The 142,220-nt window shown below is 37.6% G+C and overlaps 8 protein-coding genes and 1 long non-coding RNA gene across 12 annotated transcripts; 5 read left to right on the top strand and 4 right to left on the bottom strand.

Moving 5' to 3' along the window:
- Positions 1-28,388: 28,388 nt before the first annotated feature.
- Positions 28,389-32,608, bottom strand: LOC119646316. Its single transcript, XR_005248722.1, has 3 exons — positions 31,954-32,608; positions 31,599-31,692; positions 28,389-28,667 (listed from the first exon to the last, which is right to left on the bottom strand). It is a non-coding gene; the product is annotated as an uncharacterized LOC119646316 (long non-coding RNA).
- Positions 32,609-35,069: 2,461 nt separating this feature from the next.
- Positions 35,070-39,085, bottom strand: LOC119647276 (odorant receptor 63a-like). 3 transcript variants are annotated; one of them, XM_038048168.1, is made up of 5 exons: positions 36,388-39,085; positions 35,711-36,328; positions 35,569-35,658; positions 35,316-35,486; positions 35,070-35,264 (listed from the first exon to the last, which is right to left on the bottom strand). In XM_038048168.1, exons 1-5 carry the CDS (start codon positions 36,610-36,612, stop codon positions 35,211-35,213), a joined length of 1,158 nt encoding a protein of 385 aa, XP_037904096.1. In that variant the 5' UTR covers positions 36,613-39,085; the 3' UTR covers positions 35,070-35,210. The 3 variants fall into 3 exon arrangements, with proteins under 3 accessions (XP_037904096.1, XP_037904097.1, XP_037904098.1); XM_038048169.1 differs by having other exon boundaries at positions 35,331-35,486; XM_038048170.1 differs by lacking the exon at positions 35,711-36,328 and having other exon boundaries at positions 35,569-35,666.
- Positions 39,086-39,357: 272 nt separating this feature from the next.
- On the bottom strand, positions 39,358-70,011 carry LOC119647274 (protein kinase C and casein kinase substrate in neurons protein 1). Of its 2 annotated transcripts, XM_038048165.1 has the most exons (10): positions 69,463-70,011; positions 45,616-45,848; positions 45,445-45,554; positions 43,159-43,496; positions 42,809-43,035; positions 42,437-42,557; positions 40,919-41,029; positions 40,477-40,640; positions 40,255-40,415; positions 39,358-40,196 (listed from the first exon to the last, which is right to left on the bottom strand). In XM_038048165.1, exons 2-10 carry the CDS (start codon positions 45,717-45,719, stop codon positions 40,084-40,086), a joined length of 1,449 nt encoding a protein of 482 aa, XP_037904093.1. In that variant the 5' UTR covers positions 45,720-45,848; positions 69,463-70,011; the 3' UTR covers positions 39,358-40,083. The 2 variants fall into 2 exon arrangements, with proteins under 2 accessions (XP_037904093.1, XP_037904094.1); XM_038048166.1 differs by lacking the exon at positions 40,919-41,029.
- Positions 48,207-54,632, top strand: LOC119647275 (myosin-3-like). The gene is made up of 5 exons (XM_038048167.1): positions 48,207-48,529; positions 48,592-48,811; positions 52,821-53,176; positions 53,244-53,410; positions 54,284-54,632. Exons 1-5 carry the CDS (start codon positions 48,409-48,411, stop codon positions 54,614-54,616), a joined length of 1,197 nt encoding a protein of 398 aa, XP_037904095.1. The 5' UTR covers positions 48,207-48,408; the 3' UTR covers positions 54,617-54,632.
- On the top strand, positions 58,512-60,407 carry LOC119647277. The gene is made up of 5 exons (XM_038048171.1): positions 58,512-58,765; positions 58,823-59,440; positions 59,497-59,586; positions 59,675-59,830; positions 59,896-60,407. Exons 1-5 carry the CDS (start codon positions 58,541-58,543, stop codon positions 59,947-59,949), a joined length of 1,143 nt encoding a protein of 380 aa, XP_037904099.1. The 5' UTR covers positions 58,512-58,540; the 3' UTR covers positions 59,950-60,407.
- On the top strand, positions 65,205-66,709 carry LOC119647278. Its single transcript, XM_038048172.1, has 5 exons — positions 65,205-65,340; positions 65,396-66,013; positions 66,192-66,281; positions 66,337-66,492; positions 66,559-66,709. The coding sequence occupies exons 1-5, from the start codon at positions 65,245-65,247 to the stop codon at positions 66,610-66,612; spliced, it is 1,014 nt and encodes a 337-aa protein (XP_037904100.1). The 5' UTR covers positions 65,205-65,244; the 3' UTR covers positions 66,613-66,709.
- A 3,954-nt stretch (positions 70,012-73,965) lies between the features above and the next one.
- LOC119661622 (apolipoprotein D-like) lies at positions 73,966-76,544 on the top strand. Its single transcript, XM_038071042.1, has 4 exons — positions 73,966-74,196; positions 75,279-75,561; positions 75,744-75,931; positions 76,148-76,544. The coding sequence occupies exons 2-4, from the start codon at positions 75,305-75,307 to the stop codon at positions 76,345-76,347; spliced, it is 645 nt and encodes a 214-aa protein (XP_037926970.1). The 5' UTR covers positions 73,966-74,196; positions 75,279-75,304; the 3' UTR covers positions 76,348-76,544.
- A 774-nt stretch (positions 76,545-77,318) lies between these two features.
- Positions 77,319-81,808, bottom strand: LOC119661623. Its single transcript, XM_038071043.1, has 3 exons — positions 81,511-81,808; positions 78,699-78,779; positions 77,319-78,637 (listed from the first exon to the last, which is right to left on the bottom strand). The coding sequence occupies exons 1-3, from the start codon at positions 81,548-81,550 to the stop codon at positions 78,162-78,164; spliced, it is 597 nt and encodes a 198-aa protein (XP_037926971.1). The 5' UTR covers positions 81,551-81,808; the 3' UTR covers positions 77,319-78,161.
- Positions 81,809-115,983: 34,175 nt separating this feature from the next.
- On the top strand, positions 115,984-117,811 carry LOC119646197 (protein snail homolog Sna-like). Its single transcript, XM_038046580.1, has one exon. The coding sequence runs from the start codon at positions 116,148-116,150 to the stop codon at positions 117,189-117,191; it is 1,044 nt and encodes a 347-aa protein (XP_037902508.1). The 5' UTR covers positions 115,984-116,147; the 3' UTR covers positions 117,192-117,811.
- Positions 117,812-142,220: the final 24,409 nt, after the last annotated feature.

Here is a 142,220-nt window from a genome sequence, read left to right as displayed (position 1 = left end):
CTCATCTCACATGTTTCTTAGGCGTTGACTCCGCCTTCTGGTCTTCAAGCATTCCGCATGACACTTCGCTATTTCAGCGTTCCACCGGTAGTTAGGGTTACGCTTCCGAGAGGTTGCACGTCTTGGCATGGAAGCGTCACATGCTTGGTATATCTGTTGGGACAACTGCGATGCTTTTTCTATGGTTGCTCCAGTAAACTCGGTGTTCCATTGCAATACCTCGAGAAATGTATCCTCATCAAGTGCTTTTGATGACCAACCTGTTTCTGGTTCCTTCAGGTGAGGATTTATAGTTCTGGGTCCCTTTTCAATAGTAATATATATCGCCTGGTGGTCGCTATGCGTGTATTCTTCGCTAACATACTAGGGTAGATGCTTGACCAACGAATCACTTACAAAAGTAAGATCTACAACGGAGCCTAGCTCTCCACGTCTAAAGGTGTTTACGCTTTCGATGTTTGCCAGGGTAACGTTTAGGCAGGAGAAAACCTCGAGTAGGATTTTTCCCCTTTGATTTATTTTCTGGCTTTCCCACTCCATTGCCCAAGCGTTGAAGTCGCCAGTAATAATGTTGGGGTTGCGATGTCTATCAAGCATGTTGTAATACTCTGGTATTGTCATACTTGTGGCGGCATAACAGCTGTATATATAGAGGTCATCGATCTTAATCCTTACAAAATCGTATTCGCGGTGCTTCATTCCCTGCTGTAAGGCTCGATTGCAAGCCCACACCGCAGCCTTTCCGCCTATGTCTGTTTCCCAGACGCCGTGATGGAGGCTTTTGTATTGCTCGCAGACAATAGCAACATCGATTTCCTCTTCATGTACTTTCTGTGCTAATAGGTCCTGGGCGGCTTGGCAGTGATTTAGATTCAGCTGAATGACTCTCATTTATATAGTGTACTTAAAGCTATCCTGTAGGCTGGACACCTGGTGCTACCCGTTAGGTGGTTAGAAACATGATTTTTGGTTTCCCTGCATAGAAGGCAATGAGAGTTTTTACTGCAGTCCTTCGCCAAATGATTTTCCTCTCCACATCTTCAACACAGTTTGGATCTATCAATGGTGCTAGTGCAATCCTTCGCCATATGTCCGGATCTGAGGCATTTAAAACACTTTTTTAGTGGGATTTATTCACGTAGCCTGCACACGACCCAACCGATGCGGATTTTACCCGCGGACAGTGCTTTTGTAGCTGAGGTCATAGACATAGTCAGGGTCGCTGTCTGCGTTCAAATGTACGCTCTCTTTAGGCTCTTAATGTCCGTCTCCTGCCCGTCCTCCAGTTTCAGTTGGTGTTTGAGCGTTGCACAAATTTCCTCTTTAGTAGTGACCTCATCAAGATCTTTACATTCTATCGCTACCATTGGCCAACTTACGCGGACGGTAGCTTGCAATCGAATAGCAATCCTACTTTTTGCGTTCACCTAATTCGTGTTACATTGTCGCTAAGTTGCTTCAGCGTAAAATCAGCCTTAACTCTTCGTATAATATCAGCATAGGACATACCCTCTTTTGTTGTTATTACAAGTGCTTCTTGATGATTACGTTTTGTAATCATTTTCCTGCTTCACCCCTCTCCTTCCTTGATTTAACTAAAGTCCAACTTGGGCTGTTGGCTCCAGCATTGTCCGATATTTTGGCGGGGATCCGGTCTGTCTGTCTGTCACACGCACTTTTCTCAGAAACGGCCATGCCGATTGATACGAAATTGGATGAGAAGGTGGGAACTGTGAACACCCAGACATGCAGTGAGTGACATCCTTTTACGTTGAGATTTAGGGGGAGGGGGGTCCCCACACATGTAAAAGGGAGGTGTAAACATTTTTTTCACCGAATATAGTCATGTGGGATATCAAATGAAAGGTCTTGATTAGTACCTTTTCGATGTCGATGTTAGTTTTGAGATTTGTTAGAATGGCGGGGAGTGAACGGGGTGGAAATTGATGATTTTTAACGGACCCATTCTCAGAAACTACTCAACCGAAAAATCTGAAAAAAATCACGAAGCTGCCTCTGTATGGTTCCCAGGCCTCAAAATATTCTTCATATCGATATCTGTTCAAATTAAGTTAATAATAGTATACCTTATTTACCTTATTTTTCAAAGGGTAGTATAGGTCCCAGGGCGAAACGTGGATTGGTACCCACGATGGAGCATAAAACCTGGGAAATGCCTGCTGAACCAACACCAACAGCTCTACTAACAAATCCTATCTCCACCTCCACGTGGTGACCGCTGGGCGCCCTTTCTTAACGAAAAGGTGCAGACGGAAAAGGATGAAGGCGAGTCTCCCGCGCCTAAAAACGGGACAAATTGTACTAACTGGTCCTCCAGGTTGGGGGTTGGGTAGGGCTAACAATCCTACACGGAAAACAACTTGTTACGAAGCCACAACAGGAGCCTCGGACAGGACGGACTTTAAAACGACGGACCCGGTAACGACAACGGATCAACGATTTGCGCATTTTCTCATGGAACGTGCGCTCCCTGTACAGAGATGAAGCTGATGAGCAGCTAGCTGATACCCTGTCCCAATATAGGGTTGATATAATAGCGTTACAAGAGATGCGATGGACAGGGACCGGTTTCTTGGAGAAGTAAACCATGTGTTCGGAGTAGGTTTCTTAGTCAGCCAAAAAATGAAACCTGCTGTTATCGGCTTTGAAAACATAAGCGATCGGCTATGCACTCTGCGCTTGCGAGGCAAGTTTGGAAATATAAGCCTCATAAACGTTCACGCCCCTACAGCGGAGACTGCAGAGTCGGAGAAGGATACCTTCTACGAGGCAGTAGAACGAACCCTCGAAGCCTGTCCCAGATATAATATTAAAATCATACTTGGGGATTTTAACAGCCAAGTAGGGAAGGTGCTCATATTCAGGCGATACGTTGGCTCCCATAACTTACACGAAAAAAACAAATGATAACGGACTGCGGATTATTCAATTAGCAGGGTCACACGAAATGGTTGTTGGGTGGTTGGTGGGCCTCTCCAGACGGGACCACTTTCAACCAAATTGACCACGTGTTGATCGAACTCCGCCACCTCTCAGCCTTGATGAATGTCAGAACATATAGGGGGGTCAATATAGACTCGGATCACTATCTCGTTGGCATGGTGCTCCTAGCTCGAATAACAATACCATCTAGAATCCCCTCTGACAATCAGGTGAGAGTTAACACAGAAGCCAACTCCAACACAGCCCTCCGCGACACTTATCAGAGAGAAATGGATGTCGCAATAACCGCAGCCAACAGAGGACCTGGAGATGACGCATCAACAAATGATCTTCACAATCACCTGAAGAACGTTATCATGGATACGGCCACAAACATACTTGACCCCAGCCGCAAAAGGAGTCGGAACGGCTAGTTTGACGATGAATGTAAGCTAGCAACGGAACGGAAGAATGCCGCATACCGAGTAATGTTGCATTCTCAAAGAACGCGGGCACGCGCAGAGACTTATCACGAACTCCGTTGAGCGGAGAAGCGACTTCACAGACGGAAAAAGGAAGCCTGGGAGAACCAACAAGTCTGTGAACTAGAAAATTCCTGGGAGCAACCGCCTTGTAGCCTAGCTCGAATAACAATACCATCTAGAATCCCCTCTGACAATCAGGTGAGAGTTAACACAGAAGCCAACTCCAACACAGCCCTCCGCGACACTTATCAGAGAGAAATGGATGTCGCAATAACCGCAGCCAACAGAGGACCTGGAGATGACGCATCAACAAATGATCTTCACAATCACCTGAAGAACGTTATCATGGATACGGCCACAAACATACTTGACCCCAGCCGCAAAAGGAGTCGGAACGGCTAGTTTGACGATGAATGTAAGCTAGCAACGGAACGGAAGAATGCCGCATACCGAGTAATGTTGCATTCTCAAAGAACGCGGGCACGCGCAGAGACTTATCACGAACTCCGTTGAGCGGAGAAGCGACTTCACAGACGGAAAAAGGAAGCCTGGGAGAACCAACAAGTCTGTGAACTAGAAAATTCCTGGGAGCAACCGCCTTGTACACCTCGATGCTCATCCTGTCGAGACAAAGAGGGAAATCTGATTTCCGACAGAATGGGCATATTAGAGCAATGGGTTGAGTGCTTTGATGAGCTACTGAACAACCAGAAAATCGGCGAGTTGGAGGTCTCGCCAACTGAAGACGACGGACAAATACTGCCACCACCAAGTTTAGGAGAAACAGTCCGTGCAATTCGTCGGCTAAAAAATCATAAGTCGCCAGGAGCCGATGGAATTAAAGCCGAATTGGTTAAATGTGGAGGCAACCAGTTACACCAAGTGTTACACCATCAACTTGTGTTCAAGGTATGGGACAGCGAATCAATGCCTGACGATTGGCAACGAGGCATTATCTGTCTCATACATAGAAAGGGAGATATCACGCAGTGCAGCAATTATAGAGGTATCACGTTGCTGAGTACCATCTATAAGATATTCTCCACTATCTTGCTAAGCCGGATAGCCCCATATACCCAGAAAATCATTGGCCCATACCAAAGAGGCTTCAATTCAAGCAAATCAGCAACAGATCAGATTTTCTCTGTGCGGCAAGCGATGAAAAAACTGTTGGAATATGGACAACAGTTGCATCATCTGTTCATTGACTTTAAAGCCGCCTATGATAGCATAGCCAGGGTAAAACTGTACACCGCCATGAGAGAATTCGGTATCCCGACGAAATTAATAAGACTGACTAGGCTGACCCTGACCAATGTGCGAAGCCAGATAAAAGCAGCAGGATCGCTCTCAAGACCATTCGACATCAACAACGGTCTACGACAGAGGGATGCTCTATCATGCGTCCTCTTTAACCTGGCCCTCGAGAAAGTGATCCGTGATGCTGAGGTAAATGCAAGAGGTACCGGAGACGTACAAACTGCCTTCATCCACATTGAGCAGGCGGTAACTGGCGCGAGATCTTGGGCTGCACATCAATGAAGGCAAGACAAAATATATGGTGGGAACGTCAGCACCGAAGACGAATCAACTAACAACATCAAACCGCACTGGTCAAACACGAAGAAGAATAAGGATAGGAGAATACAACTTTGAGACCGTTGACAATTTCTCCTATCTAGGGTCGAAAATCACAACCGATAACAACTACGATGATGAAATCCGCGCACGGTTGTTGTCAGCCAACATAGCCTATTTCAGCTTACAAAAACTGTTCCGCTCGAAACGTCTCACCATAGGGTCAAAGCTCTTACTGTACAAGACTATGATCTTGCCATTCCTCGGAAACTTGGGTTCTTAGCAAGAAAAATTGCGAACTCTTGGCCGCGTTCGAGAAAAGAATCCTCCGAGGAATTTTTGGCCCCCTACATGAGGATGGACGATTCCGTAGCCTACACAATGACGAAATCTATGAGCGATACTATGACCGTGCGGTTCTGGATAAAATCCGGCTCAACAGGTGGCGGTGGCGGGTCACTTAATCCGTATGGATGAGGATGATCCCACCCGGAAAGTCTATAAGGGCAATATATATGGTAGAAAAAGAAAACGAGGCAGACCCTGCCTAAGATGGAGCGATGGCGTAGGTCAGGACGCCAGACAGCTTTTAGGGATATCGAATTGGTGGACCTCGGCGCAAAACCGGGATGTTTGGAGTTCCTTATTAAGGCAGGCCTAGATCGGATACCGGTTGTTGCGCCGTTGATGATGATGATGATATTACCATATTTTTAGGAAAATTCAGTAAAACCCCTCTTAAGTTTATCCCAGAGTTATAAAAGTTGGTAGTGGTATAAAATATGATATGAAGCATATTATCTCCAGGTTTGATTAAAATCATATTATTAGCAACAAAGTTACAGCAGTTCAAAGTTGTCTTTATCTAACATGCTAAATGCTTATACATATATAACGGGCTACGCACAAATAAGAAAGTTCTACACTCAAATATACTCACAGAAGAAGCAAACAAAACCTTTCATACTTGAAGCGCCCAGTTTCCGGTTTCCCGACTTGTTTTAAGGTTTCATTTAATAAACTAATAAATTGTAACTTATTTGACCGCAGGGCGGTAAAAGTCTGTTCTTGAAATAATATATTCTTGTATATGACAGTTTTTTTTAATTCTTCTTACTCACTTTATTGAACCCCAACAGTATTTGTTACTATTCTGCCAAAACGCGGCGCAAGCACTACGATTTCACTATCATTACCCTGAGCGGATTGCTTACGTTGCTACAGAATGTGACTGGCTTCCACTGACTGATTGAGAAAAATATTATATTTCTCCAATTAGAAATGTAACTTGATGTGAATATTAGATTTATGACTTCAGTAATCCAAACAAGTTTTGAATAAAAGAAATATTTTTCGCACATTGCAGACCATAAAAATCGGCAGAGAGAAGAACACATTTTGAAAAATCAACAACAAACCACTGGGTAGGATTCATTCAATATTCGAAAAGAGAAAACGTTAAGTCGGTACGTTATTTAAATAATTTATTTTCTTTATAATTAGCGACAGACAATATACATAACATTTCCTTCGTAGTTTATCATTTTTACAACAGATTTTATACTATCTCATTTCAACTAATTTTTATATATTTTCCTCTTGCGCAATAAATAGGTATATTTCGTCTAGAATAATTGTTAATTTATATTTTATTCTTTAATATTTATATATTTCAATATTTTTATATTTTATATATTATTAACTATTTATTTAGACCATTTATAGGTTTTTTTTTCATTCATATAACTATTTTTGTAAATTTATTTGTTAAATATATATCTTTTGTTTGTTAAAAAATATTAGATAGTAGAATATAGAATGTATAATCTTAGGTGGTTGCGTTCCAAGTTTCTGTTTTATCTTTTATTTTGTCAGTGTTGAAAACCTGTTGTGCTCGAAAATTGAGTAAATTCATCAAGAGTGTACCGCAGTGTATATGTAGTTGTAGAATAATATAAATTGTAACAAGTTCGAAAAGTGTTAATTTAGAAGTATCTATTGAATATTCATTATTTCATGGATGGCCTTTGAAGGATGTATATTCAGTTCGCTCCCTATATCTTCCTTAAAAATATTCCGTCTCTACTGGAACTGTTTGTAGTATATAAACTTGAAAAGATTCGTTTCTTAGTAAATAGTTTGTGATGAAAATATATAAATATAAATTACAATGAATAGTAAAGAGCAGTACGTGTAAATCTTTTTGAAAAATGTACATATCTAATAAAGATTTATAGTTTTATGCAAAAGTTCACGAAATACAAGGATATATGTACTAAGCTACTGAGATAAAATAAATTCATGAGAAAGTTGTAAAGTGAATGAATAACGTGCGATTGTGCACTCCATTGTATCTTTCTCTTTTCGTTCTCTCCGACTAACTCCCGCTTATTCCAAGAAGAATTAAATAAGGCAATGCATTTTTCGTCTTTTTATTGAAAGGGACATGTTGTCATTCCAGAGTCAGGTTCCAGATTTATAGAATTTGATACTTACAAGTCAGAGTAAGTCGGTTAGTGTCACTAAGTTTGTAAATATTTTGATAGTTTTATTAGTTTTTTTGCGCAATTTTGATTTTTTGCATTTATCTCTTGCTTAATTTAGTGTGTATGCTTCGGTGTGGGTATGTAAATAGGTAATAGATACAGCTACAACATCCATTATGATAGGGTTTATATGTTCATAGCGCGTTTAATTTAGCCTTTTAAAATAGTTTTTTTTTTAATTAATGCATTCTCATATTAGTTTTCACTATTTATATAAAGTTTTTCGCTATTTTTCAAAATAAATTCTTGTAGGTTATTATCCTTTATATATCATAATATATTTATAAGTAGACTTTGTCCTTTCTTATTTATATAATAACTATTATTTACTTAAGTAAGTTTTTACTCATAAGAATTTTCCTTTTGCATCAATCAATGCAGTTTTTTTACAGAATATATTTTGAAGTTGCAGTTTTAGTAGACGGTACGATGCATTTGTGAATAAGATTCTCTATAAAGTGATTCTATCTGAATTTGATTTTTGTTTGAATTTTAGGTAGAGACATTCTCCCGAGTTTTGGACATTCTGTTAACTGTAAGTGCATTCACTTCTTCTCATATTTTTTTCATGTCTTTTTTGTAAATTTTCTAGCTGTCGACAGTGTTTTAGATAAATAATGATAATCGAAGTTGAATGCTTTTGAAACCTTTTTTCTCATCTAAAATCATCTAAAAAAATAATTGAAAACCCAATTTCATTCAATAGGGAAAAGTGTCAAATCGCTTCAATGGTCGGTTTGTAAATTTCGGTTTTCCCAACTGAAGTATTATCAATGTCGCAATCAAGATTATTCTAGGGATGGACTGCGAGGACCCACACAGAAGTAGGCTAATCTGCCGCTGTAACAATGAAAGACACCAAAACAATCGGTGCGACAAACAAGCTTACAGATCACCTGTTATGCCTCTACAAAAGATATATGAGTGACCAAAAACGCAGCAAATAAGAGATCTCTATCTCCAAAAATGCACAGAAGTAGAACTATCGCAATAATCGGTGAACAATATGGCACAAATGTTAACGCAAAGTGATCTAGAGCGAAACTAGTGTCGTGGTGATTTGGCGATCCGGCAAAAGCTAACTGACTCAAGCACAAAATGGAGCTAGGAATAGCATTGCGTACATCAGAACCAAGGATTTAATGTTGATAAGCTGGTATGTGCTAGCATTGAAGAATAGGATACGCAAACCCCAAATTCAAGAGAAAAGCGTATTTTAGATACCGCGCCAACCACGAGCTAAACGTAGATATGAAGGCACCGCTACAACTTTTCTTAGACCAGGATTCGTTGAAGTCGCCTTGGATATTATGTTAGCATCACGAGATTTATATACTCCCCTCAGACACCACCTTTTCATGCTGGCCCATCCTGTAGTAGCTCCCTGCTGCAATAAAAATGACCAAAACATGAATATGAAAGCTGAAAATTTCGACTACCCAAATGCTACGGAGTCAGAGTTTTCGAAGCCACCCACGACTATGAACAATCTAGCCCCTAACCATCTCCCATTATGGGAGAAATTGGAAACTAGACTAAGAGCGGGCATCTCATACAAGAACCGTGGATTGTTGGTGGGGTAGTCAGGGGCCCAAACTTCCAACATGTTGACCTATTGTATGCCAATGGAAGCGATTGACCCCGTACCTTCATGGTAGTCTTCAAAAACTTCCAGGCTAATTTGGTTAACGACCTATGTGATGACGACACCACATCGGGTAAGCTTTACCATAAAAAGTCAACAGAGGGATAAAGAGATACTATGGTGCTCTGCATATTTTCCCTACGACGCAGAAGACGTTCCCAGTGAAACATTCATCAAAGCTATCCAATATGCCGGAAGTAGAGACATGGGGGTAATAGCAGGATGTAATGTCAACGCTCAGCACATATGCTGGGGAAGTTCGAACATCAATGCAAGAAGATCGAGACTACTGGAGTATCTAGTAGGAACCGATTTTAACGTGGTCAGGCGAGAGGTCATCAACATCACGATGGCATCTCTTGACATCGCGGCTCTGAACGGAGAGTGGAGAGTATCAAACGATATCACACTCTCGGATCACAGACGCATTGATTTCGTAATAGGCAAGGATCCTTCACCACCACCATTTCGGAATCCGAGGAAGACAGATTGGGTGATGTATAAAATAGAATTGAGCGCCCGAGTCACGATCCCTGGGAAGTGCATCAAATCCATTGCTGGAATTGAGAAGACAATCCAGATGATCACAGCTAGCATGAGAGAAGCTTTTGAAGAAAGCTGTCCACTCAAGATGCCAAAGAAGGATAAAACACCACACCAACACGAATCGAACTGCTGCTAATCAGTTGGATATTTCACATACAGAGAAAACAGAGTGGAGAAAAATCCACATATCGGTCGGCCAGAAGTCTATTGAAGCAGGATGTCTCAGCGGTTGCCCACAGGGAGGGGTTCTCTCTCCACTGTTATGGCTCTTAGTGATGGATACCCTGCTGTGGTTCCTGGAGGACCAAAAAGTCTTCGCGCAAGCATTTGCGGACGACCTAGTCGTAATAATTACCGGCAAGTTTGCGGACACAATATGTGACCGCTTGAATGCAACTCTGCATGAAATCTACAGTTGGTGCCTCCGCAATAGCCTCACGGCGAACGCTAGGAAGACTGGACTAGTTATGTTCACTAGGAACGTCAGGTGGGGTAGCTATACGCTACCTACCTTAGCAGGGGCGGAAATCCAGCTGGCACAAACAGTCAAGCACTTAGGAATACATTTCGACTCCAAGTTAGCGAGGAACCATCATATCCAGGAACAATATCAGAAATCCTGCAGATTGCTCTGGTGCTGTAGGAATGCGATAGGTAAGACCTGGGTACTTTCACCGAAACCGATATACTGGATGTATGCATCCATAATAAAACCCATTTTGATGCATGCGTGCATCATCTGGTGGCACAGACTGAACTTTGCTAACAGCAGGAAGCTGCTAACGTACATTCAGAGACTTGGTTGCCTAAGTGTTACTGGAGCAATGAGTACTACGCGGACTGCGGCACTTGAAACTATTCTAAATTTAACCCCCATTAACTTGGAAGTGAAACGGAAAGCAGCCAATGACGCATATAGACTCGATACCATTGGGGCGAAGAAAGGCGGCCAATCACACGGTCATGCGTCTATAATAATTTTTAGTAAAAATGGACTAAAGCTAGATAAAAAATTTGCGAACTCATAAAGATTGATCAGTCGCTGATTGGGGTCGCGTTTTATGGAGCAACGAAAACAAGCTTAATCTGGGTGTTACTGATGGAATTAGATATCTTCGCCATCCATGTGGAGCTTGCAACGATCCCAAGTACCAATGATCTGGGGGTGATATCAGTTTGGTCCGAAATTTTCGGCCCTAACATTTAGTATAGGGTGTTTTTCTTGCGATGGTGTCGGTCCATTGATACAAGTTGAAGTAGTTATGAGATCGGCCATGTATTATGACGTTTTGGGAAAGAACATGTTATAATATGCTCATGGCAAGATATGAAGATACTGGGTCTTCTCGCAGAATAGCGTTCCTGCGCTCACGTCCAAGTCTCTTCAAAATTGGCCAAATGACAACCAAATTGCAAAAATAACCTGGTTTTCTCACAGTCCTGATAGGAAACTTATTAAGCATTTTTGAGAAGAGTTAGATTGACGTATTTGAGATCAAAACTTTTCTAAAAGAGCTGAATTAATGGCTGCTGTCCAACAAATAGTTCACAACTCTAGTTGATGTAATAATGAACTTAGTTGAATCTATTCCGCGAAGATGTGAATAAGAATAAGAATAAGAAAGACTAGAGCCTATTCAACAAAATTTTACCAAAAATCTCAAATCAAAATTACTCCTTTTCTCACATTGTTATTATTTTAAACTACTTCTAAGACAAAGGTTTCCAAACTTTTGACGAGTTGAAAAAATGGCCGCTTTAGTTTTTAACTGAAAGTTTTTTAATTAATTAACTAATTAAATTAATTAATTAACTTAAAATTGACAGCATTCATATTTAGATGAAAGTTTCCAAAGTTTTGACCACTACTGTAGAATACAATTAATGCCAAAAAAGTCGATTCTTCAGATCCCACTCATGGGATGACCCCCTTAAGATTAGATAATTCAGATTTAAAGTTACTAGGTAAACCTCCTTGGAAACTAACTAATTGTTCGTCGATTTCAATCAATAACAGTTCGCCTTCAAATTTTCTCTACAGTTGAAGACAAAACAAACTGAAATCCATTGGCAGTGGAGAAGCGAAACTATGAAAATCGGTGGATATGTTTGTGTGCGAGATTTATCTGCATTATTGAATTTAGTTACTGAGATTTAGTAGCAAAATCTAAAAATCAGCTAAGAAACACTCAACCATTTAGTGGAGCAGTTTCTAGGACTGTTCATGTCTGCGAAATTGGACATTCAAATAGTCCCGTAAGTGCTAAGTTACTGTAATAGCTGCATGGTAAGTAAAAGACTAGCAAAGTTGAAGTGAAGGTATCAGGCAAAGTGAAAATAAGTACATCCTTTAAGGGGAGAAATACCTTTAGAAATTTAAAAAAAATCGATTTTTTTTCAATATTTCAAAAGTATGATATCTTACGAGTATATTGACCAAAAAATAACTGGAAATATTAAATATTCTCCAAATTATCGAATATAGTTTAGAGCGCTGCGACAACATTTGCTGTCCCCTGTTTAAGCAAGAAGATTTAAAAGCATTCATAATGTCAAATTCTCATAAGATGAAAGATTCAAAAGTATTTGAAGTATTAAGAATTAAAATGGTCTTGTACTGTATCCGCCCGGAATCGCTGATTAATCGGTAAGTCAGTAGAACCAATAGTTTTAACATTTTTTATCTTTAAACGCGATTATCTCGAAACTTCTTTTTCAAAAACTGGTCCTATTGTAGCTTAAACAGTTATCGACCAATTTGATGAAATTTGTAGAGGTTGCTCTCAGTAATATTACCAGAAAAAATACCTAAAATTTGGAGGATATTCTGTAAATAAATAAGTTTTTTGGGGTCAAATATGACGAAAAAATAGTCGAAAATTTGACCTTCCTAGTCAAATGGCTACCATATTTTCAATTTTGCACTTTTTCATCATTTTATATATATATCCTTCGTCTAATATGTCAGTAAACGAATAACACTCATTTCTTCTTTTTCGGATCAAAAGAAAAAAAATTACACCTGCAGCACTTTTTGATGTCGCGAGAAACACAGGTCGGAATTCTACTCTTAACGCCGCCATTTTGTCGGATATCCAAAGAAAAACAAATTTTTCTTATTAGTTTGAAGTTAGAATAAACTTATGTGTTCATTTTAAAATGATCAGACTATTTTATCCCAGAACTGAGCGATTTAAATACCTCGGGTCAACACTATCAGCCAGCGTTATGAAATTGCTTCACGCATTAATGCAACCTGGATGAAGTGGTGTTCCACAACTGGTGTTTTTTGTGATCGACATATCAACGAACGTCTCAAATCGAAAACCGCAATGCTGTCCGTCCTGTCGCTCTCTATGGTTCTGAGTGTTGGCCAACTATAAAAGACAATGAACGGCGTCTCGCGGTAATGGAAACGAAGATGTTACGTTGGACTAGTGGCGTGACACGTTATGATCTAATCCGAAATGAGGATATCCGCGATCGTTATGGGGTTGCACCGGTCGTGGAAAAGTTGCGAGAGAGGCGTCTTCGATGATATGGTCACGCAATTCGTGCTAACGAGAATTCACTTGCCAAGATTGGTTTGAACATCGAAGTCGATGGTAAACGACCAAAAGGCAGACCTAAACAACGGTGGTTTGATACGCTGGATGGGGATTTAAAAGCCTCGAGATTGCACCCAGATCAGGCATTCGATAGAGCCAAATAGCGAAACCGATCACGACGAGCCAATCCCGCTTGTGAACGGGACAAAGGCTGAAGAAAAAGAAGATTTTATCCCCTCTAAAAAAAATCCCGGCAAATGCGTATTTTTCACCCTTCGAAAGGTATTTGCTCCCTCAAAGTAGTAAATTGAATAGTAATTTCATCTGAAAATGAAGCGGGGGATCTTTCTTGAGAAAAAATAAAGCTTGCAACGTCCTGTGAACCGGCGAATTTTCAGTCGTGCCATCAGAGTTCCATTTTTGTTGACTCTTCATTTTCGTTGCTGTTTGAAGAAAAGGAAAAGTCGTCTCCCTTGCTGGCAGCGTAGTTACAGTTCCCATGCGGTCGACGTGTGCCAAAATGTTGTAATATTTTCGTAAAAGTATGACAAAATGGAAAATGGAGTGATTCTGTTTGCATTACAGCACAGGCCTCACTGCTCTCTTCAATATTAATTGCTAACTAAAATTAAGCAAGTTCACTATCTTCTGCCTAATCTGGTTTAGGATAAAATTAATCTCAAGCGAGCTTTAGTACAAATCAATTCTTTTCCATTAGAATTCAAACTTCTCGCTGACGTTGACGTTATAGATCCACTTTGCTATGCTGAATGAATGAAAGTAGTAGCTCCCTTTTTCCTAGAGAAAACTTAACGAACTGCACTATTTCATAAATTGTAGAAAGCGACACTTCTAGCAGAATTAATCTTTCATTTGTAAAGTCACCCGATACTCTTGGAGGTAGAATTGGATAATTTTTCTAATAGTTAAAGATGAGAATAGATGATCCTTAATTCAGATGTTGGATAAGGGGCGAAGCCTCCTATAGATAGGATAAAGGTGCCCTTCCCCCTCCCTTCCTAGCTAGCACATTTGTAGCTCGATATTTTGGTGGTAGGAAGTACTTTAAGTCAAAAGTAGAAGGTATCGCCTCAAAATTGCAAAGGCAGAAGAACATTTATGGAAAGGCAAAAGCAGAAAAGCAAAATATTTAAAGTGTGTTTACATCATTCTGTATAATGAACACCTTACTATCCCATTTAAACCAAACATTTGGGAGAAAATATAGAAAACTTAATGTAAACATCTAAAATAAGGGAGCAAGATCTTTTCAATTCTTCATTGATTGGGTGTAATTAATTTCATCTTAACAAAATTTTATATCAGTTTCTGGCAGATAGAAATAAACTACGAAATTAGCTCTTCCTTCTGAAATATTAATTATAAGGATACATACATACTTCGAAATTATTGAAGGGCCATTGCCAGCAAATACCACTCAAAAATCAAAATCGTATAATAAAAAGCCAATAATTTCCATATGTCCCCAAACCCATTGCGACATTATTCCACTTTTACCCCATGAATGAAATTGATTCCCATGCGATGACAACAAAACACACTATTAATTCTGAAAATTGCTACTCAAGACCCTCCACTCAAATCGTTTTATTGCAAAAGAAGAAAATAAAGCGGCGAAAAATTTGTCAACAAAAACATGACGTTCAAGTGGCTCAGGGTATAAATTTCAATCGAACAAAAACCTCAACTACTTGAAGCAGAAATAGTCAAGGGTGCAGCACCCTACCTACTTAGGACATTTAAGGATCCTCGTACAGGAAAGGCTGAATGCTATTTTACAACAGGGAAAGGAAGGTTCAACTATTCATTTAATCTCCAATACATCAATCAATTTACAAAACGTTTCAGGTACATTTGAACCATGCAGGACTCCGTTGAATGGAATGGAATATTTCGGGCTGAAAAGCACATTTTAAACAGCATAATTTCTGGTAATGGACACTTAATCAGTTGCAAATCTCTGCCTGCCTAACTAACTACCGCTACACGCATTACTCAAAATAACCTACATTTTCCCTAAGTCCGCAGGATCCCTGTGGTCGATTTTGCTCCGTCACTTTGGTCTATCTGGTCAATACACGAATAACTAATTCCCTTCGGGTTGCTCTGGCTTGATTCCTTATGTCTTACGTTTCTATGTAGTCCTTGGTGGAATTTGCAACTTATCTGAGATAGTGCCACATGGCTGTGGGTTTCCGTGCGTTGTGGATCATATCCTGCCAGTGCTGCTTTCCGGGGCCATGCTCTTGTAGGCCGAGACCGCAACTGCCGATTGCATTGGCTTCACCTCCGGTCGATACAACGTAAATCTGGAAAGTGATTCAAAATTACATTTTTTTTTTGGAAATGCGACTAGTTTACGAGGGCAATCTTTTATCAAATTACGAGTAAATTACCTCAATTCCTGTTGAGTTTACAGCAGATGTAGGTACACTGAAGTTGAATGCCTCATTCCATATGGGATTTGTTGGGTCGTTTGATTTTCCATTGCTGGTTTTCTTCTTCTTGACACGTTTTCCATTTTGGATTAGATAGAGCTGAAAATATACACATTTTGTAGGTTTAAGCTGAATTATCACAATAACTGATAAAGGTAAAATACCGTGATTTACGTTAGTAACCTAATCTTGGTCAAAAGTTATGGAGGATGAAAAATGAGAAAAATGAGAAAAGTTTGCCAAAGTCAACTGCTGGTTCTATAATAATTCGGAAATTTCCAATTCCCTATCAGAAATTACTTCCTAGGATATAAGAGATGACTTTCATACCGTGTCAGTGTCAATTCGTCATCATATTCCCGTTTGCGCTCTAGATAGTTTGCCGCAACTCACGAAACACTGTTCAAATTTCCTAGAATTGTTGAGAGTATTTTTCTGGGGTGTTTCAATTGGAGTATAAGTGTTTAAGAAACTAGTTTTTCAAAAAAATATTAGGGGCTCGATACCCAAAAATTATAACCGCAAAACGTCTATCTAATATGGGGCCAGCTAGCTCTCGTCACCACGATGCTACAGTGAGATCAATTTTAATCTTACCCAGTTTCTCACGGGGAATGGAGGATATCGCCAGTAGGAGGTTTAAACTGAATACTTCATCCAACTATCAAAATTGCTCTGAAATCCCAGAGAACCCCGTCCAAGATTTATGGAAGAAAGGAGGAATTAAGAGGAGACTCTAGGAAACCTGCTGGTACCAGAAAATCTTGTGCCAAGAATTGAACATTTGATACACAAATTAGTTTGAAAGTTAGGAAGAGGTAAAATGACAGTACTTGCATGTAAATATAAACAATGATCAGGAAAAGAATGAAAGACGAGCACAACATAGAGATTATGAGTATGATGGAAAGATAGAGTTTTTTGTGACAGGAAATAGGTCTAGAACAAGTAGGACTTAGATGAATTAACGTCATACCTGGCGTAAACACAAGCAGGAGGACTCCGCGACTTCAGAAGGATGATGCAGCGCCTGAAAAAGGAGAGACACAGCGACAAGGCATAAAGTATTGAATAGATACACACCTGAGCAGCAATGGAAAAAACCACAACGTGCTGGACATCGGAAAATTCCATAGCAGATGATCTGAAATACACAAAAGGATTAAATTTAGTTATTAGCATATTTACTTACGGCAATGTTTATGATGACAGCAGGGATCTCCATTTCACAAATTAGACAGATGATGATTAGACTAGAATTTGAGTAATAGATTAGATAATATAAAACAGAAGAGATCATAGTAGATGTGCTTTCCAATGCACCTTCATATAGTAAGGGAAGAATAGATCATGATAAGAAGTTTAAAAATGAAGGAAGATATTAATAGTAACACAATAGAGATAGATTTGAATTCAATTAGCAAGAAAAGTTACAAGAGAATCTAGTTAGAACCATAAGATAAATTCATACAGTAGGAAAGAATCCTCAATCATTAAAAATGGAACAATGATTGAGAGAATAATATCAAAGTCTGTGGATAAGTCTTTAGGAAAATTAAAAATGAATTAGGAAACATAGCTAGAGATAGTAAGTAGCAGACAAGACTTAGGTATGTCAGTTATAGTCCGTCTGTTAATCACTCTTGGAGGGAATAAGTGGGAATATAATGTACATCCACAGACCAAATATACATCCCAAACAATGTAGGATGTCTTCAGGCTGCAAAGATATACTGGCCTGTAGCTTGAACTGTGGGACCTGCTGGTGAGCTGAACCACACTCGGGTGGCAACTCAGATTCCCCATGACTGTCTCATTGAGAGATAGGTGTTCGTCACCCAGCTAAAGGGGTGCCTTTTAGGTATCTCTGGCTAAACCGATGAACACAGGAATGCCAAATTTGGAGAGACCAAGCCCCTCACTGGCTTTGGAGTACAAGGTACATAGGGGAAATCTCAGCCCATAAAGGTGCATTCTCCTTTCATACTACTCTCTCCTATCTCTAATTTTTCACATTTTTTCGCCTTGAAGCTAGATGTGGTAGCACATCAAACTTCAGTATTCGTCACCTAGTCATAGATTGCCTGGCTAAACCGACGAATAAAAGGATGCCCATTGCGAAAAAACAGGCCCTCACTTACTTTAAGGTATAAAGTACATAGGGAAGTCTCGCCCAATGAGGAGCATTCTCACTTTACTTTTTTACTTTTTTACTCTCACTGTATTTCATTTTTCCACACTATCCTGTCTTATCTTTCTGCGATCTTGAAGTGAGAGGTCGGAGGACATCAGTCTGCTTCCAAGTAGTATGTAGTTGTGGTCTCCAGATTGGATGCTCTCTCTATATCCATATGAGAGGAGCAACTGCGTTTACATGAGTAGTCTCAGTCACCCATGGTTATGACCACACTTAACAATATGTATATCTGGTGGAAAACGAAGAACCAGATATAAGGCAAGAATAAAACCCGTTTTCGCTTCAATATTAAAGATTGCTATAACAGCTTTTACGGCAGATAGAAATAGCAACAAACGACAGAATGAGCCTGTAGCCAGAACGTAACTGAAATGTGCTTGTAGACGACAAGGACCTGTACTGTGAGTGGGAGGACTTTGTAAGAGAGTGGCAGCAGTTGCGGTTCGTGGATATCTCTTCACGAGAATGTAGTTAATATTTGCACAAAATGGTCATAGGTTGATTGTCGTCGGGACAAGACAGCTTGCAATGTAGAATGCAAGTTGTTGACCAACCCAAAAAAAAGTTGATCTTACCTGAGTCGCTGGGGGTTGAACGGATAGTGCTCAGCTGATTACGAGGAGAGACCCCTGAAATAGTGCCTCCTTAGGTCAGAAAAAAGCTGATGAGAACAGCACAATCCACACGTTCTACGGCCTTGACTCGTGCCTGCACGTCAGCCTCCTATTTCACTAGGAAATAGGATAGGTGACCATTTGTCTTATCTAACTCAGTAAGAAAATAGCAATATTAGCACATAGGTAAGAGAAGGTATGATATAATAGCGAGTAGAACAGATTATGAGGTAATAAGGATCGTACAAGTCCGCTAAGTCAACAAAAGTCCAAACTTAGAATGTAGAAGTACAGCCTGCATTTACCCAATGCAATAGCCCACCACTTACACATCAATAAAACACCATACACATAAAGAAAGCAACGGTAAAAAACCGGAACATATGAAACTGGAACAAGCAGTATAAAAACAAGGAATGGCCGAAGAATGGTCCAATTCATACTGGAAGTTCAAGAGGAACAGTTGATTATGTAAAAAGTGTAGTGTTGATAAGTGGTATACAAAGTGCTTGGCAATAATCTACTCATCTATGGAAGGCAGCGTTGGACCAATGATGCAACCAATCCAGGAGGAAGGTCTCGCACATAGGAAGGACGTATTGAGGAAAAAATACACCGAGGGAAGCAACAAACCACGAAGCAAAAGATGAAGCGTACACAATTAAAACTGAGTTGACAGAGGACAAGGTACGTGGGCATGGTTTTTTGGTATCTCAAGTTAGATTAGGAAAACAGGGAAAGATTCAAATTAAGTATAGGAAAAGTAGGAATATCTCTCTAAAATGAAATTTTCACTTCACTCTACTTTACTTTGATTATCGGGACGTTGAGTCCCCACTCAATTGATCTGCATTATTTCCAAATTCATAAGTTAGGGGCCCACACATTAGGTTTTTCTCAAAAAAAGGGCCATTAGGTCAATCTAAAAACACCCCCGGTAGTTGCACAATAAAGCCTACTGATGAGACTCCTTGGACAGAGTCGAAATACGTATATAGGCGTCCACTGAGGTTTTTCCACTATCACAGATGTCGTCTACTCAAGGGCGGAATGCGTAAGCGGCACAAAATCGCCAAGAATGGAACTTAACGTTCAGCGGCATCACAAATCTTAACAATCTTTAGATTAATTAGTTAACTAGTAAATCACTTTTATGTCAAGGGTCATTCCACACAAACTATTGACCACTTAGGATACTGAAGAGAATACAAACTTGACCTGCATGAATGAAGAAGTTTTCGCACAACGCAATATAGTAATATAATGATTAATTTGCAAGTAATAAGTAACAAGACAAGTGTTTAGTTGTAAACATGAAAATTTCTTTATTGATCGCAAAATATATACCTTTATTACAGTTCACATAATCTGATTTGTTGATTGAGAAATGTATGACATCGTGTTTGAATTTGATCCACCGTTGTAATATTTCACCTAAAAGAAATCAATAATAACTACATTAGTAAACATCGCTAATTGAACATTTGATACACAAATTAGTTTGAAAGTTAGGAAGAGGTAAAATGACAGTACTTGCATGTAAATATAAACAATGATCAGGAAAAGAATGAAAGACGAGCACAACATAGAGATTATGAGTATGATGGAAAGATAGAGTTTTTTGTGACAGGAAATAGGTCTAGAACAAGTAGGACTTAGATGAATTAACGTCATACCTGGCGTAAACACAAGCAGGAGGACTCCGCGACTTCAGAAGGATGATGCAGCGCCTGAAAAAGGAGAGACACAGCGACAAGGCATAAAGTATTGAATAGATACACACCTGAGCAGCAATGGAAAAAACCACAACGTGCTGGACATCGGAAAATTCCATAGCAGATGATCTGAAATACACAAAAGGATTAAATTTAGTTATTAGCATATTTACTTACGGCAATGTTTATGATGACAGCAGGGATCTCCATTTCACAAATTAGACAGATGATGATTAGACTAGAATTTGAGTAATAGATTAGATAATATAAAACAGAAGAGATCATAGTAGATGTGCTTTCCAATGCACCTTCATATAGTAAGGGAAGAATAGATCATGATAAGAAGTTTAAAAATGAAGGAAGATATTAATAGTAACACAATAGAGATAGATTTGAATTCAATTAGCAAGAAAAGTTACAAGAGAATCTAGTTAGAACCATAAGATAAATTCATACAGTAGGAAAGAATCCTCAATCATTAAAAATGGAACAATGATTGAGAGAATAATATCAAAGTCTGTGGATAAGTCTTTAGGAAAATTAAAAATGAATTAGGAAACATAGCTAGAGATAGTAAGTAGCAGACAAGACTTAGGTATGTCAGTTATAGTCCGTCTGTTAATCACTCTTGGAGGGAATAAGTGGGAATATAATGTACATCCACAGACCAAATATACATCCCAAACAATGTAGGATGTCTTCAGGCTGCAAAGATATACTGGCCTGTAGCTTGAACTGTGGGACCTGCTGGTGAGCTGAACCACACTCGGGTGGCAACTCAGATTCCCCATGACTGTCTCATTGAGAGATAGGTGTTCGTCACCCAGCTAAAGGGGTGCCTTTTAGGTATCTCTGGCTAAACCGATGAACACAGGAATGCCAAATTTGGAGAGACCAAGCCCCTCACTGGCTTTGGAGTACAAGGTACATAGGGGAAATCTCAGCCCATAAAGGTGCATTCTCCTTTCATACTACTCTCTCCTATCTCTAATTTTTCACATTTTTTCGCCTTGAAGCTAGATGTGGTAGCACATCAAACTTCAGTATTCGTCACCTAGTCATAGATTGCCTGGCTAAACCGACGAATAAAAGGATGCCCATTGCGAAAAAACAGGCCCTCACTTACTTTAAGGTATAAAGTACATAGGGAAGTCTCGCCCAATGAGGAGCATTCTCACTTTACTTTTTTACTTTTTTACTCTCACTGTATTTCATTTTTCCACACTATCCTGTCTTATCTTTCTGCGATCTTGAAGTGAGAGGTCGGAGGACATCAGTCTGCTTCCAAGTAGTATGTAGTTGTGGTCTCCAGATTGGATGCTCTCTCTATATCCATATGAGAGGAGCAACTGCGTTTACATGAGTAGTCTCAGTCACCCATGGTTATGACCACACTTAACAATATGTATATCTGGTGGAAAACGAAGAACCAGATATAAGGCAAGAATAAAACCCGTTTTCGCTTCAATATTAAAGATTGCTATAACAGCTTTTACGGCAGATAGAAATAGCAACAAACGACAGAATGAGCCTGTAGCCAGAACGTAACTGAAATGTGCTTGTAGACGACAAGGACCTGTACTGTGAGTGGGAGGACTTTGTAAGAGAGTGGCAGCAGTTGCGGTTCGTGGATATCTCTTCACGAGAATGTAGTTAATATTTGCACAAAATGGTCATAGGTTGATTGTCGTCGGGACAAGACAGCTTGCAATGTAGAATGCAAGTTGTTGACCAACCCAAAAAAAAGTTGATCTTACCTGAGTCGCTGGGGGTTGAACGGATAGTGCTCAGCTGATTACGAGGAGAGACCCCTGAAATAGTGCCTCCTTAGGTCAGAAAAAAGCTGATGAGAACAGCACAATCCACACGTTCTACGGCCTTGACTCGTGCCTGCACGTCAGCCTCCTATTTCACTAGGAAATAGGATAGGTGACCATTTGTCTTATCTAACTCAGTAAGAAAATAGCAATATTAGCACATAGGTAAGAGAAGGTATGATATAATAGCGAGTAGAACAGATTATGAGGTAATAAGGATCGTACAAGTCCGCTAAGTCAACAAAAGTCCAAACTTAGAATGTAGAAGTACAGCCTGCATTTACCCAATGCAATAGCCCACCACTTACACATCAATAAAACACCATACACATAAAGAAAGCAACGGTAAAAAACCGGAACATATGAAACTGGAACAAGCAGTATAAAAACAAGGAATGGCCGAAGAATGGTCCAATTCATACTGGAAGTTCAAGAGGAACAGTTGATTATGTAAAAAGTGTAGTGTTGATAAGTGGTATACAAAGTGCTTGGCAATAATCTACTCATCTATGGAAGGCAGCGTTGGACCAATGATGCAACCAATCCAGGAGGAAGGTCTCGCACATAGGAAGGACGTATTGAGGAAAAAATACACCGAGGGAAGCAACAAACCACGAAGCAAAAGATGAAGCGTACACAATTAAAACTGAGTTGACAGAGGACAAGGTACGTGGGCATGGTTTTTTGGTATCTCAAGTTAGATTAGGAAAACAGGGAAAGATTCAAATTAAGTATAGGAAAAGTAGGAATATCTCTCTAAAATGAAATTTTCACTTCACTCTACTTTACTTTGATTATCGGGACGTTGAGTCCCCACTCAATTGATCTGCATTATTTCCAAATTCATAAGTTAGGGGCCCACACATTAGGTTTTTCTCAAAAAAAGGGCCATTAGGTCAATCTAAAAACACCCCCGGTAGTTGCACAATAAAGCCTACTGATGAGACTCCTTGGACAGAGTCGAAATACGTATATAGGCGTCCACTGAGGTTTTTCCACTATCACAGATGTCGTCTACTCAAGGGCGGAATGCGTAAGCGGCACAAAATCGCCAAGAATGGAACTTAACGTTCAGCGGCATCACAAATCTTAACAATCTTTAGATTAATTAGTTAACTAGTAAATCACTTTTATGTCAAGGGTCATTCCACACAAACTATTGACCACTTAGGATACTGAAGAGAATACAAACTTGACCTGCATGAATGAAGAATTTTTCGCTCAGCACAACACAACACAGTTATAATGATGAATTTGTAAGTAACAAGTAACAAAACAAGTGGGTAGTTGTAACACGAAGAATTCTTTATTGATCACAAAAACAAAAATAAATACCTTCTTTACAGTTCACATAATTATAAGCAGTATACATTACTAGATGCATGCCATTGGAGTTGAAGTCCGGTCCACCGTTGTAATATTTCACCTATAAGAAATCATTAATAATTACATTAGTAAACATCGCCAATTGAACATTTGATACACAAATAATTTTGAAGGTTAGGAAGAGGTAAAATGACAGTACTTGCATGTAAATACAAACAATGATCAGGTAAAAGAATGAAAGAAGAGCACAACATAGGGATTATAAGTATGATTGAAAAATAGAGTTTTTCGTGACAGGAATTAGATCTAGAACAAGGTAGGACTTAGATGAATTAAATTCATACCTGGCGTAAGGACAAGCAGGAGGACTCCACGACTCCAGAAGGATGATGCAGCGCCTGAAAAAGGAGAGACACAGCGACAAGGCATAAAGTATTGAATAGATACACACCTGAGCAGCAATGGAAAAAACCACAACGTGCTGGACATCGGAAAATTCCATAGCAGATGATCTGAAATACACAAAAGGATTAAATTTAGTTATTAGCATATTTACTTACGGCAATGTTTATGATGACAGCAGGGATCTCCATTTCACAAATTAGACAGATGATGATTAGACTAGAATTTGAGTAATAGATTAGATAATATAAAACAGAAGAGATCATAGTAGATGTGCTTTCCAATGCACCTTCATATAGTAAGGGAAGAATAGATCATGATAAGAAGTTTAAAAATGAAGGAAGATATTAATAGTAACACAATAGAGATAGATTTGAATTCAATTAGCAAGAAAAGTTACAAGAGAATCTAGTTAGAACCATAAGATAAATTCATACAGTAGGAAAGAATCCTCAATCATTAAAAATGGAACAATGATTGAGAGAATAATATCAAAGTCTGTGGATAAGTCTTTAGGAAAATTAAAAATGAATTAGGAAACATAGCTAGAGATAGTAAGTAGCAGACAAGACTTAGGTATGTCAGTTATAGTCCGTCTGTTAATCACTCTTGGAGGGAATAAGTGGGAATATAATGTACATCCACAGACCAAATATACATCCCAAACAATGTAGGATGTCTTCAGGCTGCAAAGATATACTGGCCTGTAGCTTGAACTGTGGGACCTGCTGGTGAGCTGAACCACACTCGGGTGGCAACTCAGATTCCCCATGACTGTCTCATTGAGAGATAGGTGTTCGTCACCCAGCTAAAGGGGTGCCTTTTAGGTATCTCTGGCTAAACCGATGAACACAGGAATGCCAAATTTGGAGAGACCAAGCCCCTCACTGGCTTTGGAGTACAAGGTACATAGGGGAAATCTCAGCCCATAAAGGTGCATTCTCCTTTCATACTACTCTCTCCTATCTCTAATTTTTCACATTTTTTCGCCTTGAAGCTAGATGTGGTAGCACATCAAACTTCAGTATTCGTCACCTAGTCATAGATTGCCTGGCTAAACCGACGAATAAAAGGATGCCCATTGCGAACAAACAGGCCCTCACTTACTTTAAGGTATAAAGTACATAGGGAAGTCTCGCCCAATGAGGAGCATTCTCACTTTACTTATTTTTACCTTTTTACTCTCACTATATTTCAATTTTTCCACACTATCCTGTCTTATCTTTCTGCGATCTTGAAGTGAGAGGTCAGGAGGACATCGGTCTGCTTCCAAGTAGAATGTAGTTGCGTTCTCCATATTGGATGCTCTCTCTATATCCATATGAGAGGGGTAACTGTATTTACATGAGTAGTCTCAGTCACCCAATGGTACGACCACATTTAACAATATGTATATCTGGTGGAAAATGAAGAACCAGATATAAGGCAATAATAGAGCCCAGTTCCACTTCAATATTAAAGATTGCTATAACAGCCTTTACGGCAGATAGAAATAGCAAAAAATGACAGAATGAGCTTGTAGCCAGGACGTAACTGAAATGTGCTTGTAGACGACAAGGACCTGTACTGTGAGTGGGTGGACCTTGTAAGAGAGTGGCAGCAGTTGCGGTTCGTGGATATCTCTTCACGAGTATGTAGTTAATATTTTCACAAAATGGTCATAGGTTGATTGTCGACGGGACAAGACAGCTTGCAATGTAGAATGCAAGTTGTTGACCAACCCAAAAAAAAAAAATGTTGGGAATAAGTGGGAACATAATGTACATCCACAGACCAAACATACATCCCAAACAATGTAGGATGTCTTCAGGCTGCAAAGATATACTGGCCTGCAGCTTGAACTGTGGTACCTGCTGGTGAGCTGAACCACACTCAGGTGGCAACTCAGATTCCCCATGACTGTCTCATTGAGAGATAGGTGTTCGTCACCCAGCTAATAGGGGTGCCTTTTAGGTATTCCTGGCTGAACCGATGAGCACAGGAATGCCAAATTTGGAGAGACCAAGCCCCTCACTGGCTTTGGAGTACAAGGTACATAGGGGAAATCTCAGCCCATAAAGGTGCATTCTCCTTTCATACTACTCTCTCCTATCTCTAAATTTTCATAATTATTTCGCCTTGAAGCTAGATGTGGTAGCACATTGAACTTCAGTATTCGTCACATAGTCATAGATTGCCTGGCTAAACCGACGAATAAAAGGATGCCCATTGCGAACAAACAGGCCCTCACTTACTTTAAGGTATAAAGTACATAGGGAAGTCTCGCCCAATGAGGAGCATTCTCAACTTGTTACCTTTTTTCACCCTTTTTACTCTCACTATATTTCATTCTTCCACACTATCCTGTCTGATCTTTCTGCGATCTTGAAGTGAGAGGTCGGAGGACATCGGTCTGCTTCCAAGTAAAGTGTAGTTGCGTTCTCCATATTGGATGCTCTCTCTATATCCATATGAGAGGGGTAACTGCATTTACATGAGTAGTCTTAGTCACCCATGGTAAGACCACACTTAACGATATGTATATCCGGTGGTAAATGAAGAACCAGATATAAGGCACGAACAGAACCCAATTCACTTCAATAGTATAATTTGCTATAACAGCTTCTCACGGCAGATAGAAATATAGCAATACGATAATATGAGCCGGTAGCCAGAACGCAACTGAAACGTGCTTGTTTGACGACGGTGGACTTGGTACTGTGAGGGAGCAGGACCCTGTCTTAGAGTAACAGCAGTTGTAGTTCGTGGACATCTCTTAACGAGAATGGAATTAATATTTTCACAAATGGTCATAGGTTGATTGTCGTCGGGACAAGACAGCCTGCAATGCAGAATGCAAGTTGTCGACCAAACCAAAAAAAAAAAAAAAAAAAAAAAAAAAAAAAAAAAAAAAAAAAAAAAAAAAAAAAAAAAAAAAAAAAAAAAAAAAAAAAAAAAAAAAAAAAAAAAAAAAAGTCAATTAGTAAGAAAAGTTACAAGAGAATCTAGTTAGAACCATAAGATAAATTCATACAGTAGGAAAGAATCCTCAATCATTAAAAATAGAACAATGATTGAGAGAATAATATCAAAATCTGTGGATAAGACGTTAGGAAAATTAAAATGAATTAGGAAACATAGCTAGAGATAGTAAGCAACAGATAAGATTTAGGTATGTCAGTTATAGTCCGTCTGTTAAACACTCTTGGAGGGAATAAGTGGGAATATAATGTACATCCACAGACCAAATATACATCCCAAACAATGTAGGATGTCTTCAGGCTGCAAAGATATACTGGCCTGCAGCTTGAACTGTGGGACCTGCTGGTGAGCTGAACCACACTCGGGTGGCAACTCAGATTCCCCATGACTGTCTCATTGAGAGATAGGTGTTCGTCACCCAGCTAAAGGGGTGCCTTTTAGGTATTTCTGGCTAAACCGATGAACACAGGAATGCCAAATTTGGAGAGACCAAGCCCCTCACTGGCTTTGGAGTACAAGGTACATAGGGGAAATCTCAGCCCATAAAGGTGCATTCTCCTTTCATACTACTCTCTCCTATCTCTAATTTTCACATTTTTTCGCCTTGAAGCTAGATGTGGTAGCACATCAAACTTCAGTATTCGTCACCTAGTCATAGATTGCCTGGCTAAACCGACGAATAAAAGGATGCCCATTGCGAACAAACAGGCCCTCACTTACTTTAAGGTATAAAGTACATAGGGAAGTCTCGCCCAATGAGGAGCATTCTCACTTTAATTAATTTTTACCTTTTTACTCTCACTATATTTCAATTTTTCCACACTATCCTGTCTTATCTTTTGTGATCTTGAAGTGAGAGGTCAGGGGACATCGGTCTGCTTCCAAGTAGAATGTAGTTGCGTTCTCCATATTGGATGCTCTCTCTATATCCATATGAGAGGGGTAACTGTATTTACATGAGTAGTCTCAGTCACCCAAGGTACGACCACACTTAACAATATGTATATCTGGTGGAAAATGAAGAACCAGATATAAGGCAATAATAGAGCCCAGTCCACTTCAATATTAAAGATTGCTATAACAGCCTTTACGGCAGATAGAAATAGCAAAAAATGACAGAATGAGCTTGTAGCCAGGACGTAACTGAAATGTGCTTGTAGACGACAAGGACCTGTACTGTGAGTGGGTGGACCTTGTAAGAGAGTGGCAGCAGTTGCGGTTCGTGGATATCTCTTCACGAGTATGTAGTTAATATTTTCACAAAATGGTCATAGGTTGATTGTCGACGGGACAAGACAGCTTGCAATGTAGAATGCAAGTTGTTGACCAACCCAAAAAAAGTTGTTCCTTAAAAGAAATCAAGAATAATTACATTAGTTACAATAATAATATGTAAACATCACTAATTGAACATCTAATACACAAAATAAACTGGAGGGTTAGGAAGAGGTTAAATGACAGCACTTGCATGTAAATATAAACAATGATCAGGTGAAGAGAAGGAAAGACGAGCACAGCATAGGGATTATGAGTATGATTGAAAGATAGAGTTTTCGCGACAGGAATTAGATCTAGAACAAGTAGGGCTTAGATGAATTAACTTCATACCTGGCGTAAGGACAAGCAGGAGGACTCCACGACTTCAGAAGGATGATGCAGCGCCTGAAAGAGGAGAGACACAGCGACAAGGCATAAAGTATTGAATAGATACGCACCTGAGCAGCAATGGAAAAAACCACAACGTGCCGGACATCGGAAAATTCCATAGCAGATGATCTGAAATACACCAAAGGATTAAATTCAGTTATTAGTATATTTACTTACGGCAGTGTTGATGATGACAGCAGGGATCTCCATTTCACAAATTAGACAGATGATGATTAGACTAGAATTTGAGTAATAAATTAGATAATATAAAACAGAAGAGATCATAGGAGATGTGCTTTCCAATGCACCTTCATATAGTAAGGGAAGAATAGATCATGATAAGAAGTTTAAAAATGAAGGAAGATATTAATAGGAACACAATAGAGATAGATTTGAATTCAATTAGCAAGAAAAGTTACAAGAGAATCTAGTTAGAACCATAAGATAAATTCATACAGTAGGAAAGAATCCTCAATCATTAAAAATGGAACAATGATTGAGAGAATAATATCAAAGTCTGTGGATAAGGCTTTAGGAAAATTAAAAATGAATTAGGAAACATAGCTAGAGATAGTAAGTAGCAGATAAGACTTAGGTATGTCAGTTATAGTCCGTCTGTTAAACACTCTTGGAGGGAATAAGTGTTAATATAATGTACTTCCACAGACCAAATATACATCCCAAACAATGTAGGATGTCTTCAGGCTGCAAAGATATACTGGCCTGCAGCTTGAACTGTGGGACCTGCTGGTGAGCTGAACCACACTCGGGTGGCAACTCAGATTCCCCATGACTGTCTCATTGAGAGATAGGTGTTCGTCACCCAGCTAAAGGGGTGCCTTTTAGGTATTTCTGGCTAAACCGATGAACACAGGAATGCCAAATTTGGAGAGACCAAGCCCCTCACTGGCTTTGGAGTACAAGGTACATAGGGGAAATCTCAGCCCATAAAGGTGCATTCTCCTTTCATACTACTCTCTCCTATCTCTAATTTTCACATTTTTTCGCCTTGAAGCTAGATGTGGTAGCACATCAAACTTCAGTATTCGTCACCTAGTCATAGATTGCCTGGCTAAACCGACGAATAAAAGGATGCCCATTGCGAACAAACAGGCCCTCACTTACTTTAAGGTATAAAGTACATAGGGAAGTGTCGCCCAATGAGGAGCATTCTCACTTTAATTTTTTACCTTTTTACTCTCACTATATTTCAATTTTCCACACTATCCTGTCTTATCTTTTGTGATCTTGAAGTGAGAGGTCGGAGGACATCGGTCTGCTTCCAAGTAGAATGTAGTTGCGGTCTCCATATTGGATGCTCTCTCTTTATCCATATGAGAGGGGTAACTGTATTTACATGAGTAGTCTCAGTCACCCATGGTACGACCACACTTAACAATATGTATATCTGGTGGTAAATGAAGAACCAGATATTAGGCAAAAATAGAACCCAGTTCACTTCAATAGTAATATTTGCTATAACAGCTTTTCACGGCAGATAAAGATATAGCAATACGATAATATGAGCCGGTAGCCAGAACGCAACTGAAACGTGCTTGCTTGACGACGGTGGACTTGGTACTGTGAGGGAGCAGGACCCTGTCTTAGAGTAACAGCAGTTGTAGTTCGTGGACATCTCTTAACGAGAATGGAGTTAAGAACTCACACAAAATGGTCATAGGTTGATTGTCGTCGGGACAAGACAGCTTGCAATGTAGAATGCAAGTTGTTGACCAAACCAAAAAAAGTTGATCCTTATTTGAGTCGCTGGGGGTTGAACGGATAGTGCTCAGCTGATTACGAGGAGAGACCCCTGAAATAGTGCCTCCTTAGGTCAGAAAAAAGCTGATGAGAACAGCACAATCCACACGTTCTACGGCCTTGACTCGTGCCTGCACGTCAGCCTCCTATTTCACTAGGAAATAGGATAGGTGACCATTTGTCTTATCTAACTCAGTACGAAAATAGCAATATGAGCACATAGGTAAGAGAAGGTATGATATAATAGCTAGTAGAACAGATAATGAGGTAATAAGGATCGTACAAGTCCGCTAAGTCAACAAAAGTCCAAACTCAGAATGTAGAAGTACAGCCTGCATTTACCCAATGCAAGAGCCCACCACTTACACATCAACAAAATACCATACACATAAAGAAAGCAACGGTAAAAAACCGGAACATATGAAACTGGAACAAGCAGTATAAAAACAAGGAATGGCCGAAGAATGGTCCAATTCATACTGGAAGTTCAAGAGGAACAGTTGTTTATGTAAAAAGTGTAGTGGTAATAAGTGATATACAAGGTGCTTGGCAATACTCTACTTATCTATGGAAGGCAGCGTTGGACCAATGATGCAGCCAATCCAGGAGGAAGGTCTCGCACATAGGAAGGACGTATTGAGGAAAAGATACACCGAGGGAAGCAACAAACCACGAAGCGAAAGATGAAGCGTACACAAATAAAAACTGAGTTGACAGAGGACAAGGTACGTGGGCATGGTTTTTTGGGTATCTCAATTTAGATTAGGAAAACAGGGAAAGATTCAAATTAAGTATAGGAAACGTAGGAATATCTCTCTAAAATGAAGTTTTCACTTTACTCTACTTTACTTTGATTATCGGGACGTTGAGTCCCCACTCAATTGATCTGTATTATTTCCAAATTTACAAGTTAGGGGCCCACACATTAGGTTCTTCTTATAAAAAGGGCCATTAGGTCAATCTAAAACACCCCCGGTAGTTGCACAATAAAGCCTACTGATGAGACTCCTTGGACAGAGTCGAAATACGTATATAGGCGTCCACTCTAAGTTTTCCACAAGTAGATGTTGTATTCAAGGGCAAAGCTGCACAGGCGGCATATATAAGCCAAGAAGATAACTTCACGTTCAACAACATCAACAAATCACTATAATCTTTAGAATAGTTCTTTCTGATAAATACACCACCTTTCTTTCAAGGGTCACTACAATCAAAACAAATGACCATTTAGGAGACTTATGATAATTAACATTTGACTATCATTAATGTAGAAACGCGCACAAGAAGTGTTTGCTCAAATTGCACACCGACACCGTAAAAGAGTAATAGATCAATAATTAAGTCATAGGTTCAAGCAATGAAACAATACCAGATTTAGAACACGTATATATCTTTATTAAATAATTACCTTTACATTTCACATATTTTAATTAGAATTTCGCTGGATATGGGACAAGATGATCACGCATGAATTGATCCGGTCCGATGTCGAGGGAATTTTCCTTAAAAGAAATCAAGAATAATTACATTAGTTACAATAATAATATGTAAACATCACTAATTGAACATCTAATACACAAAATAAACTGGAGGGTTAGGAAGAGGTTAAATGACAGCACTTGCATGTAAATATAAACAATGATCAGGTGAAGAGAAGGAAAGACGAGCACAGCATAGGGATTATGAGTATGATTGAAAGATAGAGTTTTCGCGACAGGAATTAGATCTAGAACAAGTAGGGCTTAGATGAATTAACTTCATACCTGGCGTAAGGACAAGCAGGAGGACTCCACGACTTCAGAAGGATGATGCAGCGCCTGAAAGAGGAGAGACACAGCGACAAGGCATAAAGTATTGAATAGATACGCACCTGAGCAGCAATGGAAAAAACCACAACGTGCCGGACATCGGAAAATTCCATAGCAGATGATCTGAAATACACCAAAGGATTAAATTCAGTTATTAGTATATTTACTTACGGCAGTGTTGATGATGACAGCAGGGATCTCCATTTCACAAATTAGACAGATGATGATTAGACTAGAATTTGAGTAATAAATTAGATAATATAAAACAGAAGAGATCATAGGAGATGTGCTTTCCAATGCACCTTCATATAGTAAGGGAAGAATAGATCATGATAAGAAGTTTAAAAATGAAGGAAGATATTAATAGGAACACAATAGAGATAGATTTGAATTCAATTAGCAAGAAAAGTTACAAGAGAATCTAGTTAGAACCATAAGATAAATTCATACAGTAGGAAAGAATCCTCAATCATTAAAAATGGAACAATGATTGAGAGAATAATATCAAAGTCTGTGGATAAGGCTTTAGGAAAATTAAAAATGAATTAGGAAACATAGCTAGAGATAGTAAGTAGCAGATAAGACTTAGGTATGTCAGTTATAGTCCGTCTGTTAAACACTCTTGGAGGAAATAAGTGTTAATATAATGTACTTCCACAGACCAAATATACATCCCAAACAATGTAGGATGTCTTCAGGCTGCAAAGATATACTGGCCTGCAGCTTGAACTGTGGGACCTGCTGGTGAGCTGAACCACACTCGGGTGGCAACTCAGATTCCCCATGACTGTCTCATTGAGAGATAGGTGTTCGTCACCCAGCTAAAGGGGTGCCTTTTAGGTATTTCTGGCTAAACCGATGAACACAGGAATGCCAAATTTGGAGAGACCAAGCCCCTCACTGGCTTTGGAGTACAAGGTACATAGGGGAAATCTCAGCCCATAAAGGTGCATTCTCCTTTCATACTACTCTCTCCTATCTCTAATTTTCACATTTTTTCGCCTTGAAGCTAGATGTGGTAGCACATCAAACTTCAGTATTCGTCACCTAGTCATAGATTGCCTGGCTAAACCGACGAATAAAAGGATGCCCATTGCGAACAAACAGGCCCTCACTTACTTTAAGGTATAAAGTACATAGGGAAGTCTCGCCCAATGAGGAGCATTCTCACTTTAATTTTTTACCTTTTTACTCTCACTATATTTCAATTTTCCACACTATCCTGTCTTATCTTTTGTGATCTTGAAGTGAGAGGTCGGAGGACATCGGTCTGCTTCCAAGTAGAATGTAGTTGCGGTCTCCATATTGGATGCTCTCTCTTTATCCATATGAGAGGGGTAACTGTATTTACATGAGTAGTCTCAGTCACCCATGGTACGACCACACTTAACAATATGTATATCTGGTGGTAAATGAAGAACCAGATATTAGGCAAAAATAGAACCCAGTTCACTTCAATAGTAATATTTGCTATAACAGCTTTTCACGGCAGATAAAGATATAGCAATACGATAATATGAGCCGGTAGCCAGAACGCAACTGAAACGTGCTTGTTTGACGACGGTGGACTTGGTACTGTGAGGGAGCAGGACCCTGTCTTAGAGTAACAGCAGTTGTAGTTCGTGGACATCTCTTAACGAGAATGGAGTTAAGAACTCACACAAAATGGTCATAGGTTGATTGTCGTCGGGACAAGACAGCTTGCAATGTAGAATGCAAGTTGTTGACCAAACCAAAAAAAAAAAAAAAAAAAAAAAAAAAAAAAAAAAAAAAAAAAAAAAAAAAAAAAAAAAAAAAAAAAAAAAAAAAAAAAAAAAAAAAAAAAAAAAAAAAAAAAAAAAAAAAAAAAAAAAAAAAATGCTTCCAAGTAATATGTAGTTGTGGTCTCCATATTGGATGCTCCCTCTATATCCATATGAGAGGGGCAACTGCGTTTACATGAGTAGTCTCAGTCACCCATGGTTACGACCACACATAACAATATGTATATCTGGTGGAAAACGAAGAACCAGATATAAGGCAAGAATAAAACCCGTTGTCACTTCAATATTAAAGACTGCTATAACAACCTTTACGGTAGATAGAAATAGCAACAAACGACAGAATGAGCCTGTAGCCAGAACGTAACTGAAATGTGCTTGTAGACGACAAGGACCTGTACTGTGAGTGGGAGGACTTTGTAAGAGAGTGGCAGCAGTTGCGGTTCGTGGATATCTCTTCACGAGTATGTAGTTAATATTTTCACAAAATGGTCATAGGTTGATTGTCGACGGGACAAGACAGCTTGCAATGTAGAATGCAAGTTGTTGACCAACCCAAAAAAAGTAAATCTTATCATATTGTGCTAAATTTTCCATCGTTGCAAATTTCGTCCTTTTCATACAATTACAAACGTGATATGTTACTGATTTCTATTTTTCCCCAGCACATTTTTATAATCTACAATATAATAGATAATTCATGATGCAAATCGACAAAGTGAGAAGCTATTAAATACCTAATGAGCCGGTCCGTTTAGTATGATAATTTACAACACCAATACTTGCACAAGGTAATAGCAAATAGTTCTAAATGTTGGACAGTTTGACACAATATCGTGTAACTTTTTTCATCAACTATGCAAAAGTACTTCAGTCATTCATTATCAATTTACTTAACCGGAAAGCACGAAATGATAAACAATCCAGACACTAGACTAAAGAGAAATTGTGAAAAATTCTTCGTAATAAACTGAAGGAAATGAACTGTAAAGTAAGAATTTTGTATAAGGGTAGAAACATAAGCCATATTTAAGGTTCCGTGTGAAAAAGGATATACATTACTTTTTATGTTCTCAAATTCTAATCCTCGTTTTTCATACTTTTAAATTGTAATATTATGTGCAATATGATTAGAACCAACAAATAATAACGAACTTTCTCCCATCGGAAAATCCAGCGTTGTTCGAATGAAACAATTCGCTGTTTGTACGTTTTTCAAATCATCACATCATCACTACTGCTGCATCCTATCTTATAACTCAAAATTGAACTTTATTTGATGACCTGTATTTCATAAATATTACTAATGTATTAAAGTTTTAAAATATGACCCTAAAATAAAAGCCTTTATTCATTCTATAAATGTGTTTTACACATGAATAAAACAATAACAAAGAATGTTGAACTATGGCATCTTCCTTTGACTTTATGAGGATAACTGAGCAAGATTCTTCATTCAGCGAAACTGAGAAGCATCATCAAATATGAATAAATTGTCCTGTAAATCTGCAAGTTTGGTAGAAGGATTATAGTCAGCAAAACAAAACTGTTTATTACCAAGTGAAAACCTACTATTGCAGCAGTGTTAACATTCAAATCAGCCACTCCAACGATTTTAAGCTTCGTCATTTTCTGAGCTTTCATCAGCGTAAAACATAGCAACTTTCTATTTTCCTTTGTAGTTGAGTACCATGGAAATTGATAAATAGTGTTTACCACCTCGTCACTCTGAAAGTTAATGGTAAATATTGCGATTGGATAATTCAGTTCAATCTGGTGCTAGTTCAATGTTAAATGAAAAGAGAATTACCATAATCTCGAGAAATGTTCCGATAAGACAATAGACGAATATTTGAATAAAGTTGAATAATACGAATCCATATGCTCCTAACCAGTCGGTCTGCAAATCTAATTCAAACGCCAAAACTTTAAACATTACCCAAAAACCTTACCGTCACAGAGCAAAAAAGGTGCAGTGCCATTGCTACAGAAGAAGCCGCGATCTGAACGAACACAACGAATGAATATAAACTGTTAATCTCCGAAATATAATTATTTGTGTCTTGAGTCATAATCATACAGTTTTTGAGAATTTTTTCAAAGGCATACCTATCAATGCCAATGAATTCTTGCGTCTCATCAAATGCTGCCTTCTGGAGCTCAATTAACGTATAAACATAAAATACAAATGTACAAAATATCACATCATGTAAAATATTGCCGATATATCCAAGGAAGATGTCCACAAATTGGCTTATATAATTCACAATATAGATCTTTGCAGATGCCTGACTCATTGGATGTCCTATAAACTGTATTTCAAAAAATAATTCAACTTTATTCAGATAGAAAAACGAATATGCTGGGTAAACTGCAACGATGAGAATAATGAATACGAATAAAGCGGTAGCCCGCTTCATTGTGGTAAAATATTTTTCGGTAGATGTTTGCATAATGGTTTTCCTTCTTGCACTTCCTTCAATGTTTACGATATACAATTTCCGGACAAAAATAAGAAGGCTTTCTTGACGTTTTTGAGTTTTAACTGTAGAGTAAAGCTTTGCTACTCCCTAAAATATAGTGTAGCGGCTTATTCATAAATCTCGAGCACATTCGGCGACATACTTACTGTGATTGCTATCATAGAAGCTCCAATACATTTTAAAAGCAACGTGAAATCATGACGGACAATATATATTGTGTACAATACGCTTATACTCGCCAATACAATCGCGCTTATGCAAATTATAATTCTGCAATTCCACACATTATTTCTGAAGAAATCAATGCCCACTACTTTAGCAACTGCATAAAGCCACTGGCAAATCTTATCATATTGCTCTAAACTTTCCATCGCTGTAATTTCGACCCCTCGACACAATCTCGAAAGTCACCTATTACTAGTTTGCTTTTTTCGCTACAAGCATTTATATAAATGCTGGCATATTGTAAATAATTCATGGTGTAAACTGAGGGAGTGTGGAACTATTAAATCACACCGGTAAGGAAACAATAATAATCTATGAAATAAATGATTGCATAATAAAAAAGCAATTACAATCAAAACCGGATATAGTGACGGAGTCGGAAAATTTGGTCGTTATATTCATTATATCCAGTACGTCGTTTCCGTCCAAATTTAAAAGTTAAATAGACAAACAAGTTGTTGAATCATTTAATTTTTTAATAATTAGAAGGGATCTTAAATATTCGGTACAAAACGTAAATATTTAAATTTATTTGTATATGACCTAAAAAATGTGTCATATGCAAATACATATGTACATTAATTTTCCTCATTTGCAGGTGTTTTTCTTTGCAAAGCCATTTAAGGAGAGAAAGAGACGTAAGTAAATTAGTCCGAGAAAATCAAATACGTGTCGACACGGTAAATATTGCACTCTGCATGGAAACACCGAGAAGCTCGCAAGAGCTCTTCGGAATAGGCGCTTCGTTTTCTGCGCTCTACAAGAAATTCGATGGTCTGGTGCCAAAACTGCGACATAGAACGCGAATGCGGTAAAAATAGCAATAACCGCCTCTATTTTGGTAGTCCACATACTCAACACGGTGTTGGCATTGACATCTCATGGCGTTCCCGTTATGCCATTAAAGAAGTTGAACGATTTGATGACTGGCTGATGAAGCTCACCAGTATATCAGCTGATCGTACTATTTACTTCTTTACCGCATATGCTCCACAGACATGTCGACCTGATGCCGAGAAAGATGCCTTCTGGTACCTCCTCGATTGAAAGGCCTGTGAGGTGCTTGCTGATGGCTATATCATCATTGCAGGCGGCCTTAATGGTAATGTGGGTGAAAAGGCAGACGGGAATAGATGCCTTGGGGGAAAAGGGTTTGGAACGCGCAATGACGGTGGCGAGCGTATAGTCGATTTTGCGGACACCATGACCGTGGTTCATCAAACCATTGTCTGACTTTGCAACATTGGGAGCGGAAACAGTAAAACGCAAGTCAACTATATAAAGCGTCAATATCGGCTGTTGAGTGCTGTCTTGCAAATCAAGCCACCCATAAAACAGCGAGAGCAATGCACTGGCCCGCCGCACTTTTAATGGTGGCGATTTCGCCAAAAGGAAGAAAAATTGATCACACTTACGCGATCACCAACCGTTACGAATGTCGAACTAAGTTAAAGAGCCGATCCACAATCCTGTGCAACCCTTGGGTGCACCAGGCCAGGTAAGCGGTTCATCAACCGAGATACTTGGCTTCTTGAGGGCGATGTTGAAATGAAAGTTCGTGAAAAGAAACGCCTCTAATAGTTTTTCGACAATAAAACGCTGGACAATTATCAAATTTACAAGAATGCCAAACGGGAAGCAAAGAAAACGATCGCAGTCATCAGAGGGGTTCATTACAAGGATATATACGACAAACTGGACACTCGGGATGGTGACTGAGATCTGTACCGACTTGGTAAAAGTCGACACGAACGCACACAGGATATCGAACATTTCTGATACGTTAATGACAAGCACACGGTACTTTTCTTACCAACCGACGGCGAAAATATTTCGAGCAGATTTCAACGGAAAACATTGTTTATCCTTCACTTCCACAATCATTGCCGACGTTTGGAGCAATTCCATCTCTCAGCGCTACTGAAGTCGAGGAAGCAATAAAATGAATGAAATTGGCGAAAACAACAGGGTCTAACTACATCCCATCTGAGCTCTGTCCCATCCAGAAGCTGTACCATACCATGAAGATGGTATTCACATTCTTGATAAATGTTTCGCGAAATCGTTCAAATAACCGTGACCCAAGCCGGATTTGTCAAGAATTGCGGAACAATTGACGTAACACACGCTGCCGGTTACTCATGGAGAAATACCGTGAGAAGCATCGCCCTCTTTACATTGTATTTCTGTATCTGGAGAAATCGTCTGCCCGTGTGCCACACGAACCCACCTGGTATGCTCTTCGACAAAACCTATAGCCAGAAGAACTCGTCCGCCTGGTTAAATTGCTCTATCACGATCCGGCAAGTAAAGTTCGAAGTATGACGGGTATATTAACCGGGCGTCTAATAGAAGAAATGATGTCAAGCAACTTATACAAAAATGGAATGATCGCCTGGATCGATGCAACACCTTCTCAGATTGAATCTGAATAGAACAGAATTTTTGATGACCGATCCAAATGAAACAGGCACTAGGCAGTACCCCCCACAGCAAATATTATTGTCGATACTAAAACCCTTGATGTTTAGTAGCTTACTTTTCTATCACTTATAAGAATCATACAATGTGTCACATCCACGTTATCTTTGACACCAAGACTACATTTTTCCTTTTTTTTTGGTTTTCGGATTTTTGATGACTAACAATTCCCAGATAAGTATTGCAAAACAAATTAAATATACTACTATTTCAACACATAGCCGTAGTCAATACCTCGAGAGTTGCTACTAAACTGACTCTTTAAGCTTCAATGTGAAGGGATTTGCAAATTAGATTTTGAAAACAAATAATCACTTTATTTCAAATTGCTTCTCTCGGATGATATGATTATGATTGTTCTACTTCTATCTTGATGTATACAAATCTTTCGAAATAACAGACAATTTAGATAACGTTTCACTCCTTTCTCATTCTGCTGTGATATATATATTTAACCATATTTCTTTTTCCGGACATTTTATACCATTTCATTAATTAAAAGTTTCATATCCAATTTGTTGGAGATATTTCTTTGTCCGCCTTATCTACTTTCTATTCTATTGATAACAAATTAACAAATATACATTTTTAGAAGTGTTGCGAAGAGTAGATTCGAATGATATTCTGAAACTACTTTTCGTAGAAAACTTATTCTCTCCTCAAATATGTTGTTCGCCTTCATTCCTGTTTACAATTTTTTAACTAATTTTGGATGTGAAATAAACGTTCACTTGCTCAACTTGACAGAAAAGACATTACACAATTCTATGGTATGATGAAGAAAACACATGTCTAAATGCAAATATTTTGCTGTTTATAACATCAATTGAATTGCTCACAGTACTTCACTCTTGATTTTGTTTTATGTTTTTAACATTTGTTACTTTCATTATTTATATTTAGAAAATCTGATTTCCCCTATAAATATGACAATATTTTCGAATTTGATTATAAACGTTTTTATCTCTAGTCTATTGATTACGAATTCAAAATATATGAACAGAAATAAATATTAATCGCGAGAACAGCAAAGGCAAAGACAATACATTCATTAAATAAAAGCATAATTGTAACACCACCTTCGTAAATATATAAATTAGTTCAACACGATTATCTGTTGCTCGGTTCTCGCAGTTCTATGTTGCTATCACTTCAACATAATTCGCTGGATAGAGGCCTACTCTTCCATTCTTTCGCCCTTTGCACCAGCCTTGTTCATCTTCATCTTCCAATTTCTCGAAAATATCACCTAAAATTGTTGAATATTTTTTAACAGCCGTTTTGATGCAAAGTAGAAAAAGTTTTACCTTGTTTAAATGTTAGCTCGTCACTTTCAGCTCCTTCATAATCATAGAGAGCTTTCACCGGAACTCCAGGCTCACCATTGTCAACAAGTACATTATCACCATCGCCTTCATCCCATTCCTCTTCCTCAAATGGATTTGCTTCCGATTTATTTGTGCCATTTCTAGAGAAAATAAACCTTCAGTTACATAGAGAACAAGAAGCAAAAAAAAAAACAAATTTACGTTATTGTTGAAGTTCGGTTATTTGGTGAATGAGGGCCTTGAGCATTTTCCGATTTCGGTGAGTCGTTGTTTGCAACGACTGTACTGCTTTTTGCCGAATTTCGATTACTCATATTTGCTGTGTTTCGACTGATACTATTTTTAGTTGATGGCGGCGGATATTCCTAATAAATTATTTGAAAGTTTTACATTTATATTAGAAACAAAGCTAATAATATTAGTTGAAGCAGACAAAGTGTTTAATTTGAATTAAAATAAGCGTTTTTTATCAGTTTCTTAGCCATATATCTAAATGTATCTTCACAGAGTCTCCGCATAATGTAACTGCATTATTACAGCAAAATTCCAAAGAATTGTAAAATGTAAAGCGGAAATTCATAAATGGATAAATTTGACCAACATAAAATAAAAAATGCAAATTGAACTTAAACAACATGCGTACATGCAAGTCTTCGGCAACAGGCCGTTGATTAATAAGGGTTATTGGCGCTGCAGGCAGGGCTTCCTTCGATTTGTTTCCCTTAGCGATGTCTCGAAATTCTTCAGTGTATTCCTAAAATTTGAGGTTTTAGAGGAGTTTAAAATGAAAAACAAGTATTCACACGGTGAAATAAAACCGATTATTTAAGTTTACTCGTAAAATAAAGTTATTTAGAAAATGTATATCAGATTGTTCAAAATCAGTTTTGCCGTTCGATAAGACAAAATTTTGTGGTTTGAAATATATTTTCTTATCTAATATATGATATTATCCCTTAACTTGAATACATTTGCTACAGCCGTCTTCTAATTTTTATTTCTATCTTTGATTTGAGAACCTTACCTCTTCGATGAAAATTTATTGCCAGACATGAATTACTTAGATGTAAGTGCCGCTAGACATCGGGGGGAACTGAATTTTTTGAGCTGTGTAAGAAATGGGAAAATTTGTTTTCTTCTGGTAACCCGGCATTTTTCCGCGGATTTTTATATCCAGTAACTCCAAAATATTACAATAATATCATCGTCATCAACGACACAACAACTGGGTTCCAATCTAGATATTTTTTTAGTAAGACAGTTGAAACATCCGGGTTTTGTGCCCGATCCATCAAATCAGTATCCTAGCAACTATCTCTCTATCTGTTGTAAGGTCTGCCACGTCTTCGTGTTTCTACCATAGATGTTGCCCGGTCGTAATATCGCTTATAAATTTCTACGTTGTATAGACTACGAAATAATAATTTCAGTTCATTGTGTCAGCTTCCATGTAGGACACGAGCAAAATTCCTTTTTCATCTCAAGAAGCTTTTGCTCACACTTTCTTTACCTAATTCTGGGCCTTAACTTGCTTCGAGCTAAAGTAGTGGGCTCACACCACTAGTAAGTTTTTTTTTGGTTTAAAATCATGGACGGAGGCTCTAATCTCTAGTGATGAAATGATGGATAAAATATATTTACACCATTTCTAAAACGGTCCAAATTTTGCGGAAAAATCGTATTCGAATGTCTTTGTTCCACTGTTAGGAAATGCGAAAATTCGACATTGCAGTCAGAATATTGCTTACCCTCCTTGATTCTCGAGGGTAATCACATCACTACTATTGTTTTAATGCACTTTTTACTTCACACGTGTTCATCGAACAATAGTACCATCTTGAAAAAAATTAAACGACGAGCCTAATAGAGCTATCCGTCATCGAACGACAAAACTAATTGAACAACTTGGTACGTATTAACATTCCATACTAAATATTATTAAAATATATATATAGGGAAATACAACCAATATCCCAATATTTTTCCACTGCAGAAATTACAATTTTTTAACAGTAAAAGATATTAAAAAACAAATGAGACGAAATTGAAAAAAAATCTTCCAAAAGGTTTATTCATAAATAAAAAAAAAACACAAAAACAAACTCAAACCAACATAGAGTGACGTTCCAGATGAAAGAAAAAATTGAAGAATATTTCTTACCACAAATGTTGGCCAGTTCATAGCCATATTGTCCCCATGAGTATTTGCCCACCACTTTAGATCTTTTTGGTCATCGGCATTAGTAATCGTATGATGGAATTCTTCATAGATTTGTGGCAAACTAAGTGATAAATAAGAAAGAAGAAGGAAAATATAAATTTTTGAATGATGATTTATTCTAAAAAAAAATGAAATGTCGAGAGTTCTCTTGAATTTTGTTTAGTTGAATATATGTGCTTTCGAAAGCATATAAATATATTATTCCAAGGTATTAATATAATAGAAATCCATGCATTCAAGAAAATGAATCTGATAAATAATAATTAGAACGAAAAGCAGTGCGAGCCAATACGAAAATAATAGAAAAATTACCTCGTTTCCTTCGTTATGTCTAAAGCAGCATGTATTAAAAACAAAACTTCCTTGAAGAATTTTAGACGGACTGACTCCATCTTTTGGCACTGGTCGAATACTGCACTCATTGCTTCCATATAGATAGGATTATGTTTATTTATCTCTGATAAAGCTTGTTCATACTTTTCTCGACATTTTTGAACCTCATCTTTAGTTTTCTGTACCCGATCGTGCATTTTCTTGACCTGAAATACAAATATAGGTTGTAAATATTTGGGTTCTTCAATTCAGCTAGTGGTGAAGATATTGTATTGGTGATTTCATAATTCATTTCGCAGTTCGTAATAAATAGGTTAATTAAATCTCACCTGATCGGGCGATAAAGAGCTATCGGCGGTGGCATTCCGTTCTTGATTTGTAGCTGTTTTCTCTGTCTTGCATGCTGCGTGATAATCTGCCTTTGCCTTTTCTACCTTCGCCAAAATTTTTGCCCATGGCTTTTGCGCCTTCTTAAACGAATCTTCCATTTCCTTGCGCTCTTTAATTTGCATCATTGTTTTGTGGAAATTATCCTTTTGCCAAGTTTTAATTTCATGCGTTATATCTTGACAAAGTTTTTCTTTGATTTTCATGTGAACGTCTGCTAATCGGTCTGCCTCTGTCAATACTGCTTTCCATGCTGCTTCAGTGGTGCCATATTCTGGACCTAGATAACGAAGAACCAAAGAAAATATATAGACAAATGTTTATATATCTTCATGTATGTTGTAGATTTGATGTGAATATTTGGATATAAATAATTAGGAACAATTGACATTTCGTTATCTGTGGTAAATATCTTAGAAGACGGCAGAACTGCTGTGCCTTGAAAAGTGTTCCAATATGTTTCTCAGTTATCAAAGTATATAAAGACCCTTCTTTTTTAACTTTTCAATTCAAGGAACCTGCCCTTAACTGGATTAAGATGATACTCTTGGTATTATCCCTGAATTAGGATTACAGCCATCATTATTTGTAAATACAAAAGTCACTATATATTATTATATTCGGCTTAAATACCTTCGTGAACCATAACTTAGTCAGTATCTATCTAATATATGAACTTATTTTGAACTACAGTACAGTATTACTTATAAAACTGTACATGGTAACCGAGTGGTAAACAACGTAAATTTTCGTTGGGTGGTAACACAGGGGTTAAGAAGTACTAAGCAAGAATTTCATTCGATATCCTATGCGCCTATATTTAGAGGAAAAAAGCTCTTCTTAACCTTAACATAAAATCATGACATTCACTGCATTCATGGGAATTCATAGTTCATACATAGGTCCACCAAATTTCGTGTCAGTAGGTATAATCGTTCTTGAGAAGTGTTAGGGGGAGAGAATAAAAAGATGTCTTTTTTACACAAAACCTTATAAAAGTGAGGATATGATGTATACGAATAGGTGAATATGTTTAAGTTCCATCCTGAGGTTCTTGATTTTCGCCAAATACAGTTGGTATCATAAGAGTTTGTATGCCATGAACAGCCGTTTTAGGTTTTTATTTCTCGCAAAGTTATGACATTTTTAATTGCTGGACGATTTCTTTAATATAATTTGCAATTACGATCTTAATAGCTTTGTAGCTTTCGGACAAATTAGATATAGATAAAATGAGCGCTGTTAACGTAAAATGGTTCAAAATTATTCTCTTGTGTTTACATACTAAAGGATAACAAGTCGGGAAACCGGAAGCTAGATGCTTCAGGTATCAAAGGTTTTGTGTATTCTTTTTATAAAGAGATTTGAGTGTGCATTTGTCCCATTAGTATGTAGCACGTAATATATGCATAAATTATGTGAAAATATCCACTTTTAAGTGATATTGACATTCATAGTTTTGAATTTTTGCAGAAACGACAGCTTTGACCTAGTATAACTCACCAAATATGGCAGGATCATGCTCTATACTGTACATTGCTGCAAAATTTCGTGATTCTAGGTTGAACTTAAGGAGGGGTTTTCTTGTCAATTACTAAAAATTATAGTATTGTACTGTTTTTAACTTTATTTGAACAGGTATCGGTATGGAGGGTATTTCGGAGCCTAGGGACCATAGTGGCAGCCTCTTGATTTTTTTCAGATTTTTTGGTTGGGTAGTTTCTGAGAATGGGTTCGTTAAAGTAATTATCAGTTTCAATCCTTCGCACTCCCCATCTTTCCAACAAAACTAAGACCGGCTTCGAAAAGTACTAACCGACACCTTTCATTTGATACCCCACATGACTATATTTGATGAAAAAAACATTACACCCCCCTTTTGCATGTATCGGTTTATACAAAACCTTAAAAAAGACGGTTTCTATTTCAGGGCCTTATTTTAAAAAGTCGAATTAGTTTACTCGTAAGTCGATTAATCGGTATAATGAGACGAAAATGTTCGATGATTTGTCTGTTCAAGATGTAAAACTATCAACTACCGATGCAGAGAACAGATCAATCATCCGAAGATTTAAGTAATATCCTACTCTGACGTTTCGTTGAGCTCAACACATACTAGGGCGAAATGGAATCTCGGTTACCTGAAATTTACTGCAATAGAACGCAGATCAAATGTCGATCGCGACTTTCGAACGTTTCAAAGCTATCCTGACTTATAACTATCTTACCTTTCTCAATTAGTTCCCCCCATTTCTTCGACCAAGCTCTAAGGTTCTTTGCATAGCCTTTCTCTATTTCTGCACGTTCCTGTATTAGTGTCTGTAAATCTGTGCATAATCTGGATAATGGAAATAATTGCAAATTTATTTAACTATGAGTAGCGACATGGTGGAGCTTACTTATAACCATCCTCTATTCTCTTCGTAGTTTTTTTATAATAGCCGGGCTCCCAAAAAGATTCACTTCCAGCTTGCAAAAGTTGATCGTCGCTATGATGTGACATTTTGCAACAATCTTACGTGCGCAGCTATTTTCGAATTTCAAAATTTACCACTGAATAATTAATACACTGCCTTCAAGCTTTGCGGTCTGTTAGTTTGAACGCTACAAGTACAGCTTGCACAGAGTTAGGCTGAAATAAATATAATGATCAAGATGAGCTAAACTTAGAAATTTAAATGTTTAATATATATTTTTTTTCAAGTTACAAAAAAAATTGTATCCAACATAAAACAAAATCACTGTCACGTAGTATTTTCCCTGGTCTGTGAGACCGGTATCGCATGCACACGCGCAAGATTTTGTTAGGTAGCAATGCTTGTGAGCTCGCGGGTGCTGTAATTACCTGCAAATGAGTAATTTTTCTGTCGTCGTAATATTAGGAAACTTACAACCAGTACCTCATTCGGCGTTAAAAGACGCTTACCTTTCTTCTAGAATATGATGCGAGTTACGCATGTCCCCACAATCAACTTTGACATATTGATCCAAGACGTGATCGAAATGTTACACGCAAGAATGCCAGATACACCATCAGCATCTTAATACATTTCATTCACTTATAAATTTGCATAAAAGTGGAAACATGACCCACCCATCTCCTTTAGTTCGTGATTAGCCGTGGCGTTTGCACGTAGTCGATCGTTTTGTAGCTTTGAGTAAATAAAATGTTGTTCATTAGAGTCTGGTGTTGTTTTTTTTAATCTGCTTTCCACTCGGAAGCACAACTGGAGTAGTTGGTAAACGTGTCTTGATCTTGTAAAAATTATTTATGAACCCCGAACGAGATGAATAAAGTTAGAAATAGGTCGTAGAAGCATTGCCCAAAAAGCAAATTCATAAGATTTCGTTTTGTCCTAGAAAATCTTCCATAAGTCAGCAGCAAATGGGTTTAAGGGAACAGAACCAACAGCAATAACAGTAACTGCAAATTAATTATCAAGGAGCGAATAGAGATCGTATCATGAAAGAAACGAAGTACTTAAAATCAACAGTTTTGTGAGTACAGTTGAATATTATTTGCATACGTTAGGAAGTGAAGACTTAAAAAAAGAAGCTACTAAAACTATATTTTATGAAGAAATAGAAGTTCACGTCGAAGATCATCGTCAACGCCTGAACAACCGATATCCAGCCTAGGGCTGCTTCAGTAAGGAACTTCTGACGTCTCAATTTTGGGTCGAGGTCCACCGATTCGATATCCTTAAAAGTTGTTTGGGATTCGTTTACACACCCTGGTATCGATCATAAATTTCGTTGTTATATAGGTTACGGTATCGTCCATCTTCTTGTAATAGTAATAATCGTTGCCGCAACAATCCATTTTGGATCAGGGCTTTAAAACGTGTTAGAGCACTTCATTCAAGACAGTAACGGACAGTAACGATACACTACAGTACACCGTAGGAGGCAATGTGGTTAGCATTACCCTTACCCGAGATTATTATTTGGATTTGACTCAGCTGCTCATTCACAGCGCCCTGTATTTCAATAACGAACTATGTGATCGGCCTAGAAAAGTTCCTGTGCACGCTCAAGATATAAATAAATCTATGGTGAAAAATTCATATTTGTATCTTTCTCCAGTTCTTCACAAAAAATTTCTAAAAAAAGCCAAAAAAAAAAACGGCTTTCACACAAGATGACTCTCTTAACTAAAAAACAAATTTTTGACTTACGACACCTTTGTCACAAGTGTGCGATATGTAGAAAAGAATATTTGGAAGTTTAGATGACAAAAACGGATTTGCCACCTAATTGCTAATACGATTGACTTTTCAGAATGCTGAAAGTGAATCTGATTGGTTAGCACCCTTGAGCGCCGCAGAAGGTAGCTTCTGGCATTCGAAATACCAAAATATACAGTTGAATATTTTCCTGGTATGAAACCTTAGGTTGATCATTCTAAGCTTCATTTATATTTCTCTCAAATTTTCAAATATTTCATTTTATGTCATATACACTCTCATATTATAGAAATCAAGTCCAACTGCTAATTAAATCGGTCTTTACATTGCTGTTGTCTTAAAGTAGGATGCGCGATTTTCATAATTTCGAAAAACGGTTTGCTTAATCGTGCCTACGTTTTTGCTGCATATTGTACATAAGTATTGGTGTCGTTCGAACGATCACAATATCAAAATAAACCATTTTCGAGGTATCATAGCTTTTTAAGGAGAGATAACCACCGTAAAAATCAAACTTTGAAATGATGATATCAAAACAAGTTGAGAAACTAGGAGCTGGACGCTGCAACTTTTTGTATATTTCTTATATGAGGGACATTTGACTGTAAGCCTCTGAAAAGACCCTTTTCTAGTTTGGGAAGAAAGCATTGTATTGAGAATAGCAACATGCGTTATTACCTATGTTTACGACAAGTGTTGAGGAGAAGGCATGCACAAATTTTACATGACTGAACTTTTTCACTTAGTATATAGAGAAATAGATTAGTGTGTATTATAATCGATCCATCCTTGCTTTCAGTAGTATGACATTCACTAGTTAGCCAGTCATTCGTGCGCAATCCTTTTGACTTTTTTAAGTTTAAATGGCGAACTGAAGTTTTCATTAAGAACAAACAACGGTCACACATATATTTTTCACATCGTTCATTGTGAATTTGTTTCCAATTAGCGTCAACAAAATACATATTAATTTGAAAACTTTCCAGAAGGTCGGTGATAGTCGAAATGCAAAAAATGGATGTTAAAATCCAAGAGAAAATCACCGAAGAACAAATTTGCAGCTTTAGTAAGGCCCTTGGTGGAATGGAGCAAAAAATTCAAACTATAGAAGCAGAGTTAAGTTTTTGTAAGAATGAATGGTTCAAACTAATCCTGTTCTGAAAGCTTTGATTATTGTTCAAATGACAGTTTACGAAGAAAGAAAGCGTATAGAGTTCCTTCAGTATCAAAAACAGGATGATAATTCCATTTTGTTTGACAAATGTCGTAACTTAATTTCGAATGACGACCTCGAGTCACTTTCAATTCAAGTGCAACGGCTGCAGCAAGAAAACCAAAATATGGCTGATGAGTTACAAGAATGGAAGGCAACTTACAATGAAAAGGCGAGTGAATGTGATCAAAATAGGTATACATTTAAAAGTTATTTTCCTAAACATATTAGAAAGTGTGGCAATAAATGGTGAATATTTAGAGTAATTGAAGACCTTCATCTGCAAAGGTTTGGAACTTCATAAGAAAGCTTTTAGACTCAATCTATAAATCTCTTTTGCCACAACGCAATGCATATATTTGCATTGAACTTTTGGTGTAAAAGTAGATGTAACTCCAGGCCGACCTAATCAAACTAATTTCATAATTAACCGACCAGGTCTTTTATTTGGCCAATGTTCAGAAATTTGTGGAGCAAACCATAGCTTTATACCTATTGTTATTTAAAGAGTTCCAACGTGCTAAAAAAAGCAAAAATATTTTGGCTGACTTCGTAACGCTATTGTCAAGTTAAGTCTTGCCTTGAGCGTGGTCAACGCACTGTCGTCTTTAGAGCTCTATTATGATCGTGAATTCTTATTCTTTTTAATTACCTATTGGTCAGCCACGCACATTCTTCTCAGAAAGAACTGTACCAATTTATATGAAATTAGGTGAGAAGTTTAGAACTCTGAACGCTCACATTGTTCTACTTTCAGTTGAAGGGGTAGGTAACCCCAAATATACAAAAACGGGTTGCCCCATTTTTTTACCGAATATATGATAGTAATATTGGGTGTCAAATGGAAAGTCCCGAATAATACTTTTCGAAGTCGGTATTAGTTTTAAGATCCGTCCTAGAGGGAGAAAGGTGGAAACTAGAAACTCATTTCTTTCATGGACCCTTTCTCAGGAACTACCCAACCGAAAAATAAAAAAAAGTCAGAAAGTTGTCCCCCCATACCAATGTTTACTCAAATAAAGTTATTAATACTAGCTTACTATAGTTTTGAGATATTGGTTCACTTTCACTTCAACTAATAGAGGGGATTTCTTAAAATGTCTATCAGCAAAATTTCCCGTTGAAATCTGCTTGGAGTATTCGCGTAATCTGTCCGTCACGGCTCGTCACTCGGTAAATAAATTTCCGTCCTAGTTATTAACGTAACAGAAGGACTTGATATTGTGAGTACATTGAAGGTAGCTTTTGGCAAGTCAATGCAAATTTTTCTGCTACGTTTATAGAGAATTTAGTCAAGATTTGTCTTACTATTGCCAATTTTAAATATAGGCACACTTGACGATCGTTCAATAAGTCATTTATTGTCTACTATTTGCAATGTTGTGTTTGTCAGAAAGTTGTCTTTTATCTTCTCGTCAACATAATCACTTAGGTCACCCTCAATATTGATATAGACGTCAGCATGCACGCGACAGACCGAAGAGTTGCTAGAAAACGGCATCAGGTCGAACTGCCTGTAACGCGCAAGTGGTAAAGAAATGGATTACGTAATTACAATGACAATTGCTTGATTTCTTTACCACGAAACCTATCAGCGATGGCAATGCCAATTTCATAATGAGTACATAAACTCCTCAAGTAGACTAGTTTTAAGTCATTGTCCTATGTCAGGATTCCGGGCACAATATCATCGGGAATATCAGCAAAAAGTATTTTGGGTTCCCGAATAAATAGTACTATCTAGTGATAAAATCCTCCAAGAATTGAAATTTGAATTATCAATAAAAATTAAATTGATTTCCATACGAAAACTCTTTAGTTGATTACGACTACGCCCTATATATTAGAGTGGAACAATTTGCACAATTTAAATTCCCGGTTTACAGCACAATGTACTGTTTACAAGAGGAATTTCGATGGTGTTAATAGAAGATATATTTTAAATTACGCTCAACCTCACGAAGCGAACCAGAAAGAATTTCCAATCTAAAGAGGATTTCATCAACGATATATAGTATCAAAGAAGCTACTTTTTCCCACGTTCCTTAAGTCCAATACAATATTCCACTGGCGTAGATGACACCTGTTCTTATTCTCCTATTGAGGCATTAGCCAAACGTACAAATGATATGGAAAAACAGGTGTACTCATAAGACAAATTTTCATCATATATAGTACTTGAATAGACCACGAAGTACAAGTACAAATTGTTCGATGTTTTCACATAGTTATCGTGAATCGAGTACCATATATTCTCAAATAGACTATGTGTGTGTGTGTATCATTTACTGATCTATATTTTGTGTTTTTAATAGTCCCAAGTTGTTAAAATCAACCTGAATCCGAGTTACGAATATTTTATGAATAAGGTTTGCTTGGGTTCAAATGTTCTTTCTTATAAGATTAGCCTCAATCACGCTTAATTTTTTAAGATGTATGTACACGCTGTTTTACACATGTCTCCTAATTCAATTCTTCAAGTAAACTGAGTTGCACAATTTGGAAAGTTCACTTGCCATAAGTCAAACAAAATGCACCATTAGCCGATTTTTTGCACAGCTCGCGTCATGGGTAACATGGTGCCTTTTTCCAATATCTGCTAATTCACACAATGCATATCGCAGTCAAGTATTGTCTATGGAATGGTTCTTTTGTAAGATACTGACATATATATTCGTTTATAGGAGATGTGTACGTTTTGCCCAGTATGTTTCCTTACATGAAAACTGGCAAAAAAGAAATTAACATATTTAGTCGATGGCCGATTCATTAGTGAGGAAATTCAAAACAGCTAGCACAGAGACCTCACATACACTATGCAGTAATATATACTAATACACTTAATGTAATTGAGAACGAAAGTAGGTTTACCTTAATCAGCTTAAAGTATTTGGAATACATTTGCAGTATTCATATTGTGTGTTTTCTTACAAATGGCACGCTTCAGATTTGGGCTGAGTCGTGCAAAGAATATGCAATGTGCTTGTTAACTCTATTAGAATAACCCAACATGAAAAAAGGTAGTAGCCCCATACATAGAGTTCACTGAAAGTATAGGGTTGTGGATTAATATTGCACCACATATAAAGCATCATATCAAAAGAAAGTCATTTGCAATTTTCCTTAGGTTCGTAAACATCGGATCGATTGTGATGCGGAGCACTGTTTATAAAAATGGCAATTAACTTCTCCCCAGATTTGAAATCTGATACATGCACGCATGCATCCGTAGTTGAAAAATGTTGGCGCTTTAAGAGTGACGCATTGTTTGAATCTTTAATCTAAAATATTCGTCTAAAAATTAGTTATGGTCTTCAAAATCGAACTACGAGCAACAAAACTCACAATTGATTATGAAATATCCGAAAATTATTTCAATTACGGATGAAAAATACATAATACCTGATCTTTACCATGCCTTGATTGTTAGTTTCCTATATTACTTGTGGAAGATTTTATAATTTTAAAGAATAAGTCGATCAGAATGCAAGTACTAATTGTTTCGTCGGTCGTCTTGGCCGTTTTCCATTCGAATTCAAAGTACGAGACTCGGTCACCTCGGCCATCGCACTCCATGTGTGTAATGTAAACATCACAGTAAGGCAATTGTGACTCTACGGCGCATAAATCTCCAAACATAATCATAATTGATCTTTTTAGAAGAAAAAGACGTTTATTCCATGGTGATATAAAAGTAAGTCGGGAAACCAGTGGCTGAACGGCTCAGGTGTGAAAGATTTTGCGATTTTTTTTTATGAGGAACTTACAATGTACGATTACTCATTCGCAGTAAACTCAAAAAGAAATTTGAAACTTTAACCTATTATTACTTTAGCAGTAGCTGTAGGATTTCCTTCAGTGTGCCCTGTATCGTCTTTTATGCTCCTGACAAATATCGTATTCTAAAATGAATTTAAAGGGACTCACAGACCAGACATTCTCAGCAAGTTTCACGACAATAGGCTCAACTGTTTCTGAGTAATTTGGATGTGATCGACAGACATTGAATCAATTTTAACTGTGTTTCACACAGAAAGGATTAACGTAACTTAACACACGGTGTAGGAGGGCAATAATGTTGTTTAATTCACCTAATTTATTTCACCCTAGTCATCAGGTTTTATGGCGCAGAACTTAGAATTTTACTTTCTTAATAAATTCTTTATATTTTATATACTCATGATTTGCATCACCAAAATGCCAGGGACAAGTATTTGAAAGCGCAACAATTGGCTGAAGAATTTAGGCGACAGCTAGATATAGTTAGTAAAGGCAGCAATATTAACCAAGAGCAAATCAATAGCGGTCTACAGTTGACAAATGAGAGAATTAAAGAACAATTAGGGGAATTGGGCCATTTACCGTTTATATTAGAAGCAAAACAATTGGAATTACAGGAGGCTTTGTCTAAATTAAAACTATCAGAGCGGACAATTTCTGCACTTTCTGATGATCTTGAAAGCTGCATAATTAAGTGTGAGCTGCTTCAAAAGGATGTCGAGCTGGAGCGAACGAAAAATCTAAAATTGCATAAAGAAGGGGAACATTTCTTAGGGGAAAGTAAGTTTAGGATTCTCTTTTCCATGTTAGTATTCGTCTTCCATTCATAAATTTCTTCTTTTTTTAGTCAACGAATGGAAACAGAGAGTCGATGATCTGACAGCTGAAAACAAACTTCTTATAAAAGGTGTTGAAAGAATGAGATTTCTTGAGGATTGTCTTGAAGTTAAGACCCGGGAAGTACACAAATTGAGTCAGCATGTTGATGAACTAAGGGAGGAAAGTTCACGACATGTATGTAACAGGAAATGGCTACTTTTTGTCGTTATTATTCGAGTAAACTTCAGTAACTAGGCTAAGCTCCAGTTAATTATATAAAAAGCAAGCATACATATTTATATTAATTTCGAAAATGACATGTTCGCACTATAAGCATAACAGAGTTTAATATGGCGTCGAATAATTGTGACTGGAGCTATGGAAGCTAATGTATAGTCCTGAAGCGTATGTGGTGTACACACTTCGAGCTGTGCATAATTGGAACCATAGCATAACTAGATATTCTTATATAAAATATCAACAAAACATTTCATACCTGAATCGCTCAGCTCTCGGTTTCCGACTTGTTTTCATTCTTTGAGAGATTCTAAAGATTAATATAACGCATTCGATAGCCATGTATGTATGCAGTTCCCTAGCCATGTATGTTTCTGTATTTTTTAGGTTAATATGATATATATTGAAAAGCTTACAAACAAATCTTGAAATAACAATGTTCAATGTTTTATAAGAAGTAATTTCATTCATTTCTAAAAAAATAAGATATAATTTCATACCGGTTAAGTAATTAAAAAGGCAAAATTCCCTTAGTTTATCCTGATATTGATAGAAGTAGTCACAGCAAAAGCCTTTTTTAGTTAAAAATAGGCTCCCCACGCCGCGCACCTTTCAGATTCATTTATTATGAGCAGCCGGGCATCATCCTAGAATTAATTATACTGCCTGCTTTTATAAAAAAAGCGAGACCAAGGAGCTTTCGATGAAATTAACTTCTTATCCAAAAAAATTCTGTTATATTATATGTAAATATATTTGCAGTTATATGGTTGCGCATATAGAGTTGGTAATTGGTTATGTTAATAAAATGATATTATTCTATATGAACAGGTCGCTCGTGTTAAGGAACGGGCAGAAGTCCAGAAAAAAGCATTCCAGTCGCAAATATCTGGGCTCGAAGAAGAGCTAGTGCAGCTTCGCGCGAATCTTAGTACTGCTTTCAAAGAACGCGATGAAGCAAGACAGAGAATGCAAAGTGAAGTAGCAAAGCTCGAGCAAAAATTCGCAGATGCACAATTGGAAATTCGAAGCTTGAAGAGCCATGTGGAAATTCTTAAATCATCATATTCCAACATTTTTGAAGGATTCGATGAAGGAAGTGAAGAAGAGGAAATTGAAAAAGAGAAAGAAACAACGCGTAGTTTGTCGATTAACCATATTTAAAATTATGTATTTTGTAAAAACCGTTCAGTTTGAGGGGGGGGGGGGGGGGCATGTTAATGCTAATATAATAAACTTTTCCTTTTCCAGAAGCTTTTGTATATTTTTGTTATATAACAGCAAACAAGTAACAAGCGATACCATGACCGTCAGGTTGTGGATAAAATCCAGCTCAATAGGTTACGGTGGGCGGGTCACTTAATCCGTATGGATGAAGATGATCCAGCCCGGAAAGTCTATAAGGGCAATATCTATGATAGAAAAAGCAGCCGTGGCAGACCCTGCCTAAATTGGAGTGATGGCGTAGGCCAGAACGCCAGACAGCTTCTAGGGATATCGAATTGGTGGACCTCGGCGCAAAACCGGTAGTCTGGACTTCCTTATTAAGGCAGGCCTAGACCGGATACCGGTTGTTGCACCGTTGATGATGATGATGAAACAAGTAATGATTGCTGAGCAATTGAATATCTTCAATGAAGGTATGGCAATAAACGAATTGCAGGCCAGTTTTGTGCTTCGGATCCTCTTGCAGAGGCAATGCCGCCATCCTGCAAATCATATAGTAGTGGGTAGCTATGCCATCGCAACTACTATAATTATAACTCTAACTACGGCTACATTAGTTCTCCTCCTGTTTTTCATAAAATGGTTTGCCCCTTTCCTTGACATCTACTCTGGGCAATATATGAGTACGTCGCATTGCTAGAGCGATATTCCGAAAGTGAGGTGCGTTATATCGGGTGAATATAGGTGAGCCAAAGAGAGGTTGAATTGATTATTATTTATCACAGTAAACCGGAAACATGGGATGCAATAAGCAACAATTTTAAAACAAAAAACGCTAAGGAAATCGCCGAAGAATTTAGAATAGGAAATATAAAAATGGCCCCACTATAATTTGTTGTCATTTCTGCAAAGAGGTTTAGTGTTTAAATTAAAAAAGGAAATTTACCAATGTTAATTTTTCTTGAAAGTTATTTTTCACATTGATTTGAATTGTCACAATCTCAGCAGATGCCGGATTTTACCTAATAGTGCCAAGCATTTAGGCTCGGACGATCCTACCTACTTGAAAACGCTGGCGCTGGTGGTAGTGGCCGGTGGTAGGTCAATGGGGGAACATCGAGCACGTATACAGAACGGTGTACTTCTGCATGGTTTGAACCAGACTGTGTGAGTCCCAGGGCATCAAGGGAAGCCATAAGGGATTTAGGTACATATTTGAATTATCAAAATCTCGGCAGATGCCGGATTTTACCTAATACTAGCACTACGTGCCAAGCATTGAGGCTCGGACGATCCTACCTACTTAAAAACTAAAGGGGCGCAGGTGGTGGTGGCCAGTGGTAGGTTAAAGGGAGAATCCGTCGAGAACTCTCCGCAATATCGAGCACGTATGCAGAATGGTATATTTCTGGATGGTTTGAACTAGAACATCAAGCGAAGCCGTGAGGGATTTAGGTATAATATTTGTAGCGGACAATATTATGGGAACTATTATACAACCACCCGCTCGAGACGCCAAATTTCTTTGATTTCCCGAGCCAATGGCTCATAGTTCAACTTTCTCTCCACGTATTTCCGTTCAATGTTGCTATTATGGGGAATAGCAACATCAATAATATACGCGGAGCGACCCGTCTTGTCAACTAACGGTACGTCAGGCTTGTTGTGTAGAATATGGCGATCAGCCAGAACTTGCCGGTCCCAATACATGCTGTAAGCAGAACTATCAAGTACTGCTTGCGGCTCATATAGGTAAACCGAACATGTTCTCGTGATCAACCCATGCTTGTATGAGAGGTTTTGATGGATAACCTTACATACAGCATTATGCCTGGTGATGTATTGCACCAGTGCCATAACAGTACAGCTAGAATTGAGATGATCCAACGTCTCTAACGCCGAACCACACATTCTGCACTGGTCGTTCTCCACTCGTTCTTTCATGATGAGCTTTTTATAAGCTCGGATGACGAGCTTGATCAATTCACGTGTTTACCGTGCATTACCTTCGACTTCTATTCATCGATCCGCTCTTGGTCCGACTTCACCCCACTCAGAAGATTGAAAGATCGATCCTTCAAGTTAAGTGGAGTCAGTCCACAGTCTGCCTTACAGACAGTCACATGCAAGGGACTGGCCTGCTCTTTGTTGTAAAAATAAGCGCGCAGCGAGTCGACTTGCCGATGATCTTGTGCCGCCACGTCAACCACGTCCCTACCTCCGATGTCACGAGGCAGATTGATCCGCTCCACGGTAGACTTTGGATGATGCATTCGGAATTTGGACATAGTTGTCCGTATCCGCCACTGGACGTTTTCTAGATCGGTCTTCGTCCACGGCAATATTCCGAATGCATAAGCCAGTAAAGGGATAGCGAATACATTCAACTCGCTTATTTTATTTTTCCCCGATAGATGCGATTTCAGCGCCAGCTTTACACGTCGCAGGAATTCGGACAGCAGAGCATCTTTCAGATCACCAAATCGAGCATGGGTTCCTTGCAGAATTCCTAGGTACTTGTAGAAGTCTGTCTCGGTCATAGCTTGGATGTGGAGGTCACCAATGCTATGTCCGGCATGCGGCTCGTGATGACCTTTACGGATGACTTGGATTCTACACTTGTCTAATCCAAACTCCATCCGAATATCACGGCTGAACATGTCTATTATTCGCAACAGACTTCTAAGATGGTCGTCAGTCCAGCATACAGCTTGATGTCATCCAAGTACATCAAGTGTGTTAGTTCGCACTTAGCACGTAGGCCATACTTTATTGCAAAACCATGTCCTCTAGCATCATTCAGTAGCCATGAAAGGGGGTTCAGTGCCATACAAAACCAAAGGGGACTTTTTTTATTATTGCTATTTTCATTTCGCTAGTTTCCTTACATTATTTCTCCTGTTTCTAAATTTTCTAGATCGAATAAGCCTTCAGGAGCTTATATATTTGAAGAATATTTTTCGAACAGTTACCAATTATGTAAACTATAAACGGCTAAAACTACACGCTCCACCCGTTTAGGAGCAAAAAGACAAGGCTTTTTAACACTTTAAATACACAGGATATGATACCAACGACAGGTTTCAGTATCCTCCTTGGTATAGAAAATCTGCAATTATAAATCCTCATAGACCCTTGATTATTAAATAATTAAATGAGGCTGTAAAGGAAAAGCATCGTCTACTGCAAACACATTTGGCACACATAATACTTTTCTTGGGAGAGAGACCTTTCAAGCCTTTCACTGCAGTTTCAATGAAATCTGCCACTCCACTGGCTCTGAAAACTCCCCATCTAATACTCTAAATGAAGTAAACTTTCGCCGGAATGAAAGAATTATAAGTATCACCTAGGACACAAATAGATGCAAAAATCAATATAAACGAGTTGTACATTTTTTATTCAAGTATTTTTGAAATAAATGTACGTATGTGCTCTCATAAACTTACTGATGATATCAATTTCTTGTAATTTTTGTCAGGATATAAACTGTTAAAGAATTTTTGTCTGACACTGGTCAATATCCCTTAATCGATCAAAAACAGTGCCAGCTAAATAATTCTTCATAATTTCTCTTCAGTCTAGTAGCTGGATTGACTGTAATTTCGTGTCCTTGAGGCGTCCAAATTTGCAAGACAATACTCAAGTCCTTTTTATTGGTGAAGTATTAGTATGGCGTAATGTGCTAAACTGAGAAATATTCAAAATTATTCGCTGTTATATTGTTCAATAATTGATGTCGTCGATTTATTAACGGATCTGGACAGGGTCGTTAAATGGTTTAATTACTCTGCACTCTGCCAATTTACACCATAAATAATTTATTATATCCTAGATTTATATAAATGCGGTGACTAAAAATTACGAATCAGTCATTTCATCAGTCATTTTCATGATTGCAAAACGTCCCAATTCACAGCGATGGAAAGTTTAGAACAATTTGATAAGATTTGTCATTGGCTTTGCACAATTGCTACAGCAGTGGGCATTGATTACTTTAGAAATAACGTGTGGAATTGGAGAATTAAAACTTGCATCAGCGTAATTGTTTTGGGGAGCATAAGTGTTGTGTACACGTTATATATTGGCCGACATGATATTACCTTGCTTATAAAGTGTATTAGTGCTTTTATGCAAGCAGTCATGGTAACTTTGTTGCAGTAAGTATTGGGATTTGTGAACAATCAAACCATTATACTCTAGGGTTCAGCAAAGCTATACTACACAGTAAAAACTCAAAAACGTCAAGAAGGGCTCCTCGTTTTTATCCGCAAATTGTATGTTATCAACAGCGAAGGAAGTCCAAGGAGAAAAAACATAATGCGAATGTCTAACGCGAAATATTTTACCACTATGAAAGGGGTTATCGCCATATGCATAATTAGCGTTATTATCGTTGCAGTGTACCCAGCATATTCTTTTATCTACCTGCGGAAAGTTGAATTATTTTTCGAAATACAGTTTGTAGGACATCCGATGAGTCAAGGGTCTGCAAGAATCTATATCGTCAATTATATGACCCAATTTTTAGAACTCTTTTTTGGATATATTGGCAATATATGGCATGATGTTGTATTCTGCACATTTGTATTTCATGTTTACACATTGGTTGAGCTCCAAAAGGCAGCATTTGATGAGGCGAAAGAGATCGCTAATGTCAATAAATGCGCTTTCGAAAAAAGCTTCAAAAACTGCGTTATTATGGTTCAAGACGCGAATAATTATATCCTGGAGATTAATAGTTTATATTCAGTTGTTGTGTTCGTTCACGTAGGATCAGCTTCCGTGTCAATGGCGCTGAGCCTATTTTGCTGCGTTGCAGTAAGTTTCCTCTTTATATATTTCTAGGAATTTGGGCTTTTGAGTAAGATTTTCAGACCGACTGGTTAGGAGCGTATGGATTTTCATTGTTTAATTTTATCCAAATATTCGTCTATTGTCTTATCGGAACATTTCTCGAGATTATGGTAATTTGCTTTTCATATTCGTAAATCAAACTAGCAACAGGTTTAACAAATCGAATTTCGAGTTGTTTTCTTTGATGTTAACTTTCAGAGTGATGAAATGGTCAACATCGTTTATCAATTTCCATGGTATTCAACTTCAAACGGAAATAAAAAGATGTTATTCTTTACTCTAATGAAAACTCAGAGAATAATGAAGCTTCAAATTGGTGGACTGGCCTATTTGAATGTTAACACTGCTGCAAATGTAAGTTTAGACTAAGCAATAAATAAAACCTTTTCGATTACTAGATCCTTCTACAAAACTCATAGATCTTCAAGACAATTTATTCATATTTGATGATGCTTCTCAATTTTACCGAATGAATCATCTTTATCATCATGAAGGAAAGAAAAAAAAAATTGGAGAAAGATACCACCGTCACAAGTGCTTTATGTTTGATTCACTCACACCAAATGGAAAAATGTATATAAGGTGAATAAGGGGTTTATTTTAGAGTCAAATCTTAAAAAATAAGATACATATAGTAACGCTTCAGAAATATAGGTCATGGAATTAAAATAATCAATGGAGAGATCTTTATATCACAATTCTTGATGTTATTTTATTTACACCATTTGCAAGACAAATTCACGATTCATGAAATTAAATTAACGTCTAATCATATCAAATTATCTCTTTCGTAAATGAAATCAATTCTTTAACAAATTAAATTAAACCTTTAAAAACTGAATGTGTGACAATTGAGCATTACTTAGCAAGTAGACCGAAATTGACTTAAAATAAATACAAAAAAAAAAACGCATGAGCCTTTCGCAACAAACGTAGGAATCTTTCGTACTATTTTTTGCTTCCAACAGCTAGCAGTGTCCGGTTGGCTCAAGTGGTTAGAGCGCTGGGCTGTGTCGTAGCGGAAGGTCGCGGTTCAAATTTTACTGGAGGTACAGGGATTTGTATCGTGACTGAATGTCGAATACCAGTCGACTCAGCTGTGAATGAGTATATGAGTGAAATCAGGGTAATAATCTGGGGCGAGCGCAATGCTGACCATTTTGCCTCCTACACTGTACTGCACATCGTGGCATTGAAGCGACTATCGTGACCAATCGGCCTAATGGAATTTTTAACCATTCGATCACCAACGGCCAGTTCATATTTTTGTAGTGTTTACCATAAACGGTCTTTTTCAACTGCTCTCCTCGATTAAAAGCATTGCATTTTGCCCGATACTGTGTTAAATGATAAACGTTTCAATAATCCAATTTATGAAAAAGAGACTGAAATTGATTTCGAGGTAGGATATCCCAATAATTTGAAGAAAGGAGGGGATTAAAAACGAAAATGTTTAATGCACGAATGATCAGAATGATCTATGACAACAAGGGGAAAAATAAGCTGCTTTGTCAAAGCCAACTCTTTTTGTTGTGTCCGAAAATTGAGAGAAATCAGCGAATTCTAACTTTGAGGAAATAAGAATGCTGTGGTGCCCAGCTAAAAGTGAAAATTGTGAAATTATGTTGAACAAGATGGCGCACTCAGCAGCAAAGGCAGCCCTGATCAGCGGAAGCACCGTGGTTTCATCCTTTGCAGCTGGGTTCAGTTCAGTTGAAAAGAGTCCTTCAACAAAAGAAACCAGTTCCAGATTGATGAGTTGATCAGCTTCCTAAAAGAATCTCGTCCCCACGTAGGATTATCGAGAACCTACAATAACAACGTATCCGAAAATTGCGAGAACTTTCCTATTTGTAGAATGGCAAATGTTTATTAGACATATTAATTAACATCAAATTGTAATGCGGTGTTTACAAGCGGTTTATCAATGCTGCTGTTTCAACAGTAATGTATTTTTATTACTTAACGACGTTGGTCGATATCAAATTATTTAATTGGTTTTACCAAAGTGTTGTCTGTGCAGGCGATTAAAATTGAAACCCATCCACGAAAAAGACTGAATTAAGCATTCTTTTGTGGACGTATGGACATAAATTATTCCATCTGAAAAGCCAAAACTTAATTTGTGAAGACTTAATTGCTTGTCTCTAATTTTCAATGTTTTATATATACGGATTGCACGCCATTCCTTTTGCAATGATATTTAATTAATTTCTTTATTCCAATATTTTTCTTGGTGTATGTCCTGCGAATAAAATATTGTACTAATGTACCAGGATGTATCGAATGTAAACCGGACTAATTTTTCAACAAAAAACCAAAAGAAACAGTAACCTGGGAGATTGTCTTTGCCGTTAGCTAAGCGATGAACCCGACCCCAAGTCTTTTAGGTCTCTTTAATATCAATTCAAACAATGACCGAACAACAGATTCATTCCTCGGTGCAGCAAATGTTTGTGGCCAATATACCCCAAATGAAGCATAGCCGGTTCACCATGTCCACGCGATATCGTTTTCAATTCGAAGAAGTGCACATTAATTCACTCTAGGTGTTTCTGATAAGCCTACAATCTTCCTTTATTATTCTAAGACATGTATTTCTAGGGTAACATACTCGTCGGTCATTCTGACATAGTCGATTTCATTGCATGGCATAATCAGCAATACATTCGTAGCCCTTTCTTTAAGTGTGACCTATCCGCTGCCATTTTCTTGGTGTGTATCTTCCGTCCGACTCTGCTTGCCTCTTTTTCCAAATCCAGAGTCATTTGGCCAAGGTCCATGACTCGGTGCGAGAGCAAATTGAAGTCACCAGCTTAGTCGAAAAGATCGAGGAAAGATGTGATGATCCATTGAAGTCCCCTTCGTTTTTCAGATAAGGCAGCATTAGTTACGAGAGTGTTCAACGTATATTCACAGATGACTTAAGATTTCAGAAAGAATTCGTAAGATTCCACCTTCGCTATCGGAGGAGTAATGGCAACAAAGGGGTGTCGCGATTTTATTCCTTAGAGCTAACATAAATGAAAAAAAAAATCTTAAGAATTCCTCTTTATATTTGCATTACGGGCAGGTTATTATTGGGTATTGTATATGCCCTTAAAACAGCAAAGTTGCCTTCGTTGTACTCGCTTCTATTCCATTAAATCCATCACATAAAATTCATGAAAGAATAATGAAATGTATTTCGAAGGCTGAGATAATTCGACAGATGTATATGACATGTATGTGTATTAATAAATTAATGAAAACTGTTCTTTTTATTTAACAATTCCGAACAGGGTTTTTTCAAAAAATGTAAACGATGCAAACCAACCCATCAAATAAATTACCACTCCATATAAATTGGAAGTTCCTAATGGAGAACCCGAAACGAAATTAATATTCGGCAATATCACGTTTCGCTGCTTATGGTCATTTGGTGAAATAGATCAAATGTTTGTAGTTTCGGTGAATGCAGCCCAGCCATCATAAAACGTATAAGATTACCCAGTAAGTTGAGCATAAAGCGGGACGACCAACTGCAGAAACTGGCAGTTCAAAAATAACGGACGTAAATGACAATTCATATTCGGTTCAAAAGCATCACAGCCGGACAGGTTTACTTCTATAGTAAATACATAGTATTGTAGGTAGCGAAGTTTCATAGTCGCTTGGTCAGAAGAAAACCGTTCATTTCCCAAAAAATTATCGAGAAAACAGCGTGCCTTTTTGAAAGTGTGCTATCAAAATTTTTGACTTTTGGTATTCAGTTCTGTGGTCCGGCAAAAGTAAAATGTAGGTTTCGTTGGTAAGGTAATACGAAGTACAAAACTTACGACATATATGCAATCCTCAAACACGATGATGGAAATTAATTGGGGCTTTAAAACGACCAAAGCGAATAGATTGCAATATATTGACTGGAAACATGGAAGAGAAGTGTACTCTAATGTGCTCTGATTTAATTTGTTACAACACGCCACCTTAGGCTTAGAACAACCGTTTATCTTCTAGTATTACACCAACTGTAAGTTTACTTCCTTCTCGTCCGACCCTATATGCCTCCCCAATCAGTAAATCTTAACCTGGTTGAGTATCTGTAGCATTTTCTCGAAATTCAGGCCCATGTATGGCACATTTCATTCAAAAATTATTTCAGGAAGGTATTCTAGAAAGCTATAAACGAATTCTTCCGAAGTGATTTCCTTTCTAATTCGATGCATTGTTGTTTTATAGTTGTAATAGCGTAAATAACATTAAAATAGAAATTCGAATTTGGGTGTTTTTTACTTACAATCTGCTCATTTTCATTGTATCGTTACATACGTGTTTAGATGCCCGCTCCTCAACCTCCTCACTGCTATTGGCGTCTCCAGACGGTTCAGTGATAAGAGCGCTACTCTCTCTTCACGGAAAACTTGGTTCAAATTCCGCTGGTGACAGAGGGATTTGTATCGTGACTGTATATCGGATACCAGCCAACTCAGCTGTAAATGAGTCTAATGAGTCAAATCAAAGTAATAATCACGATGGAGCATGCCGACTATATTGCCTTCCACAGTGTACCCTAGACCTGAAGTGTACGGTTACGATCTAGAATGAAGTGCTCTAATATACTTCGAGGCCTAAATCCAATTTGATTGTCGCACCAACGATTATCATTAACAATATTGGTAATAGCATTAAACATGTACATGGCTATGACTGGGTTCCTTGCTATGAAATATGGTGTATAATTCATTGTTGTGATTCCCGCCCCCAAAGAAGTCCCGTAGAAATAAGGATACTGTCAACGTGGTAGTCTTAGGAGATACGGTCGTCACAAAGTTGACAATCAAATACCTGCTTTACGGAGCTTTCAATATTCAAAATTCAGTACAGAGGCGCTGGGAGGGAAATTAAGAACATACATTACAGTTGCTCCGTAATTATGAAAATACAGGACGAGCTGCTGAAGGAGGCAAGGAGGACGAAACCCTAAGTAGACACAAGAGCATAAGGAAAAATCAAAACTGCAGAAGCCGCAAGCGGCTTTCATGGGGTGCGAGTCCCACGCGAGCCCACGCTAGCTTTGGCACTCATGTAGCTTTTAAAGATTTTTACACCTCCACTTATGAACAAAAAATTGCTTAGCTATATTAGAAGTAGACTATATCTTAAATCAAAAGATTCTAAAATATTGTCTATTTTCTCTATCGTTAGATAGCCCTAATGTAAGGCACTCTTAAGGTTAATTCACAAATAAATTGTTGCAAGATGCATGAAGGCACGTATTCCAACTAGGTTCTCATAATTACCAGGGTCTATTTAGTGATAATAATTTTAAGCTTGGGTCATTATCCAAGACTACGTAAACAGTTTGGGTTGAATGCTGCACATTAGTCTAAAGGCGGGTTTGCTGGTATTTATATAATGTTCAAAGATACATTTCTACACTTTCGCGGAAAAATAGGCATTTAAAATGTTTCATTATTTATTCTTAAGTTTCCTTTGCTTTAATTGCTTACTTTTGAAAACATTTATGTATTTTGCATTTATTTATTCGTCCCAACCACCATTACTTTGAATTGCTATAATTGGCATTTCGTCTATGCTTTTTTTTGCAAATAAACATGTGAAAGACATATATTTCAGTTGAATTTCGTATGTATCGTGGAATGGATAGCCTGCAACGGTTTGACAAAATTTACAAATATTTGGTTCTCATGGCTGCTATTATGGGCGTGGACTTGTTTAAACACTCTAAACTAAATTGGAGGATAATTCTATGCATTAGTGTCATTTTGATGGGATCTGCTAGCGTTCTTTATACATTATATATTGTTCGTGATGATTTCGTAGTTCAATTGAAATGCCTCTGTGCTGCAATGCAAGCCATTCAGGTAAATCAAACACTATATATATACACAATTATGGGTTAAAACATGGCTCTTCCAGGGCTCTACAAAACTTTACTGCACCCTTAAATATAAAAAAGGAACGGAAAGACTTCTTACTTCTGTTCGAAATGCTTTTAAGTTTAATAGAAACAGCATACCTAGTCGAATAGTAATAATGGATAAATGCGCAACAAGATACACATCTCTTGCGAAATGTGCACTCGGAGTCTGCTTAATTATAATTTTAATAATTGGCGCTTATCCACTTTATTCTTTCGTACGACTAAGGAAAGTTGAACTGTTCTTTGAAATACATTTGATTGGCTATCGCATGAGTGATGGCACTATGAAGACTTACATATACAACTATATAGCGCAACTTTTGGAACTATTCTATGGATATCAGGGGAATATGCTTTACGATGCTGTGCTATGCACAATAGTTTTCGGTGTTCACGTGTCTGTTGAGTTACAGCACGCAGCTTTTCAAGAAACACTCAAGTTTATCCGGAAAAATAAGCTTTTGTATAAAAAAAAATTAAAAAATTGTATGGTGATGAATCAAAACATAAACAGCTATATTCTGGAATTAAATAGGACATTTTCATCAGTGGTATTTGTCCAAATTGGCACAGGTTCAGGAACACTAGCGTTGAGTTTGTTTTGTATAGTCACGGTAAGTACATTTATTGTTTTAATTTTATTCGGCAGATGTGGGCGTACTTTTTTCCGCGAGGACAGATTTTTTGATTTAATTCATTTCAAAATTCAAACTACCTTTGTTTTAGAGTACATTTGTAAACAAGCACAGTCAATATATTTTTTGTGCTTGCATCAACGATTTTTTTTCACAGACTGACTGGTTAGGAGCTTATGGATTTGCAATGTTTGGATTCGTTCAAATTATCGAATACTGTTTCATTGGGACATTTCTTGAAATTTCGGTATCTAATTCTAACACAGCTTTTCATTACATTAACATCCATTTACCTTAAATAGAGTGAGAGATTAGCGAATATGATATATGCATATCCATGGTACTTAACTTCATATGGAAATCGTAAGATGATTTTGATAGCACTTATTAAATCGCAACAGCCTACAAAATTAACAATTGGAGGAATGGCACAGCTGAATATACAATCGGGAACAGCTGTGAGATAAACCAACTGAATAAATATAATATTTTATAATCCAACTAATTTATTCTCGTACTTTCAGATAATCAAAACAATCTACTCGTACTTAATGATGCTTCTCAATTTCACAACTTAGAAAATTTCTTTCCACTCAGAATCTTTAAACAACAACAAATAAAATATGGATTAGGAGAACCAATAAAAAGGTTTAATTATGCACAGTAATAGATAAATCCTATGGATTGACTAAATCATTTATTTATAAAATTAAAGTACTCTGTTAAGTGGGCTGGAAGTGAGCCTGGATCCGGTGTCGGAATAACGCTCATACGCATACGCAAAACCCGTCATTGTTACAGAATATCATCTGTGAGATTCTGGTCCATGATTAGGAACGTTGCAAATGGACAGGTCCACCATATGAAGTTTAAGAGTGGTCTCCTGGATATTCGTAACAAGATATTAGCTGACATCAGCCTCGAACGCGATCATCACTTGGTCGCTTGCGTACGAATCTACCCGCCGGACGGAAAGCCTAAGCCCCTAAGCTTAACACCGTCCGTTTTCGTGATTCGGTTGTTATTCGGCAACTGAAGGGAATATGGGAGCGAATCGAAGGAAAAGAAGGAAGACGATGCCACAACAATTCTTGGGAAATGTTGCGTAGTGCGCCCGTTAAGAAAAGGAAATTCATTGTTGCGCTGGTGAAGGGACAGATGCTGCCGCAAATAATAACGATTTCGATACCGTGTGCTGGCCAATCAAACGATCAAAGACACTAACGGTAAGCTAATCATCGACGATGATGAGCAGCTGAAAGGATGTCAGGAGCACTTCACCTCGATTTTCTACTGCACAACATCCGTTGAAGTCCTATCAGTTGTGGATGGAATGGCAAGCCACCGTAACATGCTTATCGCGTGTGTTGTGGGCAATAGGATTTGCCTGTTTTCTGCTATTGTGAAGATATTAGGTAAAATAATTCTACAACCCATAACAGGACACCTCGAAAGCGTGATCGACAGAGAGTAGTGTGGTTTCCGCTCTGAATCCTTCTGGGCTATATATAACACCTTGCTTATCATTGTGGAAAGTTGAGATCCTTGCTCCAACACCACTTCACCGATTCCGAAAAGGCAGGCAGCGGGAGCAGAGAGTATCTGTAATGCTCTACGCAGGTGGGGAAGTTTGAAAAAACTAATAGCGATGTCAGAGCGACATGTGGTGGCCAAAATGTCTCGACTGGATGTGGTATCGAATTCGATATTATTCAACGCACTAACCCCGCATAACTAATTTTTATTTAAAAGCTGGAAATGCAGATACCTCAACGTCAACATGAAGTTGACCTTGCTCCGCGCCCAATGTTCTCTGCTGTCGCTGCTATATGCGAGCAGCATATGGAAAGTAACCGCCACTGCTACTCGAAGCTCCAAGCCTTCCTTAATACCTGTCTTCGCCGTCTCAAAATAATGCCCAGCCAATATACAAATGAAATTTTCGTGAGGGTGGCAACAGAAATGTGAAACATTGGCACTAGATTGCGCAAAGACTACAGAAGCGAGCAATAATACCTTGAGTCTTTATAAAGTAAAAACTCTAAGCACATAAATAACCGCTCGTACATGGAAAGCGTAGCTCACGATAACCACCTGTGTTGATAAAAAATGCCAAAACAGGAATATACTGCAATCAGATAGTATTTCGGTTTTCTCTGCTCACACAACATGCGATCTACGTAAACTTTTCGCTTCAAATATTATCTTATCACTAAGCGATAATATCAGGTTCTTCGCTTACTACTTAACTCAATATCTTATCAGAAATGGTCTCATTTAAAAGGTTTTTCAGTGCTTATTTTGATATATCTGACATCATTTTTCTCCGATGAGTTTTCGTTAATTTCAAATCACTCGCAAACGCGACGGTGGAAAGCATGTTTGGAAATGGAATTTAACATGAAGCAGTGGCAACATCTGTGTGTGAATTTTAAAGTTTCTTTATCTTCTTATATAGATTTCTCAGCTTAAGTAAAAACTACTACAATGATTTCAGACGCATGAGATGAAGATCGCGTCTCAAATTATAAAAAAAATCATTGGACTACTGACGCGATCAAAAGCTTAATAATTACGCATTCGCCAGTCGCCATAGGATGTTGGAAATCAGTGCCACCGAAGGACTTCAATAATTCGAAGTCACTTTGGGTTTCAACGGGTTCTTAACAATTTCCGTTATGTTATGCACTATGTAATTGATACTTAGAATCGGAAGCTGCTCTAAATTAATATCAACTGTAGGTTCCTAAATAACCCGAATTATGCTGAAAGTGAGGCGATTTACTCAAACACTGTAGTATCCTGTAGAATGTATCTATCTTTAGTAAAATTTCGTAATGCCGTTTAAATAGATGCAAAAGGTGATATTTCTCTAGAGAAAGCTGATAATACGAGAAGTAGCTTCGTTAGGCATTTTATAGTGTTAAAAGCATCTAATTTGTTTCTGATCTTGGGCAGCTGTGGAGTTCTGCAGTATTGCACGTTATCCGAATCGGAACAGATGTAAGGACGTTCATGTCAACTAGTTGACGTCTTGGAAGAATGAAAAGTGGCGGGCGTATAGGGGTCAGATTTTGAAGTTGACAAGCTAAATTCATGTCGTTAAGAAAATGTTTAACTGCATCAAAACTATGTGTTGAAGAAACAAACATTGTTGGTTTGCATTGCAAATCTCCCGATGACACGGTTGAGGCGTTTCAGTTAAAACATCATTCTCTCTGCTGGCGTGGAGTTCGTGCTTCTTTAATATTGCAGTTTCCGTAGCAAACTCGTTCCACTCGCAGCCAATTGTTCAGCCAAGCATTACGGAGAACCTCAGTAATCGGCGCTCAAAAACAACTGAATGACCGCACAATCGCTATGCAGTAGATACTCCTCTACAATTGCTGGAAATTGAGTAGAAAATACGCAAAATATGAGATTTTTACCTTTGGGGCACGGCAGTAGCAAATGACGTCGTATGAAATAGATCCGAAATCGGCCGGAGTGGCTGAGTTGCAACCACTACTCGAATGCTGCCGTCGAGCTACACCGAGTTTTAGGAGTGAATTCGCAGACTAACAAGAAATTATTCCACACACTTGCCACAGAAAGCACACCAGACTGGAATTACAGAATCACCCTGTGCACCAAAATGCTCAATACGGCGGAGATATTTTCACAACACCAGCACCAATGTGAAAACACGATTTTCGCGGCGACTTGAAAAGCAAAAGCGATAATAACGACGGCGACGATAGATGAAAATTCCAGGGTTCGGACTCGTTTAGCCAACTTTTTCCCTGCCGTAGTGCGGAAAGATATACACAAAAATAACACAAATCTTGCAGATTTGTCACTATTGCGGTTGCTTATTAGTTTTCCACGGAAATGGCAATCGAGATGGAAATCGGTAAAAACGCACACGAATAGGGAAAATCCACTGAATAATTTCCGACAGTGACGGGCGGACGACACAACACCACTTCGTATTTGCTTTTGACAGATCTCCAACGAAGAATCTTCGTTGTTCCATTCCGCTTAATTTCACCACAGTGGGAATTTGACGAAGGAACGATAACGATAATTCCAATCATTCCTTAATTTTCTAAAGGCACCATTCAAATTTAAATTAACAATTTAATATTGGGGGAAAAGCAGGTATCCAGTCATAAGAAATATTATGTATTGCAATAACGTTTTGAGTCTCCAAAGAGAAAAGACTCAGAGAACATTAAGATCTTAGATTAAAGTAATTAAACAAGGTAGTAATCTATAATATATAAATATACGAAACAGCGTTTAATATTTTAGGAGACAAATTGACGGTCTACAATTTAATGAAAAGTAGAAATCATGGTCAATAGAAATGTTACAGAGCTATATGCTGCAATTCGTTGTATATTCTTCCAAATATTGTCATTAAAGAAGATTTCATGATTGCGGTAAAATACGAGCATTTAAGCGGAATTGAGAAATGCAGACTTAGCATGCACCTCGTAACCGGAAATTTTTCAATAAGGAAATTTGAAAAATACTTGGCACTTTTACAAAAAGTCTAGATTCAGATTCAGCTTCACATGCGTAACTTTGTGAAAGACAAAACCTCATTAACATAGGTTTACTATCTGTCGGCCCGTCTGTTTTTCTGTCACACGCACTTTTCCAAGAAACAGTTACTACTATTGATACGACATTGGGGGGGAAGTTGGGAAATGTGAATCCTCACGCGTGCAGTAAGTAACATCGTTCTACGTTGAGTTTAAGAGGAGGGGAGACCCCATACAGGCAAAAGGGGATGTTAATATTTTTTCAGGGAATATAGTCTTGTGTGGCGGGTGTATCAAAACTGTTTGGTGTCTCTGTCGGTGTTCATCAAGGAAGTGCCTTTTCACCACTCCCCTTTTTTCTTGTTATGGACACTGCCACACGGGACATCCAACTTCAAGCGCCTATACACTGCTTTATGCAGATGATGCATTCCTGGTGCTTCATAGCCAAAATGATCTCGATTTAAATATCTCGGATCAATGCTATCAGTCAATGGAGAACTGATCATCCAGTTCCAGTGATGAGACGAAGATGTTGCGTTGGACTAATGGTGTGATACGTCTGGATCACATTTGCCATGAGCTTATCCACGATCGATATGGGGTTGCATTGCGAGAGAGGTATCCTCACGGTCATGTAATTCACGCTAAAGGCAAGTGACTCGTCAAGATTGGTGTGATTGGTGTGCACGATAGTTGTATTTTTCGACACTAATTTTACATGCATTTACTTTTAATTTGTGTGCATTGATAAAATCATTGGAAATCATTGGTGCAAGGACGAAATAATTGCACAAAGTCCTGCTGATATGCGTGAAATGGCGTACATGCACAATAATGCTGGACACGGAACGCCTGTTGCTGGGTGTATGAATACTCTCATAGTAAATGTATTGAATATTTTTTTTTGTATCTGACACGTTAGGTGATGGAGACGCTAGTGATTGGATGCATGAATACTTTCGTCTGTGTTGTGCTGGATACGCTCCTTACTGGATCGTATGAGTAAAGAGCGATGCGTAAAACGGCAAAAAGTTCGTTGTCGCCGCCAGAAAAAAAGCGTGCTACGGGCAAGATACTGATCACGAGAGGAAATTCTACCAACTTTGACGGACTAAAATTTCTGTTTCAAATCTCTTTGAAATTTTGCCTAATGCGATATGACTCACTTTGCATTGTCATATGGTATAATCCTTTGATAAAAACTACAATTACATACGTATTGATAATAACTATAATACCCATTCGAAAAAGCTGATGAACCGCGCTGATGAACGTAAGGAACTGAGAGCTCTGTTGATGGCTGCAAGTGGAGGTGAGTGCGTCGTGGTAGAGCTCCGTTAACATGAAAAAGGACGAGGATTGCAGTGTAGTGTACGCCAACGAAAGGAATTCTATCAAAGCGGAGCTTTCACAAAAAATAACGATTTCGCTACGATATACTACATCACGAAAAAGCTTGCAGGCGATCACAAGTTTTTTCATGGCCTTGTGAGAAATATTAATGTAAGCTTCTGATTCTTTAAGTAGTTTAAGAAAGTTTGTTTGCAACCAAATGCCATCCGGCGAAGTATGTGGGTGGATTGGTAAACGATCGTATCAGATGGGTGCTGACTGCTCCTCCAAAGAGAATTGCCATCAATTCGCTCAAACAGGGCAATGGCGTTGGGTTTGATGGCCTTCCCGCGAAACTTCCTTGCAGCCTTCGTAATTTCTGCAAAGTGGCTATTTCCACTTTCATCTGCTTCTTTCCGACTTTGAAAAGACTTTCGATAGTGTGATGAGGGAATACACCTGTAACGCTCTACCCAAGAGGAAATTTTGGAGAAACTAATATCTATTATACGAGTGGCATATGACGGCGCGTTACTTCTGTCGACGTTGGCAACGAACTTGGTGTCACCCGAAATATTAATAATAATAATAATCGTTAGCACAATAATCCAATTGGGTCAGGGCCTGGAAGTGTGTTAGAGCACTTCATTCAAGATCGTAGAGATACACTAAAGGATTACAATACCCTATAAGAGGAAATGTGGTCAGCATTGCGCTCGCCCCACATTATTACCCTGATTTGACTTAAGTACTCATTCACAGTTGAGTAGACTGGTATCCGATGTCAAATCACGATACAAATTCCACTCCCACCAGTGAGGTTTGAACCGTGACCTTCCCGAAAAATTAAGATCACTAAATTTGGCGATATTTTGTCCGAAATTAGGAAATTCATATATCTGAAAATCTCGTGAAGTTGAGGCTTTCAAGCAACCTTTTTACCTTCTCTGCTACTAAATATATGGGGGAAGAAAATGGAAGGTGATTAAAAATTTAACGGAAAGCTCCAACCTCTCATCAACTTATGTTTGCATCGTATCATCAGAGTATCATACCAATTAAACAATATCCTCGGGATATGGGCAAGATGTTGGTAGTCATGTTGACCAGAAGCGGTAGTAGCAGTGGACCCAACTGAACTTGTGGCAAGCTCTGCGCTCGAACAATGTGCCATCAATGACGAGGCGGTGGAAGATGCAGAAATCCAAAAATATTGCAACATTATCGTTGCGGTCGCTAAGTCCATGGTTTCCCATCACAAGTTCGAGGAAGGTGTTGTCAGGGGCTACCTATCTCATTGGAATTCCCGCGAGCTTTCTGAGAACCATCGTTACCATTGTCGAGGAGCGTGCGCACATTCCAGAAATTAATCAAAGCCCGTTTTCGATAGCCGTGGCGTGAGTTCAGTCTCTATTCGAGGCGTTGTTGGCGTTTTGGTAGTAGTAAAGTTTGGAAATTTGCAGATTGCTTGCCCACCAATTTCTATCCCGTTTAGTTGCTTTTTACGACAAACCAGGAAGACTTTGAGTGTTTTCGTATACCCCAATTCATAGGGCAACCATATACATGTGTATATTGTAAATGAACAAAGAAACTTTCCTTTTTGACATTTTTTTAATTACCGTATATAATTGATTCTAGGGAAGCTAAGTAAAAAGCCTTATTATGCCATTTTATTTTGGATGCCAAGTGTGAATTTCGCTTCACTTATTCATTTGCATTTTAAAAACAAATCTACCAAGAGAAATTGTTTTTATTGTAATGTATATATGATAATATTATAAATTTCCAATATTTTCTACTCTTAAACGAATAGCATATGTTCCTACTTAAATCTTAAATTCATTCTTTTCCGAAATAACTAAACCTTTGTAAATAACACATGTCTGTTCATACATATGCCTGAATTATAATATGAAGGCAAATACATATGTATATATATACGTATGTGTACTATCGGCGCAAGTCTCAATCTGCATTTTCACTAAACGGTTAAATGATGGTAACAGCGTTGGAGCGATCATCTCTGGGTTATTGTGAAACTTAGTGGAAAGTATCGTAAAGCTATAAAAATGAAAGAAATATATCTTGCAGAAAGCATTTCTTTGCAGAAGTTCAAGGTGTTTTCTTCAGTTGTTCGTAAAATAGTGGAACTCGGTAGCATAGAAACGCAACTGTTCGTAATTTAAAACTGACCGTGGTAGTGCAATGAAAGTTTGACTTTTAAGAAAAATCAGACGAAGGCTACTTAGTGAATAAGAATTTTTCCAAGAAGTGTAAACAGATAATCATATAAGTGTACGTAGAATATTTTTTTTAATTGTACTATCACATAGATTTGTAATTTAAATAGAGGACAAAAAAGTCATTACCGTTTTCGGTTAACTCCATTCTCTATAGTTTTTTGTGAATAATAAAATTAAATTTAACTTTGTGAGTTCGTCACTCACTAACAAATATTCTCATTTCTAATAATTTACTAACACTTTCCCAAATAAATTCATCACGTTTGTGAGATAGTACAATTCAACTGCTCAAGAAGAATTCGAATATCTTTATATGAGAACGTGCGAATACCTATGAATATGTATAGGTTGCTTAAGATTTTTCGTTTAATGCCCGTATATACCAGAATCTAGAAAGTCAGTGGTTTATATGTTACTGCTTCAACAATCTCCAAAAGATGTGACTATCGTGTTGTATTTTACCTGAATGATAATGTTTAGAAAGTGATCAGCGTCCGATTTGCCATTTTAATGAATTGTGAATGGAATGAAAATGGTATACGGGTTAAATATTCTTATTATCTTTGAAATTTTCCGAGAATATTCAAAAGAAGCTAATAAGATTGTCTAGGCTTCTCAAAGGCTATATAAAAACTTGCATTGATGTAATATATTTTATAATATGAAAATCATGTTGCCTATGAATTTTCTATTAAATTTTGGATTTTAACAAGCCAACTATAAACGTGGAGTCCAAATAGAATTTAGAATGACTCTAATAAATTCTTCACAAATTTTTTATTAGGATCGTGGTGTTTGCTGATTATAAAAATCTTTTACATGGCTATGTGTGGTTGATATTATCCCTAAATGGAGCATAGCGCGTCAACCACACTAATCTTAATTACATTTCATGGACTTCAGTTTGGAAATCATCCCTTACTCAGGAGAAGAATAAATATCTGAGTTATTACTGTTTATGTTATGACATGTGTTTGTTTGGCAAAATTAAATTTGAATATTTTCGAACCATTAGAAATAGAATTTTCAGGGTTTGCCCTGATGTGATATCTATTTGATTCTTGCGCCTCATATACTTTTAAAAAAATGTTGAATTAAGAATTTATACAAAATTTACTTTCATTACATTTTCAGGTATTGCTGGTCCCTTCGAATGAAAAATGAAAATGCAGATTATTAAGAAACTCATTTTTTTGTCAACCTTCGTTACTTTAACTGTGTGTCAAATACCTTCGTTTGGCGGTTGTCCTAAATACCAATCCATGCCTGAATTTAATAAAGATCGGTTCTTAGGGAAGTGGTTCGAAGCCGAACGCCTTTTCACAGTTACAGAACTCGCTTCAAAATGTATTTCAGCAACGTATGAAAAACGACCTGATGGGCAAATCTGGATAGATAATTCTATTACCAATCGATTGTGAGTAGACATTAGTATTGACACAACAATTTATCCATATATGATCATTTGATTTTATGTTATATATCAGCTATCTTTACGTAATGAATAAGTTTTTATGGCGTTTCCCATCCTTGGTCTTTTTTCTTCTACATGAAAAATAATTATGCACAATTTCAAATGAACTATTTTTTTTACTATAGCACTGGAGTTGAACGGAAAATTTCCGGGTTGATGAAAATGAGTGGGAAGTTCGGTGAAGGCACTTATAATGTACGTTACAATTCCCTGCCAATCAACTACGATACAACTTTGAATGTGCTTGATACTGATTATGATAGCTTTGCGGTCATATATTCATGCAGCGCGTTAGGTTCTGTTGGCCACACCCGTAAGTACACTTGCTAAGTTCTTTTGAATCAGAAATAAAATGTTGATACAAAGTAATTACTCGTATCCCTGAAACTATGTTTTGCCGGGAAATATAGGTTAGTTTCTAAAATAACCTTTTAAGAAAATTTAAATAATACTTAAATTTAAATATGGTTGCTGGTGATTTGTATTGACTTCGAGATTACTCTAACTGCTGTTATTTGCTACTTTCCAGAATCAGTTTGGGTTATGACCAGAGAGCGTTTTCCTACTGGACCAACTCTTCAGAAAGCTTATGGAGTTTTGGATAAATTCAGAATTACACGTTCATTCTTCATTAAAACTGACCAATCAGATTGTGAAATATTACCCCCGCCCGTTGAGGCTTATGATCCAACATCACCGAAGCCGGAGAGCTCTGGAACTGTATCTTAGTCTGCCATAAACCATCTTTAAATTTATCTATACCTATTTATGTATTTATATTTTAAATAACTATTTATATGTCATTTATTTATTTACCTTTTTATTTATTAAACCTATATGTGTTTATTTCTCATGTAGTTTCAAACGTAAGCATACGGTAAACATGGGAATATAGACAAAATAAAACATTGCAAATGAAAACTCAACTGTTGATAATTTGTAAACAGTGGAATTTGTCCGTCGAGTTGCAATACGCTAATACAGCAAAATACAGCCAAAATGACATCAAAATTGAAGCTGTGAATATGAATCACACTGTCTTAAAAACAATTATTTAATGTGGGAGGGATCTAGATCGCCTTTGACACCTTTCTCGAAAAGTAGCTGTTAAAAAATGGAATATTTCTATATTTTTTTCGAAAAAATAGTAGCGGTATAGAATAATGAAGATTTGGAATCTATCAACATACCAATAGAATTTTTTTTACGGAAGCTAACGATACATAATATAAATCAGCAGAAATACGCAAAAGTTGTGGATACCATTACCAGGTCTACAATATGTTAAATGATGTTACAGATTGCGCAACTGTAGCATAGAGACCAAGCATCGTAATATATCTGGAATATTACGATAGTTGGCAGTTTTGCACAAACCAGTAGCTACAAAGTATGCAATTCATTTCGAACCAAGAACGAGTGTCACGGATACCTGAAAGGAAATTATTTTTCCTTTTCATTTATTTTTAAAGCTTCATTCAAACTGCTTAAGTGATTAAATTTTTTGAAGTAATTAGGCGGTTTTCACTTTTTCGCTAATATTATTTATTTTATTTGCATATACCGATATTTCGGAGTCACCTTGTTCTCCTTATCAGTGCTACACGTCTAGCAGCGGTACATGCGAGTAAAATAAATAATATTACATGCGAGTAAAATAAATAATATTAGCGAAAAAGTAAAAACCGTCTATTTCAAATAATTTATCCGCTAGAAACACTTACATCGGTTTACTATTCATAAGTTTGTTACATCCACTTTTATTGAAAACGGCTATTGCGATGGAATTTAATGGACGTATAGAGACGCACACAGCTAGAGGGACCAGTTTTTGTGGAGTTAAAGTTAGAGCTTCCATGCAAGCGGAAAGGAGGTACATTTTTTTCTTCATGTGGGCCGTCAAATGAAAGGCTTCGATTAGCACTTTTCAAATTGGTCTCAAATTTTACGTCGATTGTAAGATAGGAGAGTGATTGGCCAAAAGGAACAAATTGGAACGGAACTCATTTTTAGAGATTATATAATTGAAAAACTTGGAAACAAAAATTATGCACCTGCCTTATGTTAATAATGCTATATTTACAAATTTTACGGAAAGTCCCCACTTCATGATAGGATTACAAAATGAACCAGAAATGTAAAACACATTATAGGGCCAAATATTCGAAAGTTTGAAGGGGATTGCATTATTATTAACAAAATTATAGTGACACAAAATTGCCTATTACGTATAAAGCAATATACTATAGAAGCAGTATCGCATTGAAGTGAAAAGTCTGATCAAATTCATATACACTACGATCTACTAGCTACATACAAATAGTTTTCTCGTGTAACGGAATGCTCTCATATATGAAGTACAGAAAAACTTTAATACCTGAAGCGGTTTGAATAATAATAACGATTTCCCAAAATAAATTAAGAAAAGGTTTACCCTGCAAAGAATAACTTGTAATTGCCTCAATATCATCAAATAGTTGTATAAATTGTTCCAGTGTGTGCGGTTTGGAACTATTTCTAGTATAGTCATAGTGCCTTTTAGTCTATTCTAAATTTACATCCATTAGTTCTTCAGTGATTTTCATCTGGTCTTTGGAGGACCTTTTTGGTATTATTTCTTGATTGGTAACTACAGTAGCACCATCTACTGTTCCTTCCTTCGTGTTAGATTTATAAAGCTGTTGCAATTGTTTCAATGCCTCTTCGGAAACCAAGGGAACAGTTCGAATAGTTGTAGATGTCGTTGTCGTAGTTGGCTTCTTGTGCGTCGTTAATGCCTTTTTGCGTTTCTTTTGCACCGAAGTTATATCGTTAGACCAATTAGTCAGCCATGCGGCGGCTTCACGATTTGTCGTTTCATTGGTGTTGATCTTGCCGAGATGGTTTCGATCGACTTGGCGTTTATTTGCACTTACTCCTCCGATTTTCCTCGTCTCAGTTTGGGGGCCCAGTTCAAGCATTACTTGGAAGTCAGCATGTTCGCCGAGACGAAAACCAAACCCTAAACGGGAGTCGGTTCCTGGAAAATGAAAGGGGTAAATTTAATATGTGGCCATCTTCGAGAATAAAATTCACTATACCTTTCTTTATCGGTGGTATATTTGAATAGACAAGAGATAAAATAGAAGGTAGTTCCTGCGGAACAATTAATGCTTGGCTACCTGAAATAAAAATTGTACACCAAAAATGTGAAAATTTAATTTTCGAAATTTAAGTGTATTGCGGTGTTTCCAGCCATAAGAATATTTGTAATAATTAAGCGGTTTTTGCTTTTTCGCTAGTGTTATTTACATCCGTAAGACGTGTAGCATTGATGAAGAGAACAAGTGGTTCCCGAAATATCGATATCGCGAATAAAATAAATAACTCTAGCAAAAACGCAAAAATCGTCTGATTATTTAAAAAAAAAAAAAATTAAATTTATATTGTCAATTATTGGGGAACTATTTACTGTCACTGCTGAAATTAGATGCAAGTAGTTGATGTGAAAAGGAAGACAGCATGTTGTGTGCAATGTGGTTGGGAAAGCGTGGACGCATATATTACAACAATGAAGCCGAGTATGAACTCCAACGGGCTGATACATACATGTACAAAAGAATACTATAGATTACCACACACCGGTACCTCAAACATGTAAAATATGTGCAAAAATCCTTCTCTGTACGGTGATGTCTACAGCGCAGCGACTTCCCACCAGCCAAACCCTCGAGTTATGTAGAGGCATAACGTCTGGCTAACATGCCGCTCATTTGAGATTTTTAATCTTTTCTTCATGAAACAAACTTATTCTCTAGCGGCATTATCCTTCGAGTTGAATTCAGGGTTACTTGCAAACGTATGCTTTAAAATGTTTATTTTTGAGGGCATAAATTTAGTTTCAAGTCGATCCATTACACTGAATACAGCTGAAAATTACGCTTGAGGAAAAAGTAGTTGTTTCCTTAAATAGCACCAATAACTTGCAAATCGTCCCGGTCCATCAAGATTAAACTTTTTTTTATCGGAGAAAATTAATGAATGAAAGAAAGACATATGGAGTAATAAATTCGCCCAAATGGCCAAAGAAACCAAAAAATAAGCATCCTCGTCAATTTCTAATCATGATTCACGTAGAGTTTACATTCTCTGTACAGTATTTACGTCTTTCATATATACATATATCTTGGAGTTGGCAATATATGCAGGAATATTTTATATTTTTTGCTATGTATGAATTGAAACCGTGCATAGAAAGTTCCTCATATATGACGAACACAAAACCTTTATACCCAAAGTTCTCAGCATCTGATATTCTGACTTGTTTCCATATTGCGTCTGATTAGTCAAAAATTCTGATTTCCGCACGATTAGTGGTAGTAGGTCTACCATCCTCTTCTGAAGCAGAAATTGAGCGTTTCTCTTCTTTCGTTAACTATAAGTCACGAACCATATTAAATATAAACCGATAATATCAGCTTCAAACCCCGACCATTAACAAGTACAAATATAAAAATATAAAAACATCTACCCTACTTCAAAGCGCAATTGCAGCGATAAACTGGCCGATCTTCACACCAGGGTTTGATTTTTGTCAGAAAACTTGATTTATGGGTTTTTTAAGTGATTTATATAACATTGAAATAATGGTTTTTCAAAAAGCTACCAAAATTTAAAATTTTCAGGTGGCGTTATAACTATGAAACACATTTTCAAACTGCGGGATACTTTCGAGGACTGATATTACCTTGATGGTCGGTAGTAAGCAAAAAAAATTGTGTTAATACTTCACAATTGTATTAATTCCTTCTAGATCTAGAATAACAGACTTCGGTATATTATGTTACGGAGGCAAAAGAAGATTTGCACTGTTACGCCATTGAAGAGGAGGAAGGGTATATTCTATTGAAATCTATAGTATTCCTTTATTATACAATAACAATACAATAAAAGCATTTTTACCTAACATTATTACTGGAGTGGCGACTACGCACAATAATGGCTGTTTGCACCCATTTAATATTTGTTACAACATACTAGTATGTAAATTTCCATATATATGTATTTCCACGATATCTTCAAATATTTGAGAAAAACAGAAAATGCGAATTAATAAGTACATATGTCGCTAACTTTCTTTTCGTTTTTCTTCACCGCCAACTACTTGTAATGTATACCTTGTGCACTATTATTGACCTCCCATAAAGTATCTGTTATCGAAGTTAAGAGAATATGGGCGTTGCGAATTTCACTTTTATTATGAGGTACCATTATTGGTATTTGATATCCAATTTTGATATAGCTATTATCATACAGGCGTGTGCTGTAGCAAAAGGAAAAAAAGGAATAGCAGAGAAAGTTAATTTGCTTGCTGCCAGTTCATGATTTCTTCACCGTACTCATGATGACAAACATATATTGTGTACGAGTATTATGTATGTTAACATCATAAGAGTTGATAGTGCAAGGTCGTTAGAGAGTTGAATCATGGCAAAACATGGTCTATGATATCAATGTTTCATAAGAAATATTTCAGAAATTGTCTTAGTTTGACCGCGCAAATTTGATTATCTACAAGAGCGAAAGTCACCGGCCGGAAATGTTTTGATACTATATGCCGCATTCACTGATATTATCTTTGGCAAACTTTCTTTGCTCACTATATTCACGAAAGCAAAATATTTAATCTTAAAGTTAAATATCTAAATAGATGTTAGCACACGTAACACCGCACTCATATATGCATACATTTTAAGTAGGAGCTGTTAAGGTTTCATAATATTGCAGATCTTAACTGGTTTTCACTATGAAATGGTCAAGACGACCTTTCGTAATATTTTCATCACTGGGAGATTTTTTTTAATTGAAAGTGAAGTACTATTTAGGAATGAGAAAAGTGGGGAGCCAACTTACAGCCGAAAACTAGTATGAAAAATCCAGCAATTTTATGCATTTTGATGTGGGCCACTTGTTTAATTATATTCCTCCATAAACGACGGTATACACTATTTATATGTCCAACTCACGTATTACTTAAGGTATAGCTCCCCCAAATATAACGAGAGGATAAAACGGAATGTTTTCAAAGTTGATCAGAGACGACTGAATTTCAAAAACATTGGTAATGTTGTAAAGTTACACTTCGGGGTCCTACTACTCATTTTCTGTAGAGTCCATGAACGTGCATGCGATAACTGGTCTACTGAAATGAACTTACACTGGTAGAAACTGAAAATGAAATCGAAACTGATTCGCGTTTTTGTAGTTACTTGTACGTATGTTAGCACTGACGAGTTTACAGTCTCAAATGGCTCAGGTGGAAATGGTTAGTCTGCAGTAAGAGCGCGATGGTAGATAATGACGGAAAACCGAAAACCCGCTACTAACTCTCACTTCTTCACGAGATTGCACTGATGATGTCATTGGCATTGCTGATTATTTGGTCAATAAGATTTACACATGAATGACAATTCGTTTTCATTTTAGACTTATTCTTTGGAGCCATCAGATAATCAGATAATATTTCAAATAATGGAGGTGGTACTGTCAATCTAATGCGAACCGAATAGGTGTCTCCATTAATTGTGCGAATAAAACGTAAATTGTAATAGTCCTCAACGATTGTTTATTCCATTATTATTGTTTGAAATGCTTTCAATGAAACAGAATAGCAATAGCAATAGAGAGGAAATAGCATCACCAACGTGTCTAAGTGAATTAGTTGGTGGTTTTATTCAATTTCTACAATGAACTGTAATTTTTCATGGTGTGAATTCCCAGTCAACCCGTTAGGGCCTGCCGTTCCAACATACTGGAAGAGGACGATCGGACCCTAGTCACCAAGAGATTAATTTGAAGTGACTCTTGGCACGAAGCCTCATCGTACGTTATCTGTTACCATGGGAGCTGGGGTAGTCCTCTGAGAGCATATTCTTCAGGGGAATCCCTGGAAGATGTGTTCTCGGCCCGGTTACCTGCGTTTGGCCCCTTTAAAGGAGTTTTCTGGTGGTAGTGATTGTGTCCATATCGGGGGTAGAGTTCCTTATGCGCTCAAGCGTGGAGATGCGCTGTACTACTCGGGCACCTTAGCCGTTAGTTATGGCAGAGGTGTTAGATAGACCTCGCATCCACTGGTGTGCATTCAGTACAAACCTGTACTGCGTGTCAGTGACTGGGGAGCTCTGATTGTGGTCTCCAAATCAATCTGTGCCCGAAGAGAACCCTGTGGTTACGCCTACATATTATCAACTTACCCTCGGGGAAACAGAATAGAAAGAATGACCCTTTTGGGGCCATGTGTGTTCAGTTGAGGCCTTTTCGAATAAGTCCTCTATGGAATTCTGAGAGAAGATAAAAAACTTTACTCTCAGTTTGGATTAGAAAATGGTACCCTTCGATGTGAAAACCTTATTAACCAACGTTTCGATCAGATTAGCCCTGAAGATCATCACTGGAAAATGACTTCTCATTCTCTTTGAGCTGACTTTTAAGAATACATTAAAAATATTGTCGTAAAAGGTGACTAAAAAGGAAAGAAATTGGTGGGGTAGCAAACCCGAAATTTTGAAGCTTTATTGCTACCGAAATGCCAATTTTGCCTTGCTTAGGGACCGAACTCATGGGTATGAGCTTTGGATACCAAAACCGGCTTATGATTGGTTTCTGGAGTTTGCGCATGTAAAAACTGTTTTGAAGGCCCCCAGAAAGCTCATTTTGTCCAACTTGAGCGAGAGTTCTGTGGACATAAGAAGGACTTTCTAAACCTAAATGAAGTGGGATGAAAAGTACTTCTTTTCTTTCTGCGGCACTATGCTTTTGTACACTGGAAAGCTTAATGGTAGCATGAATTCTGTGTTGGATTGTTGCTAACGCTTATGACAAGGTGTTCTCATAAACTGAGAGCCGGTTCTGATTGAATCTCGAGGGGGAAATTCTGATTCCGGTTAATAAACAGTATACACTGTAGTGTAGTACTACAGACTGCAACGAAGTTATCCGATAAAAAGGAGAAGTTTACTTTCTATGACCAATTACATTGGCGTATGCCAATACAGCTACAGAGACGAAGAAGAATACAGTAGAAAAACGATTATCTTGGATTTTGGAAAGAGTGGTGAGCATCCTACAGTTGAAGAGGTGGAAAGAACACTTCACCATGGTTTTTAACTGTATCACATCCGTGGAAGTTCCTCCTCTTATGGATGAAATGGTTAGCAGGTTGGGTCATAACATGCGGATACGAATTGTGCCTCCAAGCAGAAGACGATCAATGCTTTCAAATGAACATCGATGCATTCAAATGGAGTAAAGCCCTTGGGCCCGACGGTCTCCCCGCAAGTTGTTCATCGTTGCATCTGCAGTTACTACAGATCTGCTACTTCCACTCGTACGGAAATCTTGGAAATCTGAGACCTTCTCAGAGAGTGGAAAAAGGGGATAAGCGTTAAGATTCCAAAGGAGGGTGCCCGTTTTAAGTGTGACGATTGGAGGGGTATCTGTGTGCTCCCTGCCGTTGCAAAGATCATAGCTAAAATAATTCTGGAACGCATCAAAGAACGTCCCAAATTTTGATTGGTAGAGAGCATGTTGGTTCCCGCTATGAATCCTCTTGCACTGACTACATCAACCTGCGGATCATTTTGGAACAGTGCACGGAGTTTAGATCTTCACTTCACCTGCTCTCGATTTCGAGAGAGCTTTCGATAGTGTGAACAGAGAGTGTATCTGATGTGCCCTACCCAGGATGGCTGATATCACGTGCTGCGTCGAGGTAAAATCTCAGAAGATTTGGAGGTCGAAAGCGGAGTTCGTCAGAGTTACATCTTGTCACCGATATTATTTTTTTCTTGTTATCGATGACGTTCTCCATTCTGTCTTGGTCGGAGATTGTGGAGGAATTCAATGGACGATAACATGTTTCCTCCAACACCTCGACTACGCTGGCATCTGTTTATTCTCTCATCAAGCCACGGACCTTGGCCAAATGGCACTGTATTTGGAAAGAGAGGCATGTAGAGTTGGATCGAAGATAAACATCGACGAAACTAAGGTTCTCAAACTAATGGGTCATCGCATTCTCTCTATCTGCATTAATGGGCATAGCATTAAAAGCGTCGATCGATTTGTATATCTAGGAAGCGTGGTTTCTGCCGACGGTGGTACCGAACTGGATGTTGCTCGACGTATTAACAGCGGTAGATTCGCTTTTGCTGTCCTGTCGAAAATGTGGAAAGCAGTTATCTCACCCCCAAGATCAAGTTGAGACTACTTTATGCTAGTGTTCTGTCTGTCTTACTATGTGAAAATAGCACATGAAGTGAAGTGAAGTGAACTCCATTTTTACTGAAAAGCTCCATGTCATCGTCGGCGTATAATCGGAGAACGCTTGCCTGACATTATTACAAACGAAGAACTTGGTCGGCACTCACGCCTGGCACCCATACGAGATGTGATTGGAAGACAGAAGTGATAGTGGATAGGGCTCATCTTCAGGACTGCCCCAAGGATACTTGGAAAACGAGTGCAAGCGTATCAGGAAGTCGGGAGGCAGGTGGGAGCTGAGTTGAGCTTGTTCTGTGCTAGTGTTCTTTCTATGTTGCTGTATGGAATTAGCGCCTGAAAAGTGACCCCCACACTCGGGGGAACACTAGAACAGACCAGTCTCAATATTAAATACTACGGCGACTAGCTGCTCAACACAACTGCACTCAAGAGATATCGACGGCCGGGAGCCTGCTTGCTCTCTCCCGAAAGGCGCAGGTACCTTTTTTCATCACTATTACTGCTAACTGTTTTCAGTTAAACTTCTCTTGAGGCGTCATATAATTATCAATAATTACTGTCTCAAATAATAAAAGAAAACAATCAAAACTATTTTCAGCTTTGCCCAGACTGCAGGAACATCCCCGCCAATGAACATTATCTAAACAGCACCTAGTTCTCGTAATGGGGTGTGTAGAATCCAGATAACCAGATAATCCGAAAACTCTGAAATATCATCTATACAGAAAAATCTTGGAAAATTATTTAAAGAATTGGACAATAAATAGATATTTATTTTTCTTCGGTAGCTTGAACTGCTACGAGTGAAGCTTAGGAATTTTTTAATTTTTTGGTAAAGGCTATACATAAACACTCTATATAGGAAAATTGCATGATTAAGTATGTGAATGTGAAAGATAAATGCTTGCTAGTAAGAAATGAAAATTTTCGTCCTTTTGCAGATTTAAAATACTCATTCCGTAATTAAGCATGAAGCAATATAGGTCTGTACATATATAAGCTTAATTCTATGATGGTTTCAAAATATTGTATATACATACATATGGACATAAGTGAAAGTATCTCCTTTATTTATTATATATTTAATAATTATGTCTGCCTAGGCAATATCACAGCAATTTTTAGATTTATCAACCTGCAGCTGTAGTTAAATTGTTGATACTATATATTAGATCCACCAGCAGTTACTAAATTCGCACTTCTTATCTGATTTACTGCATATCACATTGTTTACTACCTCAAGCTTTAAGCAAACATGGGTTCATGCCCCGGCTATATCGGTTGATGTCGTCTTTGAAGCGAGAGCTTAGGACATTAACTTTTCACCTCGGCTGAGCATTTACAATGGCGGTGAAATAGTTGCCTTGGTGATTCCATTGTGTAAAAAGCTGAGATTGTACTTAAACCGGTTGGGTGGAGATATTAGCTTGGTATAAAAGATAATGACTAAATAAGACTCCTGAGAGCGGGGGCGCGTCCAGCATCCAGAGTTCTGGGTTCCTGGAAACGCTTCTGTCTCATAAAATAATACATCGTTAGTCAGTTGGAGCCAGGCAAAAACGATTTTTTTATAACCTCCCTATTTGAATTCTTTCTTGTTCGAAGCTTGACAGATTTAGAATCTGTTACTTCACCGTATCACACCGCAAGTATATGATAGTAGGGCGAGAATGGCAACGGTGTTGATTACCACGATTTTATTTTCCACAAACAGCTCTATTTCCAGGATAAGATTCGGACACCGCTCAAATTCTCCCAGCAAGTTAGCTTCCATAATTGCTGCAGCAATTTTCGCCCATTTCAATGCGCCTTTAATCTAGATGTCATTGTTGTTGTATCCTTCATTGTTGGTGTGTTTTTCCCGAACAACGACATTTCTCCAAATTCAACTATCATACATGCTGATATCTCTATCTGATCTATCTATCTGATGAATAGGATGGTGATGTTCAGTAAGGAGCGAAGCCAGTTTTCGTCTTTGGCATTAGGCAGCTGGATTTACATTTACTGCATCGATTATAAGCTGTTTTTTACGTATCGGGAGCCTTTTACACATCCTTTTTCTTCCTTAGCATCCTTTTTCTTCCTTTGCTATCAATTTATGAACAACAAAGTGTTTCCTGATGTTTACATGGAGCAGTGAAGTGAAAACTTTGTAAATGGTGGCTAGACAAGTGATTAGTCGATATTTGGAAGAGCAAGAGACACAAGACACAAATTCAGATCAAATTGAAGTGATGTGCGAATACTATGTGAGAAATTGTGAATCTTATCAACGCCTGCCGCCATTCAATTACTCACCCTTTCAAAGTGCGACAGTCTTCATCATCATCAACGGCGCAACAACCGGTATCCGGTCTAGGCCTGCTTTAATAAAGAACTCCAGATATCCCGGTTTTGCGTCCAGGTCCGCCAATTCGATATCCCTAAAAACTGTCTGGCGTCCTGACCTACGCCATCGCTCCATCTCAAGCAGGGTCTGCCTCGTCTTCTTTTCCTACCATAGATACTGCCCTTATAGACTGTCCGGACTGGATCATCCTCATCCATACGGATTAAGTAACCCGCCCACCGTAACCTATTGAGCTGGATTTTATCCATAGCCTTGTTGTTTCTAAATTTCAAAGACTGAGTTGGCTTCAAGTACTTCTCCCAAAGTCTGTTGTTCGATCCAGATAGAGATTACTTCCTCGGCCTGAATTGTGTTTATACAAAACCTTTCATATCTGAAGCGTCTAGCTTCCGGTTTCCCGACTTGTTTAACATTTCGAGTGTTTTAATATCCAGAGCGGTAAAGTCCCTCTGCACGTACCTATGTTATTTGCTTCAAAATATTGATTGTGAAGAGGAATAATGATGATACCCGCAATGTAGACCAGAATATAAACCTCTGTCTCACTAATTCCGTTAGCCGAACGATGTTGATTGCCTATGTAAACTTTAGCTTTGGCATCTGAGAAGAAGTGTCTCTGCTACAAGCTATTCCAAGATAAAACGCACAGTAATTGGGAAATATATAAGGATGCTAACCATGGAGCAGAAAAGCGTTTGTCATTACTCCTGCAGTCCAATATTGAAAACTTTACGACAAATTGGATATACCGGAACGAATGGAAGAATTTTCTCATCGACCACTTTTGCAAATAAATCGGTTAAAGCAACGACATTGTAGCTGAACCTTGAAAAACTCAGCAACATTATGCCTCTATAATCGCTGCACTGCATGATAGCCCCCTTTTTATGTATGGGATAGATAATACCTTGTTGCCAGTCTTTAGTCATTGATTCGCTGTTCCACACCTTGAGCATCAGTTGAAGAACCGCTTGGTGTAATTGGTCGCCTCCGTATTTAACCAATTCGGCTGTTATTCCATTGACTCCTGACAACTTATGATTTTTAAACCGATGAATTTGCACGTAATCTTTCTTCTATACTTGGTGGTGGCATTATTTGCCCGCCGCCTTCAGTTGGTGGGACCTCTAACTTGCCGATGTTCTGGTTGTTCAGCAGTTCATCAACATACTCAACCCATCGGCAGGATGTCTTTGTCTCGGCAGGATGAGCATCGAGGTGTGTAGAGTTTATACGTGAGACTTCAGCACCTGGTGTGGTGCTCCTTGCACTTCTCGAGTTCACAGACCTGTTGGTTCTCCCAGGTTTCTTTTTTTCGTTCGTGATCCAGCCTTTCCGACTTTTCATGCTGCTGGGGCCAAGTATGTTTGTGGCCGTGTCAATGATAACGCTCTTCAATTGGTTGTGAAGATTATTTGTTGATGCTTCATCTCCACGACATCTGTTAGCTGACGTTATTGCGACATCCATTTCCTCCTTATAGGTGTTACAGAGGGCTGTGTTGTGAATGGTTTCAGTATTCACTCCCACCTAATGGTCAGGTGTTACCCGGATCACAATGACATTGTGAGATTGTGATCCTAGTCAATATTGGCCCTCCTACATGTACTGACATTCATCAAGGTGGTCCCATTTGGAGAGACCCACGTATGTTTGTGGACCGCTTTCCGCGCAAACCAGATACTTCCAACATCCATTTCGTGCGATACTACTAACAAAATAATTCGCAGTCCGTTATCATTGGTATCCCTATGTAAGCTATGGGAGCCGACTTGACGGTTGAAATCTCCAAATATGATTTTGATATCATACTTGGGACAGGCTCCGAGAAGGTATCCTTCTCCGACTCTCGAGGACCAGTTGATACAATTCTTATATAATAATATTATTCTTACCTTTATTTTAGCAGATATCGATATGGAGGATATTATAACGCCTAGATAACGTATTGAGGCAGCTTCGTGATTTTTTTTTCACTTTATTCGATTGATTAGTTTGTGGGAATAGATCTGTGGATGAGATCATATTGCAGCCGCCGCACTCCCCGCCTTTGCAACTGACTGGTGATATATCCTTTTTCATGACGCCCTCTTTTCAACTCAACGTAAAATGATGTTACTGTATGCGTGGGGGTTTACAGTTCCAAATTTTCCACTGAAATTCGTATCAAACGTTTCTAAGAAAGGTGCGCGTGACAGTCGAGTTATTAAATAATTCATACATTAAAAAAGGGGAAACAATGTATGCAGTGAAATTGACTTTACCAATATGGCTTGTTGTTGGCACGATCTGCCCTGTTTTTTTAAGAACTTTTCATTCAAAAACGACAATTTCCTTCAAACAAACTATTTTTTTCAGAACACTTCTACGTGATATACTTATGAATATACATGTGATTACCAACAATTAGCAAATATATCCTGAATCCAGCTCTCCACATTCTCAAGCGATATTACTTATTTGAATACCTCTGTTAGTTTGCTTCTCTAATCATGCCCTACATATGCAGCTATATATGTTACAATGGATTTTGTGGGGAACGGTTGAGACAAAACCACCATAGAAATCTATAATTTTGATGGAGAAAGGTTTCAAGACCCTATTATGTGCATTAACTCATAGCGATAGATAAACTTATTTCGAAACTTCTTCAGTTAATAGCTTTTATTCTGCTTACTTATAATCTCTGTTGATACCTACGCAATTAAGGCCATCATACGATCATGTGAAATGTGTCCTGATGATATTCAACCTGAACCTCAACGCAATCAATCCGTCAATTCAACTAGCACAGAAAATATAGAGGTTGGAAAGACCAAATTACAAAAGATGGTGCACTTGGGCCCAGCACGCGTTTCAAATTAATGTAATTTTTCGTGAAAGTTGGCAAACAGGAAAGCCACTATTCAATGGACTGTTAAACATTAAATGCTCCAACCACCGCCAAGAACCACAAAAACCTCAAACTCTTTAAATAACAAATTGACTCACAGTTCCATTGATTCTACCTCTGAACTGCTAATTTGCTAAGTGGGGATATACATGACAGAACTCACGAGTGAAGTAAAAATGAAGCGATTTGTGATCCGAAAGTCATCTTTTCCAATTTCTTTCCAAATATAATTATTTTCCGAACGGTTTGATATAATAGATTAATGCAAATTAAGGATAGACTTCTGCTTCCTTTGGCGCAGTTGAAATGTTCCGAAAGCATTCCATTTGAACCTGGAAAACATTTAATGTATGCACCACTTTATTAGCAGCTGTTCAGTGTACGAGTAGACGTGCACTGCCATTAAACAGTCTGGACGGTGACTCATATATCACCATAACAGGTATTGCGGAACCCATAGCAATCAACAGGTGAGCTTTAGAGTTTCTTTCATGCAAGCACAGCTTCCTCCTCCTATTCGACATTTACAAAGGGGCACTCAATAGTCTCCTTATAACGCCGCTCGTAGTATTTGTTTGATTCGGTAATTACATGTGAACTCCTACGCTTATAATTTTGAGCGTGGTTTCAACCATGAAAGTGTACGGCATTGTTGACTGAACTCTTAATAAGATTTCGCTATTCAATTTTTGTGGACAAACAACGAACAACAATTACAGAAACTATGTACATGTTCATTGATAAGAATCAGCGGAAATAGAAGCCGTGAAGTATATTAATATGAGTTTATAACAATGTAGGAGGTAAACAACTGCAACTGCAATTATTGAATCTTCATCTATGCCAGATATTTTTATGTATACATGTTCTGAGCCCCTTAAATAGCTTTACTTCATATAGCTCAAGCTGGAATCTTAACAGCCATGACAGCTGTAGTAATAGAAGTTTGGCTTTTTTTGAAGTAACTCCCCTATTCATTCATGCCCCAATTGATTAACATAAATATGTGACCAATAATTATAGTAAAAAATCATAATACAAGTAGAAACAGGAGGCATATACTTTGCTGAACGGAGGTGCATAAGAATCACATTAGGTTAGTAACTGGTAATAGTATGAGCATTCCACTTAGATACTTGGGTGGCTTGGTGGGCTTGGTTAGAAAAATTACAGAAAATATAATGGAATGGGCAGGACCTGTTAACCAAATTAGTTCTAAGCACCTCGTTCGCCAAGTATGTATGTATGTGGAATGGATTCGTTAATGATGTCTGTAGTTGTAGCCCTTTTTCCAGTAGTATGATTGCTTAAAAATACCAATCTGTATTAATTGTCTAATCATGCTTAAAAATTACTATTATGGATAATAATGAAAACTTAGCTCTTTAGATTTTTCTACAATCAGAGTGAGGGTCCTCTATGCCCTAAATGTGGGGTAGGATAAAAGATAGGCGTAGGAGTAGTGGTAGCAGTAGTAATTTTCTCTTTAAAAGACGATTATCATCGTCGTAAAGTGGTATGTGGGAGTTGATTTATACGATACTTCCATGTCGGTTTGGTGCGGAGAGGTATCAGTCATTGTATTTTAATAATAATAAAATATAATGTGCCTGTTCTAGAAAATGGTTAAATAAAGGAGGCTTGATATTAATAGAATTTTCATTTACTGTTTTCATAATTTCAGCTAGATTGGCACGCTTATACAAATAAAATCGATGACCCAATAATGCAATTGAATTCAGGCACTTAATTTCGAGACCGTAAGGACGCACTAGAATTATCAGAGGACTTACACTTATCTCTTTGGGTAGCTCAGTGATTAGAGCAATAAGTTTCTGCAACGGAATCTTACAGTTAAATCTGACCTGTGGCAAAAGGATTTGAATTGCGACTCTACATAAATCTCATAACAGAGGACTCAGCTGTGAATATATTATATTAGTACTAAAGAATATGTGTATCTGTTGAATCTATATATAGTACATTGAGAGCCTGCTAGCCGCATAGGAAATCTGACTCGCATTTGAAGTAGAGAGGAAACGAACGGTTTAGCACAGTTGTTGGGTCGAGCGGTATCAGCGGTAGTTTTTCTCGTGCGCAATTGTTGCGAGAAATAAACAGAATAAGTTGAGATATAATCGTGATAGTATACGGAAAAGATTAAAACAGAATACATTGCTTGTATGTTTCAGAACTCTTTTCACTAATGTAAATCAGGGAGAATTATGACCCTCTTTTTGGTTGAAATGTACGGCACCTACATATATTCTAAATGACTACTTGTTTTTCCCATTCAAAGCCGTTCATTGTGTCATTGTTGAACAATATTAGTGGCATTCTCTATTGGCAAACATGAGGTCACAATATGATTTAAAAATGATAATGAAATCATCGGAAGAGTAGAGCTGATTTCGGTTTGTAATAATTTCTGCTTACTTCACCAATGTAACTATAAGATTTCGTTTTCTACCTGGTGTGGTGGTGGCGTTCATCACCCTGTTACCTCTGGAGCTTGGCGCAATATTGAATTCCGAAACTATCGTTTATTGGTTTAGTAGTGGGAAATATGACCCTTTTCGTTGAGTCGACACTTTTCGATTCATTCACTGTGGCGAGAAGAGTTTGAGCACTGAGTACTGAGATCTGAAAAGTGAAGAATTGGGACCCAACACTCTTGCTTAGTGAAGTCTTCAGTCGGACTATATAAGAAGTTCGAACAGTATCTGACTGACAGGAAAGCACTACAGTTCCAATATGGAAAAAGAAAGGTAGTCCAGTAGAATGTTCAAATTACCGTCCGATCCGGTTGCTGTCCGATACCATGAAGATTTTTGAACGGAATACACGCTGCTGGTTACTCATAGAGAAACGCAGTGGGAAGCATCGCCCCTTTTACATTGTATTTCTGGATCTGGAGAAAGCGTTTGAGCATGTGCCACACCAATTAATTTGATATGCACTACGATAATACCTAGTACTAAAAGAACTCGTGCGCTGGGTTCAATTGCTCTACCGCGATCCGAAAAGTAAAGTTCGAACTGTGGCGGGTAAATCAAACCGCTTCGTTTCTCCGTTGGTGCTTATCAAAGAAGCACATTAGCACCACTTCTCTTTGTTCTTGTTGTAAACGCTGTTATAAGGGACATCCAAATACCAATTCTTCATACATTGTTTTTGCAGATTATATTTTCAAAAAATGAAACATCGCCTCACCCAAAACGGTCTCAGATTGAATCTGAATGATCGAATGACGGATCCCCATGACACAGGCACTATCACTGTCATTGGCAGTGACCTGCCTAGAACTAAGCGATTTAGATATTTAGGGTCAATGCAATCGTTCAATGATGAAGTGCTTTATAAGATTTCACGCATTAGCGCATCCTGGAGAAAGTGGCGTTCCACAACTGGCGTTCTTTGTCATCGACTTATCAATGGATACCTCAAATCTAAAATTTACTTCTATGTTTCTGACTGTTAGCCGACTATTAAAAGCAATGAACGGCGTTTCACGGTAATGGAGACGGAAGCGTTGCATTGGACTTGGGGCGTAATGCGCCTTCATCACATCCGGAATGGGGATATGGGCCACTGATCGTGGAAAAATTGTGAGAGAGGCGGCTTCGATGGTATGGTCACGTAATTTCCGCTAAAGAGAATGCACTTGCCAAGATTGGATTGAACATCGAAGTCGATGGTAAACGACCAAAAGGCTTGTGAACGTGATACAGGGTAAAGAAAAAGAATTCTTTGAAGATAAATTCAGAAGATAATTTCAGAATTTACTACTAAGATTAATCGAAGCTCAACAAACCTGATATTTAACTAATAAGCTTTCTGTTACCTTGAACTAAAAGGAATAAAAACGATTATTTTTCTTTCACCTAAAAGTAAATTCACAGACTGGTTTGTTTGAGAATTATAATTGATCAATTGAAGATAATAATATCAACAAAGTGGCCTAGTAGAAAAGGTGTGAATTTGGGTACCTATAGAGGGATACCTAGCCAAATAAAAGCTTCAATCGGTATAACACAACTGAAGTCTATTTTATGGCTAAAGTAAAAATATTTCAGCTGCGGTCTAGTTATTAATTATAAACTAGCCTTTTTGAGAGAAAAATACAGTTATTTAAAAAAATATATTAATTGAAAATCATGTTTTCTGCATAATACTACCCAAAACACATCACAGTTATATAACAATCAATATACCTTTACGCTTTTACGTGTGTAACCAAAAGTTGCATAGTTCCTTGCATTCAACCGATTGGATTTAATGTACAGCTGGGCGCTGCAACTGTGAAGGCTTTTGTGTAAGGCTGACTCTCTCACCTTTCTTTTTCTACCATTGATGCTTCCCCTGTAGACTTCCCGGGCTAAATCACTTTCATCCATACGGAATAGATGACTAGCTCACCGCCACCATGTTCTTCATCATGCCTGCATAATAGCCATGATTTTGCCCCATCGGTTCAATCGAAAAGAAAATAGTTTGCATATCTGGTTTTTGTATCTCTGGCACTCATCTCAGTATTTTTAGGACATCTTTAGTATTCTGATAGTATGGAGTTAGTCAGCCAAGCAATATAGTGGCGAATATCTGGATGTCTAAAAAAATGAAAATGAATTCACTTGAAAAAGATCTTATTTAAATAGCACGCTGATCCCCGAGTGCAAATAAAGGAGGAGGGATTGAGGTCAGAGATTTGGCACTATCCTCAATAAAGTAAAAATAAGATGCTGAGATCAGAATTGGAGTTCTACGCTACCTGATCTCCCGCCAGTCAAGAAAACGCATTCAGTGTTGCTGAAAAGCCAAAAATGATTGTGTTGAGTAAAAGGCCTCGGAGAAATGCCAGGGTGTCAACTTCAGTCGACGCAACATGACGTATCCCGGTCCCGCGCGTTAAATTTTGTTACCCTTTGACTTAAGAAAGACGGAGCAACTCACAAGTGCCCTTTGAACCAGGCGCATTGTTGTTGCGCTCTACAAGAAACTCCATGGTGCGGTGCAAAAACTATGACATAGAATGCGAACGCGGTAACAATGACTATGAACTTATCCATTTTGATAATCCACGCACTCAATATGGTGTCGGCACTGCCATCTCTGAGGGTTTCCGTGATACTATTAAAAAAGTTGATGTCCCGGTTTATGAAGCTCACTATTATGTCAGCTGTTCGCACGATTCATTTCTTCACCATATAGGGATCACAGACAGGTTGACCCGATGCCGATGACACAAAGGCCTGTAACGGGGGGTATAGTGAGAACATTAAAATGCAAATCGATTATACCCTTATAAGACATCGATATTTCATGAGAGTCTCAGTGACGTTGCTGTTCCCTATGAGATCATCGCACCTCAACATCGGCCTTTGAGTGTTGAATTATGAATCAAGCCACCGATAAAACAGCGAGAAGAAGCGATCCCCTTACGCGATTGTGGACCAATAAGAATGACGAAAAATAATGGAATAAAGTTAAAGACACGTTCAACAGAGTGGCCTATGCAACTCTCGTTGTCACCAAACCTGGTAAACGGTTCACTAACCGAGATACTTGGCTTTAGAATGACAATGTCTAAAAAAGGTCCGCGAGGAGAAATTCCTCCACTGCATCGTCGATAAATCACTGGGTAATTGGCAAACTTACAAGAATGCCAATTGGAAAATAAACCAAGCGACCGGTGTTACCCGAACGGTCTGTTACAAAGATCCTTAAGATAAACTGGATTTTCAGCACGGCGAGAGAGATCGGCTTCGCACAGGATGTCGAACACTTCTGTTGCGTGAATGACGCGACAGATAGAGGGTGGAAATATTACGATCAGATTTCGCAGAGCGCTGAGCTCTGGAACGTGAAGATCTGGCACCCAACATTGTGGCTGAATGAGTTCTTCGATCGAGTTATTAAAGAGGGTAGAACACCATCTGACCGGCAAGAAAGCGCCACCGTTCCTATATGAAAACGTAAAAGCAGTTCAGCAGAATGCTAAAATTATCATCCAATTCGTTTGTTGTAGATGCATGAAGATTTTTGAACGCATTGAAAAATTTAGAGAGAGGGTTCTTTGGGTGTATGGACATTCAATTCGCGGTGATGGAAAGTCACTTACCAAGAATGGTCTGAATATAGAAGTCGATTGGAAAAGACTAAAAGCCCTGCTGAGGTAGGAATGTCATGACACGCTAGATGGTGATTTGAGACCCTCTCGACTCCATCTAGATTAGGTACTTGACCGAGCAAAATGGCCCAATCGATCGCGAAGAGACGGCTCCATTTCTGAACGAGACAAACGCTGGAGAAAACGATGAAAAAGATACAAAATATCCAAATGCTGCGAGGGAAGACTCAATGAAAAACATGTAACAACTATGGGATGATTCCTAAAAGTGTTGCCGGACTCACACACCACTTTTCCGTTTTGAGGAGTGTATCAGTGGTGATACGGTAAAATCATCTATCGCCTGACACAATTCCTTACAGAGGGTGCATATTTTGCATAATTCTTTCTGTCGTTCTGAATGTGGTTGCACATCTGAGGGCCTAAAGCTTATTATGCTCTAATTCGCACGATATTACTGAGAGAGGAGAAGGGTCTTTGAAATGCTCAAGTCGGAGGAAAACTGGCGCGCAATGAACTCCGTTACAAGGAGAATTTAGATGGAGCTTTCCAAGGTGGAACATGTAAGGAAACTACGACGAGGAGAAGGCAGGTTCGAAGCGGAGTCTTGTTCACGAAGTAATGTCACTCGGTGGTTCGCGGGAAAGGAAGTAGGCGAGAATGGGGGTGAGAATTTCACAGACTGGTGTCACTTGGCGTAGTGGTGTCTTTCTAAAATTTAAAGTGGCAGTAAAAAAAAAAACGACCGGCAGACAGACTTTTTTAATAAAGTTATGTTTTAATAGGGAGTGCGGTTCCCTTTCAGGAATGATGCTCTCCGTGGAGGGCCCGCAAAATTAATGTTGACATACATAACAACCTTTTGTGTGCTCTAGAACTAAATATGCACTTTATTATCCCATTCTCAATCGTAATTGATAAGGCAAATCAAGGCTTCTATTTTTAGCATCTGAGCATTTTTTTTAGCAATTCATCTTGTCTTCAAATCGAATTTCGGTTTTGTCGATATAGTGAAGTCGCGAAGGCTCAAAGTTAATGGCTGCAACAATTCACTGAATGCCGCTGCTTAAATGCTTCTTGTTAATTCAGTCTATTCAGTTCGGAAATGTAATTTGGGTTGGTGATTTGGACTTTTGACATTGAAGCAGAAATATCAACTGTTTTTGGAACTAGATTTATGCAATTGGATGTCACAAGATGCTTCTGCTTGATTCAACTTGTGCTGTACAACACTTAACGATGCGTAAATGTAAATACCGCTTTGCTTTTACCCTTTTATTGAGAATCATCAATTTTTGTGCACAGCGGTTTCAACAAAAGTAGGATGTACTTTCGAAAGATATTCTAATCAAATCGACTGATCAAGCCTATGTTATGCGTTTTAGTTTGCATTTCAGATCTCTCATTTCCTCTATTTATCTATTTTGAAAGAGATACATTAACACTACAGTTAAATTCAACCTTGGGCGCTATGCACAATCCCAACTGCGGTGGTTAAGCTATCGCTAAGCCAAAAAGGTGTCCTCTGGCGTTTTTACATTTTTCTGAATGAATTTCCTGAGCTCATTTGATATGATGATGATCTCCTCGAATTCATTTTAAAATTTACGCACAGAATGCCTTAATAAAACATGTGTAAATAAAAGCGAATGGGTGAAATGGAAGTTTGTTTATTTTGGAGGGAACACTCCTTGGAAAGGGAAAACGGATCTTTCATCAAAATGAAACAAGTCAAAAACTGGAAGCAGTACTTCAGATTGAAAGATTTTCTGATTATTTTATGTAACAATATTTGGGTAGGCTACGGTTGTGTTTTTACATAGCTTATAGACTGAATACGTTTTTTATGTTAACCAATTCTCTTTAAGAGGGCTTACAGTCAGTTTATATAGTATAGTAACTTACTACTTTATTTGAGCAAATATCAAGGCGGTGGTATTTTTGTGCCTGCCCCTATATTCGGACATCATCAAATTTATCGGCTGTGTAGTTACTGCAAATAATAATAATCGTTGGCGCAACAATTCAGTTGGATATGGACCTTCAAGTGTTTTGGAGCCTTTCATTCAAGACCGTAGCGGTACACTATAGGTCTACGGTACACTATAGAAGGCAATGTGGTGAGCAATGCGCTCGGCCGTGATTATTGCTCTGATTTGATTTAGGCGCTCATCCACAGTTGAGTCAACTTTTATCCGACATCCAGTGACCAAACAAATCCCTCTGCCAGCAGTGAAATTCGACTGCAACCTTTTGCTACGACAGTCTAGCGCTCTAACCACTGAACTAACCCGACACTTACACACCTACTGAAAATGAATCTTTTTTTTCAATCATGCAATTTTCGACTCCATCCCTATATATGACGAGTTGTGGGTTTAAGAGGACCACAAACCCTTCAGAACTTAAAACTTCCCATCCCAAACCTCTCAGAACTTAGAGCATCGCATCCCTGCCAGTTTCATTAATCTCCAAGCATAATATTTTATGATTTATTCACTGCTTGAAGCAAATCGAAAGAACCAGGTTTCAAATACTTAAACGGTAAATTTTTTCTAAATAACTTGCCCAGAAGCGAAGCACCATTATATTATTAAATTGGTGCCCAAGAAAAGTTATATTTTAGCACAAAAGATAGTTGTTGGATGGGATCATATAATGGCGAACGGTTTACTTTGCTTATATTCCAAATTGCATTGTTTGCCGAGCAGGGGAAACTACTCGTAATAGAAATTCGGGGCTAATATTGGCAACACAAAGAACAGCTATTCCACACACATTTATTTAAGAAAAATAATAAAATTGAGTTGCATGCATTAAAGGAATTTGCTTCTTTACTAGGAACTTCGTGCGTAAATCATATGAAGTCAAGGGTTGCCTTGAAATATTACTTATTTTCCTCCTGTTTATTCTTATTACTACTATTGGGGAGGATGGTCCGGTCCGGAAAGTTTATAGGGGCAATGTCTATGGTAGAAAAAGAAGCCGTGGCAACCTCGCCTCATGGAACGATGACCGAGATGACAGAGAGCTACCAGGAGTATTGAATTGGTGGACCTCGGTGCAAAACCTGGGCGTTTAAAGTGCCTTATTAAGGCAGACCTCGACCACACACCGGTTGTTGCGCCGTTGGTGATTATTTGATTTCTAACGACACAGATAATACTTTGCAATGATAAGCCTGCGATACGACGTAAAGACGAACCCAAACATCCATGAGCAAGGGAATCCAAACCTGGGGCAATGATATCAAGTGGTTGACGTTCTACCAACTGGGCCAAGCTATGCGACGGAGAGGATACTCCTAAAAAAGGATCATGGCACCGCAGAATGAGGTTTCCCGATCTCGATCGAGATCGAAAGTATTTTAAAAGGATAGAATGGAACTGACAATGAAACTCAAGACTAAATTCGACGCACACAGCAATAGAATGGAGCAATTTGTAGTGGAGACGGATTTGTATTTTTTTTTAATTACTAAAGCAACAAATGTGTCCTCTGGATAAGCTGACGGAATGAAATTACATCACCATTTAGTATTTAATTTATATTGAAGAATCGAAGAAGAAGATTGAGGAAGATATTTTTTAACCTTGAAACTATGATAACCTTTTGGTCAATTGTTAATTTTTCTGCACAGATTACTAGTAATTCAAGGAAACCGCCGAAAGCTGTTATATCATTTAAAAGGTCTAGTGTAGCACATAAAAGTTAACTGCCTACTACGTTTTTAGCAGTAAACTTTCATCTTTTTCAATGGCAATGCAACAATTAGAGTTAGATACGGCTAACGCCTATTTAACATCATTTTCTAGTAAGCATTGTGGCGTGAAGTAGGGTTACCGTTTTGTAGTCTTTGTCTAGTTTCTGGTTCCCCACCTTCTTGCTTAAATAGATATTAAATACAATGTCATTTAGCCTAACAGACTTCTCAGCGGAAATAAAGTACTTCACAACAATAAAGTTTTAAAATTGCTGAGAAGATAAGCTTTATAAAATGTTGTGAAAATGGTGGGTTAATGTTCCTTAGAAATAGAAGCTAATTAGAATGATTCGGCAACTATTCTAAAAATATGCTATATTATTCTAGGAAGGAGATCTGATGTTTTTATTAAGATTTTATTGCATCTATATTTTTTGAATGGCAACTCAGGAGAAAATAGCGAAGTGATGGTTAGACTTCTCAAAGCACTTGTTATTATTATTGCCTTCCTCGCCGTATGCCTTCTAGGGTCTTGAATTTTTTACGGTTACTTACGTAGGTCACCAACGCCCAGACTTACGTCTCCAATATAATCTTTTGCAAATATTAAGTAGGTTAGTAAGTAGAGATGTAAGCTCGGCGAACTTACATCTCCACAAATTGGTCTTTCTGACCCAGACGCGTCTTATTTCACCTTGTCGTTAGCCACAGGCGATAAATAGAAGGCGTATGTGAATTATGCAATCAATGTTTAAATGCATGCATTCATTCGTACGGAAACATAAGTATACGAAAGATTGTTTCTATCTAAATGGATGAAGGCAGCACAATCTTTCGCCTCAAGTCGACTCAGCTCGGATCTAAGGGGCATAGTACCCATTGGGAACTAAAGTGACTAATTCTAGCCGTTAGTAGAGACAAATCGACGATTGATGTTTACCACCCAAAGTCTGACTGGCGGTCGGCTGCATGACTAAACACAATAAATCTTCAGTAGCGATTGTGCATGCACACTTCGAGTGGCAGTAAATTGTCGCAATACAAGTGATTGGGCGACGCTCGATGGCTTTTAATAGTTGATTACAATAAGCTTTTTACTACGGAGAAAAGCTCGGAGTTGGAGTTATAATAATAAAACGAGGAACATCCGTAGTAAGTTGTATTTTGCTGAAATGGAAACCTGCCAGAAGGAAGGAAGCAGATATTTTATCAGTTTTAAAACTAATCTGAAAAGATTATGTGTGGCAGTTCTCCTCCAAGGAACACCGAGAGAAAATGAAGTTTAAGGAAATATTTTTGTTTATGATCGAATGAGGATGAAATACAGAACAGAGAAGTTGTTTTCCTCGGATCCTGCTGTAGATGAAATACATTCTCATAGAATGTGCGAACGACAGTACAACCGATTTCATACTTCTTTGCTGACCATTCCAGAAGTCAGATTCTATAGCATCTTTTCGTTTGTAATCTTCTACCCTCCAATTCCGGACCAGCTCGTTCATTAGAGTACTTCCTAGCGTTATGTCTAGTAACTCTTGTCTAGTGCTGGGCACAAATGTTGGAGTGTTCCCTATGATATATATTTCTAACTTAGTGCTAAGAATAAATTCAAGAAGGTACTTATCTCTTCGATTGGTGTCGCTGCTTCCCCAGACTTCGTGATAGGCGTTGGCATCACAGCCAAGGAGACGTAATAACCCCTTGTCCTTACAGTACTTGATCAGTTTAGCGACTAGCTCCGGTGGTACCCGGATGTCGTCACGACTGCCTCTCGAGTGCTCGTCCTGGCTTCCAGTCCGACTTGGATAGCCACAAGGTATATTTTAAATTACGTTTAAGAATTATGCAAGCTCTTCGTTTTCAAGAAGAGGAGTCCCAAATTATCTGCATGCTTCCTCCTTGCTGGCCGCAAATCTGCCTTTGGTACACCTAGGGCTCCTGAGCCAGCACTGCTCCAATGTTCTCTTTGAACTGAGACCTTCCGTCTCTATTGTTGCGGCTTTCGGGAGAAACACTGTCACCATGTGTGTGCGAATTATATTAAAAAGAAAACACTAATAATACATCTAAGAGATTTGGGCTTAGCTTGGTTCTAATAAAACAGGGTATGTGAATGTATAATATTTATTCGTGCATTTTTAAACTAAATATTAGCTGTTAGTAATTACAACAACTTAAACCGCTTAGCGAAAATGTCACGGACACCATGGAGGAATCGTTTTATTGGGCGCAGACTTGGGATGATTGTCCTTTAATTAAATAAGTATAGTAGTATATAGCGAACCGATAAATATCTCCGGGTTTTTTCTCAAGATCGATGGTTTCACTTCGTTTGAGCGCGGTGATGGCCAAGATAATTTCACTTGTTTGAAGGTCAAGAACCGTAGTGAAGGGCTCCTTTCACGTCTTTAACCACTTCTCATCGTAAATGAGAAGCCTATAGTTGACGTCCCTCACAAGATCATCGAAAGCTTAAAACCACCTGCAAACTTTTTTGATTCGGGTTACAGCCCTTTCGAAATCCAAACCTCATGCCAAAATATTGTTCGCCCTGCCCTGATCGCTAAGGATTCTACTAAATTTCTTTTAGTTAATCTACCATATTCCAAAACCATATACTGTGTTTTTCGTTTAATTTCTACCGACGAAGAACAACCCGATAAATACCAATAAGCATGGAAACACATTGAAAGCAATCATCTTAAAGAACAATTTCTGTAATAAGATTTCACTTTCCATTTATTATGAAAAAAAACAAAGCTTGCTGGCCTTTGCTTCCTAACTATTGATGCCAGTCTAGCTTCCTTTTCTTAGAAATCATTAAACCTTTATGTAATATTTTTTTGAATTTTAAACTTTATGATTGTTTGAAAAATAACGATAGACCTGCTAAACAGAATATTTGAGGACTTTTCACTATTGGAGTAGGCACGCTGAATATAAAAATAATCTGAACATGTAATAGTTGGGTTTCGATGAGTACTTCGATGAATACTCCTAGTATGACGAATCTTCTATTTCAAAGAATAGGGGAGTAACATTCAAAATAATACCTCGATATCGCATTACGAGTATGAGCTAATTTGATATTTTCAGTTAACACGTGCATATTGCGTCTTGCCTGATATTTCAGAGTCAATATTTAAATTTGATGGCATATGCTAAGTAGAGTCATCGTCTTTAAGCTCTTTTCCATACAACTTGCTACACATACATATTTTATCGCCCTATGATCAATTCTTTATAATGTTAATGTCCCCCTAGATGTTAAGAAGGTGATTTGCTGTGCCGGAAAAACCTCATCAACTCTTGAGTAAATCAAGGCAAAGAGGCAAAAAACAGATTGAAAAAATTGAATGGAAGAATGTCCAGGTGTACAGTTTATTGAATAATTCCATGGATATGTAAACTGTATGGGCACTGCCTTTTGTCTAAAATATTTACGTTAAACGATTGTAGGGGTAGATAGAGAGTGAAATTGATGTCGATTTGACTTGACTTTTAACTAAACTCAAGTCTAAGAATCTTTTAAAAGGCTGCATTCTCTCATTCTATTATAATTGGTAACCTCAAAAGGCTATTTTATTATATTTTTTGTTTCATTTCCCTTGCGGGCTATTTTTCCCATAATTTTAGAGTGCTTGCATATATGGACATTGTATATAATGATGTACATATGGGTAGCCTTGTTTCCAGATAACTTTTTCAATAAATTTTAATAATGTAGGCATCTCATTGAATTGAAAAGATCTTTTTGAAACCGAATGAATGCCGGCTTTGCACTAAATTACATATATACAAATGAATCTATTATCCCGCAATTTAGTAATATTATAGAAGCCTTACGCACGGCAATCGATATGGTTTGGCGTTAAGTGTAAAAAGGATTTTCATTTCACGAGTATGAGGCACTTATTTTTACACGGGTTTTGCAATGATAAAGTGGAATTTAGCGATGGTCAGAAGATCATCCGAAATGGCCGCACTCGACTCGAGAGAAGGAAGGGGGATATTCGGAAAGGCAAAAAGAAAAGAAATTTGGCGTAATTGACCGTCAAGGTCCGCCCGTAAATACTGAAGCTCCATTCAAGTATTTCGTCGACACACGCTTGCTTGCCTCTTTGCTAGCCATGCTTGGGAATAGAGTGAGGTCCTTTAAACACCTCGATCTCTCACGTGTCATTTTGGAAAACTTCATGTGTCCTTCAGCCGATGCGTAGGTCCGCACCAGAACCTGGAAATCAAACCAACACAGGGCTTCGCGTGCACTTATCGAAAAAATCGCAAGCACGTGCATGAGTCGTAAGATTCCAGAGCCGAGTATCGCGATTGGGAGGGAATACCTACGACGGATCGCATACCTAATCGATGTTTCCCCTGCCTCAGAACCACAATGTTTGAGGTTCCCTCCCTGCCTTGGTATCCGCAGGCCATTATATTGGAGAATGCTCCTTGCTAAGATGAATTTTGGGGGTTAGAAGGGAAGGGAAGTGCTCAAACCAAACAGATTTAGCTGAAATTCATTAATAATTTCAATAGCATAAATTAAAAAAAAATAGAACAATAAAAGTAAGAAAGAAATATGAACAAGGAAACTAAGAATGAACTTAAAACACTAAAAAAATAAAGATAGAAAAATAACTCCAAACTCCGTCATAGTCGTTCAAAAGCCCGGTTGTGAAAGGAGGCGGGATGGATAGCTTTAGTCTGAATGGCTGCACGCCACCGTGGCGTAGCTCCGAAGCGTAGCAACTTTGCAATCTTGCAAATCACTGACTGAGGAAGCTATCGCCACACCTGGCAGTTAGATATAAAATGCACTACCAAAAACTATGAGAAGGGGAAACCTGAGGTCCGGTACGGGTAATGGGGTGGAGTCGTCTGACTTAGTAACTGGATCTGGCTCCCGACGGGGAGGTTCATGTAGGCAGCGGATGAAGTGGACTGAGGAAATGAACCTCTTTCGCATCAACCACTCCACGTCGCACTACAGGCAACAGTTTCAGTACTCGCCGGAGCACTCTTCTTCACCGTCCAGCTGAAGTCTCCGCTAAGGTTCCAGAGCGTGTAAAGAATTCTCGGAAATGAATCCTTTCCATAGGCCGAGTATTCCCAGGTTCTATGCATCTCCAGCAACTCCGAGAATTCTATCTCAAATCAATGATGAGATTGTATTTCAGCTGTGTGGTGACATGTCTTTGCTGCAACTACAATCACTTGTGTATTGCGGTGCCGCTGCGACTGCCAGATTACACGGTCAGAAGAATCGCTTTCGCGTGAAGGGATCCCCCATGGAAAGTTCGTCTAGAATGTCGGCGTGACTCACTGAGGCATGACATCGCTAGGCTGACTCAAATCAGCTCGGGCATGCATTTGGCGGATGTTACTGAAGAGGAGATTAGACGAGCCGTAAACAGCTCGAAGAACTGGAGGGGGTGTAGAACTCCTGGTATAAAAAGGACACGGTGCAGGACCCTGTAGACACAAGATCAATTACTTGCTTACCAGCCTTCTATAAATCCATAACGTTCATTATTAATGGAAGGGTTAATGCGCACCTCGAGGCCAATTACATTCTGTTCGAGCAGCAGAAGGGCTACTGAGTCGAGTCAAAGGGTTACAAAAAGCAACTCATCATCAATTCGATAGTAGTAGGGCAAGCAACTAGAGTCCACAGAAACCTCTTTAGTTGCTATATCGATTATGCCAAGTCTTTCAACAGCGTCCCGCATACCTGGCTAATGAATGTCCTACATCTGTATCGCATGCTCGAGTTGGTGATCTGAAGGATGCTCTGCTGTCCGAATTCCTGCGACGTGTAAAGCTGGTGCTGAAATCGCATCTCTCGGGGAAGAATAAAATAAGCGCGTTGAATGTATTCGCTATCCCTTCACTGGCTTATGCATTCGGAATATTGCCGTGGACGAAGACCGATCTAGAAAACGTCCAGTGGCGGATACGGACAACTTTGTCCAAATTCCGAAAGGCATCATCCAAAGTCTGCCGTGGAGCGGATGAATCTGCCTCGTGACATCGGGAGTATGGGTGTGGTTGACGTGGTAGCATAAGATCCACGACTTGGACTTGGATCAACCATCGCCAAATCCTATTTACCTATTTACTTTTAGTGTTGGTTAAAACCTCAGGGAATGGGAGGTCAAAAATTTAATAAGTTCATATAATGGCTCGAAGGAGGTATGCTAAACGCTAATAGAATAGCTGGACATAGTTCTTTTGAAAATTCACAATTGTTTGTTGTTTTAAGCTGTTTGGTATGAAAAGTATGAATGGAAAAATTTTTGAATTTTATATCTCCATTCAAATAAAGAAACTCACGTTGACATCGAAAAAGAGAGAGTTACATAAAAATCAAGTAGTGGACACGAAGACTTCGTACATATATTCCTTTATGTGTTAACATAAAACTATATTAAGTAATGATATAACTATTTACTTTAAAAAACTATTCCAAATAGCTTACATAAAATCAATGCACGTTTTCAATAATGTTCATTATCTCATAAGTCATGTGTTTTCACCAGCCTATTTTGTGAATAAATTTTAGGGTTGTTGACTGCAATTGCATATTTTTGAACTGAATTAAATCGGACGTTTTCTATCAAAATTCAATGAAATGTTCGGTAGATGGATGTAAGGATTTGTGCAATGGGTACAGACTATTGAATCGGCCAGTAACCTTAAACAGATTGCTTGTAAGCTATAATAAAATTTAAGGGAATATCGTTAATAAAAAAAAGATACAATGGTGTCATTTCAGTTATTTTGTATTCATTTCCTTATTGCCTTAGCCAGGAATACTACTACTTTGATATAAAGTAGGGATTAACATATAAAATCAAATAAAATTTATTCGAGGATTTTTCGGTAAAATTTCAATGGATTAAATGTTTAGTGGATTAATGTCATTAGTTTCTAGAATTGAATTACGAGAAGTTTCGATTATTCTGGCGGAATTGAGTGAAGCAGTACTTTAGATAGTATCGGCCCCCTTAAAATTTAATGGAGTATGTTGACGAACTAATATGTAAATACGAGTGTGCATATCTTTGAATTTTTGTGGAGTGAAGAGCTAAATGCATGTGCATACAAATCTTAATCGTTATCTTTTCCCTGGGATGAATATGATTTAGTCGACATTGAAAGTCAATTGTTGTCTTATCGCTCTAACAAGTAAAAGGTATCGTTTTTCATTGAAAATACAAAGTACTGTTCGATGACCCAGCACTGAAAGCCGCTACTCACCAATGGCTTAGGTAAAGCATTCTGGGACATGTGACATTGCGCGCACAATGAAAAACACATATGACACATGCCAGAAGCCAGATGGACCCGGAATGCATACAATTGTTTGAAAAATCGGTTCCTGGTGCGAAATTTTTCCACGCAAACACGTGAGTTCGCCTTCTACGAAAGTATATGTATATACACATACATGTGGGTGCAGATGCAAGATACAATTCGTACTCAGCTATTCAGTAATTGTTAACCATGTTCACCTCTTTCAAAAAACCTTAATGATCCGTTAATTCTTAGATCAATCAGCAACTAGTTAGCACTGAGTTATACATATCATAACATATTCTGGATTTCGTTATTTTACTTTGTCACAAATTCGACTGGTATTTTTGAAGGATATTACGAAAACGTCTCGTGCGAATAAAATCAAGAGAAGACGACCAGTTGTAACTAATCAACTACAAGGTCCAGTCAACAATGCACATGAAAACCTCCGACAGCGCCTTCATTCACGTTTTCTTACAAACATTGTACTCATACTTCCTTGAAAGTATCATAAATATAATCTGCTTTAGCGCACCTATTTAACACAAGCGCTGGCGCTAGGCACTACATTGCTAGGCGAAATGTTCATTTAAAGGACGAAATAAATGAGATTTACTTTCCATGCATGGAAACGTAAACCAGGTAAGCTGTCTCATACATATTACCGAATCATTTTCAGATGCTGGGAATTGTCTACATATGGAAAGAACCTTTAGGGGATATCCACGTAAATTGGTACACATGCCAAGCCTGAAAACCATCTAGGAAATCCCTTTTGTTTTTATGGCAGATTTTAAAAATTATTAGTATAAACAAATGTGTTAGGACTTGACAATGATATGATTGGATTTAAGGAGGATGATAGGTGTTAACGTAATGCGTATGGATTTGCTGACTTTTACTTGCTTGGGAATTCCACATGAATATATAAAACAAATGGTATGTGGAAATACAGATACAGTTATACAGAACATCTGCGTCACGCTGACGAAGGGCGTTTGATGAATAGTGAAAAAACCTGTACATAATAAATCCATATATAGATATCCTTATAAATACGAATTTTCATTATCTTAATGCTTAATAAGACAATATAGGATATCGTGCACATGTATTCTACATTTGTTACCATTTTAATACCCTAATGGCTTGATATCAAAGGGGGGAAATTGATAAAAGAATACATACGAAATATAAGGGAGTCTTGTAGCTTGGCGTAAAAGGCATACAGTTATTGTTGTTGTTGTGTAAATGTTTTACAAGTTACACGTTACGAAAAAGCATCTACGAGTGTGCCGAAATTGTGCCGCCGTATTTGAATGTCACCTTATATCACGAAATTGCAGTTATGTAATGAAAACTTGATTAGTGATTGTTTATAATGAATATCTCGATAGGTATTTGCGCCTTACAGCCACTAAGTTCTTCGTTCGAAATTGTGTACCCCAAGACTACCCCGATAACATGGCCCAGACATTTGCCGGCGAATGCTTGGAGCTTTCGAGTAACAGTGGACTTCGCTTTGCATGTGGAACTCCCATATAGCACAGAAAGAATGTAATAAGTCGGGGAAACTAGAACAGGAGACTTCAGGTATGAAAGGTTTTGCGTTTTTATATAAAAGCCTTTGAGAACACTTGTCCCATTAGTATCGGGCGTGTAATGTATATTCATATACTATGTCAGAATATTCACTTTCGAGTGTTATTGACACCCAATGTCTTAAAATTTGCACTGAAGAAGCAACTTTGACCTATAGTTATAGGACTATAGGTATACTCCCTGTTCATGCTGTCTTAAATTCCGAACCCTGTTCTAACATGATAATTAGATCAGCGCCGAAGGATCCAGAGTGGAAATCAGCTTTTGTAGAAACTACAACTACTGCGATGATCAATTTTGCAGGGAAATCGGGAAATCAGGTGGCCTTACTTCGGTTGAGTACATTGATAGGAGATATAATGTCATTTCTACTTCTACTAGTCATTTTATCCACGCGATGTATGTGGTTCTGAAATCATTGTAATGATAAACTTCCTTCTGCCATGCCGCATACTACGCCGAATTTACTGAATATTCAAAGATTCGTCCCGGTATGGGTTACGTTCACTACCAGTCGCAGCATTCGAACGTTTACTGTCATTGATTTGCTTCCAAGATTCTGCAGTCAAGCGGATTCTGTGATGTCATTGGGGAGGTGGTTGATAACCTGGGTAATAAAAAGAGATTATCGTTTACGAACGAACAAAGATCGTAACCGATAACTGCGTTGCTATCCGAGGTACAAATAACTTTTTGTGGGCAAGAATAAGAATCGAAATTTACGAGTTACTGGTCTATAATTTCCTATCCCTTTTAGTCATATTTTAAGACGGACAGGGAATACTTTGAGTAAACTCTTAATTCCCAACTCATTTATCATTCTATACTCGTATCATTTGTTTACAGAAAAAAAGGAATGTCAAATATTTTTGTTTCGGGGATATCATTTCGAAGGGGCAGAATGGGGTTTAAGGGAGGCGCTCGTCCATAACAAAATTAAGTCGGGATACTGGAAGTTGGGCGCTTCGGGTAAAAGATTTTCCACTCGTACATAGTAAAAAATGCAAAATATTTCTTCATTGTTTGCTAAAATCTAGACATATATGTGTAAATACATATCAAAGACATCAACATTGAGCTAATTCTAAATAAGCAGACGTTACCCATCTAAATTTATCTGACGCGTTTTCACGCATTTCCACTTTAGTCCGTGCACAAAAGCATACATATATGTAGTTAAAGTAAATACCATTGGTACTAACGTACCCACATGTCTATCCTATGGGACGCTGCCTGCAAACTTTATTAGCACATACATTTGCACACACATGTCATTCTCGAGTAATTCATATAGATATAAATAACCAAAAAAAAACATTAGAATATAAGACCAATTTACATGAAGATGGCGTCATCATACACATCTTAGAGTGCGATAAATTCACGTGAAATGCACAACTTTGAACCTCAATAATTATGTTATCTGTATACCAATGCGAATTTTAAATTTGTTGGATGAACTTAAAGGTGAAAACCCCTTTGAATGTGTATTTCTGAAAAGTAGTAATATGTTATTATTAACTTAATTTGGGCAGATATCGAAATAGGGTGTATTTTGAGGCCTAGATTTCATATAGATGCACCATTGTGAATTTTTCCAGATTTTTAGGTTGGATAGGTTCTGAGAACGACGCCTGCTTCACTTTTTGGAACACACATTTTGAGCCGTCACTCCCCTAACTAATATGAAAAATAGGATGAGTTTCGAAAAGTACTTATCGAATCTTTCCATTTGATGTCCCCCATGGCTATATTCGGTGGAAAAAAATGGGGAATTTATGGGGAACCCCCACTCAAACTTTATACAAAATGACGGCACTTGCTATATGTGAAGGGATTTATAAACTGCATCTTCTCACCAAATTTCGTGACAATTAGTTCAGCTATTGCCGGGTAAATTGGGTGCGACAGACCGGCAGACAGACAGACATTGAATTTTAATAAGGTTTTATATCACACAAAACTTTAAAAATATGTGCACATAATCTTCACTGACTTTTCCAAAGCATTTGATTTCTTTGACCATACCCTACTTTTCGAGAATCCCTGTTTGAATGGCTTGCCACTACTTGTTCGTTTCTGGCTGTGGTCTTATCTAAGTGGCATAGTAATTAAAGTTCCCTTGGAAAATTTCATTTCAGCTCATTTCCTTTTTTCATCTGTGGACTCCTAGGATTGCAACTTTAGTGTATCCCTATTCTCTTTCTTTATTAATAATCTCCCCCTTAGTTACTTATCCCTTTATATCTCTATGCAGATGATATGAAACTGTTTTCTATTGTTGTCTAGCCTATTGAACATAATCACCTAAATGAAACTTCGACATACTGTCTAGATAATGGGTACAAAATAAGCTGGCGCTTAAAGTAGGATAACATTTTTCCTTAGTTTTTTTCCCGTGAAATCTCATTTTACGACCATTTACTACTTAGATGCTTAACCTTTATCAGTACTTCCTCATATAAGAATTTTGGTATGACTTTGATAGTAAACTGTGCTAGTGTAGTAGTATTAGAAAAGTGCGAAATTTCACTCCTTAATGCATTGGCGTTCACAGTTCCAACCTTCCCACTAAATTTCATCTCAGAAAGTGTAATCGTTTCGATAAAAGTCGTTCGACAGATAGGTTGATAGATGGACGGACACAAAGACAGGTGGACATCAAAGCAATTTTATAAAACCTTTCCAACGACCTAAATTTTATTATTTCACTGTAGCACTCCTAAAAGAAAAAGTAACTGGACTACCAGGGACACATGACAACAGAGTGACAGCGAGGTCGCATACCATTCATTCATATATGTTTCTTCTATTCAGAAGTCCAATAAGCGAATTCAAAGCTTTAGCGATAGGAAGGTAATGGAGTTCTTGATTTCAATTATTTACTCCCCTTTTACCAAGAATCGTAAGAGTCAGCGAATAAGGAGTAAGTGCGCAAAATCTTACTTCGGTAGAAAGCTTATAGAGGAGATTGAACCAATAACAAGTTGTAAGCCAACATAATTATTGATAGTTTATATTACGAATAATTACCTGATTTATAATATAACACAACAAACATAATTTTGTATAAACTAAGATATAAGTGAAGAATTCACTAGCGGGACAATATACAAAAGTACGTCTGTTGTATTCCAGTTCTGTATGAAACTTACTTCATAATGCAACCTATTACCTCCTACATTAATACCTACCTATTCGAAGGAGCAAGGCGATTACGGATAAAACTGCAAGTGATGCAAGCCTGGTAGTTTAGGGCGCCAAATTTCATGACATTTTGCAAACTTTGCATTTTTAAACTCAATAATCAAACAAGTCGTCCGGATAGCTCAGTGGTTAGAGCACTAGGCTGTCATACGGAAGGTCGCGGTTCAAATCTCACTGGTGGCAGTGGAATTTGCATCGAGATTTGACGTCGGATACCAGTCGACTCAGCTGTGAATGAGTACCTGAGTCAAATCAGGGTAATAATCTCGGGCGAGCGCAATGCTGATCACATTGCCTCCTAGTGTACCGTTACGGTCTTGAATGAAGTGCTCTAATACACTTCGAGGCCCTGATCCAACATGGATTGTTGCGCCAACGATTATTATATTATTAATCAAACTTACACGTAACCTGTTAGCAATTTCTCTCGCAATTGATTCCTTGTCTAGTCCTCTCTACATACATAGATTCATATGTATTTACATTGATTGTCTAGAGCTATGCAAAATAGAGATGAGAGAAAAAGTTGTGACTGGCGCTACGGATTTAAGAGGTTATTTTAGTATTAAAAAAATTTTTTTTCTCTTTACATATTTCGATAAACACCACGTTATCAGTAATACATTTCCAGTAAAAAATACCACAAAAATCAGATATTTTTTCAAAACTTTGCCGAATTGCCAAAATTGAAATTTACAGCCAAATTTAGGTGTGTGCAGTAGATTTTTATTAAAACTAAAAGAATGTTTTAATTGAATTGGCTACAGGTCACTTGGAAAACCTGGGCCCTACCTATTTTATTTTTTTCGTAATCATGAAATCTTAATTAAGGACTCAATAACAAACCATGGAAAATTTCAAGTCGAAAGCTATTATAGTTTTTTATAACAGTTTTAAAATGATAAATAACTCCTTAATTGGATTGAATCAATGTGCTTCAATGAGGCTGAACCTCATATGCATGTGTAATAAATATCTTGATCATTCTCGATGAAGCTGAAATAAATTTGGGAATATACCGAACATTTCTAACATTTGCATGGAGTTAAGTAGTTATCCCTATTACTTTATATTAATTTCATTTAGCTCAAATTCAAATTCACGCAAGGGAAATTCCATTTAATTTTACTGCAAAGTGGTCCGGAAAGGTAAGGAAGGTTCAATGGCAAGACAGGAACAAACACATTTATGGCTTTGTCTTGGAATCCTGTCATTTACTCGTATTCATGATGGAAGGGAATTCCACACAAAGTCCGATTTTTCTTATGGAGAAGTCGCAACAGTATGCCACATTGCTTACATCTGTATGTAAGGAAATTGGTACACATGGCGAAATTCCCTAGCATATGTTTTCTCATCTAACCGCGATTTGTTCAAAACGAATCATGAATTTTCTAAGCAATAAAATATCTGCCAAGTTTTCGCGATAAATGCCTTATATTGATATAGTATTAAAGGGTCATAATGAACTGCATTACTAAAAGGTCTTCTTAATTAGGCTTAATCTCAATTATATACATATTACTTATAATACTATGCAGATATATATGTACATATGCAACATATATAACAGACACTTGTAAATATATCGCCCATATCAAAGTATTGGAAATTTGAATGAAAAACCTGAAATGGATTTACGTATCTGTCAGTTGACAATGAATTGATTGCAGAACAGGATTTCCCTGAGGGGGGAGCTAATAACATTTAAGCTAAATCAAAGTGATACCTTAGCGGTTCAATACAGTAGTTTCAAACTGCATTGATAGATCTGAATGGTCAATTAATACTCCAGTTATTCACCATACTATTAGGATGTACGTGCATATTGATAAATATTTCTTCTATACGATTGCGGATCGATATCTAGGTAGGTAAACATCGCGAGGACAATTTTGGAGCTTAGGCAATAACGCGTTTACTTATTTCGACCACCTGTAATGCTACACAGATAGAGAGGACACCTAATTCTGTTAGCACCTTGAGACAACACTTGGAGTTTCTCAGTAGAAAATGTTTAGACTTTCCGCTAGGTTGTTAGCGTAGTAGGTCCATATGTACTCACTACGCACTAACTGCCTTGCTTAGTAAAGGAATTGTGCGTTTTGCCTGATTATGGTACGGACATTATGTATATACAAATGTGATTATCGAAAAGCTGACACACTGTCTATGATAGACGATCAATATTTCGTCAGTCTGAATGACGAAATTATGTGAAACTGATCGCCTAGTATATTTTTATGGCAATGGTTGATGGAATGATAAAAATGTTAATTTGTAAATAAAATCTGTCAGACTGGCTGGATTGATGATAAGTTGAGTGTAATGCAGTTGTCATTGTGTAATCGAAACATGACTTCCGAATGGCTCCAATCTTTAAATGCACATAGCAAAAGTGTCTTTTTTCTCGTTTTGTTTATATTGAAAACGCCAGTCTATCAGTCATTTCATCAGTTCATCTTTAATGGATTGATTTGGCTAACTAATGAAGTACTGATCGTGTAAGGTCAGCCTATAGATACATATGGATGTACGATTATGCGCATTTGATCCTGTAAGTGTAGTTTTGTTGAAGTGTTTAATCCACAATGTTATTGCAACTCTTAAGTGGTAGAGACGATGATAGCATTTATTTTTTGAAGATATTTAGTCACGAAATTTAAGTGCAGCATAAAATCTAAGTAAGTATAGCCAGCTTACCTGAATTTGGGTAAAATTGAATGAAATGAAACCTTAATCTAGATTCACGTAGAAATAAAATTGTAAGGATAGGACAGTTGTAAGATTTTCCTACATGCAAGGTTTAGTATTTCTACATGAACATCAGAATTCTTTAATGCCGCGCAAATGGTAGATATGTAATTATTTCTCCAGAATAGAATAATGGCAACAACATAAAATATATATGGATGTATGTACTTTACTGTTAGAACTAGCGGGAGGACAGTAGACATCATCGATAAATTGACTTACGGGATGTTTGCGGGAAAATCCTGCATATATAAGAGTAAAAGTAAGAAAATCAAGCTGTGGTCCAGATACTACATACATACATATATCCATTATACTTATAATATGATTCTACATTTTTAACTTTTTGAATGTATTTGCCTTGTCTGTTCTCACTGAAAACGTTAATTGGAAGCCTAATCAATGACTATATAAATGTTGATATAAAATAAGATTGGACCGTCGCATTACAGCAATATGCTTTGCTAACAAGGAAAATATGCATGATACTTGGAAGGGTCTTCATAAATATTTTCTACGATTGAGAAAGTTTCATTTGGAACCTAGTCCTAACCTAATTTACGCATTGATTTTGGTTTGCAACAACTCTATTTGGAACTTTCAAATTAAATCACACATTAAATATTTATTCCTAACACCTTAGGCTTGGTCGCAGCGAGTGTAAATTGTCTCGCACCATCTTCGCGATCGGTGTTATCTACAAATCATCTTCCCAAGAGGCAAACATTTCCTTGCTCATTTGCGTGTGTAGCGCAGGGTGTACTCCAGGTACGAGTATATCGTACACGTATTCATTTACAATATGGTTTGTGATTTCTTTCATAGCCATTCCTAGTACCACGTGCAAAAAAGTGGAAAGGAGTGCATACGACGCGTTCTACTTGCCTTAATCGAAAGTAGACGAGCAGGAGTACCGTGTAAGAGTATATGCCAACACCTGCCCTCCGGTGAAGCACTCTTTTGCTTTTGCAATGGTGTGGTACCTGAGCACACATACGTCACAGTGCCAGTGAAAATGATCCTCACCTTACTTTAACCTGGAGAAATGAAAGAGAACTTAATTTTTCGACCCTTGTTGGGTTTTTCCTCGATCGTTCATTGGTTTGCAGTGGACTCACTTGAAAAGAGGGGATCGCTATATATTGTTCGATCTCTGTTTGGCAACTTATCATTCAAGGTTCACTTGCTGAGCGGAAAACATCAGTGAGTCTTCTTTCCAATTATTGTTAAGTGAAACATAGTGACGCCGGAGTATTTTGAAACTGCACGTCGATTGTGCTGAAAATATTACTAAAAACCAATAAGTGAAATTTCTATTTTCGATATGGAGTGCTACAAAAAGTGCCCTTTAAAAAAGCGGCCAATCAACTACAACATTGATGCAGTGGAAGAAGGACCTGAGAACTTATCAACGAAACCAGAAGACTTGTCGATTAAACGAAGATTATGCGAAGATGGAGAAGTTATTGATACAAAGCGATTTCGATATTCATCAAGTGACGATAGAGCTTATTACTACATGAGTCCTTTGGCTTGGAACAATTCTGAAATAGACCAACGATCAGTGTCTCCCTCAACAGATTCCTGCACTTCTGGCGATTACTTTAGAGAGACTTCTGTTTCACCACCAGCTTCAAATCCCAGCTACCAAAATATACACTCAAGGGTACACACACAAAAGACAGAGTATTTATGCGTACAGACGGAGAATAATTGGAGCTTTCCAGGTCACCGCTTGTCGGATGGATATGCGATCTCACCATACCCATTTCAAGATCCGAGCGAGCCTCAAGATTTATCAATGAAGAGTTTTATACCACTTCCAGCCTTGTTGCACGACTTTGGTAATGAAAAGCTAAACTCACAAGAGAAGGCGAAACTGCACCCGCGATTCAACTGCCAAAGTTGCGGCAAATCGTATACAACTTTTTCGGGCCTATCGAAACATCAACAATTTCATTGTCCAGCGGCGGAATGTAATCAGATTAAGCGGTTCTTCAATTGTGAACATTGCGATAAATCCTATACAACTTCGGGCGCGCTGAAAATGCATATCCGCACTCATACTCTTCCTTGCAAATGCCCTACTTGTGGAAAAGCATTTTCCCGGCCATGGCTCCTGCAAGGTCATATTCGAACGCACACTGGGGAAAAGCCTTTTAAATGTCAATATTGTGCGCGAGCATTCGCCGACCGGTCCAATTTGCGGGCTCATCTTCAAACGCACGCAGAAGTGAAAAAGTATGTTTGCACGATTTGTAACAAATCATTCTCCCGAATGTCTTTACTTACAAAGCATAACGAAGGAGGATGTGCTCTGGGGATAACAGCAAGAGGAGCATCGGCCGCGATGTTTTTCCTGTCTTAATCGATTTAAGCGGCTTAGAATACATCGTTTCCAAATTCTCACTTCCTTAGTTGGAAGTAAGAAATTTGGCATCATGGATGATCTCCTTTGTTTAATATGTAATATATGTATTTTAACGATGTTGGTCATAAATTTAGTAGTATTGTTTTGAGGCTTATATACCAAAAATTAGAATACTTAAAATACCCACATATAAAATAAATAATTTCTAGTCTATTCAAAGTTACAATTTTATATGCTTGTTGAGAAGAATATTCAATAAATGTTACATAATTTTATACTTATACATTTTGAAAATTACGTATTGATTTTGTATTTTTTTTTGGTCTTTTATAATTCTTATTCTAGCAGCTTTATGAAAAAGTTCGTCAATAGAAAGTGTGAGGTTCTCTAAAGGTGCACACTATAGGACGTTGGCCAAATAAGAGTCTTATTTTTTTAAATGGATATAGTACTGCGAAAAACTATGGTATTATTGTAAATATTTATCATGAGGCTTAACCATTCTGAATATGCTAGTCAGTTTTATACAGAAATGAATAAACCGAAAAACAATTGTATCCAGTGCTTGTGGAGATTTAGGCACTGATGATTGCATTTGTTGTGTATTGCTTTTATAATCCTGTCTGATTAGTTGACAACCAATAAAAAAATATACTGTTACCCTATATCCTACACAATACACAAGGGGAAATAGTTTTCGTTGATAAATCTCCAAATAATTCGAAAACATCATGCATAGTATTTAAAATGACATAATTTGTAAATTGTAGTTTTTCAACTTTTTTAACAGCGGCTTTCTATCGACATAACGAATCTGGCAACAAAGGACCGTTTAGGTTCATAAAAGTACTTTTTCGTTAGTTTTGGGCCAATTCTTCAACACGCATGAATGAAAACTGCTGTTTACATGATACGTAACCTTTAGAGTAGTTGAAGATAACAATAATTAAACCTATTTGCTCTTTTGGTGACTACAACTTTTATTCTATTTTTTGGCAAGGGGCTCATATCGGTACTTCACTAAACTCTGAATACAATTCAGTTATCGTAATTTTGAACAGAGCGCGATGTAAATTATAATAGCATTTCTTATTAGAATCCGATAAAGGCAAAAGAAAAATGTTATATGAAAGGCGGAGTTTCTATGTATAAAAATAATACCTACCCGTTTACTTAAGCTGATATCTAATCCGAAAATATATGTTATTAAGAATATTACAATGTGCAAAATTTTATAATTGCAAATAGAGTATAAAGCACGTTTTTGATTTATAACCATGCGTATTGGTAAATCTACTTCTGTGGATAATAGATTACCTTGAATAGGATAATTAATAGTATAATAGTCTCTCCTTGTCAATTTGTATACAAGTATTTGGCTCTTATGACGACTTAATTCTTCATCCTTGAAGCATAAAAATTTTATATGTAAGAACATACACGGTGCATTATGAAAGTAATGCGCATTGTTTTATTATGACGCAACTATACATCGCAGCGCGATCAGGCCGGTCGGAGATTGTGGAGGGTGTTCTGCCTTTTCAAATGCGGCTTGTCTCAGTTTGATCTAAGTAGTAGGAGTGTTGTTTTTGCGTGATGTCTGTTTTTCGATTGTATCGCTGCGTAATGGAGCTCTCACTGCGAAAGCGGTACGCCATCAAGTTTTTTGTGCGGCTTGGCAAAAATTCATCGGAAACTTTTCAAATGCTTCAAGAGGCTTTTATGGCGGCATGTATTTCGAAATCCAGAAGGCAGAGCTCCGAGTGGCACACACAATCTTCGTCAAACTCAAAAAAGGGCGCGTGAGCAAGTCCTGCAACAAAACAATGCTGATTGTCTCCTTCGACGTCAGAGGAATCGCCCAATTTGAGTATGTACCGAAAGGATAAACTGTCAACGCAGCTTTCTACCTGGAGGTGCTCAAGAAACTGAAACGATGGGTTACACAATACCCATAGCCACACGACCTTTGTCGTTACCAACTTCCTCCTTACAGCCCTAACTTCTCTTAATGTCACTTGTTTTGTTCCCCCGACAGAAAAGTGCTTTCCATTTTGAAGAATTTTAACCGTCTGTATCAATTTACTTTTATAATGCACCCTGTATATATAACTGAGCGATTTAAATATCTCGGGTTAATGTTATCAGGAGATGGCGAACTGTATTATGAAATTGTTGCGTTCTACAACGGGTATTCTTTATGATCAACGTATCAACGAATGCCTTAATATTTTAACAAATCTGCTATTTATAGTTTCTCATATACTAAAATACTGGCACAACGATGCCTACAATGCAGAATAGTAATAAGATAATAATACCGTATCGGTGTACTACGGTACTACATGGTACGATCAGCATTGTGTTCGCCCGTGATTATTATCAGATACTCATTCACAGCCGACATACAATTTTGATATAAATTCTCTCTGCCGCCAGCCAGATTTAAACCATCACCAAGTTTATTGAAATCGATTCATTGTCTGCGTGTTCGTATATCTGCCTTTTTGTCAGAAACATTTTTTTCAGAAACGGTTGCTCCTATTAATAAGAAATTTGGTGGGGAGGCGGAAACTGTGAACCCCCACGCATGCTATATGTACATCGTTCTAGGTACTAGATCTCTCTGGAGACCGACGAAGTATTATAATTCGATAATTATGAATGAACTGCATGGTGTCCTAGAAATCTGAGAGGCATCGAAAGAATATCCGTAAATGCTTTTTACAATAATTTATAATTTTTCTAACCATAACTTTTGCATCTTCTTTGATTCACGCTCTGGATTCAGAACAGAGAAAGATTTTTCAGAGCCTCTACGATTACTAACATAAAACTACTTAGAAATATGCAGTATAATATAGCAATGGCGTATGTATGAATTTAAGATATTTGATTCTTATCAATTTTTCATTGGTGATTCGAGTCCAGTTAGAACGTGTTATTACTATTTAGTAACTAACATATCAAGTTTGCTGGATAGTTATCATTAAGTCTAATAAAATTGATAAGTAACTGCATTAAAATGAGTTCAATGGCTAAGGAGAATTGAGAGCTGTTAACAGTTTTACTGTATGTACATCCATGACATTTGGCTAGGATCCTCTTCTCCGATTGAAAATAAACGTTATTATATGTATTTGAAACAATAATTGCCGCTGACAATCTAAAGTCGTAGACGAAAATTTTAAATCGGAATCAAAGTTCATCCTTAAAGTAGTTATGAATGAAATCTTATTTTCAACTGACTTTTGACAACTACAGATTGTTAATCCCTTAAGCTCTCTTTTTCAATTAGGAGTACATATTTACTCCTGAATCAGTGAAATGAGAAGTCTTTACGGATCCAGAAGCTGCCCAACAATTCAGACTATAGTGGCCCTCTTCAAACAGACATGAGACCGTATAGGACTCAGTGGTAATGCAAATAAATAAAAAATAGGTACTGAGTGCTCCATACTTACCCAAAATACTTAAGCAATAATCATTGTTTATTTCTATTGTACCATTCATATCTCCATCAAGAAGTCTTCTATCTAATTTTCCGAACTGTGCGCACAATTCAACTTTTAATGCAGCTCGTACTCAAATATCCCAAAATAACACAACCTGACAATAGAACATAAATAATTTTCGGTGATGTTTGAAGATTAGTTTAATCAAGGTTTAGTGAAAGACGCTCATATAGTATTAACGCCGCGAAGAATGAATCAACCAAATAAATGGAAAACAATGAACTCCGGTTTCATAACGGAAAGTTGGTCATGAAAAACTAACAGAAGCCCTCAGGAAATTTTTGCTCAACCAGTTTGCAAGTTTTCAGCGGGCAGTTGCATCGCCATCATTTCTATATAAAGGATAGTGGTCATTTACAGTTGTTACTATTGCTATCGTTTTACCAATTAAGCAATCATTTACTTTTTCGATATTCCTTCATATAATGGAAAAGTAAATGATTGCTTAATTGATAAAAACTAATAGCATATAATTTCAACACTGCATTTAATATGAGCATTGTTATGTAGGAATTTAATTGTAGCTCTCTTTAATTTGATCGTCATTATTTGTTCCTTCCTACCTACGTTTTAATTAAAGGGTTATCTGTTTGAAAATAATTTGTTCGCCCGTTTTTAAGGTTTTGTGTAAACACAAAACCTTATTAAAATCGGTTTACTGTCTGTCTGTCTGTCTGTCTGTCCGTCTGTCTGTCTGTCTGTCTGTCTGTCTGTCTGTCTGTCTGTCTGTCTGTCCGTCACACGCATTTTTCTCGGAGACGGTTGTAGTGATTGACACCAAATTTGGTGGAAAGCTGGGAACTGTGAACGCTCACGCATACAGTGAGTTACATCCTTTAATGATGAATTTAAGGGGGGGTCCCCATACATGCAAAAGGGGGGTGTAAATTTTTTTTTCATCAAATATAGTCATGTGGGGTATCAAATTAAAGGTCTCAGTTAGTACTTTTCGAAGACGGTCTTAGTTTTGACATTTGTTGAAAAGGTGGGGAGGGCGGGGGGTTGAAAGTGACCATTCCTTTACGGGGGCCATTCTCAGAAACTACCCAACCGAAAAATCTGAAAAAAATCAAGAGGCTGCCACTATATGGTGCCTGGGCTCCGAAATACCTTCCATACTGATATCTGCACAAATAAAGTTAATAATAGTATATTACTATAATTTTTAGTAATTCGCTCCAAGACCCCCCTTAAGTTTATGCTAGGACTACGAAATTTCGCAACAATATAGGATATAACATAGAGCATGATCTTACCAAGTTTGGTGGAAATCGCACTATTACTAACAAAGTTATAATACGTCAAAGTTGTCGCTTCTTTGCAAATTCAAGACTATGAATGTCAATATCATCCGAAAGTGTATATTCTCACATAATATATGTATGCATATATTACGTGCTACGTACCAAGAAAAACACAAAACCTTTCGTACCTGAAGCGTCCAGCTTCCGGTTTCCCGGCTTGTTTTCGTTTAAAATAGAATAAAACGTGGCTGGATTTTTTAATAATAACATTTTCTTATTAGAAAAACAACTTAAAATTAATTTTTCTGGAACAGAAAGCAGCAGGAACAACAGAAAACATTTTCCAGTACGACAAAGCGACTCGGCGCAGCGTTATGTCTGTCCAGAGAAGATTTGGTGGACTTCGGCGCACAACCGGGATGTCTGGAGTTCAATTCTATGGTGCTGGGATACAAAAAAATGTACGGCCCAAATTATTATGATTTTGTAGAGTTACATTGTTTTTAAACTTAGAACGCGATTTTCTGGAAACCATGTTTTCGAAATCGGTGGGGAGAGTTTTCATTCGATCGACTTGAACTACACATAATTTTCGCAATTTATGGAGAGGATTTTTTAATAAAAAATGTAAGTCAATTTTCTTCGTAGGAAATGGAAATTATTTGCTCTGCAAAAAAAAATCTAAAACGACAATCCTGTGGAGGATAAATACATTTTTCCGTTGACATCTGCTTCAAATATTTTCGCCATCTTTCCGTCGCCGCTTGTCGATCGGTAAGTATCAAAATACTGTTCTGGTCATTAACGTAACTGAAATGTTCGATATATTGTGTGGGTTCGTGTTGGCTTTTGATAAGTTGATAAAAATTTCTCCCACCGTCCCGAGTGTCTAGTCTATCGTAAGGGTTTTTGTAATGGACCGCTCGGGTAACAGCGATCATTTTCTTTGCTTCCCGATTGGAATTCTTGTAAATTTGCCAATTGGCCAGCGTTTTATTGTTGAGAAACTTATGATAGAGATGTTTCTTTTCAAGGGCCTTCATTTGGACCCCGTCATTCCGCCGTTTTATCAGTGGCTTGATTCGCAAGACAGCAATCAACGGCCTATGTTGAGATGTGATGATCTCGTAGGGAACGGCTTTGCAAGCAGTGACGGTGGAAAGACTTCGGCATCTTATGACGGTATTGTTAATTTGCATTTTAGTGTGTTCACTATAAAATGTAGAAAGATCTGGTAATCGTTTGATGAAACATAGATTGCGTGCTCCAAATCCCTTTCCCCGTTGCACTTGCCGCCGTTTATCTTTTCACAAACATGACCACTGGCGGGAGAATGTAAGTTTCAAGAAAATTTCCTGAAGTTGGCCAAGGTTAAGGATTGGGCTTGTGGTACGCTATGCCCTACATAAAGGCCTATGACAACCAGAAAAAACATAAGTCTTTCCCATGCTCATTCTTACTTCAATTGATGAATTAATATGTTCTTAAGTACCTTCGCTATGCTTATGATATCTGTTAGTGCGCTAAGCCACACATAGACCTATCTTACACGATCAGTTTAGCGTTAGTCAGAATGACAAACTGATCGTTTATGGCAATGGCAATTTAAAAATAACTGTCAGTCTGGTTGGACTGATGACAGGCTGAGTTTAGTGCAGTTGGTATTGTGTTGTTAGTCGAAACATGCCTTATGAATGCTTTGGATATTTAAATGCATGCGACAAAAACTCTTTTTTTGTGGTCATATTTATACTAAACACGTCAGTCCATCAGTTTCTCCGCCAGTCTTTGATGGATTGAGTTATGGCAAACTGGTGAAAACCTGACAGCGTGGGGTAGGTCAAAGGGTTCGTGACAACCATAAGAAAACAGAAGATTTTTCCACGTATATTCTGACTTCATTTCCATGGCCAACAGTCTAATTGGTAAATTCTTTTTACAATCCATATCTTTTTATCCTTTACGTTTGTAAAGTGTGTAATAAAAAACGTGATGAGTGTTTTACTTTTATTTTGAATTTAAATCTATAAATTTAAAACATTGTTTCTTGTCTTCGGTCATGAATTTTCTAGATTCCATTTTAAGCTTCATGAATTAAATTTAAATTCAGAAAAACTTTTAATTTGAGACAAACGTATTTCCACCCTGATGGTGAAATTTTTACTGAGCCCACTTTATTATAATAGTATCTTGAGAGATTTCACCATGCCAGGTATTCGGTTTTTAACTGATTCCACTCAGAATCGCTCGATTTGAATTTCTTATTAGTTTTCTGTTTTTGATTATCATGTACAAGGGATTCGAATGTATTGAGGACAATATTTAACGTATTTGCTCCTCATTCATGTTTGAATCTTCATAGATACAAACCAAAAACCAATTGTTATGCCTTTATCAGGTTGGAGATGGGGTCAGCTACGTGGTGCGATGCTTGAGTTGTGTTTAAGATTACCAATTTTCGATTCATTTAGAAAATATGTCAACTTGCTTTCGTATGGATATGAGAAACATTTATGCATGCCGTAACAACTGCTATTTGTGTGATGTTTCGATCTTTCTGAACTACATCCATAAATCTTTCAAACAATCTTTACCTGATTATCTCCCTGTAAATGTATTTCCTTCTTGATTTACCCGTCTCGAATGAATACGGACAGTTTTGTTACGTCTGCTTTCTGTGAATGGCAGGATCAAGAACGTTCAACCCCTTGGGGAAATAAAGTTAAATTAAGCTAAGTCTATATGTGTGAATCTTTTGGTGACTTGCTGTACTTGATCATGATATTTTCCGTTCATAAATCAGATTGTGAAAAGTTTTTTTTGCTAACACGCACTAATTTTTTGATACAAAGTGGAGTCTTCTGGTGGCTCTCTGCGCGGAGTTCATTACTTTTAAACCCACTTTTTGGCTAATGCAGAGTGACAGATCTCCTTTCTTATCGTACAAGAAGAATTCCTAGGTTAATGATTTGATTGCCTTGGGATTCCATTTTCACGACTCCTAACTCCACTCAAGTACATTTTTTCAATATTATGTTATTTCTGGATTTTCTAAGTTTATAATTGAGTGAATGAATTTGTGTGTACCAAACACCACATCCTCATTTGCATTGCTTGCTTCAGTAATTAAGCGAAACAATAGAGAATATTTTATGGTTCCCTAACTTTGAAGAATGAAATTGATATTGATATTATTGACATACTGGCAATTCATGCTTATAAACCTGCAGGAAAGGAAATGGTTCTTGAGAATTATACTCTGGATTTGCTTGACTAACCGTGAGTTTTTGTTACGTTTTGTCCATAAAGTCATTAAGGGCATACTTACAAGAGGAAGCTGTGATCTTCGTGGTTGAACGTTAACCAACGCAGTCAATAAATGTTAGCTCGTTTGAGCGAAAATATAAAAATGTGTAAAATTTTTATTGAACCTAATTTCGAAATCGACTGAACCCACCTTAAAATTATTTGAAAAATTAATTTGAACAGCTTATAATAGAGCATATTGCGTTTCTTGAAGAGTAAAGTACGAAGCAACTACTTCCGATTGCTGGGAAAGGCGGCCACTATTGTTCGAGGCAAGTTTAATCAAGAAGGAAATTTAATGATGCGCGACGGAAAAAATGAAGATGATACAATTTGTAATATAAGTACGTATACTTCGTAGTTTCTCCTGCAGAGGAAGTAAAGACTTTAATGGTATTTCAAAAAACTGCGGACAGGTTTTATTAGTATAGATAATAACGTAAAGGTTTAGGTGCGGCATCAGTTTAGCGAAACTTGTTCGTTTCACAAGCCTGATTGCGACCTGATTTTTTGTTGAAAGTCAATGACTGAGAAATATTCTAAAAGGAAATATTTTCTTGTATCTTCTTGTGTTTTGTTCAATGATTCATATCAATCTGCATTACCGGAAAAATTGAGCGAGTTTGATATCTACTGACTAATTTGAATACTTAATATTGATAATTTTGTACATTCTCAGATATGAACTTATTGACTCTCATCTTGTTTATACATAGCTCTTTATCAGCTGAAAACAAAGGTGGATATTGAGATGAAGAAAGTAATTTTGTATGATCTATTTTCATCCCTATCGGATTTATTTCTATTATATATCCATCGAAGGTGAGGAAAGAACTTTCATTAACTGTATCTTTGCGTCTTTTAAATTAAAATCTCCAAAGCAGCTAAAAATTAAATTAGTCAATTGGATTGTTGCGCCAACGATTATTGTTATTATTATTATACTTTGGACTCACCCCCAATCCTGAAAGAAAAAGTTGTTTTGATCAAGCTCATGCTAGAATAAGGTGGTTTTAACCTGAATATAATTCACACTCATGTCGTATTTGTGAATATCTGGGGCTGGCGCGTCTTATGGGTTACTGAGTGCTAGGTACTGAGCCCAAAAACAAGGCCTGTGGATCAAAAAAGTCGGAGAGACAATCTTCGGAACTCATCAATCCTAAAAGAAAATGTTTATTTACAACTAATTAACAACAATAACATTTAACTACATTCGACGCATATTTAGGTATATATGACGCATATTGCCGTATTGCTCCAACTGGTGTAATTCTGAGGATGGTTCGTAAGCCTTTTTATATTTAATTTAACGTTCTTGAGAGGTACGTACCACTTCGTAGCGTTCTTTGATGGTCTTAATGACATTCGAATCATCTATTATTGATAATTTTAACTAATTATTCACGTCATATTTAGACCATTTTTGTGCCTTTGTCTCTTTTTCTTTAGCCTTTGCCATTCGCAAGCGGGGTCGACTCGTTGTGATCGGTTGCGCTATTTTATTTTATCAAAGACCTGATCTGGATGTATTCGCGAGGTCTTCAGATCACCATCCCGCGTATCAAGCCACCATTGTTTCGGGCGGCCTTTTGGTCGCTTATCCTCATTTCGGCAGCAAGGTGTGTCGCGCCACTAGTCCAATACAAATCTTCGTCTTCATTAACGTAAGCTGCCGTTCATTATCTTTTATAGTCGGCCAACACTCAGAACCATAGAGCGCGACAGGGCGGACGACATTGCGTGAAATTTTAGATTTGAGGCGTCCGTTGATATGTCGATCACAAAGAACACCAACTGTGGACCGCCATTTCATCTGGGCAGTCCGCTGCCATTAACAGAGGAGTGGGAAAGGGGCTTCCTTGATGAACACCGACAGAGACACGAAGCCGTTTTGATATACTCACCACACTTCGAACTTTACTTTTCGGATCGTTGTAGAGCAATTGCACCCAGCGCACGAGTTTCTCTGATTCTAGGTGTTGTCATAGAGGATACCAGATGTGGGATAAGGTCAAACGCTTTCTCCAGATCCCCAAATACAATGTAAAGAGTTCGATATTTCTTACAGTATGAGTAACCGCGCAGCGAGTATTACGTTACTAATCCTCTTGATAAATCCGACTTCATTCACGGTATTTGGAAGATGTCAGAATAACTTTGTTCAGAATGCTTTTTGATTTTTGAAAATCTGTATGGTATGGGACAGCATCCGGAACGGACGATAATTTGAACATTCTACAGGAATACCTTTCTTTTTCCCAGTCAGATCGTCAATAACCCGATTGAAGAATTCACTGTGCTACAGTGTTGGGTACCACCTCTTCGCTCTCTAGTTATTTTAGTTTTTATATATTAATATATAAATCATGAAAGCAGACAATTTTTCCTCTTTAGACGATGGTATTCAATTTTATGTGATTAGTTGCTGGCTAAGCAACTTGGATGTGTAGCAAGTTTATCAAAATCAGTTTATTAATTTGCCCCTTATTTTTCAGATCTCCAAGTCGCATTGGATATTGTAGTTTCTGATATACCACGGTGAGGAAATAATCGTTCTCAATCTTTTAGACAGCATCCTTAGAAGGATTCAATGTTGGATGTGCGAATGGGTCCCCAAAGTTGTGCATATTGACCATATATATTGACTTTATCGCTGCTTTATATATCGACTCCATGAATTCCAAGAGTAAATTGGAAAATTTGTTGAGTAGCTATTGCAGGTTTTTTAATCTTAGATTGATCTGAATTTTTTGGCCTCAATATGCTTCTTCCAAATAAGCCTTCTGTCTAGGATATTCCTAGGTATTTTACCTCTTTACACTGAGGAATCTACACGCCGTTAAACTTAACTGGGGAAAGTCTCCACCTACAATAAATTTTCTATCGAGCATTTTGAAAAAGCTTAGAAACTGTTCTGTAGATTTGGTAAACCTCGGAGGGCAGTAAACAGCAGAATTTGTAACCGGATCACCCCATTCTGCTATGCAGATGTAGCTTGCATGTAATCGTTAGCAAAATGTTCCATGATGTAATACTTTACATAATTTTTAATGATTAATCCTGCACCTCCATGACCTTTTCCATTAGGGTGCTTAGTATCTTAGAATTTGTAGCTGAGTATCATAACATTATTTTTGTAGGTGAGATGAGTCTCCGATATAAGGAGGATGCCGATCCCACTGTTAACGAGAAACACTTGTAATTCCATTTTATGTTGGTTAATAATAAGTCGCATTCCAATGGGAGAGAGAGTTCATTTATTTGCGAGAAGGGTTTGGAGAATCAATGTCTGGTTCCAGATCAGTTCTTGTATAGTGTTTTGCATTGATGCCGTAAATTAGTTCATGCTCCGAATGAGTTGAAAGATTCTAGATTAGTTGTAGATTCGGTACGCTGTGTTGATTCAGGACAATTGATGATTTCACAGCATCAAGGTTGACTGGGTTTTAGCACTAGTTTGTTCGGAATGTAAGGAACAGTGTTTGGGTTTAGATCACCTCTTGAAGGTTATAGTATTTGGTTGATGGTCGGGATCTTTGCGTCACTTCAAAGTACAGCGGACATTCTCTGTAATTGGCAGTGTGGTTGTTACCGCAGTTGCCGCATTACAATACGAATGTGAAATTATAACACTCTAATATTACTGCTATAATTTAGAAAAAGGGTTTAGATTGTCTCGATTATATAAAAATATCGGCACGTAAGCTAATGAATTTGATACCTCAAAAAGTACGTCTGGTAAAAGAATATGAAAAATACTGGTAATAAACCTGCTGACACAAATATATTCAGGCCTTCCTGCGAATTCCTAAAATCTATTTGTACTATATATATGTTCTATGATACTGTAAATCACATTATTAACCAAAAAGAAAAAATAAGTGTTTAATTTGATCTCAATATACTTCTTGTGTACATTAGTGGTAATAGATTAAGCCAGCATCTAACAATTTACAAGTTAATATTGTAAAAGAAATATACGTATATATATATATATATATCCATATTACGAGTGTGAAGGATGTGCACCATGAAGGCATGCTTATACATATCTTGCACGGTTACAATTTTCATAATTAATCTAGTCCACCCTTCCGGCACTCATACATACATATAAGTGCATTATCTATAAAATGTTCAATATTACTAGGGCAATAAAGCATACAGGCTGTAATGTACAGTTTGAGATTAGAATAATGATGTGATGACTATCTGCAAATGAAATCATTCAGATGTGCACATTTTCCACCTTTGCCTGTATCCCTGTGTTTGGAGTTTATATTGCTAAATTAACAATTTGTCAGAGCTAAAATTTATACCAATAAATGTTGATGTAATAAATTAACACGATCCGGAACAGAAATTGGAACAGGTTTAGGATAGGAAATTTGCAATTTATTAATGAGTACTGTATCTAAAGAGCTGAATTAAAGATTGGACAAGCACACGTTTTGGATTCAATTATGCAAAGATCCGACGTCGAATATTGCCAAAAGTCGATCAGTGTACTTGCTAGCATGATTGTTTGATTATTATTACTTTTCCATGGAAAGTTCTTCCTTTGAAATTCTAATTAGATAGACTGGTCAAAACCTCATTGATTGCTAATCTAGATCCATCTCATTGAAATCTGTTTAGGAAAATCTAGTTAGATTGTAACTAGATACTAGACAATTAGATTTTTCCATAGTCGTATGCAATTACAAAGGTGGTTGCGCGTTATTCTCTTCATGTCGCGTTTATGCATGTACAAACACAAAGTTGTACCGCTTCTATGTTTTCTTCCTTAAACAGTCTAATCTCATTATACTTGAATTAAGACAATATTAAGAAAGAACGAGTCGGAATAATGGAATCTGGACGCTTGGAATATGAAGGATTTGTGTTCATCTTATGTGAGAAGATTTCTTTGCACTTTTTTCCACTCGTACACAGCTAAAAATCCAAAATATTCCTTAATATGTCTCCAAACTCCTACTCCACCGTTCGCATGAGTTCACTTTATATAATGATGATATCGTGCACGTCTTAGAGTTCAATAAATTCACTGAAATATAAAACTTTGACCTGCTATAACTTTGTTAATAATAGTTGGATTTCCTTTAAACTTTTCAGAATTATGTCTAATATTATCACTTCTAGTGATGTCACTTCGTACTTTTGTGCTTCTAGAATGAACTTCAGGTGGATTTACGTGTATATTTCTAAAACACAGTAATATGCTATTATTATCTTTATTTGATTAGATTTCGTAATGGGGTGTATTTTAAGACCCCGATTTTGTATAGATGTATCACTGCGATTTTTTTTCAGACTTTTCGGTTGAGCAGGCTCTGAGAACGAGACGAGACCCAAATGGCTATGTTCTGTGAAAAAAGTTTGGTGCCTCTACCGCATACATGGCGAGCCCCCCTAAATCAAACACAAAATGATGCAACGCATATATAGCGGATCACGAACCATATATTCTTATCAAATTTCGTGACAGTAGATCCCACAGTTTCGGAGTAAATTTTGTGTGATTGACGGATAAACAGACAGACAGAAAGGACATTAAATCGATTTTAATAAGGTTTTGTTTTACACAAAACCTCAAAAATGAAAGTGGCGGAACATTATCGCACTTATCACCAAGTATATAAGATGCTATTTTTACGGTGGAAATTAACTTATTCTATTTTTAATCAAGTCAGAAAATCACAAGGCCTCTCTGCATACAATTTCGTGCAAGGTGCGTGATCTGGACACCAAAATAAATGACGTAAATATGTAAACAAATGGGCAACAGGCTTGCTCGCTTCCGGCAGTAATATGTATGTATAATAATTTGGTTGCGATACTTCAAAGCTAATCCCATGTAAATGGGTGAATTTGCAAGAAAAGGGCCTACGGTCTAAAGTTTTCATACATACAGGCTTATGTATCATTTATTGACACTAATCCAATTTGCTCAACTACCCGATACAAATTCACATTACAAAATTCTTCAAGTCGTACTAATTACAATGGTAATGCTAATTCTCCACTTTAACAGTGCTTATAAAATAGTTATGTCTCAAACATATCGATAAATGTATCGAATTACCAAACATGATCCGCAAATCCCATGATATGAAATGTAAATGCGATGCTCCCAGAATGGAACGGCACATTCAACATTCTGTTAGAGTTTTTGAAATGTGGTTTCTACTTGAAGACTGGATGGGAGCAAGGAGGAAGATGTCGCCTATGTTTTGTATTAAAGTGATGATTATATTTAGTTCATTAACTATAACATCATTGACCGAACAAGGAAGCTAAAAGATTTGTTAGAGAGTTACCGCTGTTGTAGCTGTTGATATTTAAAGTTCATATATGTATATACAGAAATCGGTTTTCAAATATCTGTTATGCTGAGGCTTCCCCTGGTTTTTACAACAGCATTTGAGCACATTCTGACTTTCAATAGAAAAATTACATATACACTCTAACTAATGATAATAGGGCTCCTACAAAAGCGGCTGAATTAAGTGGCATATATTATTTTTTTCTAGAATATTTTCACCATTTCTGCTATACTAGTATTGATAAGAAGTTAGAGTCATTGGGTTTTTTCGTTCTTTCAATGTGCTATTAGTTCCATCTAATAACATGGTATAAGCTAAGTTTGAGAAGCTTTTTGTTAGGCCGACAACTCATTTGACTTTATTCTGCAGACCATGGATGCAATGCGCTCTAAATGCAGAACTTAAAGAAAATACCTAAGCAAATATGTATTAGCTATGTATACTGTATCTTTCCTATGTCCCCGTGTCAGAACGCATTAAGCCCTCAACGACAGCTTAGTAGTTATTTCCATTGCACTGCGCTAGTCTCTACGATACATATGCTGCCAGGTTTAGTTTTAACCTCAACGAGGAATAGTGCACTATTTGACTATCATTTGAGCCAGTTTCAATTGAATTGGATGACTAGTTGCCACCTAGCCACATCTATCGACATTTAACGATAGCTCGGCAAAAGCAAGAGGAGAAATGAACTTCTTGCAACCTGTCAAGACATAGGATATCGACTTTGTGGCTGTGGCGGCCTTATAACGGTTCGCGTTTATGCATGGATTCCTTTCCTTGAACTTGATGACTTGAGTGATTGAATATGAAATCTTTGTTTGCGGTTTCGATTCTGCAGTGCAGATATATAGTCTTTATTTTCACTTCCCCAATTGACTATGTTTGTTGCTTTGGCTGCCAGAGAGGGTATATCAACCGATATGAGAGTAATAAGAAGGACAGTTCAATTTGTCAGGGTGAATTGAGTTTTTGATGTAAATAAGGATGAGGAGTGATCGATATGTATTAAGACTTTATTTCCAATGAAGATAGTTTTCACATTTTCCGAATAAGATGGCGCTTGTTTCGATTCTATCTAGTTTCTATGGAAAATTGTGGAAAAGTTGATAATTTCTCCGTGACTGCAGTTTTTTCGGTGTAATAAATGGACGATACTTATAATTCATCAGGGATCAGCAGACTTATCATTAATTTGAATTTATTCGCACAAGTCTAACGTTACGTTGGATAAATTGATTAACTTTTTTATCGTTTTTTTTTCGAATATACCATATGCTATTTACTCAGTGGGGATTGGATCTATTGTGTCCGAACTGTTGTCCCTCTCAAGTGTTTTAAATGATGACGTGCATATAACTCATTTTCTGAAACTTATTTCCGATATCGTTTAGAAAATAGAAAAGCAACACCCCAGACATTGCTAATTTTCAGATTTATACATTGAAAATATGCATCGGGGGATACTTTTGTAGGGAGTCTCTACCTTAAACTTGTAAAACTATGCAGAGTTCGCTTAGAGTATTTATTTTCAAGAAAATAATTTCTCCAATTTTCGAATTGTTATAAAATTCAGTTAGGGGGAACTTTTTGTGTGCATTTGCTTTTACGGCTAAAATTGTATTGTTGAAAATTACATATCTTGTACTTCGGGAACCATCTGCGTCCTTATTTAATTTGCTGTCTTTAGTTAAATTAGTAGACTTAAGGGGGCTAGAAAATGACAAAACTCTTTTTCTTATACTACAAGAGTGCATTCATGTCATCCAAAATGAATAGCATTAACATTGCTAAAAAAATCACGAAAATGACCCATTTTTCGAACCTCTAAAGTAGGTTACCCTCTTAATATAAAAGAAGTCGGTGCCTTCTAATTCTAGTTGCTACCTTTGCTTCTGGATGTTTGATATGCTCTTCCGGACTAGCGTTTTTCACCTCTTTTCTATTCGCAAACAGCAAAGATTGCAACCACTTTTTTGGGTGATAGAATGTTATTTTGAAAGTTTTAAATATTTTTCTGTCATATTTAAAAAAAATATAATTTCAATCCTTTTTTTTCAGTTTATGCTGGTGCAATGCGTACATGATTTTATTATAAGCTTGTTGCTCTAGGTAAGAAGAATTGGTAGATTTTCTACAGTAATACGATTTATCATAGGGAAGGAAAGAATGATTTTTTTAATGAAATGGCGCAGATTAGATCTTTATTAATTTCGAGAACGCTTTGGCCATCATCAACCGGGAGCATATCTGGAACACTTTGCTCAGAAGAGGAATAGATTATCGGAATGACATATAACGAAATTGAAATTGAAAGTGGCTAATACTTTTTTCTCGTTATTGGTGTCGTTCTCTATAACTACCGAGGATGGTCGCCGGAACTCTATAAATTTCATCCGTGTCGCCATATCCATCTTGACAGTCAAGCGTTATTAGCATACAAATGCCAGCTCCATGTCAAACCAGGTGTCGTTGAGTTGACACCAGTTGGCATTAAGCCTCTACCAGTTATTGTTGAGCTGCCAGTGGTTGCTTCTTAGATTCGATGCATATCTGGCTGCCAGGATAAGAAGGCAACATTGGTTTGGCCAGAGTCAGTCTGCTCTTAAGGGTGAAGTCGCAATCGTTATCCGCTGAATTAAATAATTGGAATGTCGGTAGGTGAAAATCTTTGTGAAATACCCCGAGGCGATTCGAACGAAAATTTTATTGCTTCATAGAAGGGGTGCATAAAAATACCAATAAGGCTTTCCCCAGAATACTAAAGCAGTGTGAGGTGGTGGGGTCATATACGTCTTTTAATTGAGGCTGCCCGATTATGTTAGACCTCAGACGAAGATAACTCGGTAGAGTCTTCTTAAATAAAAAATCCGCACATTACCGATAGGCACATATTCTGGATTTCTTCTTGTATTCTGCAAATTATATAAAGGAGTATTTAACATCTGCGCTGCTCCCAGGGCGGAGGTGAGGCAGCGTCTGACGATTTGCATCTGCCCTGGTAAGAAATTGTAAAACCGTCATCGCCTAATATTTTTAAAGTTTGGGTGCTAAGACCTAAACGAGGGGTCCGTGGACCAAAAAAAAGAGGGAGTAAGTTTCTCCCCATTTGGTCAGGTCCGACATCGAATGGATTCGGACTTAGGACCCCGCAATTCTTAAAAAATATGTTCAAAACTCAATAATTTAATTTGACATCGAATGGATTCGGACTTAGGACCCCGCAATTCTTAAAAAATATGTTCAAAACTCAATAATTTAATTTTTTCACAAACTCAACAAATAAATGGTGATGGAAGTCTTATTATTTAAAAGAAAAGACAGTGGAGATACGTCTGCATGATAATAGAATTATTTACTTATGTGGATTAATCCTTCACATTGAGTCACAGGACAAAAGAAAGGGAGACTCCAACTGAAAGGAATTTTACTTAAACTGTGAGGTATAGATCTTTGCTGGAGAAAAGAGGTTTTCAAACTTCTTTAAATCAAATACTAAAAGAAATTTTCATTATAACTTCTCGGTTATTAATTTTGAAAATTATAGTCAGTTGGAGTGATCATTTGTCTTTGGTGATTTAACTTTCGGTACATGATTTTATTTTCTAACTTTTGTTTTCCCGAATTGTAAAATTATGAATATGAAGAATGAGTTGGTATCCGCTCTAGCCCGGCCTTAATAAGGAACTCCAGACATCCCGGTTTTGCGCCCAGGTTCACCAATTCGATATCCCTAAAAGCCGTCTGGCGTCCTGATCTTCGCCATCGCGCTATCTCAGACAGGGTCTGCCTCGTCTTCTTTTTCTACCATAGATATTGCCCTAATAGACTTTTCGCCCCACAACCAGTTGAGTCGGATTTTATCCACGGCCAGACGGTGGTGGTATCACTCATAGATTTTATCGTTATGGACGCTACGGAATCATCCATCCTCAAGTAGGGGGCCAACAATTCTTCGGAGGATTCTTCTCCCTTTCTTGTTAAAACCCAGGTCTCCGAGGAATACATGAGGACTGGCAATAACATCGTCTTGTACAGTAAGAGCTTTGACCCTATGGTGAGACGTTTCGAGCGGAACAGTATTTGTAAGCTGAAATAGGCTCTGTTGCCTGCCAACAACCATGCGCGGATTTCATCATCGTAGCTGTTATCGGATGTGGTTTTCGACCCTAGATAGCAGAAATTATCAACGGTCTCAAAGTTGTAGTCTCCTATCTTTATTCTTCCCGTTTGACCAGTGGGGTTTGATGTTGTTGGTTGGTTGGTTTTCGATGCTGACGTTGCCACCATATACTTTGTCTTGCCTTCATTGATGTGTAGCCTAAGATCTCGCGCCGCCTGCTCGATCTGGATGAAGGCCGTTTGTACGTCTCCGGTCGTTTTTCCCATGATGTCGATATCGTCATCATAGGCCAGTAGTTGGGTGGACTTAAAGAGGATCGTACCCATTGTATTTACCTCAGCATCACGGATAACGGATTGGATGATCTGGCAAAATTCGAAGCTCCATAATTATCAGTGTCCAAAATCCATTCTCCACCACATTTTTTTCGTACATTTTATAAACTCTTTCATTTTCAGGTATGCATAATCGTATTTTCATTTTCTGCCAAAAACTTAAAATAGAATATCAACCAATATTTCAAGTTTCGGCTAGGCAATGACCCTGCGGTAGAATGCGGGTAATAGCAGCATTGCCTTGAGAAATAATGATTATTTAATAATTAGTCGGGACCAAGTATCTGAATCATGTTATACTGTAATGAACCGCATTACACTGTAATGTATTCAAAAATCTGTTGGGGTAGTCCCTTGACATAACGAATTAATATAATATGTAGTTCGTTTTCAAACCGCGAAGTACATACATACCATTAACTAATCAAGCTTTTGTTTTCAATAACTGGTAGGCGCTTATGAAATTCTTCTACCTGCTATGGTTCGTCGCTGAAAATTGAAATATTTTGAATTAATGGTAAGGGATTCCAACATCTGTTAGCCGTCTGCATTCTTCAGCGTCAGGTCTTCATCATCACTACGATAGTGGTCGTTCATTGTTCTTATCAAACAAACCCGAACATCAGTTTTTACCATATGGCACTGATTACTTCATATGCACGTATATCTGAAACGAATCACCTCTGAAAATGAAATGGGAGATGTCCTCACTCGAGTTCTCTTTTTCGTTGATGCTACTATACTGTAGTCCTTTAATTTTCCCCGGTACCTGGTGCTGCAGATAGTGTAACTAATATTGGTAGGGAGTATTCCGGGCGGAGGATGTCCAATTAGACCTACGCTCAGGTAGAGCACCTCGTGCCATATATGAATGCTCACAGAAAAAAACCTTTTGTTTATGAGATAGTCAGTACTTACAAATATCGGCACGGGCCATGAACCGTGACAAGCTGTGTTTAAATGAAAAAAAGAAATATAAACACCGTGTATGTACCTATAATTAAATAAGAAATTTCATCATTTTTCAAAATTGACGTTTCGGTGAATTATTTCCAATTTATTCAATCTACTTAAATCAGTAAATTCTTTCCATATGTTAGATGTAAACATGATTGGAAGGGACCAGTAATACCTCGGATTTGTATATCACATCATATGTGCTATATACAGAAACTATCAACATTTAGAATTCACGAAATAGTTAGTATCACTTCGTATCTAAGTAAGTAACTTCAAATTTATTTGAGGAATCTGTTTGTTGAGGAAAGTAAAGTATATATAATAAAATGAAACTATAATACATTTGTAGGGAAAAAATATATGTCGAATTTTTACGCTTTTGTAAATTCTGCATTTGACATCCAAGTGCCACAAGTGTGATCAATACTTTACATCAATTTTACGAACCAGAAAGTGTACGTGAACGGTCAAGAATAAAATATATCGAAATCGTATATCACCTGAAACCTCATTTATCTCTAGTTGATTTGCTCTCCTGATCGCCTCAATGTATCACGATAAATTTTGTATTTTACAATACACGATCAATCAGGAAACGTGAGTGCATTGCAGGTAAAGAAAGGTTTCTGACCAGTACAATTGGATCAGGTTTTGTCTGATTAGATAATGAATACTCAGAAAACAAAGATTTTTAAAATCGATTTGGATGACGATTCGTGAACTTGGCCATCTAATGATTCTTAAAAAAGATGGAATATCACTGAGTTAGAAATAAATTCAGGTTATGATTGTTTCTCTACATATCAATCGAATACAACCTTTCATACCTGAAGACCTTTCATACCTGAAGCGTCCAGCTTCCGGTTTCGCCACTTGTTTAAGGTTTGATAATGATTATGGTATGATCGTTAGTCTTGTCTAAGGCATTTTCGCAGTAGAGGAATTCTCTTCGGTTTCATCTGCATGAAATGTGTTATCTGGTCGGTAAACTTCGTAACTCTTACTTTATACATTCTTCTAGAACAGCGAAAACCAAGATTAATAGCTTCACAATTTATTTTTCCACAGACGATACTATATTGAGCACGGAAAGGTTTCAACTAGAAGTGCAAACGAAATCTTGGCCAAAGTGACTAGCAAACTCGTCGAATTGGGCTTTTATTTTCCCTTTGATATTTAAACTATTTCAACAAATCTCTCTCAATCTTTGTGCATTTCGTTGTTCTTGTTCATTTCATTTTCAACAAGACGCTATCTTTGCTTTTTCAAACGGTTGAAATTGCTGGATGTAGTACGTAGTATTCCTTTGCTAAATTCTTGTTTGGAGATCTAGCTTCTAGCTTTCATATAATACATACATACATGCGTTCAATATTAAAATGTAATCTATTGTTTTGCGTCATTTCAAACGTTAAATAATAATAAGCTGAACGTAAAACCTTATAGTCTTCAATATAGTGTTCCATATAGTGATGTATATTATTGTCAAATTTTATGGTTCTAAAATAAGGTTAAGGTTGCTGTAAATTTTCAAAATATGGTAATATACTATAACATATTAACTTCGTTTGATGCGAGTATTTTGAGGCCACCATGTTTTCTTCAGACTTTATGGATGTGTTTTTAGATTTTTGGTTGTCATTGAAATAAGTGACTGCTTTTTAATCCTCCAGAACGGTTTTTGCAAAATTTTAATGGACAGATCATATTTACTAACTATATCATCATCATCATCAACGGCGCAACAACCGGTATCTGGTCTAGGCCTGCCTTAATAAGGAACTCCAGACATCCCGGTTTTGCGCCGAGGTCCACAAATTCGATATATTTAAAAGCTGTCTGGTGTCCTGTCCTACACCATCGTTCCATCTCAGGCAGGGTCTGCCTCGTCTTCTTTCTCTCTCATAGATATTGTCCTTATAGACTTTCCGGGCTAGATCATCCTCATCCATACGGATTAAGTGACCCGCCCACCGTAACCTATTGAACCTGATTTTATCCACAACCGGACGGTCGTGGTATCGCTCATAGATTTCGTCATTTCGTAGGCTACGGAATCATCCATCGTCATGTAGGGGCCAAAAATTCTTCAGAGGTTTCTTCTCTCGAATGCGGCCAAGAGTTCGCAATTTTTCTTGCTAAGAACCCAAGTCTCCGAGGAATACATGAGGGCTGGCAAGATCATTGTCTTGTACAGTAAGAGCTTTGATCCTGTGGTGAGACGTCTCGAACGGAATAGTTTTTGTAAGCTGAAATAGGCTCGGTTGGCTGCCAACAACCGTCCGCGGATTTTATCATCGCAGCTGTTATCGGTTTTGATTTTCGACCCCAAGTTGATTAAGCGATTTATTAACCGAGATACTTGGCTTTGGAATGACGATGTTCCCATCAAAGTCCATGAAAGAAACTAATTTTTCTTAAGTATTTCGTTGTTCAAGATTCATAGTCACTAGCATCGTTCCCGCGCCTCTTCGTTTCTAAGACTGAATGATATTGATGTTCCTACGGGGCATTTCCTGGAAAAGCTTCAGTAATGCATCCGATGAAGAACCACACATTCCAGGATTTAAAGGAGTAGTCCGGTTTTCAAAAGCTTTTGCGATAGAAAAACAGTAAACTTTGCTATTGTAAATCATGGTAAGTGTAAAATAGTGCCAATGAAAACTATTTATAAAATAAAAACTTTCAGCAGAGAAAAAGCAATGAGGTTGAAGACTCCTGAGTGAGTGGTAAATGTAAAATAATTTTAGTAAGCATTTCACGAAATCTACGCTCTGTCGTGTACCAGATTATTACGCAGACTAGGAAAATGGAAAAATGTTGAGTACTGTGTTAACACGTGTAGAACGCATACGTTGGCTTTTCTTCCAAACTTGGATTCCTCTCTTGTCTTAGGAATGAATAATCAATTTTATGACTGAACCTTATTAAAATCGGTTTACTGTCTGTCTGTCTGTCCGTCACTCGCATTTTTCTCGGAGACCGTTGTAGCAATTGGCACCAAATTTGGTAGAAAGGTGGGAACTGTGAACGCTTATGCATATAGCGAGTTACATCCCTTTACGTCGAATTTAAGGGAGTCCCCATACATGCAAAAGGGGGGTGTAAATTTTTTTTTTTAACAAATATAGTCATATGAAAGGTCTCGGTTAGTACTTTTCGAAGCCGGTCTTAGTTTTGACATTTGTTGGAAAGGTGGGGAGTGCGGGGGTTCAAAGGGATCATTTTTTTAACGAATCCATTCTCAGAAACTACTTAACCAAAAAATCTGAAAAAAATCAGGGGGCTGTCACTACATGGTGCCTAGGCTTCAAAATACCCTCCATACCGATACCTGTTCAAATAAAGTTAATATAATAATAGTACATTACTATAATTTTTAGTGATTGACAGGAAATCCCCCCTTAAGTTTACCCTAGAACGACAAAATTGTGCAGCAACGTAGGCTACAGCATAGAGCATGATTCTGCCAAATTTCGTGAAAATCTCACTATTACTAACAAAGTTATACTAGGTCAAAACTGACGCTCTTCCGCAAATTCAAAACTATGAATATCAATATCACTTGAAAGTGGATATTTTCACATAATATGTGCATACTTTACGTGCTACATACTAATGGGACAAATGCACACTCAAATCTCTTTGTAAAAGAAATACACAAAACCTTTCATACCTGAAGCGTCTAGCTTTTTAATAGAAAACAAAATTCTGATTTTGAAAGTTCTGAAATTAGTTTTGAAATTTCGGAATTAGGTATGGAAAATTCTGAATTTGACTTATAAAACCTTTACAATAAACATATAGAGAGGTAAACACCTTACTATGAAATCGTCAATAAAAAATAAAAGCTGCAGCAGAGATACCTATGCATAACACATGGCTAGGCTTTGTTGAACATAGCGTCTCTTCTACTTTCCGGGAAAATTGGCAGTTTTTTAAAAATTCAAAATAAGTGAATAATTTGTTATGCCACCCCAACAAATTCAACACTGTCGAGACGATTTCATTTGGGCTGGAAAGACAGTTTGTATTCCCATTGCCTCTGGGGGGTTTCCTCCACCACTTAAGTTGCATACCACCCCGAACGAAGAAGTATACAGTTAATAATATTGAATCAACCATCTGTACATTTTTTTTAGGAAGTGGATATATGGAAATAAAATCGTTGGTATATGCAGTTATTTTATGTTTCCATAAAAACCGCATACATCTTCCCTTCTCCTAGGTGAAAATACGAAAGCAAAGTATAAACGAAGTTGTGCCACCATTTGTCATAGACAAATTTACTCCTGAACATGATGTGGCTGATCTGATTCCGGCTCCCAATGGTACACTAAGATTTATCAGAGCAGAATATTGTAGGACCAGATGAAAACGAGTGTTCGCGAGAATTCTACTATTTCTCTTCGCTTCAACCCAGAAAACGTGGTCGATACCGCGCAGCTTCCAAAACTGAATTCTAAAGATCTCTTCTTATCATCAAGGAGCGTATATGTCTCAGGCGAGGATAACATTTCGTTAGCCAAAGTACCCAATTGATATAGATACATAGATGTACGTATGAAAGCTGCTAGTTTTCAAATTTTGGATTGAAATACTTTTTACGAAATGCCAGGAGTACCCTCAATTTATTTTTGATTTAAATTGCCAGTACAATGCGAAGCATGGTAGTCTTTACTTTCCGTTTTGGAGTTGGAGCTAAGCAAAGTTCGACAGCTACACAAATGCAGTTGGTAATATATAAGGTATAAAGCACGTTGCGTAAAATAAACTATTGAACTGTAAGAAAACGACTGTATTAGACTAGTATATTTGCAACCACAAAAAGCGGTATAATAAATACAATATCAGCTTAATGCTAAGCATCTCATGCTAAGGATTTCATCGATCAGGGGTTCAAAAAGCCATTGTTTTTAGGAAACAATAACCTATCCAACTGAACTGAATAATGGGTGTACATATACAGAAGCATTATTATTACAGACAAAATTTACGTTGAATCTAGCGATAGTTAATGAAGTTGCTACAACAAATTACCATGAATAGTTGTTTTATAGTGATTGTGTCTAGATAGTATGCATCTTCATTCTTGAAACACCATTGGATTTGCGCGTTATGCCTATACATTTATTAATGTGTATTAATTTTTCTCTTTGACTTTCCATTGAGAATTTTTATTTTGCCACTGATTCATTTGATAAAAATATTAAC

The sequence above is a fragment of the Hermetia illucens genome, chromosome 1 (assembly GCF_905115235.1).
Source record: "Hermetia illucens chromosome 1, iHerIll2.2.curated.20191125, whole genome shotgun sequence".
In the NCBI taxonomy this organism is placed as follows: domain Eukaryota; kingdom Metazoa; phylum Arthropoda; class Insecta; order Diptera; family Stratiomyidae; genus Hermetia; species Hermetia illucens.
Note: the sequence above shows the minus strand (reverse complement) of the source record. Positions and strands in the feature narration are given on the sequence as shown.

Excerpts from the sequence above, each read along its gene's own strand:
- LOC119647276 (XM_038048168.1), bottom strand. The coding sequence starts at position 36,612 with ATGGAAAGTTTAGAGCAATATGATAAGATTTGCCAGTGGCTTTATGCA. Across the intron at positions 36,329-36,387 it reads CTTCTATGATAGCAATCACA|GGAGTAGCAAAGCTTTACTC; the intron begins GTAAGTATGTCG and ends ACTATATTTTAG. Across the intron at positions 35,487-35,568 it reads GAACATTTCTCGAGATTATG|AGTGACGAGGTGGTAAACAC; the intron begins GTAATTCTCTTT and ends ATTAACTTTCAG.
- LOC119647274 (XM_038048165.1), bottom strand. The coding sequence starts at position 45,719 with ATGTCACATCATAGCGACGATCAACTTTTGCAAGCTGGAAGTGAATCT. Across the intron at positions 42,558-42,808 it reads GACATAACGAAGGAAACGAG|TTTGCCACAAATCTATGAAG; the intron begins GTAATTTTTCTA and ends TTTATCACTTAG. Across the intron at positions 40,416-40,476 it reads AACCGAACTTCAACAATAAC|AAATGGCACAAATAAATCGG; the intron begins GTAAATTTGTTT and ends TATTTTCTCTAG.
- LOC119647275 (XM_038048167.1), top strand. The coding sequence starts at position 48,409 with ATGCAAAAAATGGATGTTAAAATCCAAGAGAAAATCACCGAAGAACAA. Across the intron at positions 48,530-48,591 it reads AGAAGCAGAGTTAAGTTTTT|TTTACGAAGAAAGAAAGCGT; the intron begins GTAAGAATGAAT and ends TTCAAATGACAG. Across the intron at positions 53,411-54,283 it reads GGGAGGAAAGTTCACGACAT|GTCGCTCGTGTTAAGGAACG; the intron begins GTATGTAACAGG and ends CTATATGAACAG.
- LOC119647277 (XM_038048171.1), top strand. The coding sequence starts at position 58,541 with ATGGAAAGTTTAGAACAATTTGATAAGATTTGTCATTGGCTTTGCACA. Across the intron at positions 59,587-59,674 it reads GAACATTTCTCGAGATTATG|AGTGATGAAATGGTCAACAT; the intron begins GTAATTTGCTTT and ends GTTAACTTTCAG. Across the intron at positions 59,831-59,895 it reads ATGTTAACACTGCTGCAAAT|ATCTTCAAGACAATTTATTC; the intron begins GTAAGTTTAGAC and ends CAAAACTCATAG.
- LOC119647278 (XM_038048172.1), top strand. The coding sequence starts at position 65,245 with ATGGGATCTGCTAGCGTTCTTTATACATTATATATTGTTCGTGATGAT. Across the intron at positions 65,341-65,395 it reads CTGCAATGCAAGCCATTCAG|GGCTCTACAAAACTTTACTG; the intron begins GTAAATCAAACA and ends TGGCTCTTCCAG. Across the intron at positions 66,493-66,558 it reads ATATACAATCGGGAACAGCT|ATAATCAAAACAATCTACTC; the intron begins GTGAGATAAACC and ends TCGTACTTTCAG.
- LOC119661622 (XM_038071042.1), top strand. The coding sequence starts at position 75,305 with ATGAAAATGCAGATTATTAAGAAACTCATTTTTTTGTCAACCTTCGTT. Across the intron at positions 75,562-75,743 it reads AATTCTATTACCAATCGATT|CACTGGAGTTGAACGGAAAA; the intron begins GTGAGTAGACAT and ends TTTTTACTATAG. Across the intron at positions 75,932-76,147 it reads AGGTTCTGTTGGCCACACCC|AATCAGTTTGGGTTATGACC; the intron begins GTAAGTACACTT and ends GCTACTTTCCAG.
- LOC119661623 (XM_038071043.1), bottom strand. The coding sequence starts at position 81,550 with ATGCATAAAATTGCTGGATTTTTCATACTAGTTTTCGGCT. Across the intron at positions 78,780-81,510 it reads TTTCATACTAGTTTTCGGCT|GTAGCCAAGCATTAATTGTT; the intron begins GTAAGTTGGCTC and ends TTTTTATTTCAG. Across the intron at positions 78,638-78,698 it reads TATACCACCGATAAAGAAAG|GAACCGACTCCCGTTTAGGG; the intron begins GTATAGTGAATT and ends TTCATTTTCCAG.
- LOC119646197 (XM_038046580.1), top strand. The coding sequence starts at position 116,148 with ATGGAGTGCTACAAAAAGTGCCCTTTAAAAAAGCGGCCAATCAACTAC.